At 41.2% G+C, this 127,142-nt stretch overlaps 3 protein-coding genes across 6 annotated transcripts; 1 reads left to right on the top strand and 2 right to left on the bottom strand.

Moving 5' to 3' along the window:
- The first annotated feature begins 32,506 nt into the window (after window positions 1-32,506).
- Window positions 32,507-99,128, top strand: IL16 (interleukin 16). The gene is made up of 20 exons (XM_072148356.1): window positions 32,507-33,031; window positions 53,105-53,171; window positions 63,520-63,891; window positions 64,981-65,083; window positions 67,882-68,024; window positions 69,159-69,269; window positions 70,461-70,575; window positions 70,835-70,908; window positions 71,585-71,777; window positions 73,041-73,158; window positions 77,203-77,335; window positions 78,345-78,417; window positions 78,756-79,153; window positions 80,881-81,004; window positions 83,278-84,307; window positions 86,303-86,492; window positions 88,523-88,624; window positions 90,900-91,140; window positions 91,504-91,635; window positions 94,515-99,128. Exons 3-20 carry the CDS (start codon window positions 63,562-63,564, stop codon window positions 94,691-94,693), a joined length of 3,789 nt encoding a protein of 1,262 aa, XP_072004457.1. The 5' UTR covers window positions 32,507-33,031; window positions 53,105-53,171; window positions 63,520-63,561; the 3' UTR covers window positions 94,694-99,128.
- A 3,155-nt stretch (window positions 99,129-102,283) lies between these two features.
- STARD5 (StAR related lipid transfer domain containing 5) lies at window positions 102,284-113,405 on the bottom strand. Its single transcript, XM_072148355.1, has 6 exons — window positions 113,215-113,405; window positions 109,420-109,469; window positions 108,605-108,737; window positions 107,210-107,327; window positions 105,903-105,996; window positions 102,284-103,374 (listed from the first exon to the last, which is right to left on the bottom strand). Exons 1-6 carry the CDS (start codon window positions 113,308-113,310, stop codon window positions 103,227-103,229), a joined length of 639 nt encoding a protein of 212 aa, XP_072004456.1. The 5' UTR covers window positions 113,311-113,405; the 3' UTR covers window positions 102,284-103,226.
- Window positions 113,406-118,733: 5,328 nt separating this feature from the next.
- On the bottom strand, window positions 118,734-123,313 carry LOC140125680 (pseudouridylate synthase 1 homolog). Of its 4 annotated transcripts, none has more exons than XM_072144543.1 (6): window positions 123,212-123,313; window positions 121,095-121,188; window positions 120,291-120,437; window positions 120,014-120,148; window positions 119,715-119,820; window positions 118,734-119,620 (listed from the first exon to the last, which is right to left on the bottom strand). In XM_072144543.1, exons 1-6 carry the CDS (start codon window positions 123,226-123,228, stop codon window positions 118,956-118,958), a joined length of 1,164 nt encoding a protein of 387 aa, XP_072000644.1. In that variant the 5' UTR covers window positions 123,229-123,313; the 3' UTR covers window positions 118,734-118,955. The 4 variants fall into 4 exon arrangements, with proteins under 4 accessions (XP_072000644.1, XP_072000646.1, XP_072000645.1 ...); XM_072144545.1 differs by lacking the exon at window positions 123,212-123,313 and adding an exon at window positions 123,027-123,165; XM_072144544.1 differs by lacking the exon at window positions 123,212-123,313 and adding an exon at window positions 122,902-122,979.
- Between the last annotated feature and the right edge of the window lie 3,829 nt (window positions 123,314-127,142).

Here is a 127,142-nt window from a genome sequence, read left to right as displayed (position 1 = left end):
CCAAGAGCTTATTAGTAAAACTGTTGCTTTACTAGCTCAATGGGGAATAACACAAGTCACAGGTGCTGTAATAAACCAACAGGGTGTTTGCACAATGAAAGCTGCTAATTAGAAGTTCTTACAGCTGAGCAATGACATAAGTTTAGGATGTTATGAAAAACACAAAAATGTAAAAGAAAAGTGTAGTTTACCATACGTCATAAAAATAACTTTATGCAGAGCTTGATCAAGGTCCATTGATGCCCCTGGCCAAAACAATGATGGACAACATGGAAGGGTTATGTAAGCACATGTACAGTCTAGTAAACCCACATGGCGCATATAAACCCTGTTGTCCCATTGTACAACTAAACAACCGTCTTCCTATACACAAATAAAATGTTTCCATATGGTAAACTAAAAACTTCTTTTGCTATATGAGTACTTAAAACCAATGTATGGTGTCCACAAAAAACTCACAAGTTACATATACAGTAGACCCTTATTCAAACCACAGACCAGATCAATATGATTGTAGATAAGCTCGAAATCAGATTCAATTCCATCATTTCAAACATATAATCCTATAGCTTTGATTCTTAGTTTTTGACAATGTTTACACAAGAATCCGTGTAAAGATTCATCCATATTATTTTCAATGTAGCCAACAATTTTATCTGGCAAACTTGGCTGCACACATGCAGTAAGTAACAGTGTGTATGTAGCAGGTAACAGTCTAGTTGCCTGTGCCCTATTCATACAGTGAAGCCATGGAGCCACACTATTACACTCCTGAATAGGGTCACTCAATGGCATGAAAAGGACTTATACTACTAATGATGGAAATACTATATGGATCATTTTTTTTAATAACATTCAATTGAAGAAATGTTTATATATGGCAGATTAATGAAACTGAATGTGAATGCCGAGACGAGAATACCCCTTTAACTTTTAAAATCATGCTAATAATTTAGAAGGGCTCTAGGGGGCGTTACCAGAGCCCCGCTGTGCTCTGCTTTCACAGGCTGTTACATTGTCTCAACCCCCCACTCCTTCAGCAATTCATCCTCCCTCTTTCTGCTTTATTCACTAATAACTAAGTAATACAAAAAGAACAACAGAGCTCTTGGTGTGTGACGTTGCAAAAAGGCAAACATAGTTTTGTACCCAAAGGTTATTACAAGCTGGGCAGTAAGGTGATAGATAAATAATGACACTGCAGAGTCTGTTGTGTGTCATCGTACATCAGAGCGTGTGCCTCCTGCATTGTGAGACCTTCTAAGGACCAGGTTTTGTTTATGTTGTGATACAAAGAATTAAGTTTAGTGAAATTATTCAGTTAAACAGTACAGTGAATAGTGAGTGTCATAGGGCTCCTTGCAGTACAAGGATGAGTTAAATCCTGTTTTGGAAGATTAATAAGTTATTACTGCACATGAATATTCTTCAGTGTCTAGAAGAACCTATATTTCCAGAATACAATATGCAATGTGGCCACTAGGTGGAGGTATGTTCTTCAATACACGGGCTCCTCACAAAGAGAAATCTACAAGAAAACTATATTTTGCAGGTTAAATGTTTACAGCATTAAGAGTTTATCCATGTTGACTAGATTACTGCATGTTTATTACAATATAATAGTAAATGTGAGCACCAAGAGCAAGAGTATTTTCAGTGGAAAATGGAAAACTTCACCAATTAAAATGATTTCAAGCTTTAATGTGATGGAGTGACAGTTGTGTAGCGAGACTGTAATAGGCCCTAGTGCATACTTCGAGTCGGGCCTCATATACCAAAATTCTTGCCGTTTCCACATCTTCATATTATACTTGAGAATACACATATACCTAATTAAATGCTACACACACACATTAATATGTACATGTAGTGAATATAATGCAAATAAACTTATGTACTGCATACATACATATATACCAGAATTTAATATGCAGTAAATGTAGTGTACCCCAGGGCTGAGATACATATATAGCTGAGATAGACATTACTTACCAATTAGGTTATTTGCAGCTGACTGGCCTGGTCCATCCTAGTCCATATCCTGGTGGACAAACAAACGATAAATCCAGCATCCAGGCTTGAAATAGGTGCTATAAAACTTCTATTTAGATAAATAGAAGTTTTATAGCACCTATTTCAAGCCTGGATGCTGGATTTATCGTTTGTTTGTCCATGATGCACTGAATCGGCTCAGCATATCCGTGCACCGGCACCTGATGTCTTGACCACAAAGGGGTGAGCTGAATTTCTACTATTTTTTCTTTCTACATATCCTGGTGGACTTCTCACAGATTACAATTCTCAGGTATAGAACCTCACAATGACTTCTCCCGGCTGTCACTGGTGTCATCAGATGTTTTCTCATTGCCACACTGCACTCCTAAAAATATCACAGTTACTCACATTAAAGTGTCTGGATAGCAACAATGTGCAATCATTGTTTTCTGTCTGCAGAAAGCTATTTAGAAGGCATTAATTTTCCTCTGCATTTTGTGTGTGTGAACTGTGGCTAAGGTTGCTGCTGTATTGCATGAGCCAGGGCCCTACCCCGTGTAGTTACACTGCCCCCCTCCCCCTGTAGACACACTGTATCCCCCCTCCAGCTACATTGCCCCCTCCCACTGTACACACACTGTATCCCCCCTATTCTAGCTACACTGCCCCACCCCCTTTACACACACTGTATCCCCCCTCCAGCTATACTGCCCCCTCCAGCTACACTGCCCCCCCCACCCCCTGTAGACACAATGCCCCCCTCCAGCTACACTGCCCCCTTCCCCCTCCAGCTACCCTGTATCCCCCCTTGAGCTACATGGCCCCCTTCCCCCAAGCTACACTGCCCTCCCCCCTCTCGACAAGCACAACTTAGAGGCAGAAAACAACACCAGCCAGAAGGGGATCATTTGAACCAGTGTCTTAAAGCAAGTGGGCCCTTCCAGCACCCATTGACACTTACTCTTGACAACTCCATACCTGCATACTAAAAAATATACTGTGACCACCTCAATATATATTTTATATTGCATTATACAAAAATAGAAGGTTGGGAGGGCACTCACCACAATACCGTTGTGCAGTTTCTTCAGACACATTCCTTTATAATCACATTGGTTTTTACATGCAAGCAAATTACTACAGCATCACCCTCCTCTCAACTGGTATATAACAACCAATTTGTTAATAATGTGTCTGCACAACGGTATTGTGGTGAGTGCACTCCTAACCTTCTATTCTTGCATACGTTACAGGTGTTTTTCTGTGGGGATTGAGCACCCCTTATATCGTTTCTGAGGAATGTCGTTTTCTATCGTTCCCATACAGGTAGTCCAGGTCATGAAGTATTGGATGTATTGTCACTAGTTTAATATGGGAGTAGTTGCCATCATTCTTCTAAAAAAAGGACTATATTCCATTATACAGTGCCACCTGCATAAATATATATTTTACCCATTGAAAAATATTCATATACAGTAACCCCTAATTTATATACAGCATCCACAAATCTTTATACAGCACTGGCACCCACTCACTTATTCATGTGCTGTGCCAGCATCCCTTATCAAAGGAAATCTACTACCAAGGGTTCCTGCAGACAGACGTTTTTTTAAGGTCCGTATTTCTTTGCGGATTCCATACTGATTGATTCATATGGGTCTGTTCACACATCGTTTTTTTTTCCACGACTGTGATAGGTAGAAAAAAATTGCGGCATACAATATTTTTTTGTCACATGCAGACAACTAACCGCTATTCAAGTCAATGGATCCATAAAAATAAAACAAACAGCACACGGATGACATCCGTATGCATTTTTTTTCCCTCAACTGTTCCTAGGCAACCAACTGGGCAGGAGAAAAAGTGGATTAGATACCCATATGTTTTATTTTCAGATGTTAAAAAAAAAGGACGGCTTATGGACGTGAAAAAAATGAATGCGAATACAGTGCGGACTGAACACAGACTCGACATGGACATAACACATCCTTTTTATTGCAGATCTGAATAAGCCCTAAAGTTAAGCTAAATTAAACTAAAGACACTCACCAATACTCCACTTCTCCTCGATCCTGGCAGAGACCGCTCTGGGATAGTCTGCATTTCAGGCTGTTAATTATTCACACCTCTCTTGTGACATCACCTTTCTTTCCCATGCTGTCTAACAGCCCAGAGTTGCCCAGAGCTGTCCTAGCAGTGCTGTCTCCCATATGAAATGTCCACAGCAGAGGGCCCATAAAAATAAAGAAAACACTTACCTCCAGCGCTCCACTTCACCTAGCAGCTCCAGGTTCCCGGCAGTGCATACAGGCAGTCCTATGCTCTCTGCTGCACACATCCGCTATGATGTCATCAGCCGGCGACAGTTCCGTATCAGAGCGGGTGCACGCAGAAGTGAACACGTAATTAGGATGTTAGGAAGCCTAAAACTGAACACCAGTTACCAAATTTCGATTCAATTATTTTAGAGGCCTGTTCATATTTATGGGAGTTTTAAAAGTTATACTTATAATATATTATAAGTTATACTATAGTGGTTTTAACTTTTTTATTATATGTGAATGTTTTATAATATATGGGCATTTAGGGGACTTTATAATTTTTTTATCTTATTCTTTTATTTGTAAAAAATTACTGTATATACTAGAGTATAAGCCGAACCGAGTATAAGCCGAGACCCCTAATTTTACCACCAAAAACTGGGAAAACCTATTGACTCGAGTATAAGCCGAGGGTGGGAAATGCATTGGTCACAGACCCAGCCAAGTATATAGCCAGCCCCCTATAATATACAGCTTGCCCCCAGTAGTATACAGCCTGCCCCCAGTAGTATACAGCCTGCCGCAGTAGTATACAGCCTGCCCCCAGTATACAGCACTGCCCCCAGTAGTATACAGCACTGCCCCCAGAGGTATACAGCCACCCCAGCTTGCCCCCAGTAGTATACAGCCACCCTAGCCAGCCCCCAGTAGTATACAGCCACCCCAGGCAGCCCGCAGTAGTATACAGCCACCCCAGCCTGCCCCCAGTAGTATACAGCCATCCCAGCCTGCCCCCAGTAGTATACAGCCACCCCAGCCTGCCCCCAGCAGTATACAGCCACCCCAGCCTTCCCCCCAGTAGTATACAGCCTGCCCCCCAGTAGTATACAGCATGCCCCCAGTAGTATATAGCCACCCCAGCCTGCCCCCCAGTAGTATACTGCATGCCCCCAGTAGTATACAGTGTCCCCCAGTAGTATACAGAGAGCCCAGAATAAAAAAAAAAAACTTATTTACTCACCCTCCGGTGGCCCGGATGCGCAGCGCTGCTCCCCCGATGTCATCGCAGGTCCTCTTCTGGCTTCTCGGCTCCTCTTCTTGCTTCTGCGCCGTCTTCTGTCTTCTTTAACATCGCGTTGGGCGCCGCAACTGTTCTCTCCCGTGCGGCGCCTAGTATGACGCGCCGCTGCGGACGTCATACTAGGCGCCGCACGAGAGAAAAACAATGGAGGCGCCCAACGCGATGCACGTCCAGGTTCGGGAACTACCCGCCAACTATGACTTTAAATTTCATCCATGGCCGCCAAGGTTAATTTTTTTTTTTTACACCATATAGTAAAGACATCATGTAATTTACCGTATATACTCGTGTATAAGCCGAGTTTTTCAGCACAAAAAGTGTGCTGAAAAACCTCACCTGGCTTCTACACGAGTTAATAAAAAAAATTAACTTATATACTCACCCCCCGGTGGCCCTGATGCTCAGCGTGGCACCCCGATGTCAGCGCTGCTCCTCTTCTGTCTTCCCCGCGGCTCCTCTTCTTTCTTTGAACTTCAGTAACAGCCGGCAGCGCACAGCCATGTTATCTCCCGCCCAGTGCATACTATGACGTCAGCAGGGGCCGCATCATACTATGCGCCGATCGGGAGATAACATGGCCGTGTCATGCCGGCTGTTAAAGAAGACAGACGACAGACAGAAGAGGAACTGCACCAACATTGGGGAGCCGCGCTGAGAATCTGGGCCACTGGGGGGTGAGTATATAAGTTAATTTTTTTTATTAACTCGTGTAGAAGCCAGGTGAGGTTTTTCAGCACATTTTTTGTGCTGAAAAACTCGGCTTATACACGAGTATATACGGTAAATTACATGATGTCTTTACTATATGGTGTAAAAAAAAAAAATTAACCTTGGCGGCCATGGATGAAATTTAAAGTCATAGTTGGCGGGTAGTTCCCGAACCTGGACGTGCATCGCGTTGGGCGCCTCCATTGTTTTTCTCTCGTGCGGCGCCTAGTATGACGTCCGCAGCGGTTAATTTGGGGTGCTGGGTGGGTTGGCTGTATACTACTGGGGGCTGGGTGGGCTGTATACTACAGGGAGCTGGCTGTATACTACAAAAGGGCAGGCTGGCTATATACTATATGGGGGCAGGCTGACTGTATACTACATAAGGGCACGCTGACTGTATAGTACTGGGGACTGGCTGGCTGTACACTACATGGGGCTGGCTGGCTGTATACTACTGGGGGCTGGCTGTATACTACAGGGGGCTGGCAGACTGTATACTACAGGGGGCTGGCTGGCTGTATACTACTGGGGGCTGGCTGTATACTACAGGGGGCAGGCTGGGCTGGCTGTATACTACAGGGAGGCAGGCTGGCTGTATACTACTGGGGGCAGGCTGGCTGTATACTACTGGGGGCAAGCTGTATGTATAATATTGGGGGCAGGCTGGCTGTATACTGCTGGGGGCTGGCTGTATACTACATGGGGGCAGGCTGGCTGTATACTACTGGGGGCTGGCTGGTGGTTTACTACATGGGAGCAGGCTGACTGTATATTACTGGGAGCTGGCTTGCTATATACTACTGGGGGCTTGCTGGCTATATACTGGGGGGGGGGGGTTCTGACCAATGCCTTTCCCACCCTTGGCTTGTACCCGAGTCAATAGGTTTTCACAGTTTTTGATGGTAAAATTAGGGGCCACCGCTTATACTGGGGTCGGCTTATACTCGAGGATATATGGTATGTTTCATGGGTTAGTATGATTATGGCAATATCTCATTTATATACTGTAACTTTTTATGTTTGCATAATTTTGCTGAATAAAAATGTGTTTAAAAGAAAAATCACTTTGATCACTTTTATCATAATTATAAAAATCCTAATTTTTTGGCATTTTATTAATTATTTTTTTGCAGTGTTCGCTGTATGGGCTTACTAATGTAAACATATTTCAGCTCAGCTGTATAAAAAAATAAAACAAGGTCATGTATATAACTTTTCAATATACATACAACAATATTGATTTGCTGAAATGGAAAAACTTGCTTGATTCTCCTGTATTCTGCTTGGAAACTCCATAGCAACATGTTGATGTGGAATTTTATGATTTTCTTGTCTATAGATCCACATGGTGTGCAGTTAGCCCCACATTGCTACATTAGTGTATATGAAAGGTTTTTTCCCACATATTTTATAAAGAGACCCTTCATTATCCATCTGGAGTATAATTAGTTAAGCCAGTCTGATGTTTTTGGGTGTACTTTTATCAGCAATTTGGCCCAACATGTAAGGTACAGAAGGCACAGAGAGCAATAGATTAGAATTTTGAATTTGGACCAAAATTCAGACATCAAAAGCCATGCCCAACACAAATGCCAAAAAAGCATCGGGATTTGTTTAATCTAAGAACTGCTTGGCAAGACTGGAGTAAATGATAAGACTGGATGATGTTTGTACCCTGTAATAAACAGCAATGGATCATTGATGTGACTCAATTTATATTTAAATGTACTGGCAATGTTTACATGGAAGCATAAAATATATATTTACTGCACCGACTACAAAGTCTCCATTGTTTCCTGATAGGAAAACAACTAGTACTAAAGCAGATGTTTGTTTTTAGCTCAAAGTGATTGTATGAAAAGAAGTTAGATTGGATAATTGTATAAGAGTTTCAACTCTTCTCATATTAAACAGAAGTTCAAATTTGTTGGCTACAAGATCAACTCTGTTGATGAAAGTGAATAGTGGATGGGGAGAAGATGAAAAGAATGGAGATAACAAATGTTAATAACGAAACTAGTACTTAAAGGGTTATTTCCATCTTGGCATTTACAATTAATTATCTTCCATATATGTACATTTCTTAAAATTTTCCATAAATGTAGCCATTTTGTATCTGACCTCAGCTACATTTACTTGACCATTCTTTTGCTATACTATTCTGTGTCTCGCAGCCACCTTGGCTTTGACACAGTTCTGTTTGATGTTGCTTCTCTGTCCATTATATGTTGTTTGTTCCTCAATGTCTTGACTTTCCTTGTGGGAACAATGGCCTGCCTGACTGCCCGTTACATGTCTTTTCCACCATTCAGCAACTGTCAGACAAACTTAGTTTTCCTCTCACCTTGCAGGGTCTCTCAGGGTCCATTAGCAGGTTGTTGATAGTGAATTTGCCCTTATCAGGGTGGTTTATCTTCTGTAGGCAGGGCCATAGCCTGCAGCAACATTGCGGGGTTAGTTTGCTACCACATACCCAGTCTAACAGCTTGCACCAAGCTGTTTGCTGGATAGGTTCTTGACAATAGATGTACTTTTTTCATGAGCCAAGTGCATTAATCTACATTTAAATTCATTAGCCATTTCTCCCCTCAATCCTCCAGCTTTCACATATCCCTCTGTAATGTTATACAATCCATCTGTGTATTAATAACTTGACAAAGCTGTGTATCATCTTCAAAAATGTAAACTTTAAATTGTAAACCCTCAATGTCAATGCTCAGATGAGAATTCCCTTTAACCATAATACAGTATTTCTCCCTTGTTTATATTTGGACCATTATCCTGGGGAAGGGGTACACCCAGGTGGATCTCTTTTGCACATGAAATCCTCTACATCTAAAGACTACAACACAATAGACGTGGTCATTCCATTATCACTGACCATGCAGAGTCCTGTGTCTTTTCTGAAAATATTGCTCTCTGAAGGCGATGCATCAGCCTCCAATGTTTGAGAAAAAACAGTTGGAAAGAAAAAGTAAGAAATTTAAATGTGAATCCTACTGAAAACATTTTTACATTATGGTACAGAATATTTATACCACCAATACGGAATATATCAAGCAGTGTGTTTCATGTAGTAGGTCTTATACCCTCTTGTTGATATGTATAACCTTCTGCCTGCAATCAATTATCTGGAGAGCACAGACCATCTATTCATATAGGGAGAAAAAAAGTGAAACAGGCCCTGCACATCGGTGCCTGGTACACATCAAATGTTGTTTACTTAACACACTGCTGATATTATGTTAACACTTAGTGAAGCAGTTTATTAAAGGAAATCAACCACTAAACAAAAAATAACCGAGAAATACTCCCCTCCACTCCTCTTCCTCTTGATCCCGGCACTGTCTGTCATTAGTCCTGACACGCCGAGATCACCTAGAAAATAAACTTATAATTAGCAGCACAAAGCGCGGGGACAAGATATCCTGTGCTCCGGGCTGCTAATTAAGCACACCCTTGCCAGATCCCTCTCCCAGAATGTGACATCACCTCCCTCTCTCAGAATTGCAGAGGGAAGTGCGGTGCTGTACATAATTAGCATCCCGTAGCAGCGGACATCTTGTCCCCATGTTCCGGGTTAGTAATTATAACTTTCTTTTCTAGGTAATCCCAACGTGTCAAGACTACCGACAGACAGCGCCAAGATCAAGATGGAGAGGAGTATTTTTAGGTTGTTTTTTTTTTTGGTTAATTTCCTTTGATAAATGTTCTGTGTATAGGAAGGGTGAACTAAAGCTTATTAAAACATAACTTTTAATATATTCAATAAAAGGTCATAAAATACTTCAGACCAGAGCCACACTCCATCTCATAACACCAGAAGAAATGGAGAGCAGTAATAAAACAGACAATTTTACATCAATTTACAATGGATAAATCTCAGATCAGATAATAATAATCCAGAAAGATCTCACCCATGATGAGGAGTCAGGAGCCACGGAAATTGAGGAGGAATATGGAGCGGCTACTGTCAACAGAAGGGGGTCCCAGACCTGGAGAAGATAAGAGCACTGCATCCAGGTATCCCTAAAGCTGCTCTGTCCCTGCTCCCAAGAATAGCTCCTGTCCTAACAAGGACAGTCCCAGGAGATCCCTAGAATCTAAAGGTCCATAGGATTGCCGTAGAATGCCTTCCCAATGCGTTTCCAGATCCGCCATCCAGGAGGATCTTTCATCAGGGGAAATAAGACAAGGTGCATAAATAATGTCAGGTTAGTCACGCCATGGACAGTGGCCCTACAAAGAACACAGTGGTGTATCTTAGTGGCGGCCATGTCAGAATGTCAGGTGGTGGTTTTTAAACCAACCGCCCATACCTCTGACCCCGCCCATCCATGTGGGCTTGTGGCTCTAGTCACTTTATGACTAGTACTTTATGACCTTTTATTGAATATATTAAAAGTTATGTTTTAATAAGCTTTAGTTCACCCTTCCCATATACAGGGTATTTATCAAAAGGGAAATCAACCCAAAAAAATACTTTGCTCCTCTTCATCTTGCTGGTGAATTTATGAATTTATCATAATTTGATTTAGTGAACTGATATCACCTGTTGTGGTCTTCTCAGTCCTGCTTCCTGTATTAATAAATGTTCTGATAAAATAACGTAATGTATGAGTTAGTATTGATGCAATTTTCACATTTTTCTGCAATTGATTTCTGGAATTTGTATTTTAGTCACCCCTAGCATCCTATCATTTTATAGATTGTAAGAAAGGGACTGTAATTATAAAACAATCTCACACAGAGATCTCATCCCATATGCACAGGATTGTAGAGCAGTCACATAGGTGCGCTCTAGCTCCATACGTTACTATTGGACTTGCTGGAGATAGACCAAGGGTCATACACTTTTGAAAATATTAATAAGGGGCACTTCCAAAAGATTAAAGGAGTTGTTTGAGAAATATAACTGAAGGCCATTAATATCTGATGTGTGGGTTCTGAAACTCAGTCCTCACACTTATCAATACTGTTTGGCTTGTCATAAGGATGGAACTAGTACCTATTCACTTCAATGGGACATGCAGCTAAAGCTACAGTTTTCAGCCAATGCTGCGCACACACCGCTTCTGACTCTGAAGGAGGATTTGGGATCCCTGTCATGCATTTTGACAGTAGATGTACCCTCCACCTTGTGATATAGTGAGGCATAATATTTTGGCCATTTTTTTTTTTTTGGGGGGGGGGGGTTAGATCTATTGAGTTGCGTTTTGCGGGTATGCATTGTCATCCACCCAGATATATAAAAGGACTTTGTTATCTTTTTGGATATCAGTAGGAAGGAAGTTGAGAATAATGTGCATTGTGGGCAATAAATATGCTTGATCTATGGACTTAGCCATATTAGAGAACTGACGTATTATATATGAGGGCGGTTCAATAAGTACCCCTGTTTGACGACAGAGGGCCTCCCGAGGGAAGTTGGGGTTATCATCGTTTGCTGCTATCTATCAGACAATGGCAAAACAAATTGCAGACAAATTGATAGGTTAGTTTGGATTTGGCACCCATTTGAGTAAGACGTGTTTCGGGATTTCGCTGAGATGGAAAAACAGCAGTATCGTTTGGTAATTCGCTTTTTGTTTTTGGATCGGGAAAAATGTGAGGAGATAATAGCAATGGATGCTGTTTATGGGGACACTTCATCTATGACCATTGGTTCAATGAATTTAAATGTGTTTTAAGTGACCATACCCACTGACATTGTTCAGTCTATTTGATGACTTTAAATTACTTATTCATTGTGGGTTTAAGAAGTTGCATACCTATTAATGCGCTTCGATACAGTCATGATCTCCATACGCATATACTTGCCTTATCAACTTCTTGGTTATTGTCGCCATCTGTCACTCCACTGTCTCTCCTTACCTGTATTTACCTGGTTTCCATCTCAGCTCAAGAGGTTGTATGGCAACAGACGCTCCAAGATCACCAGTGTTTGCTGAGCATTCGCAATCCATCATCGCACTGAGCTGTGTTCTGAGTGAGTGGATGAACCATGACTCCGGATTAGCTGTTCCTCTGTGGAAGCGCAATAAACATGCGCTACTAAGGTACCTGACCTCCGATTTTTTTATTTTGTGAGAAAACATTCAATCTATTTCAAAATCTAGCGATGCATAATAACTGTTGTCAGGGTTATACTAAGATGTAAATTAAATATTTTTTTGTATGTATAAACATAACCTTATAATATGATTATGCTAATGATAATTATGCAAATTATGTGCCCAGGATGTGATGTCAATGGATTTGAAGGGTATATGCAGTACAGACCAAAAGCTTGGACACTCCATCTCATTCAAAGAGTTTTCTGTATTTTTATGACTATAAAAAATGTAGAGTCACACTGAAGGCATCAAAACTATGAATTAACACACATGGAATTATAAACTTAAAGTGTAACCGTCATTCTGAACAAAAAAAACCTAAAATACATAATTCTGCTCCAGGTGTCCATGGGAATCATTCCTCAAAATATTTTGCCTCTCAGTCCTCATTCACTACCTCTTTTGTCCCATGGTTTCCAGCTCTCAAAAAAACTACAATCAGCAAGATGGAGGTCGGGTCCTGCCTCCTGTCACCTCATCACAAGCCCCTGCTGCTGACCATCTGCAGTTTCTCTCTGTGTGGATTATGTGTTTATACACAAGTGTAGGGAAAGTGAGTGCTTCTCCCTGCACATGACTGCTGCAGCAGTGAGCCATGAAGTAATCAGCTGTGAGCAGAGAGGGGGATGGGGGCGTGTCTCTTCTTCCGAAGTCTCAGCTTCTTTATGAAGAAAGAATGTCCATAGTAACAGACATATGAGAGATCACTGCCATCTAGGGGAAGTCTGCAGAATACATGAGGAAGGAGCAAGATTCGGGTAACTAATCTAATTGCAAAAGGGCTTAAAATTACCTGCCCTACAACATAGCAAAAGTTTTTTGAAATGACGGTTACACTTTAAAGAAGACCTGTCACCCATAATTTTGACACTAGGAGCTGCTTACTAACGTAAGCAGCTCCTAGTGCTTGAACAAACGCTGCAGTGTTAGAAGGATACCATTACCGGAAACCTTCGGTAACTCTATCTAACACTGTGGCGGGATATAGTATAATATAACCACGCCCCGCCCCCTCAAGAATACGTCGGACAGCTTTGTGAGTGGTCCGACGTATTCTTGAGGGGGCGGGGCGTGGTTAGGGGCGGCCTGGCCTATGCAGCGAGCGTAATAAGAAAAAATAGTCAGCGGCTCACCTGCACCCCCTTCGTGCTCAGGAGTACGTCCGGACCCAGATGGTAATGCACATCCCCGTGAAAAAATGGTTCACTCCGACACCGAAAATCTTGTTAAAAGCTTTCAATCCTTTATTTTTTCTTCATCATTCAAAAAGGCATAAAATCAGTTCATATGCATAGCTTTCAGATCACAGCAGACCCGTGTTGATGCAGCATTATCGGGAGCATTCCAAGGCATGCATGAAATAGAGGTTGAAAAGGGAGGGATCATCAGTTAAACTAATACATCCGATTCAGTTTTAGTAGTGAAAAAGAAATTTGTGTCTATAGTTAAGTCCCTTGGGTATTCTAGTATCAAGATGGAGGATCCAAAACGCTTCTCTATTGCGTAGCGTCTTCTGTCTATCCCCACCTCTTATATTATTATGGATTTGTTCTATTGCGTATGTTTCAAAACCAGACGTGTTACCCTGATGTACTTCAATGAAGTGTTTAAATGCTCTCGATATATTTTTTTTGTTAAGAGTCCCTTTTTGACTGTTTGATATGTCTCTCAGATGTTCTATTAGTCGCTCCTTGAATCTACGTATGGTACATCCAGTGTACATCACATTACAGATCTTACATCTAATGATGTATACTACATAGTTGCTATTGCAGTTAAGAATTTTTTTGATTTTATGGGTAGTAGTGTTATCTGTGTTTGTGAATGTTTTTACAAGTTGTACATGGATAAGTACCACATTTATAAAACCCCTTCGTAGAAAGCCATGTATTCTTTTGTGATATTTGCGAATTATTGTATAAACTGGGAGAAACTAAATTCCCTATAGTAGGAGATCGTCTGGAAACAATTCTACAACCTTGTTGCAAAATATCCGCTAATCCACGATCTTCCATAAGGATAGGTAAGTACCTCTCAACGATCTGTTTGATCTGAACAAATTGATTGCTATACTGCAATGTTAAATAGGGAATATCAAGGTTGGATGTTTTATGCATGTCAGTACGATTGGAGCAATAAAGAAGTTCCTTGCGATCTTTCATATTCACTATATGTTTGGCTCTGCGTAATGACCAATTGGGATACTTTCTTTGTTTCAAACGGGATATGATGGTATATGGAGCGAGCGGTTTGGGGGAAGAGGCAGCGCCTCGGACCGCCTCTCATGAATACATTGGACCGCTTTGCGATCGGTCCAACGATTACACTGTACCCCGCCGCAGTGATAGATAGCGTTATCGGAGGTTTCCGGTAACGCTATCCTTCTAACACTGCTACGTTTGTTCGAGCACTAGGAGCTCATTACTTTAGTAAGCAGCTCCTAGTGCCGAAATTATGGGTGACAGGTCCTCTTTAACAAAAAAGTGTGAAACAACTGAAAATATGTCTTATATTCTAGGTTCCTCAAAGTAGCCACCTTTTGCTTTGATTCTTGGCATTCTCTTGAGCTTCAATAGGTAGTCACCTGAAATGGTTTTCCAACAGTCTTGGAGGAGTTCCCAGAGACGCTTAGCACTTGTTGACCCTTTTGCCTTCACTCTGTGGTCCAGCTCACCCCAAGCCATCAAGATTGGGTTCAGGTCTGGTGACTGTGGAAGCCAGGTCATCTGGCATCGCACCTCATCACTCTTTATTTTGGTCAAATATCCCTTACACAGCCTGGAGGTGTGTTTGGGATCATTATCCTGTTGAAAAATAAATGATGGTCCAACTAAATGCAAACCAGATGGAATAGCATGCCGCTGCAAGATGCTGTGGTAACCATGCTGGTTCAGTATAGATTAAATTTTTAATAAATTCCCAACAGCAAAGAACCTCCACACCATCATACCTCCTCCTCCATGCTTCCCGGTGGGAACCAGGCATATAGAGTCCATTCGTTCACCTTTTCTGCGTCACACAAAAACACAGTGGTTGGAACCAAAGCTCTCAAATTTGGACTCATCAGACCAAAGCACAGATTTCTACTGGTCTAATGTCCATTCCTTGTGTTCTTTAGCCTTAACAAGTCTCTTATGCTTGTTGCCTGTCCTTAATCTGAGCTGTTTTTGACCTGCGATTTATGATGCTGGTGACTCAGATGAACTTATCCTTCACAGCAGAGGTGACTCTTGGTCTTCCTTTCCTAGGGTGGTTCTCATGTGAGACAGTTTCTTTGTAGTGGTTGATGGCTTTTAGAAACTGCACTTGAGGACACTTTACAAATTTTCCCAATTTTTCAGGCTGACTGACCTTCATTTCTTAAAGTGATAGTGGCCACTCATTTTTCTTTACCTGCTTTTTTCTAATCATAATACAAATTCTAACAGTAGGACTATCATTTGTGTATCCACCTGACTTCTGCACAACACAACTCATGGTCCAAACCCCATTTATAAGGCAAGAAATTGCAATCATTAAACCTGACAGGGCACGCCTTTTCTGGTGACTACCTCTTGAAGCTCATCAAGAGAATGCCAAGAGTGTGCAAAGCAGTAATTTAAGCAAAAGGCGGCAACTTTGAAGAACCTAGACTATAAGACATATTTTCAGTTGTTTCACACTTTTTTGTTAACTCTATAATTCCACATGTGTTATTTTTTATAGTTTTGATGTCTTCAGTGGGAATCTACAATTTTTAAAGTCATGAAAATTTTTTGTCCAAACTTTTGGTCTGTACTGTAAGTTTGATGGTATCGTGTAAACATTATGCTTGATAAAGACCTTAGAGTTGAATCACACTACTGATGAATATAGAAAAACGCTGATGAATTAAACTACTTCTGTGCTGCCGGAATTTTTTTCCACTATTGTAACATTCCCCATCAGTCAAGTGATAAATAACCTCAAAACATTCAAGGAAACAAAGGGAAAAATATGAGTGCTTAAGGTCCAACGATCAGAATAACTAGAACGATCCCCAGCAATGAGACATTTATCATACGGTCATATGGTAGAGACATGTCCACAAAATGTGAGAAGAAAGCAGTCTCTTTTTTTGCCTGACGTGATAATGTCTGTAAGTACTGGGCAATACTGGTTCAGGTCTTCACTGAGGTTTTTTGATACAATTGTATTTATACTACCTTGGAGCCAACTTCTACACACAATACTGTCTGAAAAGAAGTTGATCCATATGCACCAAGGAGTTCCAAACAAGTTTAATTAAGTCTGGAACCCACGGCTAGATTCTCCACTTTTGAAGCAATAAAGCTGAACCATGCATCCTGCTCTTGATAGACTGGGCCCCTCCTCCTACACTTATTCACCAGGAGGAGCAATGCCAGTTCTGAGCTTTATAGTAGAGTCTATAACCATCTATGCCTATGTTAAGTTTGATTTATTTTATTGGTATTAGTGTTCTTTAGAGAAATTTACTCTGCTCACCTCCCTATTGTCCATTGAGAATGAACACCCACAAATCTGGGCAGGAATAGGACCTTTAATTTGCAAGACTGTGTCCTTGGATACGGCCACCTCTGCAGGACTGATTGCACAAAGAAACAAAAGGTTTTTGTATATGAAATGTCCGGGAGTTACTGCATGTCCCCCAGCCGTCCTGTGGTAATGATTGCTGAATCCAGGTGGTCCAGCAGGACTCAATAGGGCATGTCTGGCCACCGCTGCCAAAATGTGAGGTGGTCGTATCCGAGGAAGTTATCTCGTTTGTAAGGGACGTGGCTACATTTTTTAGAAATTATCTTTCACACGAAACATTTTTGTTTATAACATTCAATTAAAGAAATGTTTACATGTGGCAAATGAATTTAATTAAATGTGAATGCCCAGATGGGAATACCCCTTTTAATGGTAGATCATCAACGGTCAACTCTCACAGTGTATCCTCCCCGTGCCATATCATTATCGGTGGGATTTTATGGGCATGTTTTTCGTATTCTTTCATTTTCTTTATGAACGGAGGGATTCATTAAAGGCCAATAACAGATCACTAGAAGGAGTCTTACTCTTGGAGGAATGTCTGATTTCCTTAATTCAACGGAAACGAGTGGTGTTGGATTCTTCCCAAGGAGAGGGAAAGATGGCTTCAGAACATATTTGTGTAATATCATCAACTCCAATATTACCCTAAAGTGGTAGTAATGTTAAACTAAAACACATTTCAGGGGGTGGATTTAACAGCATTTGGCCAGTTAAATTGTTACTTTTCCAAACCGTAACGCACTGTATTATTTACTGAAAGAAATCTGTTCCAAATCTCAACTTTGTCTAAAACACTGAATGGTGAGTTTATCTAAGGAAATCTTTCTCAGTTGCCTCAATGATCAAAGAGAATTAGTGTAACATAAGCGCTCCATTATTAATCTACTCAGTCCTTAGATGTCTACAACACAAATCTTTTTTTCCAATAATCCTTTAAGTTTGTACCAGTTGTTGAAGCAAGGAGTCCTAGGACTCACTAAACAATGCTTGGCTTTCCTTCCAAATAAACCAGTTCCTACCAGGCCTCTTATAAAAGCTGTTATCGGAGCCTTGGAAATAGAAGTAAGTGTGGAAGTACATTTAGCTTTTATAGATATTGAAATGTATCAACACATATTTATAAACAAAGATACTCTAGATTACTCCACATTACTGTCAGTTCTTACAAACGTTATAGGTAAATCAGGCTTTCATTTTTATATATTACACTGATTTTAGAAAAATATAGAATCCTTGTTCCTGTGTTGTCCTGCCAGATAAATGTCACTGTGCCTCATATGACAAAGGGACAATTACAGGATGACAAAGATTATTTTGTATGTCTGTTCAGAGCAGTTTGTTTTCATCATCCATGTGTTTACCTAGGCTTTCAAAGAAACACTTTAGTGTTAGATACCATTTATACAATTTACTACTTTATGAATGTTAGATCTGTACTTTTTGACATAAGTAGTGGTGCTAGTGATCAAACAGGGGAAAAAGCTATATTTTTGATAACATCCAAGTGCTGTAAGTGATTTTTACATGACATCTATTTAATTTAACCCCTTCCTGACAAAGAACATATTGTATATAAATAAGGTATCACCATAACCATATGGATCCATAGAATGCAGATAACATATTAATTCTATGGTAAAAAGAACAACCTAAAAAAATGCAAAAAAATCAGAAACCAGAATTGATGATGTTCTTTTCCACCATACATTCAATAGTTAATAAATCTCATCAATAAGCTAAACACCCACCAAAATGTAATAAATGCAAATAAAGTGCATCTAATCTGTCAGAAAATAAGCCCTTATATGTCAAAATTTCCCACAAAAAATAAAGATTGAAAACCCCTCAAAAAGTGACAATGTAAATCTGCCCTGAACAGTGAACCTTCCCTTCAATGCCATGGTGTGTGCCCTTACAGCAGTATACCCCCACATATCGGGAGAAATTAGGGACCAGACTCTGTGAAGCCTTTTGGTATTTTATACATTGAGAATGTGTACATTTTTTGAAAAATACCTTCATTTAACCCCCTAAAAATTAAAATTTCAGAATTGCACCTGATTTTGTTTTACTCCTGCGAAACAGTTAGAGGGTTAACAAACTTCCTACAAGTTGTTTTACATACAAAGCGGTTGTAGTTTCTAAAATTGGTTAATTTATGAGGGGTTTACTATTTTTTGTCAGGGCGCGGGGTTAGTGAACTCCCTGGACTACCGCGGACGATGACACAAGCCGACATCTGGGACTGGAATCTAAGTGGCAGGATGGTCTTGCTGCGGCGTGGTGGCACCAGGTCATTCCAGGTGCGACTTGTCCATGGTTGCTGACAAGGTTGAAGTACAGAATCACTGGACGGTCTCGTGGTCAGGAACAGGTGCATGGTCAAGGCAGGCACCGAAGGAGCAAAGTCAGGATCAGGTCCATGGTCACAACGGGACGTCAGAGCAGAAACTAGAAACACGTAGGGAAGCTTTCTTGATGGCACATAGTTCAAAGATTCGGCGACGGTTGCTGGGAGCAGCCATCTTCTAAAGAATTCCTGAAGTGCCAGCGCCAATCAGCTGTGCACTGGCCCTTTAAATGTGCAGGTGCTGGTGTGCGCCCTAGGGAAGCATGCGCTGGCCACTCAGGGCAGGAGCAGGAGCGCAGAGAGGTGAGTTAGTTTGGGATGAGGTGCCGCCACGGAGAGGTGCACGGGTGTTCCTGCGATCCAAGACATGGATCACAGGGGCACCCTTAACATTTTTTTGCCTCTCAAAGTGACATGAAGGCTTGACAGGTCAGTATGATTTCCCATTTTTTATGAATATGTAAAAAATCTCACCCAAAGTTCTAAGCCTCATAGCATGCTACAAAAAAGCCTCTTATAGAGGCACATGTCAGAAGGTTTAAAATGGTGATGTCATTAAGGGTCAGTCAGTGAAACACGGACTGTGCTGTGTCCTGTTTCATGGACCAACCGCACCACTAGGGATGATTCCTTACATCATAGGAATATATATCTGATAAAAAGAGTCCTGGCGACGGTGTGGACCTTAAAAGATGGGAAGGTGAGAAAGGGTACGGGAGGAATGACCAGTTAAGTTCAGTGTAAACCACCACAAGACAAAGCAGTGAGGGAGGAAAAGTCATCCTGCTGTATCCATGTTTAAGTGATGGCCTCCAGGATGGCTCTGCCTCCCAGAATGAAAGAGGTCATGAAGATATTCTAGTTTGATGCATACAGAGTGGGAATATCAGATGACATATTTAAAAGAGGTTGAAGGAGAAGGAGAAGAGGGGATACACTGAATCTTGATAAGGAAATCGAAAATGAGAAGAAGGTGAGCCTGGGTTAGGAGAGATTATCATCTCTCCTAATCCCTTAAACAGGGTTTCTATGTGAAGTGTTAAAATGAGCAGAAAATGAGCCTAGGTTAGGAGAGATGATAATCAACATTATCAAGAGTTATTACAGTAATTAAAAAAGAATCTACCAGGAATACTGCCAACATGTTCATAGAGCAGTGATGGCAAACCTTTTAGCGGCCGAGTGCCCAAACTGCAACCCAAAACCCCCTTATTTATCGCGAGATTCCAACCAAAAATTAAAGCAGTAACTTATTGCTCCCTGTTCAACAACTTTCAATCATATTGGTCTCCTTAGGACAGCAACATAGTAGAAAGATGGAAAAATTTCATCATTTTAGCTTCTTTCCAGTGTCCCTCTGTACAGAGAAAATCGTGGCGCCAGCAGGAAGTCCTCCAAAAATAATTCGGCTCCGTCTACACCCTCTTCCTCCAGTCCCAAGTAGCGAAGTATCAAAATATGACTGAAAGCAGCATCTTTTAAGTTGCTTGGAACTGCAGGAAGATTCTTTGAGTCCTGTCTGGTGCAATGGCCCGAGTGCCCACAGAAAGGGCTCAGAGTGCCACCTCTGGCACCCGTGACATAGGTTCGCCACGACTGCCATAGAGTTTTATGTACAATGGTGATTTTATTATAGGATATAATAGACCAGTCTACATTTTCATCAATGAATTACATTGATACCAATGAGAAATAATAAAAGCTGTTCCACTCAGGTAGGTACCAGAAAGTGCTCCCCACACTTCTTTGACTTTGGTTTTGTCAAGTTAGGCCTCAGAAATATATATATTTATATTTTAAAACTTTCTTATTAGGCACTAACTGTTATCATGCTCTGTTAATAATACATTTAAATGATAAATAAGTTTCAATCCTCCAAAACATTACCTGTTTCTGGGTGTGGGGCATAACACACCAATGTCCTTTTCTTAATTTAGACTCTGTGGCAACTTCTACGCAAATTGTATTTTTAATAAGAATGCTCTTATTCTGGATAGCTATTCTTAGGGTGCTGAGATATGTTGTAGCCTATTTAGTGAGTACTTTACATGCAAGTTTTCTGTAACCATGGCGATCCCTATTTTTCAGCTGCTATATTCATTTGATATCTTCTTAGAACAAAGTGTTGTGTTGATATCGTTCATGATAAGGGACATCTACCAGTACTATTCTTCCTGCTCCAGCTTATGTAAATGGTTGTACCGCTGGTTGTACATTTATACTCGGAGGGCACATGCTAGCAATGGATACAAAGGGCCACTGTCAAAATTTTAGCGACTAGAAGCACTGATTGCCAAACTGAACATATCTAAATTACAAATATCATAAACACTTGAGGTCAGTTAAAACAATGTAACTATTATATTTAAAAAATGTGAAAAAGTATGATGTAACAACTTATTATAACGTGTGACTTGTAATAGGCCGGATAAAGAACAGCTTCTATGGAACAGCTGTAGCAGAACTTTATTTATAGGCACAGAGCGTCTGGGATGAACTTTATGAATTTGGATATTAAATTAATTGAATAAAACTGAACAAATATATTAATTTCCTAAAATTTGTGTAACTAGACTACTGCTATCAATATCATTAAACCCTTTACCTATTGGTGTGTGCCATCAGTGACATACACATTTCAGCAGTTTTTTAAGGTCTTATATAAATTTTTCAGCATTAGGAGAATGCAACAAATTGTTAGAATTTTCATGAATGGAGCAATTATCAAGGTATGTGTTTGCATTTTTTGCTCCCGACCCTCAAAAATCCATTACTTTTAATTTTTCTGTGTACAGAGCTGTATGCAACAAATTGTCCTTCCTAGTTACGGTAGTTAATATCACATGCCGTGTACTGGAAAGCTGGAAAAAGATTTCAAATGTGGTAAAATTGGCGAAAAAAATACATTTGCATTATTTTCATGTGGGCTCTGTTTTTACAACTTTACACTTAAAATGACACCTCGGGGCATATCTATCAGGACCTCTGAAAATAATTGCAAATGCTAGCTTATTGCTAGCACTTCAGATTATTTGCCCCAATCCGCCACTTTCACGCCAGTGGGCCGTGAAAGGTGGCGTGGTCAGCCGAGTGGAGGGCGTGGCTGGCTGGGATAAGGCTGGCACGGGGCGTTACGGACCCCGCGCCGGCACACTCTCTGCCGCCGGCAACTTTTCGCATGTGAAGTCACCAGCTGCGTTTATTTATTGTCTGGCGTAGAATAAACTTTGTTTGGCAGCCTGCCTGATACATCAAGAGGCTGAGTGAGGCCTCTTGATATATCCGGCTGAGAATATGCAGCGGCAGGCATATGTTTATTCTTTGGTACCGTATGATCAAAGTGATACCAAATTTTATATGGGTTGAATTATGTTTTAATAGATTTTTAAAAAAATTAAAACCCTTTGTACAAAAAAATCTTGATTTTTCCCAACTCTGACAACTGACAACTAATAACTTTTTCATATTTTGGTTCACGGAACTGTGTAAGGTGTGTTTTTTTTTTTGCTCCATGAGATGACATTTTCATTGCTATCATTTTGGGGACTATATGAACTTTTTTGAGAAACCGTTTTTTTGATAGATAGGGCATTTTGGGATGGGGCAATATCTAACATGTATATGATTTTACTTTTATATTTATTTTTATATCAGTTCTAGGGAAAGGGGGTGATTTGAACTTGTAATTGAACTTGTATGCCTTCATTGTGTAATACTCCCTACCATTGCTATTTCTTTATTTTGTGAATGCAGGAATCGGAGCGGGTGGTCTCCATAGATATAATAATCTGCCACATTAATGCGGCAAGATAGGCAACAAACCAGCCTCAGGACAAAGGAGCTATTGTATGGAGCAACAGTCTTTCTTGTATGTCACTTTATAGTTAACATGAAACTAATGGCAATAAGTAACTGGTACGCATAAATAATCTGAAATTATTGAAGTGTAATATGAAAGTTATAGCAATTCAATAAGAACTATAAAAAGCATGCATTGCATAAAATATTCCAGACATCTTTACAGCTATGGACTTGTCATTGTAAATCATCATTCTGTCTCCCTAATGTAAGTGTATGAAAGAGAAGGAGACAAAGCCTGGAGCTACACACAAATATTTAGTCTTGTTACTTTTTTCAGTAATGTAGCAGTCATATTACTCTAGGGAAGGCGTATGATATGGCAGTCTTGTTGAATTCCCTTTATCTCCTTCATGATTGTAGGGATCAATATCAGATCAGAAGGGATCTAAATCTCAAAATCTCCACCAATCAGGTTAAAGGGGTTGTCTCCTACCTGCATTCATTAGGCCAAGTTCACACTACTGTGAGCATCTATCTGACAAGCGTGTATGCTGAAAAACTCAGGCAATACTTTTTTGAGGCTGAGTATATTTGATAATGAGCTTTTGAGGATACTAGTTCTCTTGGTCAGACATGATGTTATGCATGAAACAGAAAATTCACAGCATTTATATACACTAAACAGTGATCATCAAAGGATATTAAAAAAAAACTCTAAAACAACAGATTGATAAATACAGGGACATCTTATTTACGACGGGACGGCAATAAAAACATTAAAAACCTGTGAGGCAAGACACAAGGTCATGAAGCTGGCATGAATGTTAAGACCACTTTCCAAGTGTTAAATCTCTGCATTTATTTATAATGCATAGAAATGCGGCGACTTACCATTATGGATCCTACCCCAATTGCAATGAGAAATGCACTCCTTTATTCAAGTGGCACAGCAATGTCACATTTCATTTCTAATGATGCTCAAATAGCGATGTGGAGGAGTAAGAGTGCCGGCGCATGATAAATATCCCCCTAACAGTGTATGATAACACCTCCAAAAGTTCCTCCCTCACACAACCTACACTAACATCTAAATTTCTACCTATCTATTATTATATATAATCTATCTATCATCTATAACATACATATAGAATAAATATATATATATACCGTATATACTCGTGTATAAGCCGAGTTTTTCAGCACAAAAAATGTGCTGAAAAACCTCACCTTGGCTTATACACGAGTCAATTAAAAAAAAAAAGAATACTCACCCTCCGGCAGCCGGATCCTCAGCAGCAGCTCCCGATCCTCGGCGGCGGCTCCACTTCTCTCTTCTTTCTACACTGGCCGGCAGTCGCGTCCATGCGATCTGCCGGCGGGCGGACACTAGGATGTAGCAGTGTTGCCGCTGATGACATCATTGCATGGACGCGACTGCCGGCCAGTGAAGAAAGAAGAGAGAAGCCGCCGCTGCAGAGGACCTGGAGCCCCGCCACCGCCGCCGCAGAGGACCTGGAGCCCCGCCACAGCCACCGCAGAGGACCTGGAGCCCCGCTACCGCTGCTGCAGAGGACCTGGAGCCCTGCCGCCGCAGAGGACATAGAGCACCGCCGCCGCCGCAGAGGACCTGGAGCCCCGCTACCGCCACCGCAGAGGACATGGAGCCCCACCGCCACCTCAGAGGACATGGAGCCCCGCCGCCACAGAGGACATGGAGCCCCGCCGTCACCGCAGAGGACCGGGAGCTGCCGCTGAGGACCGGGAGTCGCCACCGCTGAGCATCAAAGGTGAGTATCATCGGAGGGTGAGTATTAAGTTTATTTATTTTTAATTCGCTTGGCATACTGGGGGAAGGCTGTATAATACTTGGGACAGGCTGTATACTACTTGGGGGCAGGCTGTATACTACATGGGGGCTGGCAGGCTGTATACTACATGGGGGCAGGCTGGCTGTATACTACTTGGGGGCAGGCTGTATACTACATGGGGGCAGGCTGGCTGTATACTACATGGGGGCAGGCTGGCTGTATACTACATGGGGGCAGGCTGGCTGTATACTACTTGGGGGCAGGCTGGCTGTATACTACTTGGGGGTAGGCTGTATAATACATGGGGGCAGACTGGCTGTATACTACTTGGGGGCAGGCTGGCTGTATACTACTTGGGGGCAGGCTGGCTGTATACTACTAGGGGGCAGGCTTGCTGTATACTACTTGGGGGCAGGCTAGCTGGATACTACTTGGGGGCAGGCTGGCTGTATACTACGTGGGGGCAGGCTGGATATATACTACTTGGGGGCAGGCTGGATGTATACTACTTGGGGGCAGGCTGGCTGTATACTACACCCTCGGCTTATACATGAGTCAATAGGTTTTCCCAGTTTTTGGTGGTAAAATTAGGGGTCTCGGCTTATACTCGGGTCAGCTTATACTCGAGTATATACAGTATATATATATATATATATATATATATATTTATTTATGTACAGGTTTACTATCTCTGCTTATCTATTTCTCCATCTACTCCATCTAAAACATGTATGTAATAACCAAAAGAAAAAACCTATACTTTTTCTAACCATCTGCCCCCCATTGACTTTAATATAAATATTAAAACATGCATTATGTATGCGTCTTTTTCAAACTGAGAAAAAAGTACTGCTGCCAACATAATTTTTTCCATCAATAAAATGCATGCATAATGAATGACTGCCTAATTGATGACATAATACTGCCTCATACTGTGCTAATAAATGGATGACATAAAATGAGCTGACTCTGTGTTTTATTGATAAGGTGAGTTAGCAGAGCTGAGAATGCATTGGGGCAGATTTACTTACCCGGTCCTGTCGCGATCCCACGTTGCGTTGTCCGACGAGGATTCGGGTCCGGCGTGATTCATGTAGCTTTTGCGCCCGAGTTCCTGCATCCATCGCTTCTGCGCCGAGGTCCGCTGCAGTTCACCTGCTTCTTCCTGGTGCTTGTAAGTGTGTGTCTTGTGACACAATTTTAAATATTAAATCCTGCGCGTTGTCCGAATCCGTGGGTTTGTCTGACGGCCCTCCCCCCCATTTCAGTCACGTGCAAGCCGGCGACGATGCGCCAAAATCTGATCGTGTGCACCAAAATCCCGGGCCAATTCGGCGCAAAATGGAAATTGACGGACCCTTAGAAAATGAACCCCATTGGGTTTTATATCTCTCTTATGTATCTTATCATCTCTCATCTCTGATGTGTCTCATTTTTCTATGTGTCAGAATCTAGTACAATGTTCAGAAGATAAATAAATGTATAGATAAACCCTGTACCCTGATACTCTAAGCACATTATCAGCACACAGCATCTCATAGCACAGAAGAATCATAATGTGTCTGCTTAGTGAGTCCTCTCCCACACTATGGAACTGACCATCATTTAGTTATAGAAGCTAAACAGCAATAAAACTGAGTCAAATTGTAAAATAAAGGGGTTAAAATAGTCTTTATTGTGCAAACATCACAAGGAGATTATAATTTGAGAACTTTCTTAGACATGTTTATTGTGCCATGCTACATCAGACATGGTATTACCTAGTATGTCTTCATTCACCATGCTTTCTTTGTACATTGTGACTGGCTTTGCACAGGCTTTATGAATACAGTTACAGTATGCATAGGAATGGGCGATTTTGCATATATTAGAATATAGTAAAATCTATATAAAATCTTCAGGATTTTTAGTAGTTTATGTTTCCTTCACCAAACTTACTGTGAATATAGAATAATATTTGTTAATGCACCAGAACGCTCTTTACATCAAAGGCAGCAATGCATATTTCTCCACCCTAGTCCAGATCTAGAGGTTTAACAGACATTAGGCTACAATGCTGCTTTATTCTGCTCGGTATTTGAAGTGGTAGACCGGGCACAACCGCTGCCTCTGGCCATAAACTGTTTATCATAACACTGTGTACAGAAGTTTCCATTTATTTGTTGGTGGTGCTAGTTTCCAGATTTCTGGTAACCAAGACAGCTGCAGTACATTCAACGAATGATGGTGATTCTGAGATTGTTGAAGAAGTTTCATTCACATATAATGGAGGGGAAAAGGCTAAGAATGGAGTTTGACCTTAACTTGATCTATGCCAATATATTCGGAAGTAGTGAAAAAGTACAAGAGATAAACACAACAGGCAAAATCACATTCCTTTTTGTTATGTGAGCTTGAATTAATAATTGAAAAAAATATGTAATCACTTCCACGGGAAAGTACAATAGACCTTTGGGTACCAAGTCTTTAAAATCTTTGGCAGAAAAATGAGGGGCTGATGTAATTTCGTTTCAGTCATTCTTAAGCTACTTGTTGTGGCAGGACCTCAGCTAAGACCACAAACCAAATGGAAACTTTCCACAAGTTCGTGAGTATAAATGCTGAAAAGGGCAATGGTCATTAATACAAACCTTAAAGGTCATCTTCCACCAGGATCAAGGATTGTAAACCAAGCACAGTGAAATACTGGTGTGTGCCAAGAAAAAGGCATTTACACCTATGTAGCCCAGATTCATTTGCATAATGTTAAAGACCTTTTTTTTGTAAAAATCTGAGAATAAGAAGATAAAAGAAGAGCAAAACCTGCCATAGGGGGCACACACTAGTATCTCAGTGTGCTTGGTTTACACTCCTTTATCCTGGCGGTAGATGAACTTTAAACACTATAACATAAGGACATGTTGTCGGTTTGTCATACAAAACCTCTTGCCAGTTTTTGTACAAATGGCTTCTTTGTTTTTTCAAGCGCATCTTCCAAGAGGCTTAATGTTTGGAATTCTTTGGAATTCTTCTCTGTAGACTTCCACCAGAAATATATAATGAGAGCTTTTTTTTCCCCAACAAATATATATTAGTGGATGTGCAGATTTTTGTCACATAGCCAATATAATTTGTATATTCGTAAAACTGGGCCTGATCTAGCATGAGATGTACTATGAGTCCTGTAAGTCCTGGGTTTCAGTTATTTGGAAAAATAACAGTTACTATGGAGCAAATTATCTAAATTTCAGTTTTTTTTATGGCAAAGGGTGATGTGAAATCCATCTGTCTTTGGACGGGTGTGGCACAGCAACTGGCAGGATGCAAAACTTTTCTCACATATTATCCAGATTTTACAGAATTTGCTGAAAACACTTTAAGTTTGATGTTTTGTTGTTCTTGCTACACAATATTTATGTCAGGCTGCCAGTCCTATAGTGACATGTACAAGTAATGCTTTTGTTTATTATGGTCTGTATTAGATAACGGTTGTAAAGGAGACAAGCACAGGGAACACATGATCATAGCATGTGCACACATGGTGCATAGCAAATACATTAAGAAAAAGTCACATGACTACTTAATAGAAACTGAACATTAAGAATACAATTTTATTTTAAAATCATAAGGTTATGCATCTCAATTTGAAAAGTTAGATGGCTATATACTATATACACTACATGGCTATACAGTATATACACTATACACTACACAATTTACAGTAGACAATGATGTACCTAGCATTACCTGCTCCATGTTCTCTTCCTGGCCGGAGGACTACCTTAGGTTTTTTCTTAAATGACTAAGTGCATCTCTGAGCCTATGTGTCACTTTCTTGAGGGCTCAGATTGTACTTCAAATGATACATCTACTTTATTCTTTAATTTATATGGGTTTTATTGTGTTTTAATACATTTTCACAAAGTAAAACAATGTGTACAAAAAAGGTTTCGCCATATTCTGACCCTAATAACTTTTTCAAACTTCTGTGTACAGAGCTGTGTAAGGTGTCATTTTTTGTGAGATGAGCTGACATTTTCATTGCTACCATTTTGAGGACTATGCAACCTATTGATCACTTTTTATTACATTTTATATGTTATGTAAAATGGTGTAAAAGTCACATTTCAGACGTTTGGGCGCTATTTTCAGTTTGGTCGCTATTTTCAGTGGTTAACTACCAGCAATAACTGTTTTTAGATTTTGATAGATCGGGCATTTTGGGACATAGAAATATCTAACATGTTTGTGATTTTTACTGTTTATTTAGTTTTACATCAGTTCTAGGGAAAGGGGGGGGGATGATTAGAATTTTTAATATTTTATAATAATTTTTTAATTTTGTAACTTTTTTTTTACTATTTTTTAGACTCTCTAGGGTACTGTAATTCTAGATGGTCTGATGGTTCCTACCATATACAGCAATACTGACTGCTGTTTTTCTGTTGTTATTTTTACATAGGATTAATTAAAATAAGCCGCTGGCTCATTGTAACAAATCTTCAGAAACCATGCAGGATCGGGTCTGATGAAGACCCGAGGCTGTGATGGGAACCAATCGCCACTCCCCGATGACATCAAGGGAAGCAGGGGTCTCAGCCGCCTTATAAATGCTGACATGAGGCATCCTTATTTAAAGCGCCTTTTTCTAACGCCTTTTTTGGGCTCTCCCCATCGGTGAACTGGTCCCCTGTAGAAGACTAAAACAGGGCAGCCTATCACATTTGGACTTGCTCTCCCCCCAATTCTTAGTCAAAATTTGTATTCCAAAACCAATGTTTTCAGTTAGGGCACATGGCTATCTATTCTGCTTATGGGTGCCGACCCCTGCCCAGTGTTATTGATTTTCAATTATGCGTGACTTAATTTCCTCCTACATGAGACAGGGTCCCCTCTTACTCATTACCAATTTAGTTTCGTTTTGAAGAAAACCCTGCTCTACTTAGGGCTAAACCCCAAGGAATTCGGGACCCATTCCTTCTGCATTGGTGCCGTGACCACAGCAAATTCATGCGTCATGAGTGAAGAATCCATAAAATCCATGAATTGATGTAAGTCCATTTGTTTTAAAACTTAAATACGCCCTGATCTCCTTTGTTTTAATATTGCCTCCTTTTCCTTCCCATGGTTTTTACCTGTTATTTTTCTCACTTTCTCAGATGTACACTTGCATTGGCAAGGTATACGGCATGCAGTGGACCCATGTTACAAGATTCTCTATGAAGTTTGATGGCACGTAGGATTAGAAGGAGACAGCCGGCATTTGTTAATTGGAGATAGAGTTAATCTAAACCCTATCGGTATTTTTTGGTTTGCAGGAGCTGGCCAAAATGACCATCGCCTTAGGCAGTATGGAGGGTCGCCACCGGTGTTAGTTACTGATGGCTGTTCCATGGCAGAGTTTATGAATGCCCAAAAGAAATATGAAGGTGCCGACTGCCATCCTACAGCCGTCATTTGGGCGAGTGTTTTCTGAAGAACCGTATCGTTTGGATGGGCATGCCTGTTCCATTTGTTTGCACTTTATTCAACACTGTTATTATTTAATTGTGTTCTTTAAAAAAATAAATGCTGTGGCCTACCCACATATTCAGAACAATTCAGTTTAGTATCCTTTAATTGAGTGGTTTTACAAAGGTGTCCCAGGGCAAGGGCCTATTTACTTGGCTTATTTTACAAGTCCCTGGCAAATAACAATGCATACTTCCTTAAAGGGGTATTCCCAAGTAAGGTCCACAGGATATGTCATAAATACAGGCAGTTCCTGGGTTATGTACAAGATAGGTTCCATAGGTTTGTTTCTTAATTTGAATTTGTATGTAAGTCGAAACTGTATATTTTATCATTGTAGACCCAAACAAAGTTTTTTTTTCCCCACTGACAATTGAAATTTCAAAATTTTATTGCTGTAATTGGACCAAGGATTATCATTAAATCTTCATTACAGACACCTTACAGCTGACATTGCTCTCTGGGACTATAGTAAAGCAACCAGAAAGCTTCACCAGAGGTCACAGTGGGCAGAGGGGTTTGTCTTTAACTAGGGGTCATCTGTAAGTCGGGTGTCCTTAAGTAGGGGACCGCCTGTACATGATAGGTGCTGTTCCCACCTCTCCTTTCAGTTCTATAAAGTGAACTAAATTATAAGTGGTCCTGAGACCCATCATGTATATACAACATATCGTGTGGACATGTCATAAATATCTGACTCGGGAATACCCCTTTAAAGAAGTATCCAATGAGAAGCATTTTTTGTGTATCCACACATAATAAATATGATCAGTAGATGTCCCAGTCACTAGATCAGGACCCCCAGCAGGGGCATAACTACAGCAGTAGCAGCCATAGCAGCTGCTGTGGGGCCTGCAGTAGCAAAGGGCCCCGCCATCCAACCTGACAAAAGAAATGCCGGGGAAAGGATGGGGGCAGCAGAACAGCAGGACTATGGATCTCTCATCCCTGGCACAGCGCATTAATGTGTGGGCATAGGTGTATAAATGTGTGTATGTGTTTAAGATTATATAAATGTGTGAGTATACAAATATACAGGCGGTCCCCTACTTAAGAACACCCGACTTACAGACGACCCCTAGTTACAAAAGGACCTCTGGATGTTGGTAATTTACTGTACTTTAGCCTTAGGCTACAATAAACAGCTATAACAGTTATTAAAAGTGTCTAGTTAATATTTATTGTTAATCCTGGTTCTTATGACAACCCAACATTTTTAAGATCCAATTGTCACTGAGACCAAAAAAAATTTGGTTGGGGTCACAATTATAAAATATACAGATCCGACTTACATACAAATTCAACTTAAGAACAGACCTACAGACCCTATCTTGTAAGTAACCTGGGGACTGCCTGTATATAATATTTTCTGAGTTGGTAGGGATGCCCTGCCTCTACTAGTTACGCCCCTGACCACCAGGGTTCATTTGAATGGGCTCATCAAGTCCAAAGAAGTTGTTGTGTACATGTGCAACTTCCTCACTTATATATGACAGACGTAGATGGATGGAGCAGGAGTCCTATAGAAATTATGTAAGTATTTTAATGTTTTTAAAAAAGGAAAAAAAGAATTAGTTTCTTTAATTCTGTAAAAAAGAGGGCCTTTTGGTTACAGTACAATAATGTATATAAATTGATGTGGTTGTAATAATTGTCTTATTCATCCTGACTTACAAAAGAAAAGTCATATGGCATTTAAAAAATTGCAATAAGAAATAATTTCTGGTGTTTTTACATCACACTTAGAAAGAGTCAAGATTTTCTATTTCCCAAATCAGAGCCAATGAAAAAAACAAGTCCTCATATGGCTATAAAACATGTGAAAATTATGATTCTGTCCCTATTCAACCAATCACAGCTCGGCTATCATTTCTTGTAGTGCTTTTAACAAATTAAAGCTGTGTTGTCATTGGTTGCTAAGGACAACAAAGATGGTTTTATCTTTTACACAGTTCCTTTAATCCTCCATGTTACTCATATACTGGAAGCTGTAACATTTTTATAATTTATTTATCTCTGACCTTCTAAAATAAACCATAGTACAAAGTCTCTTTGTCACATCGACGTATCCAATGTTCTAAAATAGTAGCATTAAATGACTGACAAATGCTTTATGTCACTGTGCGCTGTCTAATGTTTTTACAAGTGGCAGTAAAATGCTCTGTCCCTTGTCACGTCATTTTGATTTTTTTTTCTAAATAGTCTCCACACAGACATTATTCACGAGCCTCCAGCAGCCTGGAAACACTTTATGAAAGGCGTTTTCTTCCTGGTAAAGCAAGCAGAGAGAACTTTTTTTTTCTTTAAGAAAAAAAAAACTCTAAATGATTCATTTTAATTTTAGCCATGAAGTATAGCTAATGTGTAGCAGTACAGGACTATATAAACAGACAGTCAGCCAGCTCCGAGGAACTACAGAAAAAGCCGGACTTAACCCTTCACTGGCCCTAGGGTGCTGCCATATAAGCCTGGGAGCGTGCTTTTCTAACACACCAGTGAATGTCTAAGGGAAAGTCTGAGGTTTTTTCATGTTCCCTCGTGGTGCAGGAAAAAAAAGGTTATGACCAAAGTGGTTTCATTCAGTGAAATAGCATCTCTTTTATGCACATCTGTCTCACTGGGCGGTATTTAAAATGCAGAGACTCAGTCAATTATGATTTACTGGCAAGCCACTCAGTCACTGCAGAGCGAGAGCAGAGGGGAAAAAAAACTATGAAAGTATAGCTCGCTGTGGATGTGCTGAGCAGCAGACCAAGGGAATCCACAAAGGAGTTACAGGCTCGACACTCACCAACATGGACTGGCCACTCACTCTTAACCTGGGGAATAACTTTGTGTTAACGAATCTGTAAAGAAGATATCCAATATTCTTGGCAATGGTAAGTCCTTTTTTTTTCATCGACGTAAGTTATAGTGACTTATAAAGTGGTAAAAGTGTGCCAGATGTTTCTCATTTACAGTAGCAGCACTTTGTCCCATGTTATTTTTTAATTAAGACCAACCAGAGAAAGAGCTTTTTTTCTAGAAGTGCAGGGATGTAGTCCTGCTGGGGACGCTGCTGATCAGGCTCCAGCCACGTTATTAGGTGTACAAAGTGTGGAATGAAACACAACAACCAATAATGCATATTAAAAAATAAAAATAGGCATAAATACTATGTGATGGCCATATATCCATTGATAGGTGTTATACTTTGTAGTGTATGTAGTTTGGAATACTGAAAGGGTTTGGAGAGCATCTTTATGAGCTGTAGTACAGTGGCATCAGCTGAAGCTATCCAATAGGGATCAGAAATGTATTTTTGTGTTTAATAGACATTTCATGGTAACGATAAATGAGGAAAATGTATCTCATCTCAAATACAAACTATTCTCAGAGTCATCTTATGTCTTGGTCCTTGAAGGGTAAGCCTTACTCAGATTTTGGCGCAACATATTTGAAGTCTCAGGTGTTCATATGAAACCATTTCTTGCTTGACCACTTTCTTTTTGATTCTATTAGAAAACCATTTGACTTCTTCTAATTAGTATAATGTTGTATTATACAAGTAAATGTGACCTCAATATTATCAGGGCTCCTGGACAAACCCATTAGGTAACAATGCTTTGATATTGAAGTGTCGTAGGCAGATTCTAGAAAGAACTTGGCAGAACTTTATCAATTAAAAAAAGCAATTGCTAGATTCCTGTTCTTGTAACTGACCTCATATGAGTAATTGTTGCATCTAAGCCCGTTCTTCATGGCTCTCAAATGTGGCCTATAGCATCATCATCTGTATGCCCTCCTCATGTGGTCTGGGGTCTCTGCCTATAATGGGCTGTCAGACCTATATCTTTTATCATATTATTGCACATCCTCCTAGTTGAGCTGGTAAATTAATGGTATGTTACAGGCCCGGATTGTCATGGTACATACACATGTTGCATTACAGCACAGTATTTCTTTCCTTTGGCATAAGGTCAATATGTCTTCAATGAACTATATTATTTTTTGCAATATTCTGCTGAATTTTACATATTGTAAGAAAAATATGTTATGGCTCTTTCAATGACTCATTTCCTCAGCACAAAACAGTTCCAATTCTTTGATTTTTTTGGGTTGTGTTTTTACTATCGACATTGTAAAAGATCCAGTTTATACTTGGCCATCCTTTACAGTGACAAGTGGCCCTGTTTTGTATTATAGGGGCGAAGAGAAGAAGTGTCACATTTACTTCTTATACATCATTTTCTTTACCCCTGGCTGCACTTTATTGATTGATTCAGAAAGCCATTAGCGAGGAGAGGAGTGTCTACTTACCTACTCCTTCTTTCACTTAAAGAAAATCTACCATCAAAATCAAGCATTATTAAACCAGGGACACTGACTCATAGATCAATACACTTTGTCTGTGGTAATCGTTTTATATTTGTTGTCCATGGCTTTCTTCTAAAACAAACTTTTACAATTATGCTAACGAGCCTGAGGGGCTCTGGTGGGTGTTTTCGAGCCCCAACATGCTTCAGATTCACAGGCTGTTACAATGAGCAGAACATGTCTCACCCTCCCCTGCTCTCTCTCCCTTCCCTCTGCCTGTGTAATCTAGCAGCAGCGAGTTTCCTCCCACGCTCCAAAACATACTGGTAGCTTGATTAGTTTGTGATCCCCACAGAGACTGGGGACAGAGACTGATTTGTCAAGTTGCGTGTAGCGCTGCATAATCTGTGTGCGCTATATAAATTAAGGAATTATTTATTAATTGTCATTACGGAGGGCATAGATAATGAATATAAGAAGATTACCATAGTTACGGTCCAGGGTCTATGAGTAAGTGTCCCTGTAGTTAGTTTAGATGGAAGTTAGGCCCCATAGACCCGGTACAGGCTGTGTGTATAGGGCCTAACTGATCTCAATGGACTAGGCACTCTATACCAAGTTTGTAACAGATTATTGACGGAATTGTGGTTTGCTAAATGTTGGATCAAATTATCCAATAATGTTAATAGACATATCTGATCAAAGACTGAAATGCAGAAAATTAAAGCTGTAGACAAAGTATCTACACATGCATGTGAATAGAAGCAAGTGCCTGGAAAGTAATAGATGACTTATATGGGTCATAACTGTTCTTATGTAATAGCAATAATGTCAGTCATTGGAAAGGAATCTTCATATTGCTATATTTTATGAATGAACCATTAATGCAAATATTAAATTGGTGATAAAGTTTCTGTGAATCAGTTTATAGCACCACATGATCTGTAACATGTATGAGAACATTAATGATGACAGATGTTTAGAAATATGAGTAGTGTCTCAGTGAAGCAATCAAAGGGTTTTGAAGATTGTATGGAAGTGCAAAGTAATAGTGTGTGTTACTGGTGGTGTCACATGTAATGCTTGACAAATACCAGAGCTTATTAGGAAACTTTAATCAGTAACATTGTTATAGTAAGAAATGTTTTTCTTAATGTGCATGTGAGTACTTCTTTATGCTGGATAATAGAGGCTGATATATTTACCTATACTGATACATTGTAGAAGATCTACTACTGAAAATGTACCTGAATTTGTCATTAAAAATGTCTACATGCTGTATCCAATGTTTATCAATGGTTTGAGAAACTTTTATTTGGATTGGCTAATAAGGGGGCGTCGTGTTATGGTTATGGGTGTGGCTTTTTTAACGTAAGTAGGCTTAATGTGCAACATCATGCATCATAATTTGATTTATTATTAAAACATAAACTTGGAAAACAGGAAGTGTAGAGTTGGACTAGCCAATCCTGGATGATAGATCTGGCATAGTTTAAAGGGGATTGCCACTTTACTTCAAGTATTCTGCAATCTGTGGTTTTGTCAGGTAACTTACTAATATTCATCTATTAATAATTCTGCACTGCTTTCTTGAAATGTAAAGTAAAGCCATTTGTACAGAAAAGTCTCTTACATCTTTGGCAGCCATTCTTGTCCATAAAATGGCCACATATGGAGGTCATGTGATCCTTACTGTCCATGACCAATCTCCCTTCCAGGACCGTATGGCAGTATTTATGAATAGTATCATAAAGTCCTGAAGATAGATTTATCATGGAGAATTATGATCACATGCCCCTCCAACTGTGGGCATTTTATTGACAGGAATGTCAGCTGATGAGGTAACAGACATTTCTGAACCGAAGGGTTTTCTTTACATCTCAAGGAAATAGTGCAGAACATTTAATAGATGTAACCGATTATCAAGTAATTATAAAAAGCATTTATAGTACTTAACCTTCTTTTATTTAAACCTCAATACCCTGGGTTTCGGCATATTCTTGTTGTACCTCCACGAAAATGGCAAAATTCCCTGTGCAATGCTAGGCCGCTTATTTACCCGCAAAACCTGTGAGTGCGCCTCCACGCTACATACAGCAGCTAGCACACATTGGGGAACATTTACTAAGGGCTTTGCGCTGACCTTTTGTCGGACTGTGCACGTTCTTCTTGTCTAAAACGGCTTGCACGAGTATTTAAGAAGTGTCTGCACCTGGCCCTTTTGTGGCGCAGCTTCGCTAGCCTCCATGGGACACATATTAGGGGGCGTGCCATCGGTCGGTCCGACTGATTTGGACCAAGCACAATATTTAACTTGCAAATTGTGTTGCGCGCCGTAAGTTAAAGGTGCACTGCAAAAGGGCCAGTGCGGGGAAGCGTCAAATTCATGATTTTAGTGAATCGCCACACCCAGCATTATACACGGAAATAACAGTTTTACAGCAGTTTCCGACTTTCTAAGTAAATGTGCCCCATTGTGTTTAAGCACATACATGTGTACGCGCATCCCCGCTCTCATGCCCAGTTACTGATTGTTGCTGAGGGCCATTCTTATTGATGCCTGCTGGGGGGGGGGGGGGGGACTGTTACTGATGCCTGCTGGGGGAGACTGTTATTGATGGCTATGGTGATGCAATGTTATTGATGCCCATTGACCATTGTCACTGAAATTGGGGGGAGCACATAATTTTAAAAAAAACCTAGAAGCACTACTCATTCGCTATAAGTTGATGTATTCAATAAACATACAGTCTGCTATTACTGGGGCTCTCAGCTCTAGATTAAATGAAAAAAAGTGGACTCCTCATCTATTTCAGTAACCAACCAAATACAAAACATAAGCAGTCTGTCACTGCTATGATAGGATAGCCCACTGTTTTGGGGGTTTTCCAGCACAATAATAAAAGTCTGCAGCCCCCCCAGTCCCTATCGACAATCTATAGATGGTGAGGTACTGGTATGTACCGGTCTAACCCCATATCCCTGGTGGCAGTGGGTACCAGGGTAATGATAAAGGTTAGTGTTAGCCTTTTTTACAGGAGAGATATGTATGCAGCTCATGCTGTAGTTTTGTAGGACTGATTATACAGTTGATTTTTGTAGAATTTCCAGACCCCTGGATAAACTCCCAGTGCAAGAATACATCTGTTGAAGCAAGCATGTCCAGGGGGCTATTACCCTCATGTCCCTGCTCTCAAGGTCCAGGAACAGCTACATGCATATTAATGAATTTTAATAATAGCTTCTTTAAGTGACAATCTTTAGTATAACCATTCAGCTTGGAATGTTATTATGTAAACAAAAAATCCATCAGAATGTGATGCATGAAGAGTGTTATCAAGACCTCGGATTCATGTGAGCCCTGTATGGAAGTGGAGCTTCCTTTTAATAATGTATTATATATTTGATAGGATATAATAAAGGATATAATTATAACTGAAGGAATACCACAGCACACACTAGGGAAGGATACAGGCATTCCCCTGTTATGTATAAAATAGGCTCTTTAGGTTTGTTCTCAAAAGAAGACTACACACTAGAAAGAAATATTGGTTACAATAAGGGGTAATTTTATTGGTAACTGTGGACAGCCTTTTCACTTTCTGTTTGCAATCAACATCATAAATAAGTCCTCTTTAATAAAATGTCCAGCAGCCTCAATTCATTAATAAATGTCCAGCAGAAGCTATACTTCCCTAATACAATGTCTTGCAGAGCCCCTTCAATAATGAAATGCCCTGCAGCCATGAACCCTTAATAAAGCAATGCCCAGCAGCCATGGTCCCTTCAATAATAAAATGATCGAAATCTAACAACCCCTAATAATGAAATGCCCAGCAGTCATAGCCTCCTCAGTAACTAAATGCCCTGCAGCCCGGTCCCCTAATTATGAAATGCTCTGCAGCCATGGCCCCCTAATAAGGAAATGCCCAGCAGCCATGGTCCTCTAATAATGAAATGCCGTGCAGCCATGGTCCACTAATAAGGAAATGCCCTGCAGCCATGGCCCCCTAATAATGAAATGTCCAGCAGCCATGGCCCCTTCAGTAATGAAATGCCCTGCAGCAATGGACCATTCAATAATGAAATGCCCTGCAGCAATGGACCATTCAATAATGAAATGCCCTGCAGCGATGGACCCTTAATAATGAAATGCCCTGTAGCCAAAGCCCCCTAATTATGAAATGCCCTGCAGCCATGGCCCCCCAATAATGAAATGCCCTGCAGCAATGGCCCCCTAATAATGCAATGCCCTGCAGCCATGGACCCCTAATAATGAAATGCCCTGTAGCCAAAGCCCCCTAATTATGAAATGCCCTGCAGCCATGGCCCCCCAATAATGAAATCTCCTGCAGCGATGGCCCCCTAATAATGAAATGCCCTGCAGCCATGGCCCCTTCAATAATGAAATGCCCTGCAGCCATGGCCCCTTCAATAATGAAATACCCTGCAGCCATGGCCCCCCAATAATGAAATGCCCTGCAGCGATGGCCCCCTAATAATGAAATTCCCTGCAGCCATGGCCCCTTCAATAATGAAATGCCCTGCAGCCATGGCCCCTTCAATAATGAAATACCCTGCAGCCATGGACCCCTAATAATGAAATGCCCTGCAGCCATGACCTCCTCAATAATGAAATGCCCTGCAGCGATGGCCCCCTAATAATGAAATGCCCTGCAGCCATGGACCCCTAATAATGAAATGCCCTGTAGCCAAAGCCCCCTAATTATGAAATGCCCTGGAGCCGTGGCCCCCCAATAATGAAATGCCCTGCAGCGATGGCCCCCTAATAATGAAATGCCCTGCAGCCATGGCCCCTTCAATAATGAAATACCCTGCAGCCATGGACCCCTAATAAGGAAATGCCCAGCAGCCATGGTCCCCTAATAATAAAATGCCCTGTACCCATGGTCCTCTAAAAAGGAAATGCCCTGCAGCCATGGCCCCCTAATAATGAAATGTCCTGCAGCCATGGCCCCTTCAGTAATGAAATGCCCAGCAGCGATGGTCCCCTCAATAATGAAATGCCCTGCAGCCATGGCCCCTTCAATAATGAAATGCCCTGCAGCCATGGCCCCTTCAATTATGAAATACCCTGCAGCCATGGACCCCTAATAATGAAATGCCTTGCAGCCATGACCTCCTCAATAATGAAATGCCCTGCAGCCATGGCCCCATAATAATGAAATGCCCTGCAGCCATGGACCCCTAATAATGAAATGCCCTGTAGCCAAAGCCCCCTAATTATAAAATGCCCTGCAGCCATGGCCCCCCAATAATGAAATGCCCTGCAGCGATGGCCCCCTAATAATGAAATGCCCTGCAAACATGGCCCCTTCAATAATGAAATGCCCTGCAGCCATGGACCCCTAATAATGAAATGCCCTGCAGCCATGGCCCCTTCAATAATGAAATACCCTGCAGCCATGGACCCCTAATAATGAAATGCCCTGCAGCGATGACCTCCTCAATAATGAAATACCCTGCAGCCATGGCCCCTAATAATGAAATACCCTGCAGCCATGGCCCCTAATAATGAAATGCCCTGTACCCATGGTCCCCTAATAAGGAAATGCCCTGCAGCCATGGCCCCCTAATAATGAAATGTCCAGCAGCCATGGCCCCTTCAGTAATGAAATGCCCAGCAGCCATGGCCCCCTCAATAATGAAATGCCCTGCAGCCATGGACCCTTCAATAATGAAATGTCCTGCAGCCATGGACCCCTAATAATTAAATGCCTTGAAGCCATGGCCCCCCAATAATGAAATGCCCTGCAGCAATGGACGCCTAATAATGAAATGCCCTGCAGCCATGACCTCCTCAATAATGAAATGCCCTGCAGCCATGGCAAGTTTATTATTTTTATATACTCGTGTATAACTCACATACTGAAATAGCCAGAAAAAAGAATTCTTTTAGGAGACAACCTTGTGGTTAAAAATTCATTACATTTTATTATTGTACACATATATTAAATGACAAACAGAAATAGGGCAACACACAGAAAAAATTGCACAAAGCCCAGTAGTAAACTATGACATGTAGCAGCAAGGGTTCCCTAACATGCCAGGATAAGGCAGCTAGTAATGATACAAGAATGATAAATATAAATTACAAAGGTATATATTGCACTAAATAAGGGGGAAACCCACATAGCATGCATATAGGTAAATGGATCACATACAGACCGTTGGCAGTGTGCAAAGCGATCGCCGCCCCCCGATGACGTTCCCGCGACTTTGCCGGCGGCGTTTAGAGGGTTAATAGCCGCGATCGGTGCAAGCACCGACCGCGGTTATTAGCGGTGGGGGTTTTGTGCAAAAATGCAAAAACCCCCACCTCTGTATGAAGAGGACTCAGCCCGTGAGCCCTCTTCATACATGCCTTATACCTCTGCGCCGTAGAGCTACGGCGCAGAGCGTTAAGGGGTTAATTCTTTCCTATGCTGCCCCTCATAATTAATTATTTCCTATGCTGCTCCTTATGAGAGGCAGCACAGGAAATAATTAATTATGAGGGGCAGCATAGGAAATAATTAATTATGAGGGGCAGCATAGGAAATAATTAATTATGAGGGGAAGCATAGGAAATAATTAATTATTCACTTTGCTGCCCCTTAAAATTAATTATTCCCTATGTTGCCCCTCATAATTAATTATTCCCTATACTGCCCCTCCATTATTATTTTCTCTAATATACTTCGTAAATTGGGGTCGCCACAATCTTTCTACTGCTGTTTTTTTTTTTTTTAAATCTGTACTTACCTCTGGCTCCCGCGTCTTCTTTGTTCTTCCTGCGGCCGGACAGGAAGGGGTGCGCAGCCGCGTGATGACGTAATCACGCGGCCGCGCATCCTAGTTCCTGGAGCGATGTGCGCCGGGGTTGTCTTCCGGCCACATCGCTCCAGTCATAGTGCTCGAGCGGCCGGAAACGCTGAAGGCAGCGGCCCAATCATTGACACTATTGTCAATGCCAGCGCCGAGCCCCGGATCCGGATTTATCATTTGGGGGCACCCGGGCTGGCGCTCCAAGCGCTGGATGGGGGCCGGATAGAAACGGTGGCCCGCGGGCCGTAGTTTGGGGACCCCTGATCTACAGCCTCATAGCAATGCTCTAGAATAAAATCATTGAGGTCTTAGGACAGTTATCTGCACATGCTCGGTGTAGATGGGAGGTGTCAATAAGATGTGATGACGTCTATTGTCAGTAAAGACGTAAAGATGTTGAAGTGTTATTTCAGTTTTAATGCAGTCTATGATGTAAACGAGGTGACTGCTATGTAAAAAAAACACCTACAGAATCTAGCAAGTGTCAGTCTATTATTAGGCTTAGTGGCCAGAACAAAAATTGCAGGATATTGTACTTTTATTTAAAAGCAGACATTGACATGGAAAAAGTTTTTTTCTTTTAAATCCTTGAAAAATCATATAAAATCAATTTTAAGTATAAATAAGTATTTTGTTTAAAAATAGGTCATTTTCTGGTGTCACCAACCCTTTAAGCCTTTGTCCATTCTGGCTGAAAGAAAAATGAGAAACTTGTGTGGAATGAGAATTGTATGTAGATTGTGAAGATGACAGTTTACATTACTGTAAAAGCTTATCTAGTAAAATGACAGGAAAATAGCTCATTTTGGTGGATATCTTCTACACACAGTTGTTAATGTCATACAGTGCACACAAAGCGTTCTGTAGTCTTTACATAATTGTGTCGTTTATACATCCTTCAGGACTATTACTTTATTTTAACAAAACTTCATGTTCTGTTATACTTCAAAAGTACAACTCATCTTTATTCCAGTCATTTATCTTGAACTGTTGACTAGCTAGAGTCTCTACTTCAAGGAAACCTACCATGAGGAATCTACTATAAGAAGTAGATCTGATGGTAGATTCCTCCCCCTGTCTCTTCCCTAATCTGTAATTTAATAATCCTGGAACCTTGTTAAAAACTTTGTTTTAATAATATGTAAATTAACTTCAGAGGTTTCTGGGGCGTGAACTAGCCTTTGCTCCCAGTGCCCGGCCAGGCTAGTACATGCCCCAGTAGCCTCTGTAGTTCATTTACATATTACTAAAATAAAGTTTTTAACAAGGTTCCAGGATTATTAAATTACAGATTAGGGCAGAGGCCGGGAGGAGGAATCTACCATCAGTTCTACTTCTGATGGGAGATTCCTCATGGTAGGTTTCATTTAAGGTTTTCAAAGTAATTTCCAACCATTTTCCACTTAAGGAAAATTGATTTTGTGTGGAGATTTATGAACTGTGGACAAGTTCACAGCATTTTTTTCATCAGTTTGTATGCAAAATAAATTCTATACAGTGCATTCTTAAGGCCTTTAGATCCTTTCACGTGAATATGCACTTAGCACCCACTAATAAGAAGGTGAAAGCATAATTTTTGAAATTTCTGCTAATTTATTTAAAAAAAGAAACTAAAATTCTGCATGAATAAAATAATTCACACACTAGCTTTGGTGCCTCCAATGTCTCTTGACCATATTTGAGGATGTTTCTACATATTGATTGCAGTCCAATGGAAGAACCTTGCCAAGTCCTGTGTAGGGTACAGCAGACCGTTTCACCCAGATGCAGTTTTGTATATAGCCAGGCAGCATAGAGTCACCCTGGGAGGAAAAAAAATGTAAAGGGGGTTGTCCATGGCTGGGGCAGAGGCTGTACAAATAATAAGGAGCTTATACTTATCTGCCCTGGTGTGCCCGTTCTCTAGCGGCACCACTCGTCATTGCAGATCCTGACCACTGCCCTGCACCTGCTGCAGCATTAGTGTCAGTGTTTAGCAGGCATGCTGCAGTTTTTGAGAAGGGAGCGCCAGCCTCTATCAACAAAAATGGGTGGCAAATCCCTTTAAAAGAGTACAAAACAGTTTTTAAATAACCTGGCTGGGTAAATATTAAAAATATCTCCCCCAAGGATTTATTTAACCTATGCAGTGCACCTGCTCCAATGGACTAAGATATGTTTAGTGCATTCCTCTCTAATTCATGTTTATATAGTGCCCCTCACTGAATTGTAAAATACAGAACATCATAACTAAAGTGCGCCCTTAACCACTGAAGTTCTTATGAAATAAAATATATAATAACAATCCATAATAATATACACCCCTTTCCTCATAAAATACAATACAATTCCTCAAAAAATTCCTCATGATTATAATATTTGCCACCCCCCCTCCTGAATTAATTATGAAATCTCCAACATAACAATTATTTAACCCTTTCTGTTTGCTGTCCATTGCCACGGTTCATAAGGTGATGGACAGTAGCACTATACATGGCACATGACAATCAGGCATCCTGGGAACTCTTATTTCATAATTGCCCAGCAGCCTTAAAGGGGTATTCCCATTTCAGCAAATAAATGTTATACAATTTTCCAATATACTTTCTGAATCAATTCCACACAGTTTTCTAGATCTCTGCTTGCTGTTATGCTATAGAAAGCTTCTGTGTTTACTTCCAGTGGACAGAAATCTGACCATGGTCACACAGGTGCACGGCTCATTATATATCACACAGCTCTGATTACTCTCTGTGACATAACGAGTCATGCACCTGTGTGACCATGGTCAGATTTCTGTCCACTGGAAGTAAACCTAGAAGCTTCCAATAGAACTACAGCAAGCAGAGATCTGGAAAACCATGAGAAATCAATGGTGTACTGGAAAATTGTATAACTTTTCATCATATAAACAATAACATAAATTTGCCAAAAAGGGAATATCCCTTTAAGTTATTCCTCTGCACACATTGTCCAAACTTGGCTAATAATGGCATAAATTGAACTTCAGTGTAGGTGTCATTCACGGCATATATAGGCTGCATGAATGTGGTTATGTTTTAATAAATATTAACTAATGCCAGCTGTACAGTGTCCTCTTTTATTTCATGTCTAATGATCCCCACACATAACTATTGTGGATTCATACTAGGTAAATAACTTATGAAAGCAAAAGTATTTCTGAAGCCTACCCTGCCCACTGCCAAACAGGAGGCGACATTCAGCGTCCTACAGTCTGTGGTCTGCACGGCTCATATTTAGAATGCCTACCCTCTTATACAAAGGCCTTTCTTTGTAAATCATGAGACCGTGTTCATTTCGGCCATATGACAGCCTGTAACAGATGAAAACTGTTCAGAATGCTGCTTTTCACAGGGTCACTTTTATTTGCTTTGCAGAGAAAATTGTTGAGATTTCCAACTGTATCCAAAAATATCTACATTTCATTATGTCCGAAACAGTAGGAAAATGCAAATGTTAATGAAGAATCCCAGGGGCTGATGACTGTGGACATCCAAAATAACTCCTTACTGATTATCCAACAGTCTCTGGTAGAAATCGGTGGACTCGATGGTTGACTTTGTGTTTGGGGTTCGGTTGCAAAGAGGGACATATTTACGCATTGGCGAACAAACAGCCAATTCTGCAAAATGATGCCCCTAACAACTAGCTATGGCTATGGGGGACACCCCTGACGAATCATAGCCATGGCTAGTTGCTACTGATTTCTAGTCTCTAGTCTTATCTCTAGTCTTTGTCTTTAAATATCAGCTTTAACTAAATATACCAATGTTCAAGAGGGTCACCTCCTGCCAATAACAACATTTGTAGAACTCTACATTGAGTCATCCTTTAAGATTTCAATAACAATAACACAATAGGGCAGATTTATCTAGCTTTCTGAAAGTGAAAATATTTCAAGTTGCCCATGGCAACCAATCACAGCTCAGCTTTCATTTTACCAGTGCTCATGAATATTTTTAAGGGGAACTGTAATTGGTTGCCACGGGCAACTAGAAATATTGTGACTTTCAGACAGCTTGATAAATCTGCCCCAATGTAGCAAAATGTAGAGTTAAAAGAAAAAAAATATTCTAGTAATTATTAAAACAGGTGCCTTAGGTATATAGACTACTATAAAAAGTTAGGGATATTTGGCTTCCAGGTGAAATGTAATAACTTCATGCTGCAGTAATTTTATATAATGAAAGTAGGGCTTTTATGTCAAAGTATGCAATGGTGATTTCCTTATCTTCCTTATCATAATTTCTTGTAACAAAAGGCAATGAGTGGATGGCATAACCCCACAAAAATATCAATGTCATATCATGTGTCCTCATGCTTTTCCAAATTGATTAAATCATGATTAAATCATGGCATCCCACTACTCTTTAGGGGGTGCCCTTATGTCATTGAGGTTCTGGGGTACTGACTAAGAAGCCTCTACACAGTGACTCAGCTTAACACATAGGTTTTCCATATAATTCAGGTGTGGAGAAATTGGAGCCATTCAATTTCTATTCCAGCAGCCATTCTCTAATGATGCAACCTTAAAAATCTACCACATTGTCATCCATTAAGATGAAATTAGACCTGCATTGTTTTTACAGAGGCGGAGTGACTAGATTCATGTTCAGGGAAGTAAGAAGAGCTGGAATAAGGCAGAATCTGCAGCCGTGTAAAGACTGATAGCCATTGTTGTTCCATTGAGGGATTCTGGGAAATATGTAAGCATGTTTTCTCAAAAAGTCATGCTAGATGTTAAGGGAGCTGCCTTACAAGGTAGTCAAGAGGGAAAGCTTTCCCTATTCCATCCTGGAAAAATAATTTGCATATTTTCCTGGATTAATAATGTTATTCAAGTAGTATCAACATGTCATTGTGCTATTCACAAATTGTAGTCCGGTTCTGTATTGACTAGACAGCTGTCTGCACTGTAAAACCACCACTCAAGCTCTCCTTGAGGTCTCCAACATTGTTAGCAGCCATCATTTCTGATGTGACTTTCATCAGTGAATAAAAATGAGGTACACTGGTCCCTCGTCTAGCATAGAAGCTCCCTGGCCTAAGAAATATTACGGTGGAGGGGTCAGGTACCAATGAAGGTTGTCTAGCATACTGAAAAATTGTGATGTAGACGTTTTCAAATGATCTGATGTGACACTTGAGTGCCTCTCACCTCCCTAAAATGTATATGGAGTTTTTTGGTATTCATCATCAGCTTCTGCACGACATTGTTCACAATGAAGTGGTCATCAGTGTAAGATGTCGCCAAAGGTTTTTCACTTGTATGTCATTCTGTTACTCTTCCATTCTCCCTGTACGTCTTGTGTAACCTGCTTATGTAACCTGCTGACACTCTGTGACACCCTAAGCTCATTGGCCACTTCTATCTGAGAACATTTTGCTTAAAGCCTGCGAATGACAGGGTAATCTTGATTTTTCTACAAGTAATTTTGATTTGTTACGTGTTGTCTAGATGTCATGATATGCATAAAATACATGATGAAGACAACCGTTGACATACCAATTCAAACCAGGAAATGTATTGGGGCGATTCATGGATCAAATACTTGATGTGGATTTTGCTTCTTGTTAGAGAACAAATACTTGTGATAATGTATTGAAAAATTGATTGGTTGGAAATTTGGATTCAAAAGTTTAGAGAAGGTCACATTACATACGTTCACAAGCCAAATATCCCTAAATTTTATTGAGGTGTGTATAAGCACACCCACCAAAAAACATGATGAAGCTTGTGAAACTGTTACCAAAAGTGTAACCAAAAATTACCCCTTAAAGGGAACCTGTCATTAGGAGCCTTTTTTCTGGCTCCCCCATGGCCCCATAGTGTGCACATTGCCAAAGAGTTTTTATAGTAAAACTGTCTTTTTCCAAAAAGAAAGATAAGTTAGATGAAAGTTTACCTTTCTGTATGCAGAGCTGTGTCCCTTGTCCCCTGGGAGTGGCCAGTGATGAGTTGACCAGACATGGATGATGCCCTCAGGGGGTAAGCGACAGTGGGAGGAGATAGGGGGGAATGGGAAGTTTTTAAATTTGAAATCAATACATGACGGAGCAGTTTCCCGAGGCTCCTGCACATATCATTCACACCATTTTCTGTGCTGCTGCTTAGCAGAAGGCATGTGCATGTACGTGTTTTCTAATATTAATAAATAATATTTTCTGCTTATTAACCTTTTTAGAGCTTCATAGTAGTTGAAACAAAATAGAAGTGAAATTTAAATTTAAACTTGTCATTAACAAGTCCATTTAGTCCTAAAACTTACACATTCAGAAAAGATAAAAGATAAAAAATTTTTTACATTTGTTATGCAATTACTCCCAAGCACAAGGACATCTCATATGTGGATGTTGCATGGGTGCACAGTAGGACACGTAATAGAGGGAGGGCCATGCAGCAGGCAGTTTTGCCCTACAGAATGTAGCAGTTATTAATTTCTTCAATGGTGCACTAGCTATAATATATTTGTTTTTCTATTAATGTGGCCTTGTGAGGCAAAGAATAAGCCGTGTATAAGCCGAGTTTTTCAGCACAAAAAAATGTGAAACATTGGGGAGCCGCACCAAGCATTGGGGACTGCTGAAAGGTGAGTATGTAAGTTTATTTTTTTTTATGTGCTAGGCAAACTGGGGTCTGGCTGGCAACTAAAGGGGGTAGCTAGAAAGGGGTGCACTACTTGTGTCAGCTGTATTCTGAAGGGGTCTTAAAGTCATTCCAACAAATGGGGAAAAGTCTGAATTGCCACAATCCTGGTTCTTCCAATACTTAAGGTTGAGACATGCCCTACAGACACAAGCTCAATCAGGTTCCCTGGAAAAAGGATCTATTGGAGTGTTGGAAGAGGTAGTTAAGGCACAGGGTACTAAGGGGATAATTTCCTTGCTGTATGGTTCTCTTCTCGCAAATGTATTGGGGAATCCTATGGCTGAGACTAAAAGGAGATGGGAGGAGGAAGTTGGGGAAATATTGGAGGAGGAGTGGGCAGAGGCAACGAGCTCTCCTAATATTTTATCGATGAATGTTTCACAGCGGAGATCCCAACTGTTCTTAATACACAGAGTGTATAGGACACCATATGTATTATGAAAATGGGATTGCGGGATTGCGGTGTCCTCGGTGTCCAGAAGAGAGAGCAGATGGATGACATATGTTCTGGTCTTGTGCTTCACTAGAGAGCTTGTGGAAGGAGGCGAAGGACTTAATAGATAGAGTGTATAACATAAGGCTTCCTCATGACACCAATGTTGGTTTACTGAGCTGCATGGATGGACAGCAGGGGACCCAAATTGAACAATTGGCGGTGGCAAAATTTCTCTATCAGGTCAGGAAAAGCATAGCTAGGCATTGGTTTGTTGTTGAACCCCCAGGGCTGGGAGATGTGATATCTATGACCAATAAAACTGTATGAATGGAGATGAAAGTTTATCAGAAAAGAGGTAATCTCAAAAAATTTGAGAAACAGTGGACTGAATGGGTGGAGTTTCCAGGGTTGGCAACTGAAGAACTGCAGAGAGGTTGGTCTATGCTGAATCTGGGGAGGGCATTGGAGCAGTAAGGGATACTCGAATATACTTGAGACTGCAGTGGATCTGTGACAATATGGTGTATTGAGGGAGAGGTGACAGACCAAAGGATTTTGGGAATGGGGGGGACTTGGGGAATGTTATACATGTTTCTGCTAACATATGTTTGTAATATTATGTACTGAATGCTTGATATTTGTAATGTACATATCTATGTTATCAGCAAGAGCAATAAAAGTTTCTGATTTAAAAGGAGGCTAGCTAGATGTATACTAAAGGGGGCTGGCTGGCTGTATATTAAAGGGGCTGGCTGGCTGTATACTAAAGGGGGCTGGCTGGCAGTATACTAAAGAGGGCTGGCTGTATACTAAAGGAGGCTGGCTGTATACTAAAGGGGGCTGGCGGTATACTAAAGGGGGCTGGCTGACTGTATACTAAAGGGGTGACTGGGTATATACTACAGGGGACTGGCTGGCTATATACTATAGGGGGCTGGCTGTATACAACAGGGGGTTAGCTGGCTATATACTACAGGGGGCTGGCTATACACTACTAGGGGCTGGCTATATACTACTAGGGGCTGGCTGGCTATACACTACTGGGGGCTTGCTGCCTATATACTACTGGGGGCTTTCTGGCTATATACTGGGAGGCTGTGAACCATGCATTTCCCACCCTCGGCTTATACTCGAGTCAATAGGTTTTTCCAGTTTTTGCTGGTAAAATTAGGGACCTTGGCTTATACTCAGGTTGGCTTATACTTGAGTATATACAGTATGTTATTCGGGACACATAGTGAAAGCCGTCTAAATCAAGCCCACCAAAAATGGAGCAAATGTCTTTTTTCACCAAGTTCACTGCATTTAGAATTCTACTTCTCAGTACAAGTCATGGAATATTAAATGCTGTAACTATGACATGGAATTTGGTACACAGAAAACAAGCCCTCACACAGTTCTTTACATGGAAAAATAATAAAAATTAAAGATCTTTTAATTTGGGGAGTGAAAAATACGCTGGTGTATGGTAATCTTGTGGCCCCCCGAGTCTCTAAGCTCTTGAGATATCTACACCAGGAGGGAAACATTCCACAGCCAGAATAAAGGACCACAAAAAAATAAATAGGGGGAGTCAATTATCTTCTGAAACCCACCAGCCATTTACAAGTGATGTGCAAAACAATAGTCAGAGGACGGAGCCGACTGTATCTGAGAGCAGACTTGGCAGACTTCCGAGTTATGGTTTCTATTCTGGTAGACCAATTTTCTTTTGGTTTACACTCTGCCACTTTCCAGCACCAAAAAAAAATAAAAAGTCACATATTAATTGTGTCTGAGTTTCCACACCACAGAAACCATGGTCCTTTTTGGAGCAGTGTCATAGGAGGCAGAAAATCAAATTTATTCTGGCATCCACCACTAAGAAATGTGTTAGAAAGGGGAACAGGCCGCGGGAGAGCCACAATAAAGGCAGAAACCCCATAGTAAATGTCCACCAGTGTGTAGAGATAGAAGGTGTCAGGAAGTGACATTATTTATGGTCACTAATAGATGCAATCCTATCTAAATGAGATGGCCACTGCAAAGAAAACACTACAAAAAACTTGGGTCAGTCTATTATTGAAGGGATTGTCTGAGAATAAGAAAACATTGAGAGTTGGCTGGGGAGGGTCTGCACAAATTAATAAAATTGTACCTAACTCTGTCTGGCGCCTCCGATGTCCCACTCCACAGTCCCACTGTGCTGTGCTCCTGTTTCTTTACAAGTGCTCAGAATCCATTTTCACAACCCTGCTGCTACTAGTATCACACAGAAAATACAAGGTTTCAAATTTCACTAGTACAACTATCTAATGCTGTCTGCCATTTTGCTTGGCCAAAACTTTAAGTCGGATCACTGTAACTTTTTTTTTTCCAAAGCATCAAAACAAAATCTGTTTAATATAAACAGCTTAGCTAAAAAATAAGTGATTTTCTGGTGATGACTCTCCTTAACTGTATAGTCATCTACTGTTGTATAGTATGCATTGTGGTCACCTGAGATTCTTAATGGAATTGCATGATAAAACAATAACTTCTATTGTTCAATCATATTCTTTACGAGGTCCTGGTAGCCCCCATTGTGAATTAACTATGTGGCCAAAGTTATATTGTTATAAAAGTTGTGGTTAAAGAAGTTTTTTAATTGAAGGAAGTTCCTACAGGCCGCACCACAGGCTCTCTCTAGCACTTAGTAGGAGTCGGTAACGGAGCGTAATTCCTTCCAAGTTCCTGCCTCGTAAGCATTTGAAAATTCTACAGAAATTATAACAGGAAGGAAAAACAGAAATGGATCTCTGCTTTTAATTAGCTGATAATTAATAACATCCTACTGACATCATCCTAATTCTTTTATTGTTTTCAGCGTAGAGATGCTTAACGAATAGTCTGACTGAAGGTATAGGGTAACTTGGCCCATAAATCATTTGGAAGGATTCACACATAGTGGTCAATGCCAAGGAGAAGTTTATATTGTGGAATATCTGATTCAGGTTTCCAGTCTAAAGTGCATGATTTTACTTACAGTACATTGCTAAACCTGTTAACTCAGAAAGTGACTCATTCTGAATTTTAACTTTTTCATTGCTTTTCATGCAACTTGCCTTATTGCTTTCTTTATTCTCCTAAAGAAAAATGGCACATTTTTTTTAGCCTCCTGTTATTCCCAGGCTGTGGTATTAGGCTGGTGTTATTTTATGAAACAGACCCAAGTGTATTCATCATTTCTGAGAAAATGTTTGCAGTAATTCACAGAATGTTGTACAAACTGAGTGCAAAGGAGAGTCAAGGGGCTCATTTATTATTTGTGTCGCAAGGTCTGTTTGTAGGCACACAAAATGTTCGGTTTATTAGACTGTGGCTTTAGATTGTAAGAAGAACAGAAGAGCGTCAGAAATGGCAAACCACATTCATGAAGGGAGCCAAAAATTGTGCCACAAAAAGTGTCAGGAAACTAGAAGCGCAGGAAAAAGGTCTGGATTCAAAGTCTGTGCTCAAATTGAGCGACAAAAAAAAAGTTGTGTTAGGATCAGTGGATCCTCTGGACCACCGTGGGAGATGTAACTAGCCAACACCCGGAACCGGAGCCCAGCGGCACCTGTTATTCACCAGAGTCCGCCGCAAAGCGGGTTGGACTTGCTGCGGCAGGATACCACTAGGTCGTTCCCAGGTGTGACTAGCCCACGGTGGCAGCCGAGGTCGAGGTACCTTAGCGGATGACAATCTCGTAGACAGGTCCAGGCACAGGGTCAGGGCAGGCGGCAGAGATGCAACGTCAGGTCCAATTCCGGCGTCAGCAACAGGAGGTCCAGGCAGGTGGGAACGGGAACACAGGCACACAGCAACACGGAGGAACTCAGGTAACACGGCAACACAGGACTCAGGAGCGGGAACACACAGGAATACAGGAATACGCAGGAATACAGGAATACACAGGAACGCAGGAATACTCGCTTGGAAGCTTTCTCTAAGGCTATGAGGCACAAAGATCCGGCAAGGAACATAGGAAGAGGCAGGATTCTTAAAGGTGAGGTGTTCAGCCAGTGCACCAATTAGCGGTGCGCTGGACCTTTAAATTTTTGGCAGGAGCTGCGCGCGCGCCCTAGGAGGCGGGGACACGCGCGCACGGCAGTCCGGGGAAGCGCAGGAGCCGGGAGAGGTAAGTGAGACCGGGCAGCAGCGGGGGCACATGGAGGAGCACGGATGCGCCCGTGATCCGAGACAGGGATCGCGGGAGCACCTGTGACAAGTTGTAAGTGTCGGAAAAGAAGCTAAATTGGGGCAATACAGGGAAAATCGGCGCAAATCGGAAATATTCGGGTAACACGTTGGGAAAACGCGAATCGGGCCCTTAGTAAATGACCCCCATTGTTACAGATCGTGTGCAAAAACGCAATATACTGTTAAAGTACCCTTGGGAGTCCAAACTCACCAACCCAAAGAATAAAAGAGAAGCGTCCTTTGGAGCGCACAGTGAAAGCTGCAAAAACAGCCCACAAGAAAATGGCATAAAAGTGTTTTCTTTTTGTCAAGTTCATTGCATTTGAAATTTTTTACCATTTCCCAGTACACAGAAAATGAAATACCGCCAGGAGCTAACTTTCTTTTAAAACCTTTGTTAATCTCAGTTTAATATATGAAAAAAAGTAATCATATCCGTGCATAGCATACAGAGAAGAATATGTTATACGTATTAACAATAGCCTTGAATTTGGGTTCATATCTATGGACACCTTATTGTATTTATCTTGTCTCCATATCAAGGGAAACCCTAAGAGAAATTATGGATCTTTTGACATCTGCACATTCTGTATTCCAAAACAGATAAAAGGTGAGTTTATGTTTGTATGAGCCATATATGCTGCACTTTCATTTTTTATTATTTTGTTACCACTTTTTTAGAATGATTTTATTTTAAAATTGCTGATTTTACACTACTGCAAAAGATTTTACCTTTTCTACGCTGTTTAACTATTAAATTGCTTTGAAAAAAATAATCTGTAAGGATTTCACAATATACTGAAGGTGATTGTGCTATAAACATACTAAAATTATTCTTGTTAACTTTTAATATATTGGTTGGGCCATGTTTTGTTTCATCAGATGTTTTAAAAATGTTTAACAATGAGACATTGATAAAAAGTAGCCAATAGTGCTCATAAACGTCTAAGCTTTTTATTAGTAATTAATTGAAGTGTCCCCCTGAAACATACAAATGATTCAGATTAAGTCCAGTAATGAAAGGATTCTTAGAACATTCCTAGAAGTTTAGAATCAGGAGGCAGTTGTCTGATTTACTATGGCACAAGATCACCTTACATATGCAGTAGATTTTGGCACCAGTTCATAAAAAGTATGCTATGGAGCTGGAAGGAGATCAGAGGTAGAAATCACAATTAATGAAGGTAATAAAATATATAAGAAATCTGAAAGGCTGCCCAAATTGAGTTTGTTTAGTTTTAGAAAAGGCAGCTACAAAGGTTCATGACATCTACAGGCTCCACACATGGGTCTAGAATACTTCCATCAATGGTTCCAAAGAGGTTCTATGTCTATTTAACTTACAGTGTACATATATTGTACAAAGTTCTCCATGAAATGCAGATATTGTGCCGAGAATATAGTTGTGTCTATGTTTATTGTTTACAGATGATCTTTATAATCGGTCACAGCCCTCTGTTCAGCTTTCTGTTTGTAAAGAGCAAGATCCTAATACTAAAACTCAGTAGTACAATTTATTTTACAGGACCAACCAATTTAGCAAATGTCCTCATTAGCAAAAACTGTTTATTTAGTGTCATGTTGCTTTTGTTAATGTGAACAATATGTGAATAGATGTCAACTATCCCCACAGAAGTACAGTTTCAGAAATTTCTGAAACCATTCTGTAACATATAAAGACAGCTTACCTACATACAATTTATGATTTGGCATTCGCCATCCCTTTTCTGGCTCCACCTAGTACGTGGACATGGTATATAAACTCCTTCATATTGGAATATGTAATGAGATAAATCTGTACCATAGTTTATTTTATCAATGAGATAGTATTGCACTTCCTATTCTGTATCTGAAAGGCATTTTGGTAGCTTTTTCCCGTTTCTCAAACATTGCAGGTTGTATTCTCTGGCTGCCATGGTTTATTTAATTGCCATTGATTGAAAGCCTAGAAAACCAATTAAACAAGCCTAAAATGTCTATATAAAAGTTGGATTAAATGGCTCTATAGTTTTAGGTTCTATATCAAACAGTATGGATATCCCAAAAAAAACAGGAGGGGTTGAAACATTTAATAAGCAGTCCTGTGCTTTATGTAAGGGCAGAATATTAAATCTACATTAATTGTGCCATTTGGCTAATTGGACAGCTGATATAGTACAGACTCAGATGTATTCATGAGGAGGTAATCTCTACTAGCAACCATCATGGAAAGAAGGGGAACAAGGTGAAAGGAGGTGAATCTTGCCTCATGGATACACTGCACCAATAACCAGGGATTTGCTGTATTCTTTTGGCATTACAATTTGGCTCAGCTTCCAATGGCAGCAATAGGCTTATTATGTGAAGCAACATGTTACAATGGCTACTGCTCTCTTTAGTTTAGGTGAAGTCTTTAGTAAGGACCTGATATGGAGGTTATGAGTACAAAAGTTATTCTAGTAAATTTGATGACACCATATATTAGCATATCTAAAGGCAGACAGATGTTGCAATGTTGTCCTCATTTGTAAATTACAAGAATTATTATTATTATTAAAAGAACAGTTAAAACATCAACACATACACACACAAGTAACATATACTATAATTATTAGATAAACATCTATCCATAAACTGTCTACACAAGAAACCTAAATAAGTAATAAACCAAGCTTGAGTCATGTTCATAGCTGAACTATATGACTGCAGTATAAGTCAAAATGAGCTAAAATAACCTTGTCTTCCAAAATCTGTGGATAGAAAAGCACACAGCATATTGCTATGTTTACATGTTGCAATACGTTTGTGATGTAACAAAATCTAAAGCAGTAACCCTCCCAAATGTGTAAAGGGGCATACAGGGACAGTGGGCAATTTCATAGTATTGTATTGCTCAGCAATAGAGATGAGCGAGCACTAAAATGCTCGGGTGCTCGTTATTCGAGACGAACTTTTCCCGATGCTCGAGTGCTCGTCTCGAATAACAAGCCCCATTGAAGTCAATGGGAGACTCGAGCATTTTTCAAGGGGACCAAGGCTCTGCACAGGGAAGCTTGGCCAAACACCTGGGAACCTCAGAAAAGGATGGAAACACCATGCAAATCGACAGGAAACAGCAGGGGCAGCATGCATGGATGCCTCTGAGGCTGCCTAATCGTACCATTATGCCAAAATTATGGGCAACAGCATGGCCATGACAGAGTGACCGAATGAGGCTAGATAGCATCTAAAACATGCAATAATTGGCCCTGACACTATAGGGGACATACCCTAAATGGACTCAGGCTTCAAACCAATGGGTGGAAGAGAGGAACCAAAGGAGGTGAGCAAGAAGCGCTGAAATGATTTCCTATGTGAACAAAAGGTTGACGGTATATTTAGTCGATAACACAGCATGGTGGCGACATAGTGACAAAGTGACCAACGTATCTGGCAGCCATGGAGATGACTTCCATGATTAAGAGTGACAGTATGGGGCATCCATATTGCGCTGCTATGATTGCAACTTCAGGTCTCCAGCATAGCGGCGACAGATGGGCCGAGTTCCACTATGTATCTGGTGAAACACCTGAAAATTCTGCCTGACACTGCTCTTTTGATAAGGGGATGATATGCTGCATATCCTCTCGTGCTCCAGCGTCTGAGGTATAGAGAGTTGAAAGTTGCGCATGGAGACATTGGTGGACGCTGTGGAGGATCGTGGAGGCAAAATGGACAGGAAACAGCAGGGGCAGCATGCATGGATGCCTCTGAGGCTGCCTAATCTTGGGATGGAGCTGGCAGTCCGCTGCCAGGCGAGCTTTCGCCTGTCCAAGCCCCTGTCTCTTGGCTCCTCCCCACCCAAAATGGGCCTGGGGGCCAGAAGCGTTTACTTTGAAAAAATTATACATTTCAAAGCAGGCCGGGTCGTTTGAATATTTCACCTAGGAATAATGGAATAGCATAGTGGTTCTATTTTTAATAGTTTTTTCGGAAATGGTTCCATGATTAAGAGTGACAGTATGGGGCATCCATATTGCGCTGCTATGATTGCAACTTCAGGTCTCCAGCATGGCGGTGACAGATGGGCCGAGTTCCACTATGTATCTGGTGAAATACCTGAAAATTCTGCCTGACACAGCTCGTTTGATAAGGGGACGATGTATGGAGGCAGTGAAGTAGTAGTAGATTAAAGGTGCTGCAGTTAAAACTATGTTAGTTGGATCTTGGGATGGAGCTGGCGCTCCGCTGCCAGGCGAGCTTTCGCCTATCCAAGCCCCTGTCTCTCGGCTACTCCCCAAACAGCACTTCTAAGAACCTTTTGTATAAGATCAAGTGTAGTAGTGTTCTTATAAGTTTGGGTTATGGCGGGTGAGGGGAATGTAATCAGATGCGCAAGAAGCGCTGAAATAATATCGGTAAATGATAAAAGTTTGCCAGTATATTTTGTGGATAACACAACAGGGTGGCGACAAAGTTAACAAGTTTGATGTGGAGGCCATGAAAACAACCCAAAATTCTGCCTGACACAGCTCGTTTGCTAAGGGGACGATGTATGGAGGCAGCTATATGGACGACTTTTGGAGGCAGCTATGGCGATGACGTGTGGAGGTAGCAATGGAGACAACGTGTGGAGGCTGCTATGGAGACAATTTAATTTGGATAGTGCCTGTATGTGGCAGTCCAAAAAAGTTTTCAAACCAGGGGAGCAGGTAGGTGGTCCTCCAGAAAAATTACATAGATTGAGTGCCTGTATGTGGCAGTCCAAAAAAGTTTTCAAACCAGAGGAGCAGGTAGGTGGTCCAACAGAAAAATTAAATAGATTGAGTGCCTGTATGTGGCACTCCCAAAAATTGTTTAAAACAGAGGACTGGGTAGGTGGCCCTCCAGAAAAATTAAATACATAGAGTACTATAGCTAGAGCCAGTTGGCCCTGGCAAAAAATAGCCAGTTTCCTCTGCTTTAGTGTACAAAGAGGAGGAGAAGGAGGAAAATGAGGAGGAGGAGTGCATACATTATTCAGGTTGAGCTTCTTTCACCTAGTGGAGAATGGAAATCCTGAGAAATCCAGGCTTTATTCATCTTGATAAGGGTCAGCCTGTCAGCGCTGTCAGTCGACAGGCGTGTACGCTTATCGGTGATGATGCCACCAGCTGCACTTAAAACCAGCTCGGACAACACGCTAGCGGCAGGGCAGGCAAGAACCTCCAAGGCGTACAACGCCAGTTCGTACCACATGTCCAGCTTTGAAACCCAGTAGTTGTAGGGAGCTGTGTGATCATTTAGGACGATGGTATGGTCAGCTACGTACTCCCTCACCATCTTTCTGTAAAGATCAGCCCTACTCTGCCGAGACTGGGGACAGGTGACAGTGTCTTGCTGGGGTGACATAAAACTGGCAAAGGCCTTGTAAAGCGTACCCCTGCCAGTGCTGGACAAGCTGCCTGCTCGCCTACTCTCCCTTGCTACTTGTCCCGCAGAAGTACGCCCTCTGCCGCTAGCGCTGTCAGAAGGGAAATACTGTTTCAGCTTGTGCACCAGGGCCTGCTGGTATTCATGCATTCTCACACTCCTTTCCTCTCCAGGGATGAGAGTGGAAAGATTTTGCTTGTACCGTGGGTCCAGGAGAGTGAATACCCAGTAATCAGTGCTGGAATAAATTCTTTGAACGCGAGGGTCACGGGATAGGCAGCCTAGCATGAAATCTGCCATATGCGTCAGAGTACCAACGCGCAAGAATTCACTCCCCTCACTGGCCTGACTGTCCATTTCCTCCTCCTCCAACTCCTCTTCTTCTGCCCATACATGCTGAACAGTGAAGGACTGAACAATGGTCCCCTCTTCTGTCTCGCCAACATTCTCCTCCTCTTCCTCCTCATCCTCCTCCACCTCCTCTGATATGCGCTGAGAAACAGACCTGAGGGTGCTTTGGCTATCAACAAGGGAATCTTCTTCCCCTGTCTCTTGTGACGAGCGCAAAGCTTCCAACTTCATGCTGACCAGAGAGTTTTTCAACAGGCCAAGCAGCGAGATGGTGAGGCTGATGATGGCGGCATCGCCACTGACCATCTGTGTTGACTCCTCAAAGTTACTCAGCACCTGACAGATATCAGACATCCACGTCCACTCCTCATTGTAGACTTGAGTAAGCTGACTGTCCTGACTACCAGTTCTGGTGGAAGATGACATCTGGCAGTCTACAATCGCTCTGCGCTGCTGGTAAACTCTGGATAACATGGTTAATGTTGAATTCCACCTCATGGGCACGTCGCACAACAGTCGGTGAGCGGGCAGTTGGAGGCGGCGCTGCGCTTCCCTGAGAGTGGCAGCATCTGTGCTGGACTTCCTGAAATGCGCACAGATGCGGCGCACCTTCGTGAGCAAATCAGACAGATTGGGGTATGTCTTGAGGAACCGCTGAACTATGAGATTTAACACATGGGCCAGGCATGGCCCATGTGTCAGTATGCGAAGTTGCAGAGCCGCCACCAGGTTACGGCCGTTGTCACAAACAACCATGCCTGGCTTCAGGTTTAGTGGTGCCAGCCACAGATCAGTCTGCGCCGTGATGCCCTGTTATAGCTCTTGGGCGGTGTGCCTTTTATCGCCTAGGCTCAGCAGTTTGAGCACCGCCTGCTGTCGCTTAGCGATGGCACTGCTGCTGTGCCTAGAGCTACCGACTGATGGCGCCATGCCCACGGATGGTAATTCGGAGGAGGAGGAGGGGTGGGAGGAGGAGGAGGCATAGTAGGCCTTTGAGACCTGGACCGAGGTAGGCCCTGCAGTCCTCGGCGTCGGCAGTATATAACCAGCCCCAAGGTCAGACTCGGTCCCAGCCTCCACCAAGTTAATCCAATGTGCCGTCAGCGATATATAGTGGCCCTGCCCAGCAGCACTCGTCCACTTGTCCGTGGTCAGGTGGACCTTGTCAGAAACGGCGTTGGTCAGGGTACGGATGATGTTGTCTGACACGTGCTTGTGCAGGGCTGGGACGGCACATCAGGAAAAGTAGTGGCGGCTGGGGACCGAATACTGAGGGGCGGCCGCCGCCATGAGGTTTCGAAAGGCCTCGGTCTCTACCAGCCTATAGGGCAGCATCTCCAAGCTAAGCAGTTTGGAGATGTGGACGTTGAGGGCTTGGGCGTGTGGGTGGGTTGTACTATACTTCCTTTTGCGCTCCAGCGTCTGGGGTATGGAGAGCTGAACGCTGGTGGATGCTATGGAGGATCGTGGAGGCGAAGATGGGGTTTTCGCACGGGAGGTGTTTGGGCCGGGGTCCTGGGCAGGGGGCTGACTAGCAGATGACACAGGGGAAGGAGCAGTGGTGTGCCCGGCTGGAGGCTTGGTGCCATTGAGTGGGGGGTTTAGCATTCATATGCCTGCGCATACTGGTGGTAGTTAAGCTAGTAGTGGTGGAACCCCTGCTGATCCTGGTTTGGCACAGGTTGCACACCACAGTCCGTCGGTCATCCGGTGTTTCTTTAAAGAACCTCCAGACTTCTGAAAATCTAGCCCTCGCCATGGGAGCTTCACTACGTGAAACATTTGGCGCTGATGCACCAGCTCTGGCCCTGCCTCTCCGTCTGGCCCCACCACTGCCTCTTCCAACCTGTTCTGGTATAGGACTCGCCTCCGTCTCAGAAGCACTGTGTTCACCCGGCCTATCAACCCAGCTTGGGTCTGTCACATCATCATCCTCCAATCCCTCAGTCTGCTCCCCCCTCGGACTTCCTGCCCTGACAACAACTTCACCACTGTCTGACAACCGTGTCTCCTCTTCGCCCAACACCTCTTTACACACTTCTTCCACTACGTCAATAATGTCATCATGACCCACAGACTGCGACCGGTGGAAAACCTGGGCATCGGAAAATAGCTCAGCAGCAACCGGACAAGTGGTTTGTGACTCTGGGAAGGGTCCAGAAAACAGTTCCTCAGAGTATGCCGGTTCAAATTCCAAATTTTGCTGGGAGGGGGCAGACTGGGGGGAAGGAGGCTGAGGTGGAGGAGCTGGAGGAGTGCTGATTTCGGTGACATGGGTGGAATGCGTGGAAGACTGACTGGTGGACAAATGGCTAGAAGCATTGTCCGTAATCCACAACATCACCTGATCGCACTGTTCTGGCCTCAACAGTTCTCTACCACGAGTCCCAGTAACTTGAGACATGAACCTAGGGCAGTGATGGCGAACCTTTTAGAGCCTGAGTGCCCAAACTTCAACCAAAAGCCACTTATTTATTGCAAAGTGCCAGCACAGCAATTTAAGGAGTAATGAATTTCACTTTGTTCTTTGACAACTTTCAATCGTTCAACCTCCTAAGGACACCAACACAGTTGAAAGGAGGAAGATTCTGCAGGAATTTGTGGATTTTGTGCTGTGCCTGATGACTTTGAGTTATAAAAGTAAATAAACATAAAAAAAAAAAAATCAGCAGACTGTGCCTAATTCAAATCAAACCCCTAATAAATTGTCCCACTTCAGTGTTTGAGGTGGATATGTGTGTCACTAAGAGCTAAACACAACGGTCGCAAGTCTCCCTGCAAATTCCTCACAATATGGTACTAGCTGCACTACTAGTGCCAGCAAGCCCAGCCACAAGCAAATAAAAAAAAAAAATACAACGTTATTGTAGCCCTAAGAAGGGCTGTTGGGTTCTTGTAGAATCACTCCTGCCTAACACTAATCTAATAGAACACCCTAACGCTTTCCCTGACCAGCAGCAGCTCTCTCCCTAGCGGCATCCAGACACAGAATGATCCGAGCAGCGCGGGCAGGGGCTAGTCTATTCCAGGGTCACCTGATCAGGCCAGCCAACCTCTGCTATCGACGTGTAAGGGTACCACGTCATACTGGGTGGAGTGCAGAGTCTCCTGGCTTGTGATTGGCTCTGTTTCTGGCCACCAAAAATCACAACGGCGGGAGATGCCATTTTTTCGAGCTGGCGAAATACTCGTCCGAGCAACGAGCAGTTTCAAGTACGCTAATGCTTGAACGAGCATCAAGCTCGGACGAGTGTGTTCGCTCATCTCTACTCAACAATCATTATTACTGTACACAAGTTTATTAATCTAAGCAGCGGCGCACTACAGGACTGTACTTACTACTACCCCAAAACAACAAATACCATAGTGCAACACTAACTATCAGAAGGTCTAAATACTGCAGTCAGATAATAATCGAGACCACAGACCAGACAATGAGTATTAATTCAAACCAAAAATCATAAACAATAATAATGCACACAACAATTCTCCATACTTTTAATATTTAAAGAGGACCTGTCAACTATAAAAAGGCACTAGGAGGTGCTTACTAAAGTAAGTGCCACAAAAGATGCAGCAGTGTTACACTGCTAGTGTTATCGGAACCCTCTGATAAAGCTAGCAGACACTGTCGCGCTGTACAATAGGAACGCCGGAACGCGTTCAAGTGGGCGGGTCTAGGAGGCGGTGACTGCCGCATGAAGCCCAGCAGTCACCGTTCCTATGGTACAGCACAAAAGTGTCTGCTAGCTTTATTGGAGGGTTCCGATAAAACTAGCAGATTATCACTGCCAAAAATAGGCTAGCGCTAGGAGCTGCTTACTTTAGTGGTGACAGGTCGTCTTTAAGCAGGCCCTAGACCAAATAACTCATACTCATGCAGGCCCCCGAACAAACAACTAATTAAAATGCATACCCCGGACCAGACAATAAATAATATTGCAGACCCCTGACCTAATATTCAATATAAAAAAGGGCTGGACTGCCAAGAAAAGTAGTGAGTAGTAGAGGTAGAGGGCTGTCCAGAAAAGAGGTAGAGCTGTGTGTGTTGAGTCACTCTTTGCAATGTAATTGACCTATATCTTAAATACGCCTCAAGTACATTCTGGGGATACACATGCAGTACTTCACACTGCCTCTAAAAGGCCAATTATTAAAAATTTGTAGCTGCCCCTCACTGTCATTCTACCTGTCTCCTCTCACATGAACAGTGCTGGTCCCGTCCACTTATCACTACCCATATGGTCTTCTGGCACAGTGACATTAAAAACATTTTAGTTTTTTAAGTTAATTAAGTTGTGTCATTATTTTAAGAACTTTCCCTAGACCATTTTTGTCACGGCAACTGTCCTGATATTACCCCCATTAAAAAAAACTCACTAAAAACATCTTTGTTCAGAGTCTGCAGTTTCCCCATTGTAGAGGGGAAACTGGCTGGCTGTCCAATGCCATCTTCTCTCCATTTTACAGCCATTTTGTGGGTTAAAACTTGGTTCTCTATTGACTTGATCAGGGCTCGTGTTCAGGGGCTAAAAATTTTTTTCTTGATATTTGTCCGAACCCGAATTATGACAAGCTCATCTACCTCTAGACATGAGTGATTGTGACCATGGTTCTTTTAACTAACTGATATCTCTTTTTGAGTAAAAAGGGTTATGTTCCCTTTACTTACTTCTTGAATACTGGCTAGTCTTTGATGTCTCTCAAGCTTTTACTTAACATGTCTATTTGCTAAGCCACAATCAGTTAGGGGCTGTCTAGACTGGGATTGTAGAGTCTAAGGGACCTCTCTACAAACATAGACTGTTTGTAATCTAAAGTATGGACTTTCCCAGTTGAATGTTATGGTTTAGTGGTCCAGTGACTGGTGGTAGAGCCTCTGACTATTGATTCCATTCCTCCCTAAGCTTCCATATTATCCCCCAGCTTTTTTCATCTGTAGAACATAATGGGAACATAGCTAAGAATTAGGTCAATGGTCAGAACCAGGAATCGAACGACCAAACAAAGGAGGTACAGTATGTACAAGGTTATATAGTGCGCTCCATAAAAACTAAAGGAACATACAATGATAAGCTGCTGCAAGTTAAACAGTGAGCTACAAAGTAGTGATGCTGATCATGAGAAGTCATGTGCAGTGAATGGTGCCGTTATGCAATCTAATCATGAGTTTTTGGCTTTAAAATGTTACGTATCAGCTAAGCACATTATTATAATCATTTTCATTGTTCTTACAGCAAAAATGTTACACTGATGGTGATAAAGGTCTACCTCCTGACATGCCCAAAAAATATGGTTTCGAGAGAACCAGCATCTTTTTGTCCTCACTAAAGATGGACAGACAGAACAGTACTGGGAAAAAAATGAAAAAACCAAAAAACTTCAAGTCTCTTATTCTATGTAACACAAAAAACAGTGATGATGGCTCCAGTCTAGAAGAAAAGTATTCAGAAATCAATGAAAAGTCACAGACAAGTATACGAGATACAGGATTGTCCACAGCCGATACACTGCTCGCAAATGGCACAATGCCTGATGTCACAGCAAGAGCAATTACCTTATCCAGTACGAATTATATTGAAAAACCTGCGAATAAATCATCTCTAAAAGTAAGTTGTTGTGTGACCAAACCGCTTATAGGTGTATTGCCATCTTTAACTTTATCAATCCTTGATATATAAGGACCACTTCTGCAATTATAAGTAATGTAAAGGATTGTTTTAACTTGTATTTATTGCTTGTTGCCCATCACAATCATCTGCCCATTAGTTCTGATAGATAAGCTGCAGGAATGCTTCCCTCTATACATCATAGATGATATCTTGAGAATTGGGGTCCTCCCCAAGGGAGTGTCGATTTGAGAGCTTGCCATCTATGCACAGCCCCTCTCCATTCAAGTCTATGAGAGCCATTAAAACAGTCAGGTATATAGACTCACCTATATCAGGCACAGCCAAATACTTGAATAGTGAGTGAGCACTTGCGCAGCTAACTATCCATTGAGTCCATGACCACAAAGGCTTTCAACAGGCACCCGGTCTGGATTTACTGTATTTATGACACTTCCGGTGGAAATGTCCTAAATGTTAAACATAAGAACGTTCCTCTGATAACCTATGGCTGTCACCTTTAGGCCTATTAAACTACTAGTCCGATAAACTAAGACTAGTATTGAGACTGCACAAGCTTTGACTATTCTAAAAGCTTAAAATAAATGGAGGAAATGTTTGGGTCATTGATTATCTGACTAAAGCTTTGCATTTAGAGTCATCCGATTTTATTAAGCGATGACATTTCCCTGACCATTACTTTATGGTCAGTACAATTCGATATTGCATTGTATTCTGAAAACTTTCTAGACAAAACCTTCATAATTTGGAATGTTATGGAACAAATGTCTTTCTTTCTGCTGTGGTTGGAGCAGAAATTTAGCATTGTATTTATTTCAGCATGAGTTATATCATCAGGGAAGGTTGTTGAGCTGAATATATACACAGCAAATGTTTTCTATAAGCAGGGGACAGCTTGCCAATACTTTACCACATTTGGCACGTGGCTCCACTGAAACCCCAGCTTGGATTTGCAAGACCTTTGTCTACAAAATTGATGTAGACAGAATAACCACAGCAAACAGATGAGTTATCTTAACCCCTTACTGAAAGTAAAGAATTACTTACTATCCGTCTTCTATCTTTCAGGAAACTGCACTGAACGCTTTTATAGAAAGTCAAGAAAAACTGGAAAATCACTGCATGCTACAGATGAAGGTGCCTTGTGTCAGGACACGTAGTAATTCAACAAGTATGTTTCATTTTTTAGCTATATTAAGATAGGGACTTTAAAATAAAGGAATTCCAGTATTTTGAGGTCATCAGCCACTGTTCCTGGGCTCTCATGGGATAATTCAGGAATCCGGGAAATGCCCTTTTAATTCAATGGTAGAATATGGCAAGAGAGGACAGGGGGAAAGCGCTAATAGTGTTACACCTTTTTTGAAAAGATAGAGGTTTGGGTGAAAAATTGTGCTCACCGTGTAGGGTTGTGCTAGGATAGGCACAACGCTATGAGATGTTAGAGGTTTAGATGGCAAATGATCTGGTGCTGCCTCCCGGTGGAGGATCTCCTTATGTTTGTAATTCAACCAGATGGCGCACTCAGAGTGTAGTATACAATTCGGTTAATTAAGATCCTTAATAAACCGAATTGTATACTACACTCTGAGTGCGCCATCTGGTTGAATTACAAACATAACCCCTTTAATTCAATGGGGCACATTTACTTACCTGATCCCTGCGCGATCCCCGAGGTGCATTGTCCGACGAGGATGAAGTCTTCTGCAATTCAACAAGATCGTGCGCCCGATATCCTGCATGTGTCGCTTCCCCGCTCAGGTCCGCCGGAGTTCACCTTCTTCTTCCCGGTGTATGTCAGTGCATGTCTTGCGACACAATTTGACTTGTTAAATCCCGGGCGTAGTCTGAATCCGTCGGATCGTCCTTCGGACCGTCCCCCAATTTGTGTCGCGTGAAAGCCGGCATGATAACGACACAATCTGATGGCGTACGACGCAATTCCCGATGCTTTCCCCGAAAATGTCGGAAAACACGGCGGAAATGCGGCTACGGGACCTTTGTTAATAAGCCCCAATATTACACATAACACAACCCTTTAAGGTCAGAATTGCCAACTTGTGGGTGCCTTGTATATTGGTTTGTGAATCAATATCAAGAAACAGGTTAAAAAAGACATCTCTGTAGATGATGCCTCATTTCTATTTCACAGTTTCTTCTGTTTGTACCATCAGGATCTGTTATCGCCAATACCAATTATTTTAGGTTCCTTATATTTTAATTGTATCTTAGTCTGCTAGATGTATAATGGTGGGTGATTTTTCAGGTTTGTATCACTGAAGACCATTAGATAGGTTATCAATATCAGATTCTTGTGGATCCCACACCTGGGACACCCACTGATCAGCTGATTCCAGCAGCCTCTGGCATAGGAGATGGAGGAAGGCCCTGGGAACTGCAACTCAGCCACTGTTCAAGTGAGGCCTCTAAAATCAGTTAATCAGGGGGTCCCAAGTATTGGATCCCCAACAATCTGATATTTAGAAGCAATCTTATGAATAGGTCATTAATCATGTGGATAGGTCATCGATATAACTAACCTTTACTACTATGTCAAATACACAGTAGGTAGAGCAGGAAGGGTACTTGTCACAGTTCGGCGCACACAGATAGATCACATACACAAGATGAATCCAAAAAGGGGGTATTTTTATTTTGTATCTCTGGAACACAACGCGTCCAAAGTCTACAATGACTCCTTTATCAAGTGGATAGATACTGCAGCGCGGGTGAAGCTTCGGGTAATCGGCACTTCACCCGCGCTGCAGTATCTATCCACTTGATAAAGGAGTCATTGTAGACTCCGAAACGCGTTGTGTTCCAGAGATACAAAATAAAAATACCCCTTTTTTGGATTCATCTTGTGTATGTGATCTATCTGTGTGCGCCGAACTGTGACAAGTACCCTTCCTGCTCTACCGACTACGCTTCTAGACCGGTTTGGCAACCGTGTCTCGACGACCCTTGACCACGGGCAGCACCAGGAGACACTGACCTTCTATACCCTCATTAGAGTTGTGCCTAAAACAGCACAACCACATCCGGTGAGCCTCTCTCCATTCTTCCTAGTCAGCACCACAGGCTACTACCATACTACTCTATGAGCGCTTTTCTGGTCTTTCCTTGTCCGCCTTTCTATAAAATACACAATAGCACGCTTCTTGATATGAAGTAGTTTAGTTCTTTAATGGAAACAAAGTGCAAACTATAAATAACCAAAATACTTATGCTGGTATACTTTCTGGAGCTTATAATTGCTGATGAATAATAGACTGCTACTTAGAGTTTATAGGTCCCCTCTAAATTAATATACAAGTGATATTATTTTGCTTCCATTATTGTACATTTTAATTACACTTTTTGAAATGAACGGAACAAAACTAAAATATAAAGAAATATACAGGGAATATAAATAAGAAGCAAGACTTGAGAGAGTCTGAGAAAATGAATTATTTACAAAACCACTGAAAAAAACTAGAATATCCTTATGCAGTTTACACAAAAAATATAAAACAGTGACATCTAGTGATCACTAAGAGCATTGCATAGAAATGTGAACTTACAAAATATTAAGTACATTTAAGTGCTTACAGGGACTTGTGTGCCTTGTCTGTTCTATTATTGGGACATTGCTGCAATCAATAAACTGTATTGGGAAAGGCAGGCTATTCCAAAGCTAACCCATCATCAACCATATGTTAAAAAGTAACACAGCAATGAAAGCCAATGGGACTGAGGCCTAGTAATGTCTCCCTCTATCAGTGGCCATATTGAGGATTGGATCTCAGTACAAACAGGGGAGTAGCCGGGTTCTTAAACCATGACAGTCTGAAAAGATGTAAAATGTAAATCTGCTAAATGTTATTTTGTATTGAGAAAAATCCAACAACATTTACAATTTGTGGTGTTTTAGGATTGTTACTTTGTATATCTGTCATGTCTGTCTGTCATATCTAATATCTTTATTAGGTGTCAATCCATATTGGATTGGTGAAATTGACCCTCCTGCAACTAAAAAACCTTCACTATATAGAGAGAGGCAATCGGCAAACTTATGCAGCAATAGGAAGTCTTTGTCTCAGCAATTTGACTGCCCTACAGGGGCTGTTCAGGTAAGGCCTTGGTGGTTCACTATCCCCTAGAAGTCAAAGTCTTACAGTACATATAAAGTTTGTCTTCTCCACTACTGAAATATGTTTACATTTGTTTGGAGATTTTAGAGATATAACGACTGGCCCTCACTAGATCGGGTGGCAGTTCCTTAGGGTTTATTCCACAGCTGGCACCAGCACACATAAGGCTGCACATAAGGAATCCATGGGGGTCAGGGGGGCTTTTTATATAATAATCATGAGGCTCTGTCTTATTCACACAACCGTTATGGGGGATGTGATATCATGTTGCATGATTTGCAAACACATCATGGCCCCCATAGACTTTTCTGGCTCCTGGCGACGGTTCGGTAAGCACACAGTGTGTCACCGTCGGCACGTCCTATAATTTGGCAGAATTTTGGTGTGGCCGCTTACCTTCCCGGTCTTGTGTGGTCCAGGCGAGAACCAGGCCATTTGATTGTACCCTTAGTGCGATCAATGCACTTTGAGCAGAAAATCACTGTCTATGATAGTGAAACTTTCTTACCTTTAAACTACAGGACTTCCCCAAGTCAGTTTGGTTGAACTTGATGGACATGTGTCTTTTTTCAACAGAATAAGCTATGATACTATGATAGACAGTGGCGTAACTTGAAGCTGATGGGCTCCAGTGCAAAGTTTGTGCCAGGGCCCTGACTATAATGTATGGTTTATAGTACTTATCTTTTCATATGGGAAAGTGACACCTTATGGGGCCTCAAAGCCTCTTGGGCCCAGTTGTGACCTCACCCCCTGCACTCCCTCAAGTTACGCCCCTGATGATGGAGTGACAAGGCTAGCTGTACACAAATCATTAGAAAGATTGCTGTGCTGTCAATTCAAGTATTTGTACTAACTGTCCGTTCAAGTATTATGTTAACATGGTTCATTTCCTCATATTTCTAGCCCAAATGCACTCACAATTTACTGCAGAATATTTTAGGGTATGAAAAGCTGTACCTTGTAGTCTAAACCATTTTCCTGGGTTCTCTGCTGTAATACAATGTAATATCTCTTCTATAGAGAGATAGATGTTTTATGTCGGATCTATATGCATTGTACATCCTATTAAAATACATGAATAATGTCATATTACCTCCTCTATACTTTCAGGGTGTTACGCGCTCCTCAAGGTCACTGAGTTCAGCACAATTAGTGAACACGAGGAGCTCCTCCCATGCTTCTGTCATTTCCAATATTATCTTAATGAAGGGCCAAGGCAAGGTGAGCTGGTTCTTGTACATCATTCATAGATCATTCAGGTCATTCCACACATGCTTTATTTGCTTACTTGAGTGATGTTTGAAAAAAATATAGATTTTATGTGATTAAAATACAAACAATATGGATCAATATGTGTATAAAACCATTGTCTATTCTTAAAAAATGCTACTAAAACCAGAAGTTTTTCATACTATCTGACATGAAATCAGAATAATCCTTTCTTGTATTAGGTCACTTAGGATTACCAAAATTATTTATATTTGCCAAATGCCAGAGTAATGAGAGCGGATTTTTAAGGTATTTTAATTGCTTTCAGCAAAGTCCAAAGTTTACATAAACTAAGATTACTATGCCTATAAATGATTTTGGACAGCCTATATGATGATCTTATGTCTTTGGAAGCATCTAGTTTATTGGCAACATCAGAGTCAATTAGAGACTTAGTGTAACATCATCAGAAAGTTTAAAGCAAACTAGTCAGCTGGTGACAGGTTCCAATAGCAGAGTGTGGTGAGTCCTGGGGTCATGGAGGTAAAGGGGGTTGGGGCAGCTGCAGCATGTGTTTGCTTGTGTCTCCTCATCCATTCTTCCTCTCCTCTTCACCAACCCCCCCCCCCTCCTCTGCTTATCAATACTCATGATAGGAAGTCAGAAGAGGAGAGCAGACACAGGCACACACAGGATGCAGCTTGGTCGATAATGGGTCTTACAAATGGGCAATAACCAAAAGTATACTGCCAAACTGGTTACAAATTGGTTTAAGGATAACAATGTTTTGAAGTGGCCATCACAAAGTCAATAATTATGGGCAAAGCTGAAAAGGCAGTTACACCAGTTCTGTCAGGAGGAATGGGCCCAAATTCCTACCAAGTATTGTGAGAGGCTTGTGGAAGGATATCAAAAATGTTTGACCCAAGTCATACTTTGGAAAGGTGATAGTACCGCATACTAAAGTAAACTCTCTCTGTCTCTCTCTCTCTCTCGTTATTCTGGCATTTCGGCAAATATAAATAATTTTGGGAATCATAATTATCATAAAATGGGAAAGGTGTATTCTATTTTCATGTCAGTTAGTGAGAAAAGTATGTATATGCATCTTTTTATATAGTGTATGTAAATGTTAAAACTACACCATTAACTATAAAACAAATCTAAACTCTAAATACAAATAAATCTATTGTTGTTGGCCAGGGATTGGGTTTCAGTATTGTTGGAGGTAAGGACAGCATCTATGGACCAGTGGGCATATACGTGAAGACAATATTTACGGATGGAGCTGCTGCAGCTGATGGCAGGCTACAAGAAGGTAACTGTCTCTGAAGTGTGCAGAACATGCTAGCATAATAAAAGTAATAACAGTCATGGCAAGTATGGCAATAATCAAGTCTGTGTATATAAACAATCATACTGAATGAAATGTTGCCCCATATTTTATTTAAGCAATATAAAGCAGACTACAACTCTGAATAGATTGACTTCTAAATCAATATACCGTAGATGACATAAAGACTTTGTTTTAACAGATCTTTCACGAGTAATTAACTTTTCAAAGTGTTTTATTGCAGGAGATGAAATTCTTGAACTTAATGGAGAGTCAATGCATGGTCTTACACACAATGATGCTCTCCAGAAATTTAAGGTAAGAATTACTACTCAAATTACTACTCATTATTATAGTTGTACTATAGATGTAGCACAAAAGAATTGATTAAATATCTCCCTGAATTCCATGGAGGATTGCATGGAGAAACAGAAGATCTAGACCCCGATTGATATTATTTGATGATGTATTCTCTGGATAGGGCATCCGCTCTAACCCCTTTGACCTTAGAGCAAACGGAAGCTAAGCTACAACTACACAGATAACAAGGCTATGCTTCTGGCTTTATACTAGCTGTAGGTTCCCCCAGAAGCAGCTGTAAACAGAGACTCCCTCCAATCTGATTTTGGTGACCTATTGTAGAGTTCCTTTCATCCACAAACAAAAATATGGTAAAGGTAATTACCTGTAATTACTTTTAGCTGAGAGTAGAAGTACATTAAATTCTTGAAAAAGAACAGCAAGCGAAGAGAAGTGGAAGTAAACCAGATAGAGGGCATGAGGAGGTGGTGTAATATAGTTCCCAAGCCATACAGAAGCATAACATATTTTATCAGTTTTGGTGGTATTTTCTTTTAAACATTTACTGTAAAAATACATTTATTTACATTTATTTACATTTATTTCTGAAAAATCTGCATTGCTACTTGCTGTGCTAATTGGTTATCAAACCAATGACCCATACAGTATGTGACATAACCTTTGTAACCTTCAGCAAGTGAAGAAAGGAGTGATCACTCTCACAGTTCGTACAGGACTCAGCGCACCCGATATCATCAAAGCTTGCAGCTCCCAAATGGTTCGCTCTAAAAGCTCCAGCACTTGTGTGGTCAGAGAGCATAGCCCGCTACAACCAGAAAGCTCCAATCCAAATGATAGAGTCATTATGGAGGTGTTATTACAGAAAGGTACCAGATAACCTATACATGCATGATTATTGATGTCTTTTATAGAATTATTGTGATATTTAATGTCATGATGTTACCTTATTCTCCCTTGGTTCCCAGCTGCAGATAATCTTGTGCATTATTGGCATCACTAATTTATCTATCATTGAAATATGGCACAAGGGTTATCACCATATGATGGGTACAAGGATAGAAGGATATCATTATCAGCCATGATATAAAAAAGTCACATGGAAAGGGTATAATGTTATCTCATTTCAATGTCATCTGTTGTGTCCTCCCTTGACCTTCTTCCTGGTTGGAAATTCACAGATAAGTATTAGGAAAGTAGTAACTTCTTGCCCTATGCTATCACAAAGTGCTCCGCTAAGTGCTGTGATGTGTGTACATTACATGTGGCCACCCAGTGGTTATTTTGTAAACTGCATACTTCCATGTGTTCTGTTAGCATACAGTATACACACAGTCCCCAAGTTACGTTCAAGATAGGTTTGTTTGTACGTAAGTGGGAACAGATATATTTAGGAAGTGTAACACCAGCCAAATTATTTTTGGGACCTGTGACCAGAAGATTTAAACAAATTTAGGTTGATATGGGAAAAAGAATTAACAATAAAGCTTCATTGTGGACACCTTACAGTTGATCAAAGGTTGAACACATCAGTATTAGGTAGCAAACAAACAGTTGGTTCTTGAAGTTGATATACAGTAAGCAGAAATAGTAAATCAACTGACCCTGGATGCAGGAACAGGAGCGACTTATTGATCCAATGGCCAGTCTTGAGTTTTCATCCTAGTATAGAGTGTTTAGTCCCTACCAAACTGATTCAAGGGAGGTCTAACGCAGTATCTGACAAATATTGTATTTAAGAATTCAGTACAGTGTAATACAGTACTTAAATGATTTTAGGAGTCTTCTGCTATTTATCAACTCTCTGCTTCATTTCATAGAAAATTAAACCTTTCTTCCTTTAGGTCCTTATAGGGCATCTGTACCATGGGTGTTTACAAGTGTTCTTTCTAATGACGTACAGATATATTGTCCATATAGTTAATAATCCCATGTTTTTTGGGTGCAATTATTTACTTTGGATTGTTTTAGAAGGGCATAAATACAAGCACTTATCTATTTGTCTACTTCTCTTTTTGGCCATAAAAAGCAGAAGCTGTTTTGTGTCACCAATACCTAAAGATTATAAAATAAAGAGCTAAAAAAAAATCTTCAATATTGCTCTCTAATCATATGGTTCTTTATTTCTCCAGAGTCAGGAGTAGGTTTGGGTATTGGATTGTGCAGTGTTCCCAACTTTGGCAGCATTTCTGGAGTATTTATCCACACACTGTCTCCAGGTTCCGTGGCCCACATGGATGGACGTCTAAGGTACACCTTTGTCATTTTACATATATATAAAGTCCACCACTACCAAGATAAGGGATGTTTGCATTAAACTCTACAGTATAAGCAAGGTGCCCAAAATTAAATAAGACTTAACTTTTAATTAATATACAATAAAAAGCCACAGCTGTGTCAGCGGCTAAAAGACATCAACATAAGACAGACCTAGTGAAAAAACACATCAAATTGGACACGAATGTGTCCTATAAATCAGTATGAAGCGAGTCTATGAGCATATATTGGTAACAATAAGCCAACCCACACCCTTGGGTATATGCTTGGGACAGTAGGGAAGGAGGTATAAACAGGTTGGGTCTCACCAGTCTTCATCCGGGAGTGTCAGGATTGCGGGATATCCGATCCAGTTGGAGCCTAGTTATCCCTATTCACTCTGACTCCTGGACCCCTTCAATTGCTCCCAGCCCTTACAAGGGCGGTCCCATGTATGCCCCTGCAAAGGCTATTATGCCCTAGAGCTCAGACAGGTATAAACATGAAATCCCTACGCGTTTCGTGCAAGGGTTAAGTTGCACTCATCAGGGGATATAGATAAGTGCTGAAAGACTTGCTATTCCTGAGAGGGCTAAGTATATTTGCCCTAACTACAGGCTGGCATCGGGCAGTGGCTCGTCCAGCTAAGGCAAGATTCACCTAATCACTAGGTATACATAACGGCGTCGCCGTTAATCTTGCCTTAGCTGGACGAGCCACTGCCCGATGCCAGCCTGTAGTTAGGGCAAATATAGCCCTCTCAGGAATAGCAAGTCTTTCAGCACTTATCTATATCCCCTGATGAGTGCAACTTAACCCTTGCACGAAACGCGTAGGGATTTCATGTTTATACCTGTCTGAGCTCTAGGGCATAATAGCCTTTGCAGGGGCATACATGGGACTGCCCTTGTAAGGGCTGGGAGCAATTGAAGGGGTCCAGGAGTCAGAGTGAATAGGGATAACTAGGCTCCAACTGGATCGGATATCCCGCAATCCTGACACTCCCGGATGAAGACTGGTGAGACCCAACCTGTTTATACCTCCTTCCCTACTGTCCCAAGCATATACCCAAGGGTGTGGGTTGGCTTATTGTTACCAATATATGCTCATAGACTCGCTTCATACTGATTTATAGGACACATTCGTGTCCAATTTGATGTGTTTTTTCACTAGGTCTGTCTTATGTTGATGTCTTTTAGCCGCTGACACAGCTGTGGCTTTTTATTGTATATTAATTAAAAGTTAAGTCTTATTTAATTTTGGGCACCTTGCTTATACTATTGATTCTGTTGGTTGCCATGGTCTGGAGCCAGTTCTAAACATGTTACCTCCCCAATAGAGGAACTCTTTACAGGCTCTTTACACCTACTTTTTACATTAAACTCTACAGGCATCACTCACTTGAGATGTTGATGTAGCCCTTAATTTACTTGCTATTTCTTATAGCTATATTCTAGTTTATTTGCACACTCTAGTATTTTCCTTGTACATTTTATACTTAAGTTCTGCTTCTAAGCAGTGAAATGAACTTTTGTACACAGTTATTTATATAGACTATAAAGACCGCAGCACAGCAGACTCATTTCTCTGGCTCTAATCAGACTGTAGGCTAAGATGATCTAGACTGTAATATTCATTATAAAAACGCATTCCGTTCTAAGTCCCATGATGCCTCAGCACAGGATCATGTGGCCAGCAAGAGACTGTAGTAGCTATGCTTGCTGCGAGGACAGTATGACCATCTTTCTTTTTATTTACTTATTAAAATCTTATCAGGGCCTCTGCGCCGTGGTTTAGAAATAAAAGCTGCGCAAGAACCCGGATACATCAAGGGCTTCAGTGTGTATCACGTGCGCCGGCATATGATAAATATTCCCCAATGAGGAGACATTTAAGGAGGCTTAGATCTTATCTTCGACTTATAACTCATAACTGTATTCCATTATTTGTAGCTTGCGCTTCCTCTTGTGTCTATGCAATTATGTAATTGCTTCATCTAGAAAGACAAAAAACATGTAAACTCAAATGACTCAACTGAAGATATTCCACAGATTTTCTACTAATACTGGCTGAATGATATATTATTGATATTTATTGGATGCATAGGGCCATAATATCAGCTGGATATACGTCCTCATAGATGGCAATAGGCGCCCAGCAGAGGTACATGTGTGGCACATCACAGTGCACGGGAATAAAGATAGAGCATGCTCTATCTTTTCCAGTGTTTACGGCAGGACGCAATGCCTCGCTATGAGCAGCACTCATCCCTCCTCTTCTCCAGCGACCTGCCGTGTGCTGACTCAATCACGTGTGTGTGTGAATCCACCCTTACTATGCTGCTTCATTTTTGTCTTCTAGCACTCACACTAAAATATGCAAATACGTTTTCCAGGATGGGATAAGGAAAACCATGCCTTTTTTAGCTACATTGTAAGGCAGCTCCCTTAACATCAAGAATGACTTTCAGGAAGCCTAATGACATGATGTGGGATTAAAACCAAACCAGTATATGTATACCAGAAGGAACAGACTGTATAAAGCACTATAGTGGAGCTTTTATGTCTATAAATCTCCACACGTCTACAAGGCAGCCTTAATTGGCAAAGTATATCCACTGTTAGTCAAAAGCCTTGCACTTAGCCAAAACAGTTCCCTACACTGTGTTGAAGAGACCCAACCACTGCTGTCTACAGTTGGGGGTGTGTTCATTTTGGAATAGATATGCTGGTTTGATTTTAATCCCACATCATGTCATAAGGCTTCCTGAAAGTCATGCTTGATGGTAAGCGGCTGCCTTACAAGGCAGCAAAGAGGCATGGTTTTCCTTATCCCATCCTGGAAAACCTATTTGCATATTTTTTTCCAGAATCCCACTTTGGAGCTTCAATGGCTATAAGTCTCCATATGCCTACATGGCGGCCTTAATTGGCAAAGAGCTCTTACTTCTCCACCACTCTCACTATACAGAGAAATGAGCTGCCCGCTTCCTGTCAGTGATAAGGAGTACGGCCCTTCGTAGTGAGCTGGATCATTAGGCTCACTTAAGAGAGTCGGCTCTACTGGCACCTAAACGGGTCCTGTACTCTCTTCTGTTGAATCTCCCCGTAACTTTCAGAGTTTCTCTGACCCACACACCACTATGGGCATGTCGGGTCGTGGACCAGATGGGAAGTGGGGTGGGCAGAGATGGTAGATTATAATAGAAATCTCAGCCGGTTCCAATCTGGTCTAAAGATAAAACTGGTGGAGTTTCCACCCATATTCACTAAAAGACTTTGTAGATTCGGCACAGAACCACTAGCAGGGGGAATTTTTTTTTTTGTTTGTTTCTTTTTATTGTTTTGTTAAAGAAAACAAACAAATATTGCAATGCATGTATTACAATGGATGTAAATGTTAGCTTATGATATCAAGTTTTGAGGTGCAGATATATATCAAGCAATACATGTCATAGCATAACTATTAACACATGTAAAATAAAACATAAACATTAAACAATGTCCATCTAAATTCCTCCAATTATTATTATGATTTAAAGAGCGTCGCTACTTGTTTTGGTAATCCACATAATCATAATGGGTGGGCAGATCGAAAGTCATTCCAAGCTGCCCACTGTTTCTCGCACATGCTTAGTTGGCCTTTAGTTTTTGCGATAAGTGATTCCATTTTATAATTATTATCTACTGTCCCTTGGGATCCAGGCATTGCCTTGCTATCTCTAGGTATGGACAATCTCCCATTCACTCATGCAATGATTATCTCCCATTGCTTGAATGCAACTAGAAACCTAATAGCAAAAAATTGGAAATCATCATCCCTTCCCTCAATACAAGAAATTTTACGTACAGTAGATAATAATTATAAAATGGAATCACTTAGCGGGGGGAATTTTAAGAATGGCATTTAGAACTCCAGTCTTAATGAATTTGCCCCAATATGTCTAGATAATATAAGTCCAGTTCTACATATTGTACCATGTAATTATTGCTGTAATTACCGTATGTAAATTAAATTATTTCTGCAATATTATTTTAGGAAAGGTGATGAAATCGTGGAGATAAATGAACACACTGTCACCAACAAGTCTCTGAATGAAGTATATGCTTTATTAAGCCATTGTCATCCTGGACCTATCATTATCCTGATCAGCAGACACCCAGATCCTCAGGTAAGGCATGCAGCCATAGACAGCTACGGTAGTAATAATAATGGAGTTGGATTAAAATCTAACACATTGTGCACATTTCCAAAACTCAGATATTTGCTTTCTAATACATAGCGCAAGAACCCCCATAGCAGACAATGTAAAAATAACTTCCTGACTGATGCAATTTCCACTGGAAGGAACATAAGAGAATTTCAAGTTGAATTGGGCAAAGTTGAGACTAGACAAATATATGATTTATCGCAGTGCTGAATGCTTCCCTGATGCATTTGAGGCCACCAAACTATCCTATAATCTTCAAAGTTGTCTATCATAAACTAAAATGGCTTATATAAATGGAAAGGAGCTATGTGTTTGAGTTGGACAACCCCTTTAACATTAAAGGAAATCTACCATCATAATCATGATAACCAAGGACGCTTACTCATAGATCCAGGCAATGTCACTGTGAAAACCTTCTTATATTTGTTATACATGGCCTTCTTCCTTTTAAAATCAACTTCAAAAATTATACTGAGCCAGAAAAGCCCTGGGGGGATGTTACTAGAGCCCCATGTTCTGCAGCTTCACAAGTTGTTATACTGTGCTGGAGCAGTAAGATTACATGATACAGAAGGAGAGGGGAAATGCCGAGGGAGCAAAGGTGAGGGGGTGACCCAGTAGCCGTTCAGGCTCATTAGCATAGTTGTAAAAGTTGATTCTAGAAGGAAGGAGGTCATGGATAACAAATATAAGAGTCAAAGGGCCTCAATCTATAAGTAAGGTGAGGTATAGGTAAGGTAATAAGTTGGTATATCACTTGATTGCTTGATTTTGATAGTAGATTTCCTTTAATATAAGTAAAGCTGAGTTCCCACCTTTAGTCACATATTAGTTTTTTCTGTTCCATTATAGAAACTGAAAAAACTCAAAGATAGATGCATTATACAATGGACAAACACTGTGTATAATTCTGCTGGGTTTTATTTATCACAAAGCACAAAACAGTTAAAAGATTTTTTCTTATGAGCAGATTTCGGAGCAGCAGTTGCAGCAAGCTATGGCTGAGGCTGTGGAACGAGACCATCCTCAGTACAGCGTGGAAGGTATGACAAAAGCTGCACATAAAACATTAAATATAAGAAATGCAATGACAATACATTTCACAGAATGAATATCTGCAGTGATAGAAAGAGCGTCAAAAACTGCTGGTTGCCCCTCTGTTGTAGAACAATTTAATTCACCATGACTTGAAATTTTCCCTTGTGGTTTTTGGTATTCTTAAAGATGAAGGTGTACTTACCTGGCTCCAGCTCCCATTTCAAATATTGCAAACATTTCTAGGTCTTCCTGGAAAACCCCTTTAACTCCTATACCATTGACCATATTCAACATTCAGAAAAGGTACCTGAAATGTAGCTTAATGTATATATCTTTATTTCAGGGGATAAGAAGATGTTTTCATGCTCCCACGGGAAATACCAATGTGACCACTGTATAGAGAGATATGCTGCTTATTTGTATTACAGCAGGAGGGAACAGAAACCAATGGTCCGGTCAAGTAGTGACAGCAATTACAACCCCAGATGTGCCAGTGCAGACACCTACCAGAGCAGGGTACATAGTGTGGATGTGCCAGTGCGAACAGAGCTCATCCAGCCCCATTATTCTGCTCCTGTAAATATGGAAAACCATGCACCCCATAATAATGAAATGCAAGCTCCAACTCAGGTTCTGTCTAAGAAGATTAATGGACACTCAGGAGAAATCATAGTAAAGAAGCTCCCATCCAAACCAGCTCCGCCACCGAGGAAATACTACAAGCAAGACACAAAGGATGATGTAAGTCTACACTATTTTCCTCACTTTGTACCTTGGTCTGAATCAGCATGATGGGTCACGGTAACCCAGGGCTTGCTTCCATAATGTTTCAATGAAACCCTATACATGTACAGTATGAAACATCATATATTCAATTAGAAATTAAGAAATATAGAGCACATTAGACATAAAAAGATCACTAATACATACATAAGATAGACAGGATGTGGCTTGGCAAAGGAAGTTTATGCTGTACATACATATATCATAAGATATATAAAGATATACCGTATATGTGCCAGCTTATAACACCCGATGATATGTAATAACAGATACTAATGTCTGCCAGATTTCAGAAAGGAACAAATCAATTAAAAAGCAATGCAAGGAAAAGCGACTTAGAGAAAATTTTAATAAATAAAGTATAAAAAGCTACACTTTAAACATTTTAAAAAAAAATCAATAGTACAAGTAAATAAATACTACAAGTCAAACATTGAGCTTATCATGGCTTTTTTCACATCCGTGCTGCCCAGTTCTTCTGTATAATATCCTATAGGACTCTGCTGATGCTTCTCAATACATATAAACTAGGGGTGTATGGGGCTGGTGGGGCCTATGGGGCCCATATGGTGTACCATTTCTATATGAGAAGACTGGTACTATAAACATTACATTATAATTTGGGGCCTGACACATTTTGCATTTGGGTCTGAAAGCTTCGATTTTCACCACTGCGTAAATCCATTCTTCCCTAAAACCTCTTGAGAGAATTTTGTGATCTGTAATGGCTCCTTGCTGATAGATCTTACCTACAGTGATGTATTGTTAAAAACTACTGATGTGTAAAAATAGGTTTTAGGATGGGATCTCCATTACTAAATATAATTGCCTCATGGAGAAGAGGCTGCGGATGGATTCCATACAGTGATATCTGTCACCCATAGCCTCAAATGGCCTCATATCCTTTTTTTAAAAAAGCAAAAAGGAAGCAGGATGAATAAACTCGGTCGGTCTCCTGTGCTTTTCATGCAGTCTTTCCTACTGTATATGACTCAAACTGAGCATATGCAAGCGAAAGGATGATAACGTTTTCCAGTATATGTCCACAGACATGTTCAGCAATTATACAGGTGCGTTCCTGGCATACACTATGCATGTGTCCAAAAAAATGAGATGCAAATGTAGGCTAAGAACTATTCTATTCGCTGACAACTGAAAAAATTAAGGAACTGAAACCAATTATTTTAGAAAACTTTCAGAAAACTGAAGACCTTCAGTACAAATAATTTTCTCAATATATTACTGGTGCCTCATCATGCAGGGAGCGATTTGGCGAGCTCTGTGTAGCGCTGCATAATCTGTGTGCGCTATATAAAGGAATTATGTGTGTAAAATAACCAAAAAAAGAACCTAGAAGCTGAGCATTTCCATGTGAAAATGTAGCATTACATGGTGCCCATTCAAAATAATGCACAATAATGCACTACATGGGTGTGCTGAACCATGCAGAGGACGTAGTACTTTTTCAACTTTCTTTCAGTATTCGACTGTCCTTTACTCGGGATAATAAAGCCTTTACCAATGGGTCAATGAAAGCCTCATTCACACCAGTGAATAAGTAGTAATATCTGGTTATAGGCTTCAGATCAGAACCAACACCAGCTTACCCAGAGATTGTGCAGAGTCCTTTAGAGAATATTGTGGTTTCACAGTACTGTTTTTGACATGACTGCATTGTTTCACAGGAAGCAGGAAACTTGTTGCTAAAAGGAAACCAGCATTTGACAGCCCACAGAGTATTAGATACATCAGTATCATCTGCTGAATCTTTGTACACAACGACAAGCGAACCAAAGTCTCTAGACACAGGTATGTTACCGACCAATGCAGCCTTTATCCTGCACACCGCTACAGTCCCTGCACCGAGGAGGACCTAGTCCTCATTGTAACCTAGTTATAGCTCTGGATTCTCTATAGGGAATCCAAGGGACAGAAAGACATACAGCACTTTGACCTATGTTAATTTCCTGTTTATTTTCTGTGTTAATTTCTCAAGGTTTTATAAGATTACTTTTAGATAACAAAAACAGTCCATGCTCATGTGATGGACACTTTAGTACATGTCAAGGCATCGCTCTGATAACATATGTACCTGCGTGTCTGACACATGACCAAGGACTGGGTATGTATGCAGGAAGTAAGAAATTAATGTCAGTAAGCAGAGATCTAGAAGAGGTCTCTTAGGAATTTTTGATAAAAATGTGTTATCTATCACTTACTGTACATTGGATCTAAAGCAATACTGCATAAGTGACATGAGTACCAAAAGTATCCAAGTGTGACACAGTGGGGGTCATTTACTAAGGGCCCGATTCGCGTTTTCCCGACGTGTTACCCGAATATTTCCGATTTGTGCCGATTGTACCTGAATTGCCCCGGGATTGTGGCGCACGCGATCGGATTGTGGCGCATCGGCGCCGGCATGCGCGCGACAGAAATCGGGGGGGCGTGGCCGAACGAAAACCCGATGTATTCGGAAAAACCGCTGCATTTAAAAACCGAAAAAGTGTCGCTTGGGGAGCGCTTACCTTCACCTGGTCCGAGGTGGTGCATTCCGGCGCGATGAGATGACTTTCAGCGCAGCAGCGCCACCTGGTGGACAGCGGAAGAACTGCATTCATAAATCCCGGCCGGACCCGAATCCAGAGCAGAGAACGCGCCGCTGGATCGCGACTGGACCGGGTAAGTAAATGTGCCCCAGTAAGTCACTGCCTACAATTTTTACCATCCTACTTTGAATTTCAACTTTTTAATTTGTAAGTAGTATTTTTGATATATATATATATATATATATATATATATATATATATATATATATATATATACTGCATATTTATATATTTGCATCTCTAGTTAAGCATTTAAGGAGTTTTGAACAGGGACTGGATTGGGGTGAGCACAAAGAAAATAAATTGGACTTACTCTGCAACTAGGGGACATGGCATGGCTGTCCCAAACTCCCAGCTGGGCCAAAAGTCTTAGCTGGCTCTGGATTCACTGCCGCCAATCAGGGGCCTCAGCAGGTCCCGGTGACATGGAATGAGTGACATCACTGATGCTTTCTCAGTGCCCTGATTGGCCCCAGTGGGTACTGTCAACTTCAACACTTTTGGTCCTGCCAGGAGTGCCAAGGCACTGATGGCTGCAGTTGATGCTGGAACCGTGAACTGGGGATACTGTCAGTACACTTTAAGTTTTTTGCTTACCCCTGCCCCGAGAGTTTAAAAGGAGTTTCCAATTTCAGCAAATGCATGTTATTGTTGGTATAATAAAAAACTTATATTGTTAATTTCCTGTTTATTTTCTGTGTTAATTTCTCAAGGTTTTATAAGATTAATTTTAGACAACAAAAACAGTCCATGCTCATGTGATGGACACTTTGGTACATGACAAGGCATCGCTTTGATAACCCATGTACCTGCGTGTCTGACACATGGCCAAGTACTGGGTATGTCCGCAGGAAGTAAGAAATTAATGGCAGTAAGCAGAGATCTAGAAGAGGTCTCTTAGGAATTTTTGCTGATATATTATAATGAAAAATCGAAAATGATAATAACAATAATATGAAATTGGATAAAAAAGTATTCTATACTAATTGTAGAAACAATCCTGATAATGTCTCTGGTAAACATGGCAGATTAACTTAAAGGGAACCTGTCAGGGTGATTTGAGACACTAAACTAGCCTCAAGTCCTTAAGGACCAGTGATTTAGTTTACCAAATCTCCCTGTATGATTTTCTAATAATCTATGTGTTGCGCTCAGTGAAGTTGGCATAGTACTTCCCGGCTTAACTGAACAAGCACATGCGAAATGAAGCTGGGGCATTATGCCGGCTTCACTTGCTGCATCGCAAGAGGGGGTGCCGGGTTGCATCAGACTCACATCTAGGTAAGTAGAAAATTGTTATTTTGTTTTTGCTTACAGCCCTCATACAGATCAATTTTGGACACTAAACCACAGATCCATGAGGACCTGTAGTTGGTTTAGGGTCCTAAATTGACCAGAGAGGTCTTCTTTAACAGTTATATCACTGTTCTTCTGTCTAAGGATAAGACAATTAATTTTCCTCATGTTCCATAGGCAATCCTAATATATCACATCACAAGCCATTGCTGAGACGGCAGGCACGTGTTGATTACAGTCTTGAGGCACCAGTAGAAGATCCTTGGGTCCGTATATCTGACTGCATTAAAAATCTATTTAGTCCTATATTATCGGAAGACCATAGCCTAATGGATATGGATGTAAGCAGCACAGGAATGGATAGTTCAGTAGCTGCTGGGCAGCAAGAAGCTCAAGGAGGGGATTGTACTTCTCAGACATGCAGGAATGAAGTTGGGCACCTAAAGAAAGGTCCTCCAGTGGCACCCAAACCAGCTTGGTTCCGTCAGAGTTTAAGAGGCTCTAAGAATGTAGATCGAACATCAGATGGTGCAAATGTAGTTAAACCCAAGGAAACTGGCAATAGTTGTAGACCACAGATTTCCAATAGGACATCCTCAATCAAACAGAGAATAAGTTCTTTTGAAACTTTTAGTACATCACAGCCGCCAACTAAAGGGAATGATAAACCCAGTGTCCGAAATCCAGCCCAAATGGAAAATCCTCTTAACAAGGAGCTAGAAGTAGAATGTGTAACCATTTCATTCAATAAAGTCACAGTTAACTCAGTTGAAAGTCAGATTAAAGACTTTTCTGAACCTCAGATAATGTCTCCTATGGACAAGAATGAAACTAGGGAGTCAACCTCTCCACCAAAGTTCTTGAGTACAAGAAGAACAAGCAGTACCGGTAATGAACCCCATCACCACTCTTCTTACACAGAGCTTACTGAGCCCTTAGCCCTCAAGACTCCAAGCCAAAGATCAAGGAGTTACCCATTGACCTCCACACCATCAATCGACAACAGCAAGACATCAGAGAACTGCAGCAAAATCTATTCTATAAGCAACCAAGTGTCTTCTGCTCTGATGAAATCCTTGCTGGCTTTCCCTCAGTCACCATGTATACAAGGCAGTGATGTATGGCAGTTTGAGGCGACTATTGGAGGAGAAAACACATTGGCTTCATTCAATGAAAATCAGCACTTGGACACAGGATTTTCAGTGAAGTAAGTTTAGTACTTGTATAATGCAATTATTGTGTGATTCCTTGTAGAAACGTAACTAGCTCTTTATTTTGTATGATAGTATATATATTCAATGCATCAAAAATGATATCTATATCCACATGAAGCATCATTTATGGACTGTATATGGCATGGTTCCACATTTCTTGCTCTTCATCAATGCAGAGTTAGGTCCTGGGCAACTGGGTGAGGTGCGATTGCCTCATCTTTTGGATTATGAACTAGGTAACTATATGCAGCTATGGCTGCTTGAAGTGTGTAGGGTATTAATGGTTTAGGATTATTCTTGTTTTTGTAGAATCTCAGTTGTTTCATCTATAATAAAACACCAACATAGAAATGTCAGATTGCTGCAAAATTATGTAAATAAATGCAATTACGTTCTGATAATAAACTGGGGGTAATTTATAATGACTGGCCCATAACCCATTTATGATATACTATTTGAATCAACTCTTTGTTATCTAAAATTATTTAATTAACATAATAACATTTAAAGATCACTCGTAGAACTGGTAGAACACTTATGACACCAGAACCAAGTTAAATACAGTACCAAAACCATGATCATACCATAAATACAGCCTCATAACCAAGTTTGTGCATATTTGCAACACCAGAACCCAGTGAAGTAAATAATTGAAGCATCGGTGCCAAGTGCATAATAAAAGAACCAAGCTCAGTGTGAAAAGTATTGAGCGTAGAATTGTGAGCTCTTGTGTAATAACAGCACTTACTCTTACACTTACATTTACATGGCTGTTATTGGAACACTGATCTGTTCGCATCATTTGTGACCAGATCATGGCCCCAAAAGACTTCAATGGCCCTTTGTCATGGACCATGACAGCTAGCTGCTCATGTGCCTATGGAGGGAGGAGAGTGAAGAGCGCTCTCCCCTCCCCTTCCTTCTCCAGGCCCTGTTCTAGCCAGGGATCCAGACCAGGCGAGCACACAGCCATCTGAATATACCCTAAATCTGATTACATCTGATCAAAGGAGACCTTTTTCTTCTACCTTGCAGCTGTTTCAACCTTTTCCAGCCAAAATGCCTCTCTGCAAATTAAGCAACACAAAAATTTTAGACTTTTCACTTCGTCATCATCTCCTCTATCTTCTTAGAGAAGATAGTGATATGAAAGACTCTAACAGAACAGCAATGGTTGCCTCTCATGCAGGCTTCCCAGTGGCATTTTGCAGCACGATAACTTGTCTGTAATGGTCGGACACTAGATTTATTGACAGTTGAGCATTTGTGGAACCAGGTTCTCCAACCTACAAGTGTGCAAGCTATAAATGTGTATAGCATGTCTGACTTATACAGTATGTTATACTATGTAGACAATGAAAAATCAAACCTTACCAGGGAAGACAAAGTAATGACTTTTTACCAGTGTGTTATTGATGTTTACAGATAGTGTTAGGCAGCAGCCCTGGAGAACTTTGTAACCAGCGAGTGTGTAGTTAGTAATGGCAGGACTGTGAAAAATATATTTATATTCTTTAATTCTAGCTGGACTTGGAGTTCTCTCACGGACTGTTGCATGTTCTTCACTGAACACAACACAGCCCTCCCCTAACACCAAGTAACTGTTGTATAACAATGTCTTATTAGTATGTGGTATTATAAGAAGCATGCTACAGTAGAGGGAAGGGGCTTTGCTGTGTTTAGTGTAGAGATCTCACACACCAATGATCCAGAGTACAGCTACAATCTTGGAATATAGATGCATTTTTCACAGTCCTGCTGCTACTAACACACACAAAGGTATGCACTCACAGATATGTATTTCTCAGATACAACATATGTAAGAAACTATACTTTAATTGCTAATATACATCTCAGCAATTTCCTAAGATGATGTACATGTTAAGACAACCTGCTTGTGCCATCATGGGGTGTCACCTGGCAAAGCAGGAGCAAAGAGTCTGGTAAAATCAGTTCTACTAGTTAATTTTTGTCTTCTTGTCTCACAGCCTTTCTGAACTGAGGGGATATGGAGGGGGACAGCCTGAAATGGAGAAGGAAAAGAAGATCTCCGGGCAGACATTATCTCTGCCCTCTATAAATGTGAGTGCAGGCCAGTCTGTCATTTCACTACTTCCCCTGGAAGAACTGACACAACTAATAGAGGAAGTGAAAGGACTGGACGAGAAAACACTGAAGGTATGTAAGTTTTTACACATTATTCTTTTTATCTTTTTTATTACTCTTTTGGACTGAAGCATATACATAAAAGGGACCTGTGAGCTGATTGGAGGTCACTAGACCACAAGCCTGCATGATGTGATGTACGGTAGATGTGGTTTAGGGTCCTAAACTAGCCTATATTAAAGTGACCCATCCTTGCAGTGGCACACAAGCAGTGAAAATGATGGCACTGAGGTCAGTAAAGTTTTCTCTACTGATCATATGATCAATGTGCAGGGCATTTATTGGTGTACTAAACAGGACACCCCAATTTAGGGTAGTTTCACATCAGCTGTGCAACCATGGTGTTTTGTCTCCGTTGTGTCTCAATTTGTATTCCGTTTTATCTCTGCGTCCGCAAAAGAAACTGAAGGTTTAACATTGCTTAGAAAATATGGTTTCCCAGCCTCATTAGTGAAAAAAAGCTGATATTTTATTTATTTTTTTTGTGGACCCATGAACTTCTATGGGCTTCAGTGATCCACGTCAGTCAGACATTTCATATATTTTCAACGAACAACGAATCAGTGAAAAAATAAGCCAATGTGAAAACACCCATTGAAAACATGAGACATCCGTGGAAATGAATGACGGATGTGAAAAACAACGCCAATGTGAAAGAACCCTGAGGGTGCGGTCACACGTATCGCTTTGAATCCATTTATAATCGGAATACCCTTTAAATAAGAAGTAGGTTGGTCTAAAGGGGTGTCTCAAAATAGAGAGGAAACAGCAAACATATCAATGCCAAATAAAAAAGATACATTGTACAATGTGTAAGGTATATAGTAGATATTTTAAAAGAAGTTAAAATTATAAAAATAGGACCACTGTACACAGCACTTTCCCTGGAGGACAGAAGAAATTAGACTGTAAACCCAAATGGTGATTACATTAAAATTGTAAAATCCTTATGAATTATGTTGGCACAAACGGTAACTTTTGGCCTACTACCTAGCATAGATAACCACCAGTGTTGGGCCCTTTGTACATTTACATTTGTACATATACTTGTACAATTACAGCAAAGATTAATTGCTTTTATACAGCATTTGTGACCATTCAAAACTGCGAGGTGACCTTCACATCAGAGTTTTTTCTCCATTTGAAGTATTCCTCCAAAAAGGATGTCACCGTCTCCATGTCTATGGAGATGTGGAACTACACCTTTGTATGTGTTGGTAGTAGCAATGGAACTGTAACTGGATTTATATTTCAGAATTGTAGCTACTCCTAGTGCTCTGAGCACTTTATACTGCCCTGCGCCACAGCCCTTATCCTCCGAATGAAAGCTGAAACAGACTACTGGCTAACTACTAAGAGTAGAGCAGGAGGCTGTGCAGCAGTTCATTGCAGAGAGAGTTCAGTGTAAGAAAATGCCACCTGTGCACTTGATGAAGATTCAAACTTAGGAACGCACTCACATGGACAAGATGTATGTCCCTCATAGATGGCTATGGCACCCGGGCTCGGTACGGTGAGCACAACGTGTGCTCACCATACTGTGCCGTGGCTGCAAATAAGATAGAGCTAAGGAAGGCTGTGCAGCATTATTTTGCTCACCTCTCCTCCTCTCCAGCGTGTCTGGGAATACGTCCATGTGAATGTGCCCTAAGGCCACTTTCACACTGACGAGGGCGCTGGAGGGAGGAGGCGTGAGAGCTGCTCACCCCACACTTCTCTCCATAGGGAGAAGTGTGGCATGCCCATTCTTATAGGGCAAAATAAAGCCTGCTCTATTTTTCAAATGGCTGGATGTATTGCCCACAGTATTGGTTGCATATGACCGTTTTCAAACGTTCATGTCAATCCACCGTTGTATAAAGTAATAACAGTCCTGCTGTTACTAACACCATGTATGGAGTTTTGCAAGGTTAAAACTGTTGGTACATTCCTTTTCAGTCTTGATGTGCTGCTGTGTTGAGCCATTTACTTTATATTAGTAATGGCTTTACAGTATTTATGCTTATATTTGTAGTAAATCAAATATATTTTCCCGCTTACAGCAATTTGATGACATCCACGTGGTGGTTCTGCACAAGGAGGAGGGCGTTGGTCTGGGTTTCAGTCTTGCTGGTGGAATCGATCTGGAAAATAAGGAAATCACTGTATGTATTTTTATTGTATTGTGTGTGTAAATGTGATGTTCCACCTAAGGACCAGGCCATTTTTGTTTTTTGCCTTTCCATTTTTCACTCAGGATTCCCACGGGGAATTTTTGATGCATTTAAATGTATCCAAAATGCAAGTGGGAGGCGATTAGGCCAAAATGCATATTCATTTTCAATTAAATGCATACATTTTGATGTAAACGCATATGCATTTTGGCATAACCTTTTCCCACTTGCATTTTGGATGTGTTTTAAATGTGACAAAAAACACAAGGGAACCCATCCTTTCTGTTTTTAAATATCCATAACTTTTTTATTTTTCTGTTTAAATAGCTGTGTAAGGGCCTGTTTTCTGCCTAACAAATTGTTCTTCATAATAAAGTAATTTCACATTCCATGCTGGTTACTGGGAAGCTAGAAAAAATTTTAAGCAATGAAATTGTAGAAAAAACACATTTGCGCCAATTCAATAGCTTTCATTGTGAGCTCCAAATGAAACCTCTTATATAGCTTTTATTATGTTTTAATAGATTTTAAAAATTAAAAGGGTTGGCTACTCTTTTAAAAATATGTTGCCCATGTGCCTTTAATGCCTTTTGGATAATCTCTGACTGTTCATAAAGTGATTCAACATTCCTGCAACTTCCTTTTAAGCTGTCTTCGGACTCTCTGTCATTCTTTGTTTACATGTCGGAGGTCTGCTGGATAAAAATAACTGTAGCAGGAGCCTTGTGACCCTCCCCTCCATCTCCCAGTCACTGTCAGTGAGGATTGACGGTGAAAAGAGAGACATACCTTGGTACATACCACAGACCTAGTACAATTTTTTTTCAAACTCAGAAATATAAGGCTTTCCCCTAAAAATAAGACCCACTATGTTAATAATAATTAATAATATTAATAATGATAATATTTATTTATATAGCACGGTTATGGTATGTAGCACTTTACAAATCACAGGGGACATTTACAAATAAAATACAGACAGTCCCCGGGTTACATACAAGATAGGGTCTGTAGGTTTGTTCTTAAGTTGAATTTGTATGTAAGTCGGAACTGTATATTTTATAATTGTAACCCCAGTTAAAAATTTTTTGGTCTCTGTGACAATTGGATTTTTAAAATGTTGGGTTGTCATCAGTACCAGGACTAACAATAAAGCTTCATTACAGACACCTGTGATAACTGTTACAGCTGTTTATTGTAGCCTAAGGATAAAGTACAGTAAATTGCCAACCTCCAGAGGTTCGTTTGTAACTAGGGGTCGTCTGTAAGTCAAGTGTTCTTAAGTAGGGGACCGCCTGTACTACATCTGTATTAGTAGATCATTTAGATACTGCAAGAGGTTGTGGCATGGGTTAAGAATTCATGGGATAAATCCATTGACCATTGTCTTGCAATACAAGCAGCTACCAGGACAAGAAGGGCTCATTGTAGGAAAGTGCTTTTGCTAAATATGAGAGATTAGGGCCAATGATTCCAATAGAAATGGAGCCAGAATGAAATTCAGAGTGTGGATAGTTATAAGGATGTTGGAGAAGTTGTTGATTTTTTTTGTTCAACAATAAATGTAAATTTTTGTTCACAGAAAAATAAGACATCCCCTGAAAATAAAACCTACTGCCTCTTTCGGGCCAAAAATTAACATAAGACACTGCAGGAAGGGCTGCATCAGTGAGAGAGGTAGCTGTGTACATATGCAGAGGGCAGCAGGGAAAAGCTGAAACTCTCAAAGGAGATACAGGCAGTCCCCGGGTTACATACAAGATAGGTTCTGGAGGTTTGTTCTTAAGTTGAATTTGTATGTAAGTCGAAACTGTATATTTTATAATGGAAGTTCTAGACAATTTTTTTTCTTTTGCCCCAGTGACAATTGGAGTTTCAAAATTTTTGGTGTAATTGGACCAAGAATTATCAATAAAGTTTCATTACAGACATCTTACAGCTGATCATTGGAGTCTGGGACTATAGTAAAGCATCCAGAGAGCTTCACCAGAGGTCACAGTGGGCAGAGGGGTCCGTCTGTAACTATGGGTTGTCTGTAAGTCGGGTGTCCTTAAGTAGGGGACCGCCTGTATGTATATGCATAGTGGGCCCAGGCTTTATTGAAAGTCGCTACAATCATTTCTTGTACTCTTATTATAAAGATCAGATCTCATATTTATAAAACACATTGAATTTCTGTACTTAGGAGTCGGGTTCTGGAATTTGTGTAGAATTAAAGTATTCTATCTTTTGTCCTATCATAAAGTGACCATGCCTCCTGTTTCAGGTGCACCGAGTTTTCTCTGATGGACTTACTGCTCAAGAAGGAACAATACAAAAAGGAGATAAAGTATTGTCTATTAATGGAAAATCACTGAAAGGTGTCAGCCACAATGATGCTCTGGGAATTCTGCGTCAGGCTCGCCACCCCAGACAAGCTGTCATTGTAATAAAGAAAGAAAAAGATGGAGGACAATCCTTAGATACAACAGATTTCTGTGGAGTCTCTGATGACTCAACAATCTCTAGTGAGTATTGGGATAACCTTGAAAGCTGCTCTTAAATGCTTGGATTTTTCCTCTTACTACAGAGGAATAAAACACGTGCCCTATAAAGCTAACTATGGCTTTCTCTGGTGGCTAAACCACTGTGATATGTATCAGTAGCTCTGTGGATGAGATTAAACAAATCTCATCCACCTTCCATAGCTAAAACCTTCAATATGTTGTCTTTGTGTGTGACCCGGGCATTGGACCAAAATACAGTAACTGTAGAAGGGGTTCTTATATTGTCAACAATTTGGTTTCATAGGCCTATCAGGATTACTGTGCACTTGTTCTACATCACATTCTTTCCAGTTAATATTTAATACCTCCCTTCATTTCTCACAGGTGTGGAAAGTGCAGAATCTACGATGACCGTCACCCTGGAGAAGCATTTGTCTGGACTAGGATTCAGTTTAGATGGAGGAAAAGGTTCTGTTAATGGAGACAAGCCCATTGTCATTAATAGGATTTTCAAAGGTACATTTTTTTAAATTATTTTTGTGAATGCTTCATAACTAACATACAGTATGTGGTATAAGGAAGGGAAAGTGCAGACACTAAGTTTAACCTAAAGTCTTGTGAAAGATTGCAGTGTCAACATTCTCAGTTTGGCAACATCACCCTCTTCCTTAAATGGAAAGCTTTTAAATTGTTCCCCAGTTGAAAGTTGTGTGAATCAAAACTGAAAGCAGTTCAAATGTACAGTATATGAATTTCACACAGGCCCAAAGCTGCTGGGGGGGGGGTTGTACATAAGGAACCCATGGGGGTTAGGGGGGTTGTATCTAATGAATCCATAGGGCGTAAGGGGGGCTTAATATAAAATACCTAAGAACGGGTTGATTGGTATGATACACTAGGAAATATTTTAGGGAACAGGAGGTTTTAGTTTCTGAATTTTTAATGCTGCCACAAAAACGTGGCTGAATTTGGGCCGATCCTAACGGGAAAAATGAAATCCCCCCCCCCTAAGTGTCCAATTGCTATGGAAACATCTAATAAGGTCTACTATAGAATAAAATAGAAAAAATATGGCCCTCCAGTGAAAATACCTGAGATGCTTATATCAAAAATATAACCCTGCCAAAAATGTAGCAAACACATAAATATATTCCAGCAATGAATATACCAAACACAGAAATACAAATGACTGTGACTGTATAAATATTTACCAGTAATGAATAAACAGCATATAATAATATCAATATCCCCCCCTGTAGTGTATACAGCCAGCCTGCCTCCCCTGAAATGTATATAGCCAGCCTCTGCAAAAATAATGTAATAATACTTACCTACCTGCGCTACCTGAAACCACATGATCTGTCCCACATCACCGGTATCCTCTCACTCTATGACCCAGCGCCTAAACAATAACGTTGGCAGCCAAGCGCCTGGGTCAGCCTGAGGGCACTGGCTACACACAGCAACCAGGATGGGAGGTGAGTAAAGCGCCCCTTGGCATTCGCCTACCCTCGCCTACCCCTCGTCCCAGCCCTGCACTGAAGCTCTGTTGCCCAGGGGCCTACTGAAACCTGGAGCCGACCCTGATTGCATTTAATATAATATAATGCAATGTTAAATTTTTAGCCATTGCTGAATGTATTTTATGTTTCTTGCACATTTATATAGTTAATTGAAAAAACATATAGTAAAAACAAATATCGAGCTGCAAACATTCAAGGTTTTACTCGCAAGTAGCTGCTTTATTTAAAGAAAATACTGATGTTTTGCATGACTTTACAATATCAACCACTAGAGGGCAGCTGTACACTTATAAGTGAAATACAGAGGTAGATATACTTACCAGTGAGTTCACCTAAAGTGCATTGTCCGGACGCTCATGCACTCTGCAGCCATTCACTAAGATCGCGCGCCCGATATCCTGCATGTGTCACTTCCCCGCTCAGGTCCATTGGTGTTCACCTTCTTCTTCCTAGTGCATGTTAGTGCCTTGTCTTGCGACACAATTTTAAAGTTAAATCCCGCGCTCAGTCCGAATCAGTTGAATCTTCCAACGGCCCGCCCCTCGATTTCTGTTGCATGAAAGCCAGTGCAGCTGCACCACAATCCAATCGTGTGCGACACAATCCAGCGTAGACACCTGTTAAATACCTGTCAAAGCTGCACAAATCCCGAGAATGACGAACAGTCCGACGAAAGTGCGATCCGCGACCCTTAGTAAATAAGCCCCATAGTGTTGGTTGCCAGCAAAGTTCTGCAGTTCTGAAAGTACTACACTTGCCATTATTGATTTTTTGTTCAACAATAAATTTGAATTCTTTTTCATGGAAATTTAAGACATCCGCTGAAAATAAGACCTAGCGCCTCTTTAGGAGCAAAAATTAATATAAGACGCTGTCTTATTTCTGTATTTCTGGTTTTCCCATTTTTGCCTCCCGTACCTACCTGTTCTTTGCATGTTGTGCCTGATTAGCTATCTCTCTTGTCACTCAGATTTTCAGCTTCCTCTTTGTGATATTTGTCTTTTTACACTTTGGCACAGGGAGGGAATGTCTTTGTGGTTGTCCCATATCCCCAAGGATACACTAAGGCAGGAAGGAGGTTGGGGATGAAGTTTTATGGCTCACTGTCTAGACTGTTGTTCCTGAGTCTAATATCCCCATTACACCACCCTAGATGAATCTTATGTTAGGACAAAACTGTACAACATGTAAAAAAAAAAGGAAACGTACACATGCCGTCCAGTTACAAAGGGGATAGAAAGAAAGCAGTCTCTATGATACTGAATGTACAGCGCTTAAAGGGACATTCCCATTTGATTTAATTTATCTGTAATTAAAAAAATATTAATGTGTGAAGATTATTTCCCATAAATGAGCATATGGCTCATTTAGAAACAAGATAGTTGTCCTTGGATATGACCACTCAGCAGTTGCAAAAATAAATTGTTTATTTGTGCGATCACTCCAGCAGAGGAGGTCGTATCCAAGGGCAACAATCTTGTTTCTAAGAGACAACATGGCTACATTTATGGTAAATCAACTTCACACAGGAACATTTATTTTAAGAACATCCACTTGAAGAAATGTTTGAATATGGCAGATGAATTAGAGATGAATGAGTTCTGCACTAATTGAGCACTCTTATCCTGTTTAGGGTTGAGGGAGTCTTGTCTCCAACTGTCCTAGTTTGATTTCATCTATCTGCATTCATATTCCTGTTACATGTCTGTAAAATTGCAGATTGCTGCCTTTTCTCGGGCTTGAATAATGCAGCGTCATGTATTTAGTACTGAAACACAGCATAAGCACTTACTGATATCACACTGTCTACCAGTGCAAATGAAAGAGTAACATGGACCTTGACATTAAGTTCCTTGGGTGTTTGTTTTCCAGGTGTGTCAGAGAAGAATGATGCTGTCCAGCCAGGGGATGAATTATTGCAGTTGGGAAACATAAACCTGCAAGGTCTCACTCGGTTTGAAGCTTGGACTGCCATTAAAACTCTGCCCAATGGGCCAGTAGTGGCTGTTATCAGGCGATCCAGCACCATGGGCTCTACGGGCAATCAATAACTGATACTTGTACAATGAAGGAATGAAGTAATTGCCTATAGCACATATGTGTATATTCTCCTTAAGAAGTTTAGGCAATGGCAGACTAATGACATGACAGAAATACAAGGAGGACTGGGCAGAGTAATAGTTAGTTCTGAATGAGTCCTAGTAGTGATATGATAGTAAAGTAACCAAACATATTTCAACATAGAAATTAAAGATATTGAATGACAAAGTTGCTCTGTTCCTAAATCTCCCCTATTAATGGAGTTCATACACAGGATATTAAAGGGCATCTACCACCAGGAAGAAGGATTGTACCAAGCACACTGACATACTGTGTGCCCCATCTGGCAGGATCTGCTCTTCTTTAAACTTCTTTCTGAAAAATAGGCTTTAAAAATCATGCAAATAATCCTGAGCTACGCTCTCCGTTGGTGTTAATGGAGTCCCTTAGGATCATGTGCATAATTTTAAAAGCCATTTCTTAGAAACCAAGGCATACGAAGCTAAAAGAAGAGCAGATGGTAGCAGAGGGGGCACACACCACTGTCAGTGTGCTTGGTTTACAAGCCTTCATCCTGGTGGTAGATGTCCTGTTGAGAAATGCACAAATATTTGCACTGATATTGTATTTTTGGGAAAATATAGCTCCTGCTATGGTACTGTATCTGTAAATGCTATACCTTAGAGCAGTGATTTTCAACCTGTGTGCCGTGGCACACTAGTGTGCCGCGACACATGGTCGGGTGTGCCGCGGGGAAATTTCCCCAAACCATGGTGTCCCCTGTGTTTTGTTTCCCGGCAATGTGCAGAGATGCACAGTCACAGCTTCTTACAATGTAGGAGACGTGTACAATAACACATGCACAAGCTTTGAACCTTGTGCGTCAAAATGACGTCACCGAGGCCGGAGCATCATCCTGAGAGTGGAGAGACTCTCGCATTTGCCCACCGCCAAGGTAATGCCCACCAATAATGCTGAGTATATGAGCTTTTGCCTGAGTATATGAACTGTTGGCAGAATACTCAGCATATGAGCTGGTACTTTTAGTACTCCAGTAGTATACTGCATATAACAATGAGAAATGTCAAATGAGAAATACTATAGTCATGAGGCTGGAGTACTACAAGTACCAGCTCATATGCTGAGTATATGAGCCGGCACTTGTACTCTGGCCTCATGGCCATAGTACTTCTCATTGTACCCCTTTATTTTGCAGTATATGAGCCACATAATAATCAGCACCATATACTAAAAACAGGGAGAAACTGAGAACTGTTGAGGAAGAGCTTTGTGTGTCTTTCCACCATTCCTGCCAGGATATCCCTTTTGTGTTTATCGAAACAGGCCCAGGTTTCACACTGAGTGAGTAAAATAAATTTAGAATCTGTATTATTAACTATATGTATAATATGACTGTTTTAGTGTCATTTTGGTTGGTGGTGTGCCCCAGGATTTGCTAAGTATAAAAAGTGTGCCGCGGCTCAAAAAAGGTTGAAAATCACTGACTTAGAGCGTATTATCTAATATGTCTTAATATGTGGGACTGGTTTTCATGTGGAATGGAATATGTCAACAGGTATACTTTTATTGTCACTATGATAAGCCTATTCTTTGCTCTAGAAAAATGCCAGTAAGTTTGGTAAAGCAATAATATGCAGCTTAATTCACTTTAATTATATTTCGCATAGCTAAAACAAAGCAGATCTGTACGCATAAGCTTTAAGTGTGGAGACTACAACATATACATTTCCAAAGCTAGTAGGCTCTACCTTGAAAAACCCACACAAAATTCATGCGCTAGGATAAGAAACTGGTATAATCTTACATATTCATGGAGAAATTAACATCATCTTCCATTGAAACCACTATAATGTACCTATGACCATCACCGGACATGTCTCTTGTCCCTGAAATAAAGTCCATCCCTGCATGTGGAGAATAGTGCGGCAGATACACAGGGCTCAGTGTTTTTACTTCAGTGCCATAAAAAATATTGTAAAAAATAAGAAAGCTAGAACATGAGTAAAGCCATATTCATTACCAGCTGTCACAATCCAGTGATCTGTATAAATACTCTAATTACTCACGTAATGGTACCATAAAATGTTGGGAAGGGTAAGAATTTTATGTAAATGTATATTATATGACCGTAGATGGAGCCTCGGAGTATCCTACTGCAGTTTATGGGTTGGAGGAGTTTATGCTTTGTGTAAACTCATAGAAAGATTATTTAATTGCTTCTAATATTGAGGATATCACACCAGTGACAAGCACATAAATACACATAGGGGGTTATTTAACGTGCACCGGAGTATGATAATGTCGCAGCCCCCCATGGGAAGCCCGATATTTCAGTAGGTACCCCTTGGTGTAAAGGGGAAAATAATCGCAAGTGCTGGCAGATTGCTGGCATTTGTGACTATTTCAGGGCTTCTATTATTTATATGGTAATATAAGAAAAATCAGAAGGCCTTATTGAGATCATCATTATGTTTGGAGCAATGCTGCAAAGATTTTGGGTTTATTGACCTCCCGAATGTGTTTTCAAATAAATAAATATTGGATAGCACACAGTAATACCTTTTAATTAGTCAACACCCACGTCTGTTTAAGTATGTCCAAGTCTCAACCTTTTTCACCGACTTGTGCATATAACAACATGTTTATTCATTTTACAAGGGAAAATGGATGCCGGATGAATGCAACTTGTCTGTTGAAAACAAACGGATTAAAAAAAAGGATTTATTGATGCAAATTAGCTGTGAGTAGCGGACATTCATCTTTCATAGAATCTGCTCACATGACAATGTTCAACAGTGAAAAATTGATGTTTTTGGCATCTATCCTAATGGCATCTATTTTTTACTTATCTCATCAACTAAAGTTTAAGATACAATTCTAGGGCTAGGATCTGCACTTCTTTTTAATACAACGGGTAGTCGAGTAACTCTAATGGAAGATAGCCGAGTAACTTACTCTATTAAACATATTACATAGAGCATAGAGTGCATAGATAGAGTGTAGCCCTGTGCTGGTTGTGTTGAGTCTAGGCTAGTCATTGGGGGTTATTATCATTGGTTTTGCAGGGTTTTTTGGCTTAAAAAGACTCAAAAAAGTTGCCGCCGCTTCACTATTCTGGCATAAACATAGAACCACTGCTAGTACAACACCATGTAGAGCAAGATTCAGATGTAGCGTTCAGATTCAGGAAGTAACTCCGGTCCCCCACTGCCGTACATGCTAGGTCATTTTGTTTGTTTTGGAACTTTTTGAGAAAAAAAATCGCAGAGCATAAAAACATTTATTTGAGGGCCAAAGCAACTTTAGTAAATCTTACGGGAAGCAGAGCTCAAAAACTGTACCAAAGAAAAAGCTAACGATAAATACCCCCATAGTGTTTATTGAAAGCATAAAGTACAGGCTTCCATAATAACGCACTTATTTGCAAGCCGATATGAATGAAATAAAGTGAGCCAAGAAGACTACAGAGCGAATACTGGGGGTAATTTATCATTGTTTTTTTTTGTCTGTGTGTTGTTATATTGGTACAAATGCTGATTTGCGACTTTCCATTGACCAAATGAACATAGGAAAGTGCAAAGTCACTTTGACGTGGACCCTGCTTGCATCAAATTCATTATTTGCATGGAATAGTTTTCACAATATCCCCTCCCCCCATCCCCCTTGTACGTGCAGGTGACCTCTCTCTGCACTTTCCCTGTGACCATTCTACTGCGAGCATATAACATCCCCCTGCCCTTCTCATTGAGACTCAGTTCAGTTCTGGAAGGAGAATTGGGTGCTTGATTTTGTTGCAGAGGTAGTTCTGCACAAGACCCCATAGCAGCTTAATGGGGTGGTGTTTGTATTGTAATGATAACCCTTTCATATATTTAGCATTTTCTTACATTTCATTTGGTCTACTGCTATCTCAGATAATCAGAAAACTAATATTACTTATTACTATACAACCAAAGCTTTAATATGAGGACATTTAGGAAATAGCAGGCTTAAGGCTTCTACCCAGGAGAATCTGTATGAAGTCTGCTCTAAAATCTATGCAATATGCAGTTTTTGTAAATGAATTTTGTGAGTATATGATTTCTCTGTAAATAAGTATGATTATGTAATGTTGACTAAAAGGGTTAAATTGGAACAAATTGTAAAGAATAAAAATAGTAGTAAAAAAGGAATCGGTTCTGATGATTATTCAATAATAGTTTACAATAAAGCCCTTGAAATGGTTCTGATGGGGATAAAGTGTGGAAATAGGCTACGTGCATTCCAATGTGTGCTTAAAATGGTCCACAAACCGGGAGGAAGTTTGCGGGCCGTTAGTAATGTAAAGGGTGAGTGCTCCTTGTCCCTTTCATCTCCAGGCCGGGGTCATTTATGGTGCAGTGACGCACAATGTGCTCATCACACCGTCATTATGTATAATTTAAGTTAATAGCACCGGTGAGATCACAGCCACCAGAAATGGTCTTGTGCATGAGGCCAAAATGAGTTACAGATTATGTTGCAAATTCGTAACATTTTAGAACAATATTAGTGTTGACAAACAACTCCTACTGAGCAAGTTGTTGTGATAAGATGTATGGATTGATGATGATGACGATGAATCATCGACCAGTCCACTTTATACCACTCAACCAGGTAATAATCCAGGACAGACAAACTTGGTTCTTTTTCCAGAGACAAAGCTTACTTTATTAGATTTCAGGCCCAGAGACTCCCAGACATAGACAATGGTGTTAATAACAATGGTGATAGCTCTGGCTTGCCTATATAGATGAATGTAATCATACCCAGATTATACTTCCATTCATCTATGTTAACATGCAAACAGCCTTCTCCTCTTATACTATTTTCTTGACATCGACAAACATGTAGAGAATATCTTATTGGTTAAAACAGAGATACCGTATATACTTGAGTATAAGCCGAGACCCCTAATTTTAACACAAAAAATGGAAAAACCCATTGCTCGAGTATAAGCCGAGGGTGGGAAATGCATTGGTCACAACCTCCCCAGTATATAGCCTGCCAGCCCCCAGTTGTATACAGCCTGCCAGCGCCCAGTTGTATACAGCCTGCCAGCGCCCAGTTGTATACAGCCTGCCAGCGCCCAGTTGTATACAGCCTGCCAGCCCCCAGTTGTATACAGCCTGCCAGCCCCCAGTTGTATACAGCCTGCCAGCCCCCAGTTGTATACAGCCTGCCAGCCCCCAGTTGTATACAGCCTGCTAGCCCCAGTTGTATACAGCCTGCTAGCCCCCAGTTGTATACAGCCTGCCAGCCCCCAGTTGTATACAGCCTGCCAGCCCCCAGTTGTATACAGCCTGCCAGCCCCCAGTTGTATACAGCCTGCCAGCCCCCAGTTGTATACAGCCTGCCAGCCCCCAGTTGTATACAGCCTGACAGCCCCATGTTGTATACAGCCTGACAGCCCCATGTTGTATACAGCCTGACAGACCCCGCTGTATACAGCCTGCCAGCCCCCAGTTGTATACAGCCTGACAGCCCCATGTTGTATACAGCCTGACAGACCCCGCTGTATACAGCCTGCCAGCCCTTAAAAATAATAAACTCAGTACTCACCATTCCAACGGCCCGGGCAGCTCCGCTTCCATCTTCATGTCATGTCTGCAGGTCCGCGGCGGCTCCGGCTGCATCACCTCTTCTCCTTCAGGCCGGGGCTAGGACCGCGACATCTCCGTACGCACGGCCCGGTCGGCACATAACTGTGACCTCACAGTTGCTGACGTCACAGTTGTGTGCCGGCCGGGCCACGCATACGGAGACTTCGCAGTCCTAGCGCCGGCCTGAAGGAGAAGAGGCACTGCAGCCGGAGCTGTCGCGGACATGAAGATAGAAGCGGAGCTGCCTGGGCTGTCGGAATCGCGAGTATTGAGTTTATTTTTTTATATACCTGAGTATAAGCCAAGTGGGGAATTTTCAGCACAAAAATTGTGCTGAAAAACTTGGCTTATACTCGAGTATATATACGGTAACTCTTATTAAAACTCCAACTTGCTATTGGTTAATTAATGGACACTTCTTCCCTTTGAAATGCAGAGAGTTAGATATGAAGAAGGATAGATATCCGTCTATATGCAGACAATCGAGGAGGTAGCCATCCTGTCTAATGATTAGATTGTCTGGAGATAACATTTGCACATGTATCTTTCCTGCTGTCATCTACACATCACCTAGAACATGGAGGTTTGCATGAATAACCATCTATTATTAACCAAAGCAATAGATGTCACCAGTTGTGATAGGACATCCTTCTAGGTCAGATCAATGCATCCAGAAATTAAAATAATATAAAATATATGCCTACACACATGTACTGAGGCTCTTACTGAGTTCATTGGGGATTCACCCTATGTTTTCTGCACTTATACATAATGCAGGTCATAAAACATTAAAAGGATTGGTTTTCAACCTGCGATGTCATGCATTGTGATGTAAAAAAAAACCCAGAAGAACTGTGATATAAAGTATTGTGATGTCGCAAAAGGTTATTGTGAAATCATGTAGTGCCATTGTTAACATGTAGGTATAATAATAAGGTATACTATTGAGTTTATCTACCAACAGGATGTAGGATTGTAAACCAAGCACACTGACATATTGGTGTGTGCCACTCTGGCAGGATCCACTCTTCTTTAAGCTTTCTATGTTTTTCAGAAAGGCTTTACAATTGATGCAAATGAGCCAGAGGGGCTCCATTAACACCAAAGGAGCCCCTCAGGCTCATTAGCATAATTTTTAAAGCCTTTTTTTTAACTAGGGCATAAGAAGTTAACAGCTTGGTTTAGGTAGATGTCCTCTATATGGCACTGTGATATCTATGCCTATGGAGGGAGAAGGGGTGAAGTGCGCTTGCCCGGGATCCGGTCTGGGTGAGCACAGGGCCATGAGAATGAGCCCTAAAGGTTTAAACAGCAGTGATCAGTGTTAAAGGGCACCTACCACCACAAATCTACGTATAAAGGTAGATTGGGTGGTAGGTGGATCAATGGGACGTGAGGATAGCCCTTTTAAGGGCTAATCCTCACGTCCCTGCACTTTTTTGATAACTTTAATTTGATATTTATTCAAATTTACTTATGCGGCTACTGGGGCGTGGAGTAGCCGCATATGAGATTACACAAGGCGGCTACTCCACGCCCCGGTAGCCACTTTACCCCTCCTACTCACCCATCGTCCGGCGATCCTGCCGTCTGCGCATGCGCAGAAGAGCAGGCCCGCGCCTGCGCGGTCAGAACTCCGAAACAGGCGCGGGCCTGCTCTTCTGCGCATGCGCAGACGGCAGGATCGCCGGACGAGGGCGCACAGCTACGCGGAGCTGCGCGCCGAAGATGGGTGAGTAGGAGGGGTAAAGTGGCTACCGGGGCGTGGAGTAGCCGCCTCGTGTAATCTCATATGCGGCTACTCCACGCCCCGGTAGCCGCATAAGTAAATTTGAATAAATATCAAATTAAAGTTATCAAAAAAGTGCAGGGACATGAGGATTAGCCCTTAAAAGGGCTATCCTCACGTCCCATTTATCCACCTACCACCCAATCTACCTTTATAGTATATTTGTGGTGGTAGGTTCCCTTTAACATATTTTATCATCAATCTTTTTTTTTACCTTCCCTGATATGTCCACGATATATGTATTCATTTATTATACAATAAGAAATTTTCGATTAAGCCAGGAACATATGGCTATGTGTATATTAACATTCTTTACATTTACTTTTCCGTTCTGAAAGTTGTTACAATTTTACTGAACATTTTACATCAGTCTTAATAAATGATATTTATTGTGTTCTCAGCATAGCTTGGGAAAAATGATTTAAAAAACACATAAATCTTTATGAATATCATCTTTAAAAACATTTACAACAGACAGCCAATGGTAAAATAGTTGGTCTACTATGCGAGTGAAAAAATAAATATGTATAGATTTCTTTATGTAACTACTACCCAAATACAGTCATAGAGCACCGGAGAGCTGTGTAGTAAGGCCTCATGCACACAACCGTATGCTCTTTTTGCAGTCCCGTTTTTGCGGATGTTTCCTGGCCGCAAAAATGGGCCGTGTGTCACCTGTGTGTATTCCGTATGCCAGCATAAACTGGCTGTACGCCACACAACGTGTTCTCCAGGGAAATCCCAACAAAAATGGGCCGTATACCGTAGACAACAATGTATGTAGGTCTTTTTTTGTACTCCCATAGACTTCTATGAAGAAATCGTACTGCAAAAAAGTTTTTTAAAAAGTTACATTTTTTACATTGCGGTCTGACAGCCGCTTCACACTGCATTGAGAAATATGGTGACCAGATACGTAGACTTATTTCCTATTAAAGGAAAGTCAAGGGGGGCTGTTTGTAGCAAAAAAAAAAAACATTGCGGTTGCCTTTTTTACATCTAATAAAAATGGTTGTGTGCATGAGGCCTTTGTAACATAAACACTGCAGATTTTCGTGCAATTCCTTGACCTCTTGTAAGTAGGACTTCACCTCAAACAGGCAGCGCTCTGTGTCATACATGTAATGCTTGCACCGCCTTCGAAAGATTGTTGTAAAACTGAGTCATGCTGTAAGGAAAGAAAGACTCCACAACAGATTTCGGGAGGTAGCCACTAAGGTCTGTCTGGAAGAAACTTATTACTTTTGTTTTCTCAGGTTCCCTGAAAGATAGACAGAAACATAACAATAAAATGTTTCCTGTAAGTTTTTCTATATTACAAGACTAGGCAGAAGGAAAGATTGGCATAAGATTACAGGCGGTAATAATAAGATTACTTACACCCGACTTACAGACGACCCCTAGTTACAAACGGACCCCTGGATGTTGGTAATTTACTGTACTTTAGCTCTAGGCTATAATAATCAGCTGAAGGAGTTATAAAAGGCATCTGCAATGAAGCTTTCTTGATCCAAAAATCCAAAAAACATTTGTGTTTACAATTATAAACTATACAGTTTCAACTAACATACAAATTCAACTTAAGAATAAACCTACTGGACCTATCTTGCACCTAACCCGGGGACTGCCTGTATTAGTAAATACACACAGCAGAGTGGACCAAGAAAAGTTATTTCAGATTTTATCGACTTTTCTCGTTACCCATAATGTGTACAATTCCATTGAAAAACAAACTGAAATAAATAAAAGGGCGGAAATTAAAATAGCAAAAAACTGGAAGAATTTGCTTGCACAAGTATAAACCTATACAAGAATAAACTAATAAACCAATAATACAATAACATTTAAGTTACCTTTACACGTTCAAAACCCCGTCCCGTTACTAGAGACAATTCAGCCAACCAACATGGCAGATTCCCCATTCTGTTATCTATGTTATCTATTACTACACAATGATGAATGTGAGACATTAATATTATACTTAAAAGCACACTCTGCAGAGAATCAATGATTAAGCAGTTACACTTTTACTGCTGTCCTGACCAGTAGAGACATAGTAGTAAATATCATAGGACATCCAATCCAATTTATTACTAAATCTGATTTATTGTTTTAAACCGCTCCCCGAGCATCAATTGCCTGGAAAAGCTTCACATTCACTAGCTTCATGTTATGTTAAATGATGTATAAAATGTGTGTTCTCCTAAGGTTTTAGTATCTGTAAACTGCAAGAAAACTCAGGGATGGCTGATATACCCCAAAATGTTAAGTGTAACCTGGGTGTTTTATTTTATTGTCATGCTAAACAAAAATGTCAGTTCTTGTGCCGATTAATGCATCTTTGCTCTTTCATTGTGTTCCACTATCCATTTTTCTGAAGGGTAATAAAGCATTTGAGATCGGAAGCCTGCAGAATTGTGAGTGAAGCCTGATAACAAGCTTGGACATCCTATATAGAATAGCAATATGCCCTCTGAAGCACTGTGTATCATAGCCTCATTTCTTATTCTGCAGCACGTATCTCAGCTCTCCTAGGCACTCATAAATGCTTATTCTCAGTTCTTATCATCAAACTGATAACAATTCATAAAGTAAGTATGTATGAGCTTCCAGGATGGCAGATATGAGGGCTCCAGTTCCTCAGTGAATCAGTAAGTCCGAGTGCCTCATATGGGACACTGGTGGAATGGAGCAGATAATTCAAAAATTAAAGGGGTTTTATGGTAAAAGCAAGTCAACTGATCAAGGGGGGCTCAGTGATGGGACCCCCAAAGATCAAGAGAACATTTACAGTGTATACCCCAGAGAAGACCAAAATAGCCAGTAACACATCCACCAGAAGTTCAGTTCATCTCTATGGAGCTGACGGAGATAGACAAGTCTGGTGGTCAGCTATTTCCCTGAGCACCATTGAGATCAACAGTCATCTCGAGTGCAACGGGAGGTACAACGGACCCCCATTCTCATGATCTGTGGGGTTCCATCACTGAAATCACCATTGATTACCAACTAAAAGTAGGTCTAAAGTAGGAACTGACAGTCTTGTGCTGTAGAAGAATTCATCATCAAGGTGATAAATCTGGCGCAGCAAAACACCAGTGTTTTCCAGCTGGTTACAGGTGGCACCTGAGACACATTGTTAACCCAGTGTGTCGTCATCCCATGGAATGTCCACATGCTAATGGAATACACCGCCCTGTCCCTTCCGTCAGATCCTTTTTTTTTTTAAACTAGTTTATTGAACAAGAAAGAAAAAGATACATGTAAATATTAATATTGATAGCATTTACAGTGCTCACATATACAGAGAGACACAGAGAGAAATTTTTTAGGTAAATTTTTAAGAAAACTCATCTGTCCAAAAAATGGTTATAATGATATAACCATCTTCAACTGTCTGGTTACCTCATCCTCTTTCACCCCATACCAAACATCGGGTGGCTAAGCCTAAGATCAGGGGTGCTATGTCATTTGACCCCTTTCCAAGCCACAAGAGTTCTGGAATTTACAAGCTACAAGAACTTACAAAGCTAAAGGAAAATTCCCCAACTCTACCCTGATAATGGGGCCTCATAAGTACAAATGATGTCCAAGTTATTTAGCATATATGATTTTATAAGTTGTGGAGGGAACTAAACCACAACCAGGCTTATTCCCTTCATCCCTGTGAAAATTTTTCTCTTGAAAACCCCTTTAAGTGTCTGGTAAAAAGAACTCTATGCACATATATTTACCCATCTACTTAGAACAATTGAGAAATTTGCAAATGAGAAATTCTAACTTGCTTACCCAGGGACAGGAGCACAGAAACAACCGCAAGGATGGTTGAACCCTCTAACAAAGTGTCGCTGGGGAGGGCAGCTTGGATGCTCAACATTTGTTGCTATAAAAACATTAAAAAAATTAAATATATGGAAAATAACACAAACAAGACTGTACCAGAACAAAATTACAATAAATATTGTTTACTGTTTTTAGATAAATATTGTTTATTTTTTTTAGAATCGGATACTGGGGTTATCTTCTGTACCCCGTACTCACCCCCTATCATTAATTAGACAACATGCTGGATAGTAACCAGGGAGGTCACTGCCTGCTATAAATAACATATGTATGCGATTATGTAAAGGAAGTTAAAAAGGACCTGTCACCAGATTTTGACCACCCTGAGTAACTGGGTTACTGATAAAGGGTTAAAAGTCCTCCCCATATCACCTAAAATTAGCCAGTGGGGCACTGTACCTTAATTACAGATGTTTATATGATATGCAAATTAGCTTTTCTGACTAATTTCTGGTATCTCTGACTCATCTCTCTACTGATCTGCCAGTGAGCCACATCCCCTTATTCTGATTGACAGCTCTGTGTCTCTTCAAATCACTGACTCCTTGTACTTAGGGACCGTCTGTTAATATTCAACTACAGACATATAAATCTCTATGTACAGATGGGAAATATTATAATTTTTTTACACGGTGTCGTGTGTTACATTCATAACATGTGACCAGAGTGACATCATCGCAGGTCTAATAATAGCAAACTGTACACCATGCATTTGGTTACATGAAATCACAGCAGCCTCCATGGAGAATGGGGAGAAGTAGAAGTCCATGGAGGCTGCTGTGACTTCATGTGGTCAGATACATGTTTGCTATTGTTAAGAGGCTAACGTACCTGAGGTGATGTCACTCTGGTCACATGACAGGAACTGTGACTAGTAAGGAGACATAGGGCATGTGGAGGATTAGATGGGAGGGGCAGGACACTCCCCCTCTGATACCAGGTAATATAAGATAAAAGGTCATTTCTGTGGATGTAAGCAAAATTATTTTTAGCTAAAAGAAGGGGGTCAGTCAGTTAATAGAGCTCTATAGGAACCTGTCACTGGCCTTATATGTGCAAATGTGGTGACAGGTTCCCTTTAATAAATCTATATACGTCTGGTCTCACATTCACTGCTTATGACCTTGCTGCTAACTAGCCAGCGTCTCTCCTACAAAAAGCAAACAACCTGGTGACTATGAATGACCCATTTGTACAGACTATAAGTATAATGAACAAAATATATATGTAATCTAGTATTGGAATGTACTTACCATTAGATGTTATAGAGCCATCCTCATATCTCTTGATCATTACCACATCTACAAAATCCCGTGGAGATATGATACCCATGGCTGCTGATGGCGTTACTGTTCGGCAAATAGTGATGTCCTAAAAAGCCAAATAACATATGTTTGTGATAAGGTGTAATGATGTCCATGGCTTAAACCATACCTAAACTTTTCAAAAAACTTTGCAGAAGTTCAGTGTCTTAATATGTGGATTAATAATCTTCCCAATTTGTATAAAATCTTCATTTTCTAGAAATTCTCTCTCTGCTGGTGGGTGGAGATCCAGCTGCTGTGACTTTTTGCCTTCCCACCCTTCTCCATAGGGCTTCTATGGAGAAAGAAATCAGTGGAGCAGCACATGAGCAGGTGGTGAAAGGTCATCTTCAAAGAGCCTGTCTTATGGGACAGATGTACAGGGTTTGTCATCATATCTTAAGAAATCATCTTAAAGGATCAGAAACTGGACACACACCAATCAGCTTCTCATTGACATGGCACTCTATATGGCGGGTCATTGTTACATCTGTCAGATAACCCACACCAGAAGACCTAGCACCTATATTCATATAGAAGAGGTGCCTGACCCACAATGCACCTGATGCTTAGGTAATGAATTAGGTCATTTAGAACATAATTAACAAATGCAGTCCCTCTCGGGATGTACAAGCCATGGTAATCCACATGCTCCAAAAACTATCCTGTGCTGGTATCCCGATGCCAGAAGATACTGGATAATCATTCATCTGCAGGAATTTGATGTTGTGGCATAACAACTATCATAATAATATATTATTATATTAATAATACTTAAAGTGTGAACTATAAGGCTCCTTCTAATGTGTGGCGCTGTTTTACTTCATGTCCAAGCGTCTGTTCAAAATATACGTCACAGATTCCATTATTTGTATAGAAAGAATAGCTCTTTTTTGAAAACCCATCGGTTTTTGACAGGTTTGACTTATTACCTTAATTCAAACTGTTCAAAAAAGCATGCACTTTTTGACAGACTGCTTAAAAATGGGCCAAAACCGCGGTCAAAACGCCACCTGTGGCGTCACCATTAGTGTGAGCAATACACAGAATATGGGGGAGACTTCTCAGGGCCTCTAAGCCAGAAATTGCTAGTGAAGCACCAGTAATTGCGATTACTATCCCCTTACGCCATCTCTGCATCAAGGGGGGTGGAGGGGCATGTCTGGCGATGGAGTGGGCGTAGAAATATACGCTTCATGGCCACCCCTACCGGATACATCAGTAGGTATTAGCCTCTAGATGTATCTGGCTGCGCCAGAGGATTTTATCATACCCCTGTGTGTGATAAATCTCCCCCTATATTCAAAGTAAAACAAACCCAATACTAGACCTATCCGTACTTACATCAGTCACAGTGTCTAACAGCTGGAAATCCTGCACATTACTGTCCCACTTCACTCGCAGGCCATCAGGTTCTGGTTTTAAACATTCCCACACAAGTTCTGGTTTAGCCGCCACCAAGCCTTCTCCTTTATACCTTAATAGAGAATAAACCTTATAACATGATGCTACATACTGGTTGCCATTAGAAGAGCCATGATCACTAACTAGAGGACAGTCACCTGCACAGCATCCACCAGGCAAAACGACAGTGCAGGGGACTGAGCTGTGGCAAGTCTTTACCCTAACTACCCTTGGGCTTTCTTCTCGCACTTTTCTTTTTTGGCTTTAAGATAAAAAAAAATGATCACAATCTTTTGAAATGTTTTTTTACAAGTAGATCGCAATAGAGGATTTTACATGACCGAGACCTAACATCTAAGCGCTGCATTGTTTGCTACAAAATTCTGCATTTTCAAGTCCATTGTGACATATAGATCTTAAGTTCTGGATGTAATCTTTTTCAGGCATTTTTTCATTAGTCTATTCCATAGGACTTGGAAAAACATCCAAAAAAATCGACTTAAAGGGAACCTGTCACCAGGAATGTCATTTCGAGCTGATGACAGGTTCCCATAGCCTCTGCAATTATGATGATCCGCACCTGACTTATTTAGAGACATTAATTTCTAAACGATTTAGGTGCATCTCTAGCCAAAAAGAGAAATAAAGCGCTCACATATCTCATGAAAGCTCCCTTTACTCTCATTACAGACAATTAATTTATGGGTTTTCCAGCAGGGTTGCTTTTTTCATCTAATTCTGACTGCATTACTTACAAGTTGCCTGTGAATTCGGTTGATGGCCTCCAGTAGACAGCGACATCACCCTAAAGAAAAGATACAAAACATAAACCACTGACACATTTACTCCAATATATTTGATTTGTATAGTCAGTTACTGGATTGAACCTTCCATTACATTATTGTTAACCATTAATTGCTATTTGGAACATATTGTATACATAACACCTTAGGTTTCCCCTTTTCTGTAGTGGGTGCTCTGAGAAGGGATCCTACCCCATATGATCACTTAGAATAATGTCAGGTATTCTATCGCTTTTTAAGTGAAGATAATTTTTATTTTTTGGCAATACCAAATATATGTAACATTTGGACTGATGCCACTCAGTCTTTATCAAACACATGTCGTCGCTGGTTAGGAGTGATAGAGTTACATCAGGTGCTGCATGGCACTCAAGAGTAGCTCAGTATGAGGAAACCTACCACATGGATGCAGCGCTTCTAAACCAAGTGCACTTACATGCTGACGTGTGCCTTCTGATACAGGATCAGTTCTTCTTTTTGCTTCTAGTAGACAGATCGTTATTTTTAATATTTGAAGATACACTGAGGACTGGTTATGTTCCACAGGACTGGAGCATAGCAAATGTGGTACCAATATACAAAAAAGGATCAAATAGCGTTCCTGGAAACTACAGACCCGTGAGTTTAACTGCTGTGGTGGGGAAAATATTTGAGGGGTTTATTAGAGATGCTATCCTGGAGTATCTCACTGTGCACAACCTTATAACCCAGCGTCAGCATGGCTTTATGAGAGATCGGTCCTGTCAGACTAATCTGATTGGTTTCTATGAGGAGGCAAGTTCAAGACTAGACCTGGGAGACGCTGTGGATGTTGTATATCTGGACTTTTCAAAGGCATTTGACACCGTGCCTCATAAAAGGTTGGTATATAAAATGAGACTGCTGGGAATAGGAGAAAATCTGTGTATTTGGGTAAGTAATTGGCTTAGTGATAGAAAACAGAGGGTCGTCATTAATGGCACATTCTCAGATTGGGTTGACGTTACCAGTGGAGTGCCACAGGGGTCAGTATTGGGGCCACTTCTTTTTAATATTTTTATTAATGACCTTGTAGTGGGTTTACACAGTCAAGTTTCAATATTTTCAGATGATACTAAGCTGTGTAAAGTAATAAATACTGAGGTCGATAGTTTAGCATTACAGAGGGATTTGTGGAAGCTTGAGGAGTGGGCAGAGAAATGGTTGATGAGGTTTAATGTAGATAAATGTAAAGTTATGCACTTGGGCCATGGAAACAAAAAGTATAATTATGTTCTAAACGGTCAATTACTTAGTAAAACTTAATTTTAGTGACCAGAGCCAGGCGGCTGCTGCTAAAGCAAATAAAATTATGGGATGTATCAAGAGAGGAATAGATTCTCATGATAAAGACATAGTTTTGCCCTTATACAAATCCCTGGTCAGATCACACATGGAATATTGTGTACAGTTTTGGGCACCAGTGTATAAAAAGGACACAGTAGAACTGGAACGGATGCTGAGGAGAGCAACCAGCATTATTAGGGGAATGGAGGGATTAGAATACACTGACAGATTACAAAATTTGGGATTATTCAGTTTAGAAAAAAGACGACTGAGGGGAGACCTCATTACAATGTACAAATACCTGAACGGACAGTACAAGGATCTCTCCAAAGATCTTTTTATACCTAGGCCTGTGACCAGGACAAGGGGGCATCCTCTGCGCCTAGAGGAGAGGCGATTCTACCATCACCATAGACAAAGGTTCTTTACTGTAAGAGCAGTGAGACTGTGGAACTCTCTGCCGCAGGAGGTTGTTATGGCGGACTCTATGTACATGTTCAAGAGAGGCCTGGATGACTTTCTGGAGGGCAAAAATATCACAGGTTATGGGGATAAAACATTTATTTAATTCTTAAAGGTTGGACTTGATGGACTTGCGTCTCCTTCCAGCCTTATATACTATGATACTATGATACCTTAGCTTTTGAGAAAAATGTCTATTAAAATTATGCAAATGTGTCTCAGAAGCCCCTTCTCACCCTCAAATTCTTCATTCCTCCATTCGGAGAGGGTGGAGGCAGGGAGTAGCGTCAAATTGAGATGTGAATAATTATGAGGCAACTAAGCCAGAAGGGGCTTCTATGATGTAGCCAGAAGCCCCTACATCTAATTTGCATAATTTTAAAAGACAGTTTTCTCAAAAACTAAACTACAAGAAGGCATGTGAGGCGAACATGATAACCACTACACTACAGAAACTTAACTCTCATCTCTGCATTCGGATTCAGAACTCCCGCGATTCACTCAGATCGTGTATCCTATTTCTTACATGTGTCGCTTCCCTGCTCAGGTCTGCCGGAGTTCACCTTCTTCTTCCCGGTGCATGTAAGTGCTTGGCTTGCGACACAATTTAGAATGTTAAATTCCATGCGTTGTCCGAATCTGTCGGATCATCCAATGGCCCGCCCCGATTTGTGTCGTGTGAAAGCCGGCGACGATGCGCCAAAATCCGGTCGCGTGCAACAAAGAGCCCTTCTAAACGCAGCGCACATCGGAGATCGTCGGATATATTAGTTAATGAGCCCCATTGTCTTCTACTAACTAGGGAAGTCAATGTCAGTCGCTGAAAGGTCACAACGGCTCTAACTGGTTTCTAGGAATGAACCCCTCACATTATTTTTGCCCTGGCCCTGGAGCACGTACAAGTCATCAAGAGGCAATGATTTACCTATGTGTAATGCAGTTTACAGCCCAGTAAAACCATGAAATGACATGAAGCTTCACACTGCTGGCACTATAGAGCTATAAGATAGTAAGGAAACCATACCCCAACCCCCCACCAGTACTTGTAAGAGCTATTTTTGTGCCAATATCTATAATAATAGATAGATATAGATATATAGATTTTTTTTCATAGACAGATGAAGAGATAAAAGATTGATAGACAGTAAATACTGTAGACGGAGATATAGCTGCACAGATTAGATATATAATGTAGACACAGATTACATAGAAGCTGTAGATAGGGATTAGTAGCTACTGTGGATATAGACTCTTTTAACATGATGTGACATGATAACTTTTTCCTAGAATGATGCTCACATCCATTTTTAGGGAAGTGACCCGAAAATAAGAAGCCTATGTAATATAATGCAGGGCCAGTCACCAGGAGAGTGACATTGACCAACTCCTCTGGGACCCCAGGAAGTCTTTTTTAGTGCCAGGAGAGTTATGGAACAGACACTGTATACAGGCAGAGGGATTAAAGGGAAACTGTCAAGGTGATTTGGGACACAAAACCCCACATGGGTCCTTATGCTGTGCTGTTCCAAATTGTCATGACAGGTTCCCTTGGATCAGATAGATAGATAAAATATGGAGATATATGGATACAAATATATTATTATAGGAATAGATGGATACTGCTGATAGGTGCTGTAGTTATAGAGAGGATAGAATAGAATACAAAGATAAAATAGATTAGATAGATAATAGATAGATAGAATAGAGTAGATAGATAATATATAGATAGAAACATAATATATAGATAGATATAATAGAGATATAGATAGATAGATAGATAGATAGATAGATAGATAGATAGATAGATAGATGAGCTACCCCAGCAGGATGTGTCCAGTATTACAGAGCACCCTATGGGGAGTCTATTATACAGATCACCGCCCTCACCCCCGGCTCACTATGACACTACCACTCTCAGCATTATAGTCTAATGGCAGATGCTGGGAGTTGTAGTAGCACTATGGCCATCCCTTTGCTTACAGATTTCTTGCAGAGCCTCCAGCCGTCCTGCTCCTTGCTGTAGGAGAGCAGTGTGTCAGCCGCAGCCCTGGCCGCCTCCGTGTAGTCCATGGGCATGAGAGGGCACAGGTGCCGCACTGAGCCTGCAGGTGACAGCTACACGGCCGGAGGAGGGCGGGGCTGAGCGCACGCCCCTCCCCTCACCTCATGTCTGCCCCTCCTCCTCTCCTCCGCCCACACCCTACACGGAGGCGGCGGTGAGTGATGGCAGGACGGGCTGCGGCCGGCATTACTTGTCACCTCACTGCATGTTACATAGCGAACCCACGTGTGACATACCAGACTTCTATTAATGAAACCCCTTACCAACCACCTGTATTGAGTATTTGGTACACGTACACTTTTCAATTAATTGTACCAGTATTACACTTTTTTTTTTGTCAACGTTTTTTGGATAGGTTCAACTTAGGGAAGATTCAGACGAAAGTAATGGGGTGCGATAACCGTCTGCGCCATTTGCTGCATCAATTGCAGCGATTCACTAAGATTGTGCACCAGAAATGAAATCATGAATCTAACGCTTCCCCGCACTGGTCTGACACAGTTTACCATCTTTTTGTGCTGGACCTTTAAAGGGCACCTACCACCACAAATCTACCTATAAAGGTAGATCGGGTGGTAGGTGCATCAATGGGACGTGAGGATAGCCCTTTTAAGGGCTAATCCTCACGTCCCCTCACTTTTTTGATAACTTTTATTCCACATATATTTAAATTTACTTATGTGGCTACCGGGGCGTGGAGTAGCCGCATATGAGATTACACGAGGCGGCTACTCCACGCCCCGGTACCCACTTTACCCCTCCTACTCACCCATCTTCGGCGCGCAGCTCCGCGTAGCTGCGCGCCCTCGTCCGGCGATCCTGCCGTCTGCGCATGCGCAGAAGTGCAGGCCCGCGCCTGTTTCGGAGTTGTGATTCACCTACCACCCAATCTACCTTTATAGGTAGATTTGTGGTGGTAGGTTTCCTTTAATTTGTGTCTCATGGAGGCTCACGCAGCTACGCTACAAAGGATAGTGAACGACACAAAAGCGGAGCAGCCACTCCTGTGCAAGCCATTATAGCCTAGAAGAACGTGCAAAGTGCAACAAAATTGTGACGCAAAGCCCTTAGTAAATGTGTCCCACTGTCTCACCGCACTGTGACCTTGCACAGAGAAATATAGGACATGTCCGCTCACTTCTGCATGGAGAAATATAGGACATGTCCGCTCACTTCTGCATGAAGAAATATAGGACATGTCCGCTCACTTCTGCATGGAGAAATATAGGACATGTCCGCTCACTTCTCCATGGAGAAATATAGGACATGTCCGCTCACTTCTCCATGGAGAAATATAGGACATGTCCGCTCACTCCTGCATGGAGAAATATAGGACATGTCCGCTCACTTCTCCATGGAGAAATATAGGACATGTCCGCTCACTCCTGCATGGAGAAATATAGGACATGTCCGCTCACTTCTGCATGGAGAAATATAGGACATGTCCGCTCACTTCTGCATGGAGAAATATAGGACATGTCCGCTCACTTCTGCATGGAGAAATATAGGACATGTCCGCTCACTTCTCCATGGAGAAATATAGGACATGTCCGCTCACTCCTGCATGGAGAAATATAGGACATGTCCGCTCACTTCTGCATGGAGAAATATAGGACATGTCCGCTCACTTCTGCATGGAGAAATATAGGACATGTCCGCTCACTTCTGCATGGAGAAATATAGGACATGTCCGCTCACTCCTGCATGGAGAAATATAGGACATGTCCGCTCACACCTGCATGGAGAAATATAGGACATGTCCGCTCACTTCTGCATGGAGAAATATAGGACATGTCCGCTCACTCCTGCATGGAGAAATATAGGACATGTCCGCTCACACCTGCATGGAGAAATATAGGACATGTCCGCTCACTTCTGCATGAATAAATATAGGACATGTCCGCTCACTTCTGCATGGAGAGGGGAGGGGTGAGCAGCGCTATGGCCCAGGCGAGCATACCTCGCTCTGTATGAACCCTTTAGGTTCAAAGGTCTCCGTGTATACAATGAACTTGTCCCTAGACTTATACTTGCAGACCGACGTATACTTTATCCCTCTTGTCGTCTCAGTAAACATGGCAGCCAGCGACAAACACTCAATGAAAAAGCGCAGCAAGCTATGTCTTTCCATCCTGCTGGAAAGAGCAGTATACGACCAGCGTAGGCCATTAGAGGATATGGGGGACAGATGCAACGCTAGGAGGCACCGCAAACATCGGCAGCAGCAAATCACTGCATACCACGATGGTCACTCCAGGGGGAGGAGCAAACTAAAGGATTTATCCTCATATATGAGCATGCAGTGGGATACACTGCTGTCTTTCGTGACAACAATAAGTAGGGAATCTGACCAACATATGCTTGCAATGGAGAGAATAAATGAGATGTGAACATTGCCTTAGAGAAAATGTGCCATCAAAATCAAGCCTGATAAACCGGGGACACTAACTCATAGATCCAGGCTCAGTGACTGTGATAATCTTTTTATATTTGTTATCCATGGACTCCTTCCGTCTAAAATCAACTTTTAAAATGAAACTAATCAGTCAGAAGGGGTGTTACCAGAGCCCCTCTGTGCTGCAGCTTCACAGGCTGTTAGTCTGTATCTCCCTCTGCATGTTGTAATCTCACTGCAGCAGAGTAAGGCTACATTCACACTGCTGTTGCCCACCCGTACCGTAGCGGGCAACGGCAGTGCACGGGGAGAGGAGGAGGAGGTGAGCGCAGCTCACCCCCGCCCCCTCTCCATAGGAAGTTATGGCGCACGGCGCCGTACTACAGAGAAAGATAGGACATGTCCTATCTTTTTCCACGGTAAGGAGCGGTACAGTGCCGCACGTGTGCTGCACCGTACTGCTTCCGTAGGGCGCCATGCGCCCATTGCCGTCTATGGGGGGCGTATATCGGCCGTATATATGTCCCACATACGGTAGTGTGAATGTAGCCTAAGTTTCACACTGCAGCAAGGAGAGGCTGCCTGATAACCCCTGGAGCCTGTCAGACTCATTAGCATAATTCTAAGAGTTGATTTCAGAAGGAAGGAGGCCATAAATAACAAATATGAGAAGATTACCACAGTCAAAGCGCTAAACTTTGGGTTGTATTTTGTGTCAGTAAACTGCTGGATCATAATTGGTTTCCAGTCACTTTGGACCAGGGGCGTAAGTACAGCCCACTCAGGTGAATCATTCTTTATTGTGCGCTGTTTCATTACAGGAGCCAGCAGAGAGGAGTCCGGGCCTGCCCCTTAATTTGTCCCTGCCCCCCACTCCATGCTTAGGGTGAAGACACACATGGCGTTTTTGGGCCGTTTTTACTAAGTGCGTTTTCAGATCGTTAAAAACGCATGCGTTTTTTGCCCGTTTTTCATTGCGCAATTTCGGAAAAACGGACAAAAACGCATGCGTTTTTAAAAAACGGATGTGTTTTTTAACGCATGCATTTTTAACGATCTGAAAACGCACTTAGTAAAAACGGCCCAAAAACGCCATGTGTGTCTTCACCCTTAGAAGGCCAATAGCGCATCCACCCCCTCCCGGCGGAGAGAAAGAGGCAGCATAGTTTATTAATTTTATGCTGCCCTCGCTACCCCATGCGTTCGCCGACCCCTCACCCCGTGAGAAGAGGAAGAGAGATTAATAATATTTATTTATATAGCGCCATCAAATTCCGTTGCGCTTTACAAATCATAGGGAACATATACAAATATAATATTACATTACAGAGTACAAACAGTCATATGGAACAATAGGAGTGCTCCCTGCTTACAGACTATAAGGGTGAGGGATGACAATGTATCAGAGCTTGTATAATGGTCCAGCCTTTCTTTAGGAACAATATAAAATAATTTGACAAATAAATTAATAAATAAAAATTCTGCTGCTTGAACCAGCCATCAGCCTCCATCTTAATTACAGGGCCCAAGGTGAAAGTGACTGCAGAGAAGCCTGGAACTTGGTATATATTTGCTGTTTGGATTCGGCCTCCTGATGTATCCGGCAGGGTCTTGCGCAGCTTATCTCTATGTCAGCTGTGAAAATTCGCCACACACACAATGACGTCACCCGCTTGTTGACATCATAGTGAGTGCTGATGGTGGGGCATACACTATGATGTCGGCAAGTGGTTGACACAGGGCCCGAAGACAGAGCTGAAGACAGAAGAGGAGGCTGGGCAGGGGGCTTCTGTCTATATACTGGAGGGCAGGCACTGGCTATATACTGGGGGGGGGGCAGCCACTGGCTATATGCTGGGGGGGGGGGGGGCAACCAATTTTCTAATAATTTTAGAAAAAAACAGCTGTTATGTATATAATCTCAATGCACAGACACGAATCTGTATGTAATATGTTGATCGTATGTATAGGTGACTAGTTATACATACCTCATTCGAACTTTCTGTTTACGCATTTAATAGGGGGGTCATATTTAAAAGTGTATGTCTATACATGTAATGGATAGGTGGCTTGCAAAAGTGTCTGGTTATATTTATGATGGGTGGGCCATATAACCTGTGTCTGTTATACATAGTTACATACCCTATATACTAGCGGATAAGCCGAGGTACCTAATTTTAACACAAAAATCTGGGAAAATCTATTGACTTAAGTATAAGCCTAGGATGGGAAATGCATTGGTCACAGCCTCCAGCCAGTATAAAGCTCCTCAGCCCTCCCCCCCCCCACCCCGGGATATATAGCTAGCCAGTGCCTTTTCCTCCCAATATATGGCTAGCCAGTCCCCTGCCCCCCATGATATAGCCAGCCCCTGCCCCCAAGTATACAGCCAGGCTCTGCCCCCAGTATATAGCCATCCCCCGTCCCCCAGTGTATAGCCTGCCAGTCACTCGCCACCGAGTATATAGGCTGCCAGACCCTGCCACTCATTATACAGCCAGCACCTGCCCCCCAGTATAAAGCCAGCCCCCCCCCCAGTATATAGCCAGCTGCCCCTGCCCTCTGTATATAGCCAGCTGCCCCTACCTCCCCAGTACATAGCCGGCACACACAATGACATCATCCCCTTGTTTGTGCACTGCCGGCATCCCATAGGTACCCGAATAGGAGCCCGAGGACCTGATGACGAAGCCGGAGCACCCAAAGCAGCCTGCGGGGGGCTTTGGAAAGGTGAGTACAGTGTTTAATTTTTTATAGGGTTTTTAAGCACAATTTTTGTGCTTAAAAACTCTGCTTATACTCAAGTATATACAATTTGTCCTATAAATAGAATAAAAAACTTATTGCACTTGGGAAATGGTAAGAACAGAAACACAAAAATGCTAATTCTATAAAAGGCGATGGCAAAGTATAAGAATACATACAAGTTCGGGGGCTCCAATGTCTATTCTGTCTAAGGCACCAAAATGTCTTGTGTAATCACTGCTGATGGTACATTAGGGGCACATCCATATCACAAGTGGAATTGTAACACCCAGTTGCCAATTTATATATAGCATTTAATAAAATAGACTTGTCAGTAGAGATGAAAGTTCATCTGTAATATCTGTAACATTCGGTTATCTCCACGATTTGTCATTATTTGATTACCAGGTTTTACAGCAAGTGGTGTACATAATTGCCATGCACATGGTTGTCATGTAATACTAGTTGTTTACAATGGATGACAATTTCAAGGCTATAGCCGTACAATAAAGTCCTATTTTAGATGATTACATATGTATATCCACTAAACTGCTGTAGCCAGGAAAACATGGAAAGATCTTCAAGTTCTCCTGCAATAATGACTGGCATGATCTTCTCCTCCCGGAAGGCCTCAGCTGCGGGCATAAACTCTTCCCATGTTATTGTACGGGTGGATTGATTGTAATGGCAACGTTTGTTATGAAAGTGAAAGTGTGTACACTCCAAAACTAACCCTAAAGCTGGAGCCAGGGGGAGGTTGATCTTCGATACCTGCATTGACAGAGGAAGGAACTCTGGTGTAGCTGCCCCTTTCATCACTGCTATGATAAGACCAACCATTTTACGGATCTGGTGTAGCATGAAGCTTTGTCCTGTCACTACGATTCTCGCAAATTCCACGCCATGCCGAACAAATGGCTCAGAGCAGAAGATACTATGAATGTGTCTACGAGCACTGGGGTCATCTGACAGTTTTCCTCTAGTAAAGTTATGGAAACTGTGTGTTCCCTTGTAAAAAGAAAGAAGTCTGTTGACATGGTGGAAATCTTCTCGAGGCAAGCGGAAGCTGGAGTCAGGAAAAGAGCCGGTGTTCTTGGATAGTGCAAATGTGGGCAATGTGTAAGAATAAGTCCGCGCATCACACTTGAGCTTAGCATTGAAGCCCTTGGTCACTCTCTTTACACCTAGAGAGACAAAAACAAACATGAGATGTTATCTGATAAGTTCAGTTACTGAAATATGTACAGGTATGGATCTAATATCACTTGGTTTTACTACCTAAAACACGGATTTCTGGTGGAAGGTGAGAGTTGATGACCTCCACAGGATTTGCACAGTTGTCAAAGAGGCTTACAGAGATAACTTGAGCCAAAGCAGAAACTCCCTAAGAAAAAAGGAATACAAAAAGAGAGCAAAAGTTGTAGTCGCCGACTCTTTATTTTGTGGCTGCTTTTACCAAATAGTAAAGCTGAAGTGTTGTCCGTGACACTTCACCACACAAAATATGTCACGGAAAATGTCTGATGTAGATAATTAATCATCATTATCATGAAATGAATGTTACACTTTACACGGACCTTGTCTGTGCGGGCACAACGCTGAAATCGTATCAGCTTCAAGTTAGTAGAACAAATCTCAGGAATGCATTGTGCTTTTACGAGGGCAGAAACTATTTGTCCTTCTATGGTTGGTAAAGGAGTTGTATTGTTTATCTGCAAAAACACAAGCCAGATAAATACACATCTTATTCCTGCATCATATCTGTCCATTCACATGTAGCATCCATCAATGATGTTTCAGCGTATCATAGCTGTCTCGCCTCACATAATGAAAACACTGTGTAGTCCTCCTTACCTGCATGCCGTAATACCCTGCACCACAATAAATCATCTGTATAGCATGCTTCTTTTTTGGAATGCTAATATTCCCTAAAAAAGTTTGAGGCTCCTCTTCATTGTCTTCTTCTAATGTCTTTTCACAAGAATGATCATTTTTATTTCTCTAAAAGAAAAGAATAAAATGAGTTGTTACTTCGTACAACAGAACAAAAGACTGATTGTGAAAGGTTGCAATCTACTTTGTATGAATAATATTAGATCTTATTTTTTTTTAAGTAATTTACACCCAGAATTCCCATAAAGGTACTTAAACCACCCAAATTTTGGAAAATGATTTCAATTTTAGAGAAGGTGTTCTGTATTTGCGAGATATCCGCTCCATAATGGGCCTTAGCTGTGCCATGCGACTAGTAATCAGTCTAAATACTGGTCACATGACACAGCTTAGGACCAAAAGGTAGCACTTAAAGGACAATTACCAACAAATGATCTGATGGTAGACTGTCCTCACATACCTGCTCGTTACGTCTTTTAGGGGTTGGAAACTGTTTTTGCAAATCCAGAAATGGTCATATTCATGTAAAAACCGCTTTATGTAAAATAGGCTGAGGCGCTCCGGCTGACGTCACTGTCCCACTATGAATTAACTATGTACTCCACAGTCATTATCCACCCCTCGTCCCTCCCGCTAATAAGCAGACAGCCAGCGACATTACCTGGCTGTCTGCAAGTCTCACGATCCAGCGCCACCGGGTGGATAGTATGATTGCGAGACTATCCAAATCCTATGATCTGCTGTATGAACTTGCCCCTTCAGTACCTGGTATGGAATAAAGCCTGAAGAGCTTGTAAAGGGCTTCCTGCAAACACTCCTTGGGCAAAGAAAACGCTGAATTATTGTCCTCATCTTCTTCCTGGTAAAATATTAGAAATACACAGTTTTAGCTTTTTATATCGAGAACTTATCCTTTCCGCCTACAATGCACAATGTCCAAATGGAACAATTCTGGTAGCTTCCCAGTACATGGCAGGGAATATTAAACACCGTCATTCGGAAATACAATTTGTTAAGCAGAAAACAAGCTGTTCCAGAGCATTTGTGTATTGGTGTGTAACTTATTATTTCAGTGGTACCCTGTGGAGTTACTGGAAAATCTCTTAAAGGGAACCAACCACCACGAATCTACAAATAAAAGTAGATCAGGTGGTAGGTGGATCTATAGGACGTGAGGATAGCCCTTTTCAGGGCTTATCCTCACATCCCTGCAATTTATCAATAACTTTTACTCTACTAATATGTACATTTTGTAAAGAGGCTACAGTGGCATGGAGTAGCCGGAGCTGAGGCTACATGGCGTGGCTACTCCACGCCCCAGTAGCCTCTTTGTTCCTCCTACCCAAAATCTTCAGCGCGTAGCTCCTCGTAGCTGAGCGCCCTCGTCCGAGAAACCTGCCGTCTGTGCAGAACAGCAGGCCTGAGGGTGAAGACACATGTGGCGTTTTTAGGCCGTTTTTACTAACTGCGTTTTCAGATCGTAAAAACCGCATGCGCTAAAAACCGCATTGCTTTTTATCCATTTTTAATTTTGCAAATTCGGAAAATGCGTTTTTTTTAAAACGGACGCGTTTTTTATAGCATGCGTTTTTTACGATCTGAAAACGCACTTAGCAAAAACGGCCTAAAAATGCCACGTGTGTCTTCACCCTGAGTCTGCGTGGTCACTGCTCCGAGGCTGTAGGAGTAGCTGGAGCTGAGGCTACACGGCGCGGCTACTCCACGCCCCAGTAGCCTCTTTACAAAATTTACATATTAGTAGAATATGTAAAAGGGCTATCCTCACGTCCTAAAGATCCACCTACCACCCGATCTACCTTTATAGGTAGATTTGTGGTGGTAGGTTCCCTTTAAAGTAATGGGTCCCCCACTGATCAGGAGAATAGGGGGTAACCCATTTGACGCCATGTTGCTCCCAAAGACAAGTGGAGCACCAGGACGTGCATGTCTGGGATGCCTGTTCATCTCTGCAGAGCAGACAGCGATTGGCGAGTATGACGCTTGGCAATCTCCGTCAGCTCCACAAAGATGAATGGGGCAGCCGGCTGCTCCGCTCATCTCGTTCCCTTGTCTAGACTTTGAAGAGCATCAGGTAACTATCAGGTGTACAGAAATATATATACAGGCAGTCCCCAGGTTACATACAAGATAAGGTCTGTAGGTTTGTTCTTAAGTTGAGTTTGTATGTAAGTTGGAACTGTATATTTTATCATTGTAATCCCAGCCAGAACTTTTTTGGTCTCTGTGACAATTGGATTTTAAAAATGTTGGATTGTCATAAGAACCAGGATTATCAATAAATCTTCATTACAGACGCCTGTGATAACTGTTACAGCTGTTTATTGTAGCCTAGAACTAAAGTACAATAAATTACCAATATCCAGAGGTCCGTTTGTAACTAGGGGACCGCCTGTATATATATATATATATATATATATATATATATATATATATATATATATATATATATATATATATATGATACCAGGCAAAGGCTAAGCGCCTCATGCTAGAGGTGTCATTAGTTTGCCTCTTTATAAAAGCATATGCACATGCAGATTTCCTACAGAACCTTGTCAGACTTTTCATTCATGGCAATGGGATTGCAGATTTCAAAGATACTTTTTCTGTAGAAGCAGATAAGGCCACATTAGTTTCTGCAAATTATCTGCCCAATGTGAGAAGACGGAGTATAACCTTCTAGGTCTATATGGGCTTCCGTAAAGCAGTATTGGAGCATGCTGGGACTTGTAGTCCTGTGGTAGATGATTAGTAATATAACTATTATCGTCTTTCCAGATTTCACAAATAATAATAACTGGTCACATAGAGAACAGCCATCAGTCACCCCGAGCAGGGGTTATGCACAGTGCTGGACTTACAATGCCACCGGAGACATGTGGACTGGAGGACCTTTAATGACGTCACGACCACGTGATCAAATCACATGTGTGGGAGGAGTCAGACACTCAGCCTTCCTAGTGATACGTAGGAGCTTTAATGCTGCAAACAGCGTGCTGATGGACAGCACGGCATTTTGTAGTGTACAGTGTGTTGTATGTAGTGTACAGTGTGTAAGGTGTACAGTGTATAGTGTACAGTGTGTAGTGTACAGAGTATAGTGTACAGTGTGTAGTGTGCTGGATCATGCGGCTCAGCTCACTATGGCCGGCGCCACACGTGGCGCTTTTGTCTGCGCTTGCAAACGCAGACAAAGTCGCGCCCACCGGGGCGGGCCTCGGCCCGATCGCATCGGCGTTTCTATGGAAACGCCAGCGATCGGGAACAAGCCGCCGGTGTTTTGCGTTAATTTAACGCGAAACACCGGCGGCTCGTTCCCGATCGCAGGCGTTTCCATAGAAACGCTGATGCGATCAGGCCGAGGCCCGCCCCGGTGGGCGCGACTTTGTCTGCGTTTGCGTTTGCAAGCGCAGACAAAAGCGCCACGTGTGGCGCCGGCCTATAAGGAACCGGCTCGTTCCACCCTATAGTATTGCACGGAGAGCGGCCTTACACTGTGTCAATGTAGTAGGGCTGAGTATGTGCCATTATATATGTATAGAGACTGTAATAGAGCTGTGTGTACACTATTATATATGTATAGAGACTGTGTAGTAGAGATGATTGTGTGCCATTAATGTGTGTGTACTACTATACCGGTTGACATGGTCAAGACAATCTCCTGCAGTTCAAACCGAGCATCAGTATGGGGAAGAAAGGTGATTTGAGTGCCTTTGAACGTGGCATGGTTGTTGGTGCCAGAAGGGCTGGTCTGAGTATTTCAGAAACTGCTGATCTACTGGGATTTTCACGCACAACCATCTCTAGGGTTTACAGAGAATGGTCCGAAAAACAAAAAACATCCAGTGAGCGGCAGTTCTGTGGGCGGAAATGCCTTGTTGATGCCAGAACTCAGAGGAGAATGGGCAGACTGGTTCGAGCTGATAGAAAGGCAACAGTAACTCAAATCGCCACCCGTTACAACCAAGGTAGGCAGAAGAGCATCTCTGAACGCACAGTACGTCGAACTTTGAGGCAGATGGGCTACAGCAGCAGAAGACCACACCGGTTGCCACTCCTTTCAGCTAAGAACAGGAAACTGAGGCTACAATTTGCACAAGCTCATCGAAATTGGACAGTAGAAGATTGGAAAAACGTTGCCTGGTCTGAGGAGTCTCGATTTCTGCTGCGACATTCGGATGGTAGGGTCAGAATTTGGCGTCAACAACATGAAAGCATGGATCCATCCTGCCTTGTATCAACGGTTCAGGCTGGTGGTGGTGGTGTCATGGTGTGGGGAATATTTTCTTGGCACTCTTTGGGCCCCTTGGTACCAATTGAGCATCGTTGCAACGCCACAGCCTACCTGAGTATTGTTGCTGACCATGTCCATCCCTTTATGACCACAATGTACCCAACATCTGATGGCTACTTTCAGCAGGGTAATGCGCCATGTCATAAAGCTGGAATCATCTCAGACTGGTTTCTTGAACATGACAATGAGTTCACTGTACTCAAATGGCCTCCACAGTCACCAGATCTCAATCCAATAGAGCATCTTTGGGATGTGGTGGAACGGGAGATTTGCATCATGGATGTGCAGCCGACAAATCTGCGGCAACTGTGTGATGCCATCATGTCAATATGGACCAAAATCTCTGAGGAATGCTTCCAGCACCTTGTTGAATCTATGCCACGAAGAATTGAGTCAGTTCTGAAGGCAAAAGGGGGTCCAACCCGTTACTAGCATGGTGTACCTAATAAAGTGGCCTGTGAGTGTATGTTATATATTAACCCCTTAACGTTGAAGCCACTTTTCACCTTCCTGACCCGGCCCATTTTTTCAAATCTGCCCTGTGTCACTATAAGTGGTTATAACTTTGGAACGCTTTAACATATCCAAGTGATTTTGAAATTGTTTTCTTGTGACACTTTGTACTTCATGTTAGTTACAAAATTTTGGTGGTATGTTTTGCATTTATTTGTGAGAAAATCAGATATTTGGTGAAAATTTGGAAAAATTCTCAATTTTCGAAATTCAAAATGTTCTACTTTTTCCACACGAGTCATAACACCAGAAAACGTAATAACTAACATTCACCAAATGTCTACTTTATACCTCCGTGTTTTTTTATACATACTATCATTTTTGTAAGCTGTTATGGGGCTTTGAACGTTAGGTGCGATTTTTCACATTTTTCATAAAAAAAGCTAAATCCTGCTATTGAGGGACCCTCTCAGGTTTGAAGTCACTTTGAGAGACCTAAATAAAGTAAAACATAAATTACCCCCCTCAACGTACGTAAAACAACTTTTATGAAGTTTGTTAACCCTTTAATTGGTTTTCAGGGGTTAAAACAAAATCGGATGCAATTTTGAAATTTATTATTTTTTTACTAAATTAATGTGTTTTTCATAAAATGTACAAATTCTCAGTGGATAAAATATCAAAACGCTCCACAATGTTTGATACCCAATCTCTCCCGTGTATAACAATACCCCATATGTGGTGGTAACCTGCTCTATGGGCACACGCCAGGGCATCGAAGGGAAGCTGCGCCGTTCAGAGCAGATTATTCATTATCACTTTATAATGGCTATACAATCTTTATTTTTTTGGCAATTTGGACATATAAGGGCTTATTTTTTGCGTCATGAGATGCACTTTACAAATACTTCATTTTAGTGGGTCTGTAGCTTTTTGATGAGATTTTATTAACTCTTTAATGTATGGAGGAAAAGAAAATTGTCAATTTTGTCAAGTGTCAAGTTTTTTTGTATATTTTGGGGGTCGTACACCGTACACTAAAAATACTATAATATTTTTATTCTCTAGATCACTACGATTACGGTGGTACCTCATTCATATAGTTTTTTTTATATTATTTACAGGAAAAAACCGAATATAAAGAAAATCTCATTTGTTTTTGCATCGCCATCTTTTCGGAGATATAACTTTAATATTTTTTGGTTGACAGAGCTAGTTTAGGGCTTATTTTTTACGTGTTGAGTTGTCCTTTTCAGTGGTACCATTTTGGTGCACATAACTTTTTTTTGATTACTTTTTGGAACATTTTTGTGAAGGGATTTTATGAAAATTTACATTTTTGGTGAGTTTTTCGCGTTTTGTTTTTACGGCGTTCACCGTACAGGTCCAATAATGTTTCCGACTTATTGTACAGATTGTTACGGACGCGGCGATACCAAATATGTGGGGTATTTTGGTGATTTTCAGGTTTTTTCACTTTATTAGATGTGTATAGGGAATGTTTGTGTTTAGGGGACTTTACTTTATTTAATTAATTCTTTTTATTAAAAAGTGTGTTTATTTAGTGTTTTTTGTTTTTTACTTTTTTTTCTTTACTTTTACAGGTTAGCTTGAACAAGTGATCCACTGATCACTTGTTCAAGCTATTCTTCACCTAATACAGTGTAATACAGATGTATTACATTGTATTATGTGACACACTGAGCATGCTGCGCAGGCTGAGCATGCGGCTCCCGGAAGGAGGATCACGCAACCCCGGGCACTGGCAGTCCTGGGGCTGCGATCGGAGCAGCAGACCCCCCCCCCCCCCCGATTCCCCCCGATTCCAGCTAAATGCCCCTGACACACCGCGGTCAGCGGCGTGTTAGGGGTTAACTCCCGCGATCGGAAAAATCTCCGATCGCGGGTGTTAGAGGCGGGTGTCGGCTATAATATATAGCCGACACCCGCAGTTTCTGGCGCCGGCTCCGTTTAGGAGCCGGCGCCAGAAGCTTGACGTACTATTACTGCATTTTGTGGGAACGCACCTCCCGCCATGCAGTAAT

The sequence above is a fragment of the Engystomops pustulosus genome, chromosome 4 (genome assembly GCF_040894005.1).
Source record: "Engystomops pustulosus chromosome 4, aEngPut4.maternal, whole genome shotgun sequence".
NCBI lineage: Eukaryota > Metazoa > Chordata > Amphibia > Anura > Leptodactylidae > Engystomops > Engystomops pustulosus.
This window is presented reverse-complemented; position numbering and strand designations above follow the sequence as displayed.

Coding starts and splice junctions, on each gene's coding strand:
- IL16 (XM_072148356.1), top strand. CDS start 63,562: ATGCCCAAAAAATATGGTTTCGAGAGAACCAGCATCTTTTTGTCCTCA. Junction 65,084..67,881: donor GACACGTAGTAATTCAACAA/GTATGTTTCATT, acceptor TATCTTTATTAG/GTGTCAATCCATATTGGATT. Junction 69,270..70,460: donor TAATGAAGGGCCAAGGCAAG/GTGAGCTGGTTC, acceptor GTTGTTGGCCAG/GGATTGGGTTTCAGTATTGT.
- STARD5 (XM_072148355.1), bottom strand. CDS start 113,310: ATGCCCATGGACTACACGGAGGCGGCCAGGGCTGCGGCTGACACACTG. Junction 109,470..113,214: donor GGAGGCTCTGCAAGAAATCT/GTAAGCAAAGGG, acceptor TCTTTTCTTTAG/GGTGATGTCGCTGTCTACTG. Junction 105,997..107,209: donor TGGCTCTATAACATCTAATG/GTAAGTACATTC, acceptor ATGTTTTTATAG/CAACAAATGTTGAGCATCCA.
- LOC140125680 (XM_072144543.1), bottom strand. Junction 119,821..120,013: donor GTTGTGCCCGCACAGACAAG/GTCCGTGTAAAG, acceptor CTTTTTTCTTAG/GGAGTTTCTGCTTTGGCTCA. Junction 119,621..119,714: donor ACCAGAAATCCGTGTTTTAG/GTAGTAAAACCA, acceptor TTGTCTCTCTAG/GTGTAAAGAGAGTGACCAAG.